We start from the raw sequence: 143,327 nt of genomic DNA on the forward strand, positions 1-143,327 counted from the left end.
TCCCTACAACTGCTCCCCACAGTGATCTTCTGAGAGGGTACCCAGAACCAAAAGCATCCTCAGCTGTGGTTGACTTCCTGTGCAGAGTTCCCAGAAACCTCTGCGGGCTCCCTTTCCATAGGACAAAGCCCAGAGCTGCCAACCAGGCTTTCAAGACCTTTTACAATCTGGCACTGACACCTTCCAAGGTTCCTACTCATCTGTCACTCCCCGAACATGCTGTTACCACCACGTGCTGTGTGTCATTTTTGAACACACCAGGAGATTTGGTGATCTCTGCTGTTGTCCATGTTTATTTCCACCACCTAGACTGTACTTACCTCCCCTCCCAGCTTCCTCTCTTCTCTCCAATTTCTAATTCTCCTTTAAGTGTCATTTCCTCAGTAAAACTTTCTCTAACTCCTCCTCAGGCACTGCCTCCTAGTTTGTAGGTATGCCTTTGATAGTATGCATTAGATTGTATTTGAATTGCTTATTTATATGTTTCTAAAAAAGTACATAAGACACAAAGCAGATAAATGTGGTACGTCTTCCTGGAGCGTCAGTTTTACTCAGTGCTCAGTCATTTAAGACTTTATTAATGAAAAACAGGCACAGCTATATCACGAAGCAGCACACAAAAGCACATACATTTAAATAGTCAATTTCACTGGGAAAAAATGTAGGTGAACTGTTCCAGATTAAGAGACACCAGAGAGATAGAATAGCCAAATGTATGAAACTTGATTGATTCCAGATTGAAAAAATAGCTATAAAAGATGTTTTTGATACTGGGGAAATTTTAATATGATCATTAGATGGTATTAGGGAATTGCTGTTAATTTTCTTAGGTGTGGTAATGGTATTGTGGTTATGAAAGAGAATGGTCTTAGGAGATACTTGCTGGAGTATTTAGGAATATTTAAGAGTAAAGAATTGCCTGCATCTTACTTTCAATAGTCATTAAAAGCTATATATATGTGTGTATGTGTGACAGAGAGATAGAGAATACTGAATTATTGAATCTAGGTTGAGTGTATATAGATATTCACTATATTAATCTTTCAATTTTTATGTCTGAAACTTTTCAAAATGAAAAGTTGGGGGGAAATCACACATTTTACAGATTCAAGGTAAGATTTCAACGTTATTAATTTCAGGAGTCCCTCCTGCTGCCCCAGTTTGTTCCCCTCTGCCATTAAGGACACCTATGGGAAAAGTTTGAGAAGCCCTGATTTTTGTTTTTCTCTCCGCCATTCTGCCCTGTGAGCCTCCAAAGAGGCCGTGACTCAGTCATTTCTGTGTTCTCAGAGCCCACCACAGGGCCTGCCACAGAGCGGTGTTGAACAAATGCTTCCGGAATGAGCAAAACCACTAACTTAATATGCATGTGACCTTGGGAAAACTATTTCTCCTCTCAGTTTCCCCTTTTATAAAATGAGGTTGGACTAGACGACCTAAGTATCCGTAAGGCCCTTTCCAGCGCTAGCACCTTTGGATGCCATACTTGGGGCTTTGAAGGAAGGAAAGTGGTCTTTTTTCTACACAAAGCCCCATAGTCACCAGGCAGAGATGACCACAGTGGGTCACCCTCTGCTCTCTGACCAAGCTCCTAAGTTTTAGCTCAGCCATGGGCTTTGGGAGATGTTCTTAAGTTCACACAGACCACATGTCAGAGCACTGGCTTCCTTGAGAGCTAAGGGGTGGCAGGGGAAGTCAATTTGGCTTTATGCTGCCCTCCTGGCTATAGTTATAGCCGCAGCTAACACTAGTGTCCTCAACCTTGATTGCACACTGCAATCACCTAATGAAGCTGTAAAAAATACTGATGATCACTCCAGAGATTCTGATTTAATTGGTCTGGGGTATAATCTAAGCATCTGGATTTTTAAAGGCTCCCCAGGTAATTCTAACGTGCATTCAAGGTTAAAAGCCACTAAGGCCTCCATTGTGGTGATGGGGTAAGAGCTCCAGCTGGGTTTACATCCTGCCTTTGCCGTTTACCAGAGGTTTGATCTTGGGTGTTACTTCTCTTCGAACCTGTTGCCACATATGTGACAATCAAGTGAGATAATGCACGTATAGCACTAAGCCAAAAAGTACAGCTCAAGAGTTAAGAACAACTATTAATGAGGAAACAGGAGAAGCCTGCGTGGCTTTCCTAGGAAAGATGAAAACTTTCTGAGCCTGGAGAGCAGTGGTTCTTAAACTTGCTTCAGAATCACCTGGAGGATTTGTTAAAACAGATGGCTGAACACCTCCTTCCCCCAAAGTTTCTGATTCAGTAGGTGTCAGGTGGGGCTCTAGATTCTGCATTGCTAACCAGTTCTCAGGTGATGCTGCTGCTGCCGTTCCAGAGACCACACTTTGAGAATCACTGCTCCAGAGCAGGGTTTCTCAACAGCATCACTAATGACATTTTGGAGCACCTAATTCTTTGAGCACCTCTGGCCTCCACCCACTAGATGTGCATAGTATCCCCCCAGCTGTGACAATCAAAAATGTCTCCAGACTTTGCCAAATGTCCCTGGGGTGGCAAAATTGCCCAAAGATGAAAACTACTGCTATAGAGAATGTAAGTTAAAGAAGAATCTAAGAGTCTAGGTGGGTTGCAGAGGCAAGTGAGGAAAAGAAATTGAAGCCTAGAACAAAGGAGAATTTGGTATAGCTTGATACAGACAGGGTGGGTGCCCACCTGGGGCTTTTTCAGAGAAGGATCATTATAGGTCTGGGGTGCAGAGACAGTTGACCAGAGGGCAGGCTGAGAGCTCACTCAGACTGGGCTTCCTTTGGTCCCATAGGAACAGGGGCTGACTTTTAAGCCTGGCCCTTCCCTTTGTCTTGAGACAGCAGCTGTCAAGCCTAACGTCTCTGGGAAGGAGCAATCCCAGTCTAACCCAAATGGCCTGACAGCCTTTCCCTCAGGCTCAACTGCTTGCAGACCCAAATTCCTCAGAGCTCTTTCTCTCTTACCTCAGTTTTCCATCCACGCACCTTGAGATATGAACAAGCAGCAGACTCTAGGTCCATAAGTGAGAACAAATAACTATAGTTTTGCTGTGAAGAAGCAACTCCAACAAGAGCCCTGACCTGTCCAAACCCATCTCCCTGACAATTCAGCCCACAAAACTCAACCACCCAGTCAAAGAGAGACTCGGCTCTTTATGTGCCAACAGTATTAAGTGCTAGAGACTGTGGAAGTCATAAAGGGAAATTAACCGAACACCAGAGTTGCCATTACTCATTCGGGAGCAATCTCTCTCTCCCAAAGTGAGGATACAATTTGTACCCTCTGGGGATATTTTATACTAAAATCTTTATTCCCCGGGCTAGGGCCTCTATTCCCTTCAAATTCTAAGTGGTGCTGCTATTTCCTGCTAATGGCTTCTACCTTTTGAAGAAGGCACTTGGGAGGACTGAAGAGGCTGAGGTTAGAGGAAAGCCCTCGTAGTCTCCAGGACCTTGGTTCTTCCCAATTACTGCCAACTTCTCAAGGGACTGGTAGGCTTTTAAAAGTGCAGTGCCAAGGTTCAAGCCTTGTTTTACCCCAGGCCAAGAAAGATGAGGGTGCGTGGAAGGGACTGGACTAATTCTGAGGTAGGTGGACCTGGTGTTTAAAAGGGATTGGGGATTAACCTGTGATAGTGCTGGAGGTGTGAAGAGCAGCTTGCATGCTGTCTTTGGCCAAATCGCTCCTGGTTAAAGGCATAACCACAAACATAATTATTTCTCAGGCAGGAAATCTGAGTCATCCTTTGAAGATCCCACTATACTTTGTATATTAAAGGCTCTAAGCAGTTCTGCAGTAAGGAAACCAGTTTCACTTTATTTAACCCAGTCTTTTCCAAACTTATTTGAGCATAGGATCTTTATGCCCCAATGTATCTAACACTTCTGGAAACAGTGTTCTATGGAATACACTTTAGGACACCTCAACCTACAGGACCAAGTACATGAAGGACAAGCTCTCCGGGCTTGGCCCCTACTTAGTTCTGCCACTTTACTGTCCCCACCTCTAAGCATGCTGAAGTTCTTTTGGTTCGTGAAACATGACAGGCTTCCAGGCTTGTGCCTCCTGTTTCTTGGAATGCACACTTCCTCGCCCACTTGGCAAAGCCCTATGCACCCTCTAAGTCCCGACCTAAGCATACGCACATAATCTGGGAAACTTCCTTAACTCTCCCAGGCACAATAACCTGCTTTCTGTTTCCAGTGCACTTTATTCAAACTTCATTCACTGTATTAAAAGTAAATGATTTGACAGCTTTAGTATTATGCTGGTTCCTTCATTTAATGAGTTAAATAAACTTGAACATATGCTCACTTAAAACTATCCTCTCTCTTATAACTTAAGATAAATATACGATCCAGCTTTGTGAGCTAAAAGTATAAAATAAAACACGTTGAGAACAGGTAGGAGGTGTGAAGACCTCTGTGTTGAGACAGGAGATTTGGAAAAGACACACTCCACTCCCCAGTGCCAGATGGAATTGACTAGTGCCGGTTTACATGCTAGGTGCAGTCACCCAGTGATCCAGGGAGACAGTAACCTGTGTCTTGGGGGTAGAAGGCCACTAATGGCATTTCTTAATGTCCCTGTTGGTTAGGAAAAGACAGACAAGGAAGCAGAATCATAAAAAAGTCTCAGACAACGTCACGGCCCAGTTCCACCAAAACTTCTTTGGATTCCTTTTGAGTTGAGTTTCATGCAGCATTCCAGCCAATGTCATTTCTACCAGCTAAGACCATCCCCAATCTGCCCACTTCAGAAACCCTGAGTGTAGGGACTGCTGCTCAGAAAAGTGCTTTTGGCAGGAGGCAAAGTAGACAAAGACCCTGTTCATTAAAGACTGTGTAAGAGAACCAGGTTCTTTTTGACCTTATTTATCACCTCTTGACTGCTATGCTTCTAGCAGGAGGCAAGTATTTATTACTGAAAAATTATTATTATCTGTTTGTCATTTTCATAGGAGTGAGTAAACCTAAAAACACAGAAAAGGGAAGAAAAACCCAAACATCCCAGTGAATAGCTTCTTCGAAGTTTAAATGGACTTTATCCCCTGGCCACAACATGCCCTGCTCAGATTTACAGCGATCGAGCCTCAAAGACAAGACAGCAATAAATCCAATCCACATGACTCTTGTAAAAAAGCATCTATTTGGCTTTTAATACAAAATAACTGAGAAATACAGAAAGAAAATATCATACAAGCCAGTTATTGAATTAAAAAAAAGTCCCCAACAAACAAATTTCAGTCATATTCCCTGTCTTCAGCCTGGATTAGAAGACAGGAAACCACAAACCAATCAGTGTCTGTCCCTTTGAAGAAAACTTATTTAAAAAAAAAAAAAAAAAGGAAAAAAACCAAACAGTCCCTGAAATCTGGCAGGTGGTTTTAGAGGCCACTGGAAGCTTGCCTTAATCACCCTGGTGAAATGGAATACATGTGGTTGTTGGAATATGGCCACCGCCTCACTGCTTCTTGCTAGTAATGAGCTTCATCTGAAGGGAGGATGTGGGCCTGGGCACCATCTGATGCCGCTTATGCCGTCTGAGGTCTCAAGGTCAAGCAGCCCTGGAGTCTTCCACTCCATATCGTCACTGAATCTCCCCCATATACAGTCTCTTGTCACTGGACGCTGAGAGAACTGAAGTGAAAAGAAAAGAGAAGATAACTGGAAATAACGAAGGCTCAAGAAGACCTGGTGCTTAAGGGCTCTTGTGTCAAGAGCCAATTTTGTTATAAAGGAGCAACTGGATTCCCTCCTCAACACCATTCACAGGAAATTGTAGCCTGGCTTTTCAATCCAGGTCCTCTCAAAACCACGAGGGTGGACTGTGCTTTGGGAAATACATTATCAGGCTCTAAATCCTCATGTCCCCAGTCAGTCAAACCCTAAGAAAAAGACCTTCTCAGTCATTCTAGAAGAGAAGAACCAATGTCTCTGCCAGTCATTTTATAAATGTGCTTCTGCTTATTATACTTAGCCCTGGAGAAAGTTACATTTTCTCCTTAAATTCAAGGCCCATTATTTAGTTTAGGTGGCCAATAAAATGTAAGTTAAGTTGCAATTTATATCTGAATATTAAGAAATATCATTGTTTTTATCCAAATACATGGTTGAAACATAGACTTGAAGCAAGTAAACTCGAAAGAACTAGAAATAAAAATAAACTAACCAACCTCCCTATGAGACCGAGAAGAAAACGGAACACTGCTCTTACTCTCACCACTTAGAACAACAGTGGGACTGTCAACGATACTCATAAAGACTGTTTGGAAATTCACATAAAACAGACGTCCACCTTTGCCCCTGTATTCTCAGGGCCCCTTTAGGGAGATTCCCATGGTTCCCCGTCCCCCACAGTAAGGACAGACTTACTGATGGGCTCGTCAGGGTGGAAAGCCACTTCATTGATGGAGCCAGCATGGCCAGGCAGCTTATACAAAATCCTCCTGCTTGTGGTATCCCACACATACACAAACCTGCAAGGTATCATGAAGAGCAAGGGTAAGGTCTCTCAGAGCTGAGGGCAGGGCACAGGCATAGCTTTTTAAGGGAAATGGAAGCAATGATTTATTTATTCTCCCCATATCAAATGAACTGTGTTCTGGCTTTTAGAACCTAAGAACACAGATATATATATATATTTTTGTGTGTGTGAGGAACATCAGCCCTGAGCTAACATCCATGCCAATCCTCCTCTTTTTGTTGAGGAAGACTGGCCCTGAGCTAACATCCGTGCCCATCTTTCTCCACTTCATGTGGGACGCCGCCACAGCATGGCCTGACAAGTGGTGTGTCGGTGCGCGCCTGGGACCCAAACCTGGGCCGTCAGCAGCGGAGCGCGCACGCTTAACCGCTACGCCACAGGGCCGGCTCCAGAACACAGATTTTGAATGAGGCATGGACCCTGCCCTTGAGCAACTGAGTGGAGAAATAGAAATAGCTAAAAATATAAGCATTACTAGAATTTTCAAAATAAGCTTCTGAACTAGGAAAGAAAATGGAGAAGAAAGACAAACAGTTTTTCCTACGGACCTCACATAGAAATCTTCTTTGAAGAACATCTGATAAGGCTGTAGTTAACCTCATATGCATCCAGGAATGTCTTAAAGGTAACCTAACTCATGGCAGGTTGGGAGTCTAGGTTGTAGATCTACCTGAATCTCTTAGTATTGTACCCAAATCACAGAGCCCAGAGAAGGGACAGGAAATTTCTGCTATATAAACATAACTCAAACATAGATTTGACCCAAATCTTGCACTGAATTCGTGGGCACAAAGAATGCTGAATTCTAGCATGGGAAGGGGCCAAGAGAAACCAGCTAGTCTAAATTCATTTTACAGACAAGAAAACTAAAGTACAGTGACTCTTCCAAGGTGACACAGTTCATCAGTGGCTGAACTAAAATTAGACCTCTTTTTTTGCTGAGGAAGATTCACCCTGAGCTAACATCTGCTACCAATCTTCCTCTTTTTTTGCTTGAGGAAGATTCGCCCTGAGCTAACATCTGTGCCAGTCTTCCTCTATTTTGTATGGGGGTCGCCACCACAGCATGGCTGACAAGGGGTGTAGGTCTGCACCCGGGATCCAAACCCATGAGCCTGGGCTGCCGAAGCAGAGTGTGCCGAACTTAACCACTATGCTACGGGGCCGACCCCTAGAACTCTTAATATATTCCAGTATTCTCCTTTCTCTCACCACCCTCAAACACCCTGCTCCACTCTCAACCCTGCTTGGGTCATTTTAAGCTGAGGGGGAAAATAAAGAGAGATTATCTTCAAACAAACATGCAAAAATAATCTGTTGGTAAATTTAAAGGGTTAGTGGTTTTCAAGCAGGTTATAAAAATTATTTACATATTTGTTTTATTCAGTCAACACCTACAATGGCATACTCACTAGTACTTGATTATAAAATGCCTAGTTCTGATGCGACATTACACTCTTGGTTTAAAATTCAAATAAACAAGAGCTTCTTAATTACACTGTTTAGCTCTCAAGGGATAGGCTCCACAAGAACTAAATAAAAGTTCCAAGCAAGATGGAAGGAACCCCATTTGTCTACAGACTCTTCTGATGCTCACGCTCTCCCTACTGTCTTCTTTCCTGCCATGCACAAATAACTGTCCTCATTAATCCAGCTAAGAGCAGTGTGGCACAGTGAAAAAGTATATGAGCTCTAAAGTCAGAAAGACCAGGGTTCAAGTCTCAATTCAATTATATAATAGCTAAGTAACCTTAGATAATTATTTATTTCTAAGCTTCTCTGAGCTTCCCTTTCCTTAGTTGTAATGACAGAGATGATACTGATGTCACAGCTTGGTTGAGAGAAATAATGAGATAATCTAGGCAAAGTGCCTGGCACACAGAATTAATGATAGCTATTGTTATGACGAATGTTTATTATCAAAAGAGAATCACATGAAGTCAACAGGCTGACTAAATCACTCACTGCAGAGACTGGCCAGTCTTCCACAGTCCTTGACTGAAGGGTTTCAAGTCTGAACATGAGGAGGCAGGTGATTTGCAAGTAGAGTGGAGAAATTTGCCAAATCCAGGCCAAGCTGAAAAGCAGTTTTCTGAGACGGAACGATACATTTCCCAGGCATATAAAAGCCAGCAGAACCCCACATCTCCAAGGGTTTACTGCAAGGCCTTGCTCTCCACGGCTGCCAATCAGATGCTAAATTTAGCGGGGTTCCCTGTCTGCCCCTGACTCTGGCATGGCAACATTCGGCAGGAACCAGCTCCTTATGTAACAGAGCTGCTTGTTGAGTGGGGCTAATTGGCAAGGTGCCTGTGAAATCTGGCCAACCCCCAGCACGCAGACACACAGGCTTTCCCCCACACCAGAGCCATAATGCCACATGTAAGGTTTAAAGGAACAGTGGGGAGGAAAGAGGGAAGAGAGGACACTGAAAAGTCAGAAAGGGCCAAAGTCAGAAAGAAACTGCTCAGCAGAAAAGCTTATGCAAGTATCACTGAAAAGCTTTATTACATAGGAAAGATATACTATCTCTGCTGAAAATTATATAAAAACACTCAGAATACTCTGTCAGAATACAATATACCTTAGGTTGTGGACTTGTTTCCTAAGGTCTTTTTTAGTAAACTGACCACTGAAAATCTCTTAGATTCCCTCTTCAAGGCAGCTCTCTAAACCAACAGGACTCAAACCACCAATGTGGCACTGTTTCACCTGGACCCTTTTTTCTCCAGAAAATACTTGACTACTTGTCCATTTTCCCAGGCATTAAACTTGACAGGAAAAAAAGTGACCTCTGGAATCTTCAGTTACGTTCATTATTGTTCACAAATAGAAAGGTGTGGGGCAGACCAAAGTGAGGCTTCTCTACGGCCGTGCTGGGGCCCCAAACAGGAGAAAAGCCTGGAACATGCTGCAAGCCCCAGCTAGCCCAGGAAAGGCTTCACGTTTATAGAATGGTGCCAGTTTCAGTAGAGTGGCAGGAAAATCTCTAAAGGGGAAGAGGAAGGGGTTAAGCTAAGTAGGGTCTCCCAATGGGAGCTAAATGTACAGTTTGCCATCAGAGGGCCTCATCATTCTTTACCATTCCACAACAGCCTTGGCACCTGGACATCCCTATTCAACCTGTGACTCCCTCCCAAGTATAGCTCACTACAGACATACCAAATACAACAGCACCTGACAGAAGAATTCTCTCCCTGTTTATAATTCATCACATAATGCCAGAGCCAGTTTAAACTGACAGCTAAGAAAGCCTCACAGTCTCTTAATTCAGCTCACAGTTGGAAAATACCTAGCCCACATGCTGCCACACCCCTCATCTAACAATCATGGCACTTTTCCCCAGTGAACCCAGACCCAGCTATGAATCATCCTCAACAAGGTGGCCATTACCAAAAGCCGAGCTGATATGTTCAGCTCTTGGTAATGGGTAAAATTTGACTGCCATCCTTGAGCTAGGAATTCATTCATGTAATATTCACTAAGTGCTTACAGATCAAGCACTGCCCTTGGTTCAGAGATGACTAAGACTCATTTCCTGACCTCCTGAAGCAAATAATCTAGGGAGGGTGTGCCACTATGTCTGACTGTAAGATGTAATAGATGCTAATAAAGGTTAGATGTATAAAGTGTGACTACCGCACAGAGCAAAGAGCAATTAGTTATGCCCAAGAGGTAAGGGAGAGAGAGGGCCAGGGAAAGTTTACAGACATAACATAGAGGTGATTACTAGAGAGATACAGAGTTTGGATAATGGAGAAGAGGTGATATGAGAGAGAATCCTGGAGGCATAAGGGATGAAAGAACAGGGAAGACTTCCATGTGAACGAAGCATTATGTGATGGTGGGGGAGGTGAGGACACAATATGTGCGTGAATGAACTGAAGCATCGTAGAGGAATCTGATGAGGAAAACTGGAGCCAGCTGAACTTAATATGATGGCAAAAGGAATCCAACAGAATCAAAGAAACTGTCTACCCTCCAGGTCTAAAACATATCCAATGAGGGTGGAAATAATGTGTTTGGCTGACGTGATCTTTAATCCCTTCCTACTGCACAGGGCTTCATCTCTGAGTACAGTTATAAGTCTACGTCTGCTCTAGGTTGGTATCCGCACCTCATGTATTAAACATGAGAAGATATCTGCATAGCTACATCATTCTTTACCTCATGGCCAGTAATCCTTACCTGTCAGCTGAGCCAGCTGCTATCTTGCTTCCATCAGGTGACCAAGAACATCTCAGAAGATTCTATAGTGATAAATAAGCAGGAATGCAATGAATACAGTAATGTACCAAACCGCTCTTTATTAGACTATAGAATCAATGAGAGACTTCAAATTTCTGAAGTTGAGTTTTAATTATTCTCCCCAGAAAGATGGTCAGTAATTTTTTTTTTTTGTGAGGAAGATCAGCCCTGAGCTAACATCCATGCTAATCCCCCTCTTTTTGCTGAGGAAGACTGGCTCTGAGCTAACATCTATTGCCAATCCTCCCCCGCCCCCCGCAAAAAGCCCCAGTAGATAGTTGTATGTCATAGTTGCACATCCTTCTAGTTGCTGTATGTGGGACGTGGCCTCAGCATGGCTGGAGAAGTGGTGTGTCGGTGCGCGCCTGGGATCCGAACCCGGGCTGCCAGTAGCGGAGCGCACACACTTAACCACTAAGCCACGGGGCCAGCCTGATGGTCAGTAATTATATTATATTCTGTGGCCCAAGACAGCATACTTTATTTCATACCATATAAAAACCAAGTGTAGAAAATGCTTAATTTACAGTAAATTAGAGTGGACCTGGCAACAAAATTTTGTTCTGCTTACAAATGGAGGCTCACTTTGCTCCATTTATCCTGATCCTCATTAAAATTTTTTTGTTTATCTTGAAAGAAAATAAAAATAAAACCAAATCTAACAAAAAATAAGGTTTGATTTATAAAGTGACACTGAATCTCAATGGGCTCTCAAAAGAAAGGTATTAGTCTCTATTAACAAATTATCTGGGGGAAAATCTGCTTTCAAGAGCTAACCAGAAATGTGAGAGTTTAGAAAAACACTCGCTCTCTCACAACCTGGGCCATGGTGCTTACTGAAGGGACGGATGTATTCTCAGGGCTCTAACAGCAGGTCACTGGGAGGGTGGGGGTGGGGGGGGATCTGGGTAACAGTCATGGGAGCCTTGGTCCCATATGGAACACTGACCTAAGAGGGTCACAGTTCCCAAGGAATTAAAAGGATAGGACTGTCTTGTTGAAGTCAGAAGTCCTATATTTGAGGATTGGCCCCACTACTCTCTATCTATGTGACTGCATTCCTCCCTATGCCTCTATGAGTTTTATTTCTTTCTTTTTTTTTAATTTTATTTATTTATTTTTTCCCCCAAAGCCCCAGTAGATAGTTGTATGTCATAGCTGCACATCCTTCTAGTTGCTGTACGTGGGACGTGGCCTCAGCATGGCCGGAGAAGCAGTGCGTCGGTGCGCGCCCGGGATCCGAACCTGGGCCACCAGCAGTGGAGTGTGTGCACTTAACCGCTAAGCCACAGGGCTGGCCCTGTGAGTTTTATTTCTGGCAAGAACAGTTTTGATGGAGAACAGTGTTACTGGAATGGAGTCCCTTCTTAGTAGAGACAGTGCTCTGTATCCTTAGCACCATCTTTTTTTTTTTTAAATTGAGATATAATTGACATATAACATTGTATTAGTTTTAGGTGTACAATATAATGACTTGATATATGTAAATATTATACCTTAGCATCATCTTAAATGTTTCTTTGAATCAAATGGATGGTAAAACTCCTTTGCCATGCAGGACTCACCTTTTCAAAGTTGTGCACATTTCCTTGAAATATCTTCACACACCTCTCTTTGGGAGCAAATGGCCGGACATCCCAGACCCGTACTGCAAATTCAAACAAACAAAGCAAAACAGCATTCAGCCAGAGGCCTCTTGAGAATCCAGCTAAAACTGGTATTATATCAATGACAGACGCTGTTTCCTGGGTGGGGGAGGTCCAACATGGTATACTGCTACCTGGAAAGGTTCTTTTCTTTTTCTAACAGGAATGAAATGCATTCAAGTTCTATTAACAGGGACTAAAGGCACAGAGGAAAGCTGAGGGGGTAGGAAGGGGAAATGTCAAACACATTGCTGGGGATTTGCAACAGAAAATAGTTGGGGGGGGGCACGTCCCATGGCCTAGTGGTTAAGGTTGGTGCACTCTGCTCTGGTAGCCTGGGTTCAACCTACACCACTTGTTGGTGGCCATGCTGTGGCAGCGACCAACGTACAAAATAGAAGAAGACTGGTAAATATGTTAACTCAGGGCGAATCTTCCTCAGCCAAAGGAAAAAAAAGTTGGCTTTTTTTTTTGCAAATGATTTGCAAATCATTTTGCAAATGATTCCTCTGCCAATCCAAAGAGTCATACCTCACAAAGCTTTGATGTGACAATCTAAATACCACTGACTACTATGACAATCATTCTTTTATAAAAACCAAACTTAGGACTGACTTTTTCTTTTCTTTTTTTTTTTTTATAATTTTATTTATTTACTTTTTTCCCCCAAAGCCCCAGTAGATAGTTGTATGTCATAGCTGCGCATCCTTTTAGTTGCTGTATGTGGGACGCAGCCTCAGCATGGCCGGAGAAACGGTGCATCGGTGCGCGCCCGGGATCCGAACCCGGGCCACCAGCAGCGGAGCGCGCACACTTAACCGCTAAGCCACGGGGCCGGCCCAGGACTGACTTTTTCTAATTTTGCTCACCGGGGCACCTGACAGTCTAAACCCGTCAAATGTACCAAAAATCAGAAACGGTAACTCTGATTCTAACTCTAGCTCTGCTACCTAAGGTGGTATCAGGTAATCGTGAGGTTCTTTGTGTTCTGGTTTCCTGTATAAAATTTATGAGAATACCACTTGTTCCTCTCATTTTATAAGAGTATTTTAAGGATCAAATAAGATGATATATGTGAAAGAGCTCTAAAAGATCGGAGGCAACAAACAAAAATAAAGAATTTGTAATTTTATTATATAGCCCTAACAAGAAATTCTTCTTATTATTTTAAAACCATTTAGGGAATCTCATCTTTCCTTACTGTGAACAATGCTAGAATTAATTAATGGTAAATCCACTGAAATCAAGACAGTGTATAAACACCCATGGTAAATAGTGGCTATAGCCGTTGTTAACTAAAGCAACACCTATAGTGGAATTCGAGTGTGAAAAAAATAACTAATTCTTGAAGTCAGACAGGCGTAAAAAAGGTGAAGCTATGCATGAAAGTGTGCCGTTGAGCTGAGAATATAGTCAGAAGGTAAGAATGCTCATTCATTCAACAAATATGTATTGAGCACTCACTGAGTGCTAGGCACTGTTTTTGTTACAAAATATCAGTGAAAACATTTTAGTTCCTGACAAGCCTATTAACTCGTATTACCAGAGGGGCATTTCCAAACTCGCCCAATTTAGCATATAATCCAACAAGTTATCCTCCTTTTTTGCTACAGTAAACCCATTCTCCCACCCAACAACTCAAAAACAAGTAAAGAAAGAACAAGAGTGTGTGTTTGTGTAAATCCAGAATGTTGAGGTGTTTTAACGAGGACATTTTATCACACCAATGCTTTCGAGTGGGGAGGGAAGACATACTGGCAGAAGAGCACAACTGAGGTATCAATAGTGATCACTGGTCACCCAGGCTTGGTGCTCTCTGAAAATGCTCGAGAACTGCCTTGGATGGCTCTCACGACTCTCTCCTTTCTCAATACACAAATCACCAAGAATATCTTATACCCCGCCTGAAACCATAGCCTTGGATTCATAGCACGCAGAGCTGAAATGGGCCTTAAAAGTAAAGTCCAGTCCTCTTATCGGTGTAGAACCTGATGCCCAGAGAGGAGAAATGCTATGTGCAAAGTTGCTCAGGGATCAGACGGCAGATCTGGGACTAGAATCCTGGCCTCTTGACCATGTCTTCTGAAGCTTTTCTATGGCGATGTGTTCTCCTAACAGCCCTGGTGAAAACCTGCGAGCCATCCTGGACTCTTTCCTCGGACCCCTCATTTACCCCACACACATTTCCAGGACCGAATGCCCACTTTATTTAAGGTCCACAGTGACTGGGCACTGGGAGAGCTTTCCTTTCCAAAGTTACCTGTATTGTCCATTGCATTGGACAAGAGATAAGAGCCTTCAGAACTTAAACTCAGGCCAGTCACTGAATCTGCATGGCCTCTCATGGTATAGGTCAGCTTGTTTTGGCGCAGGTCCCAAACCTGCAAAACAAAAAGGTGCTCCGAGAAATCAAATTGTGAACAGCAAAGAAACAGAGTTACTAAAGAGCCAACTGCCTGCAGAAATCAGTATCCCTTCTTAATCTGGCTCTGGGCCAAGTAATACTTTACCACAAAATAGATGATTTTTATCAAAGAGGAAAAAACTCTTGTCTTTCTAAAAAGGGAATCGAAATTACTATGTTTGACTAGACAGATACAAACTAATCAATGTCAAATATTAAGGTAAAGTTCAACAAAAAATGACAGAATTTATGGAGGCTCTTTTCTTTTTTTGAGGAAGATTGGCCCTGTGCTAACATCTATTGCCAATCTTTCTCTTTTTCCTTTTTTCTCCCCAAAGCCCCAATACACAGTTGTAGAGTTGTAGCTCTTCTATATGGGACATCGCCTCAGCATGGCTTGATGAGCGGTGAGTAGGTCCACACCTGGGATCCAAACCTGCGAACCCCGGGCCGCTAAAGCGGAACGTGCAAATTTAACCACTGCGTCACTGGGCCAGCCCCTCTAGAGGTTATTTTCAAATCATAACAAAACGTATTAGGAATTAAAAAACTAAGTAGTGGGGCCAGTCCAGTGGCTTAGTGGTTAAGTTAGTGAGCTCCGCTTCGGCGGCCTGGGGTTTGTGGGTTTGGATCCCAGGCGCGGACCTATACCACTTGTCAGCCATGCTGAGGCAGTGTCCCATGTACAAAATAGTGGGAGGCTGGCAGAGATGTTAGCTCAGGGACAATCATCTTCGAGCAAAAAGGGGAAGATTGGCAACAGATGTTAGCTTAGGGCCAATCTTCCTCACCAAAAAAACAAACAAACCCTAAACCAAAAAACAACGAAGTAGCATTTAAAATGCTTAAACTATGATTCTTAGCAATTAAAAATAAACTATTAGGGGGGTGGCCCGGTGGTGTAGTGGTTAGGTTCATGCACTCCACGTTGGCGGCCCAGGGTTCACAAGTTGGGATCCAGGGCTCGCATCTATGTACCACTTATCAATCCATGCTGTGGCAGTGTGCCATATAAAGTAGAGGAAGATGGGGACGGATGTTAGCCCATGGCCAATCTTCCTCAGCAAAAAAAGAAGAGGACTGGCAACAGACGTTAGCTCAGGGCTAATCTTCCTCAAAAAAATAAAAAAATTATTAGAACTATATAAAAACAAGTAAATGTCATTTGAAAAAGGCATTATGATTTCATGTAAAATGTATATAACAAGGTAATATGCAAAAATACAAAGGCTTAAAAATTTTCCTTTAATGTCATAATATGTACATGCACGCATATATATACATACTATGGAAAAGCACATTTATTTAAACAAACATAGACTGCAGATTCACTGTTGCCTGGGTAGGAAAGGTAAGAGAAACAGTTCAGCTGAAAATAACCTAATGTCAGACAGGGAATACAAACAGTTTATCAAGTAATGGCTCATAAATACACTGTAACACTATGAGTTCTCATGCTAGAGATACTGCAGAAGAGTAGAAAGAGTGGAGATTTAGGCTCAGACTGAACCAGTCTTTGCCACTTAAGAGTTAGGTGTTATTGGGCCACTAACCCTCTCTGAGCCTGTTTCTGGTCTGTGAGATGCGGATAAGAACATTTACTTCTTATGGCTGTTGTGAGGATTACAAATAGAATGCTTAGCATACATATGCCTGGTACACAGCAGGCCTTCAACAACTGGTAGCTATTATTAAGTGACTCCTAAAAATAACTCTGAAGACCAAATTTAAAAACATTTATATAATAAGCTATTAAGTAAATAAGGAAAATACAAAACAGTATTTATATTTACAAAGACTGCAACTATGTAAAAAATATATAAAGCCAATAGAAATGCTCTGGAACGTCATATACAAAAAGAACAGCAATTTTGTTAAGGTCATTGGTATTATACAAAATTTCCTCCAAATCTGATGTAATATTGCCACGTAGGTTTTCTAAGTGAAAAAATTGTTTTGCTGTCCCTGTAAGCAAGGCACTTCTTTCATCTAGAAATGAGTTCAGTGTTGTATGTCAAAGCAATACATAAGGCAGGCAACTCCACTTTCCCCATCAATAACTCACTCATGTGTGGAACCCAACTCACTTTATATATAATCATTTTTGTGTCAGGATTTTGCTGCCTCAATAATCAGGAAGGCTTGAAATGGCTGACATTTTTTGTTCAAGCGGTTGTTCCTCCTCTTCAGAGAAGGCATTGTTGAAATCTTTAGCTTTGTAACAAGTAGGAGAGAATGCAATTTGCCAACCCTCACAGCACTTGGGTGCTATTTCCAGACTTTCCTCCTTGAGGCCTGCACACATTGTTTGTGTAGAGCCAAAATGTTCCCAAGATTTGCCACAAAAAGAGCGAGTAGGGCACTAATTTAAGCAAAACATTTTGCAAATGTCCTAATCAGCTGTTCAGTGAACATCTGGGCATCTGATTAGTGACAGGCACTGCTGGAGCTTCCAGTCTAGTAGGGAAAACAGACACGTAAACAAGTGACGAGAGGCCTGTACAAGGTGCAACAGCACAGACGGCAGAGGCATTAACTCTCCTGTGGTACAGGGATGGGAGCAAGAAAGGCAAAGTTTCACAGAGAATGAAGCACTTGGGCAGGGTATGGAAGAAGAAAGGTATTTTTTACTTCGACAAAGTGGAAGGGTATTCTCAGGTAGAAATAATATGTGAAAGCAGAGAGGCATTAAAAAATTGTTGGATTGTAGGGAATTAGGCAGAGAAAGGCAGCAGACAATGCTTGAGAGGTAGGCAGGCAGAAGTCAGCTCATAAATAGTTTTGAATGCCTGGCTTGGACTTTTATCTCCCTCACTGGGGATCCACAGAAGGGTTCAAAATAGTGGAATGAGTTGGCCAGATTTGCATTCTAGAAAGATCCTTCCGGCCCAGATAATTGAAGGGGATGAGAGAAAAGGCTGGGAAATTAATGAGGATCTATTCTATTCCCTTATCCATTATGTTAAAAAAAAAAAAAAAAAAAAACCCAAAAACAAACAACAAAAAAACCCCATCAACTAAACTCCCATTCTGACTAGAGCTCAGGACTATAAGAAATGCCAAAGAATTGCTAGTCAGACCTTCAAGCCATCAGGCAGAGGCACATTTTCTCCCTTTATTCATTTTCCTCTGACTCTCCGATCCTATCCCCAGGAAGAAAATCTCGAGGTTGGCAGGAACAGCATACTTGCTCACAAACACACATAGAATTTGCTCCCCTCAGATTTTAAAAGGGGGCTCCCATTCCCTACTTCCCCCCCTTTCTTAGAATAGGCAGTGCTATGTGACAGACTGAGAAGCAAACAAAAACCAAGCTCTTCCAGGAGCACCTCCTAATGTGGTGAGCAAGTGTAGGGATTTGTCAAACAAGTGCTGGAGACTGGTAAGCCCCTAAGTGCTTAAAAGGTACTTGTTAACTGACTAGAGGCAATATGATAGGGTGGAAAGATTACCGGCCCCCTGCAGATACAGTTCTGGTCCTGGCTCTACCACTGACTGAGTGTTGACTCTGTGATCTTGGCCAAATTACTTAACCTCTTAGGGCTTTGCTTTTCAGTCATCTGTAAAATAAGACAGATGACTAGATGCCTAAGGTCCTTTTCAGGTTTGTATTTTCTGAATCTATTTCTGATTGAAAAGCAGCCTCTTTTTTGCATCTTGAAGGAAATTTAGGAGGGCCTGAGGACAGTCAAGAGTCTTTCCGGGTCCAGGGGCCTTTACTCTTCCCTAAGCATGTAAGAACAGGGTGGTATTAGATAGGGAGAAGAAGGAAATTCTTTTTTTTTTTTTTTGTGAGGAAGATCAGCCCTGAGCTAACATCCATGCTAATCCTCCTCTATTTGCTGAGGAAGACCGGCTCTGAGCTAACATCTCAGGAGGACTGCCAATCCTCCTCCTCCTTTTTTTTCCCCCCAAAGCCCCAGTAGATAGTTGTATGTCACAGCTGCACATTCTTCTGGTTGCTGTATGTGGGACGCGGCCTTAGCATGGCCGGAGAAGCAGTGTGTTGGTGCGCACCCGGGATCCGAACCCAGGCTGCCAGCAGCAGAGCGTGCGCACTTACCCGCTAAGCCACGGGGCCAGCCCAAAGAATGAAATTCTAATGGTCTCACATCACTCTAGTATACCCCTTAGTTATGAAGGAGCAAAACGAAGTCAAACAACTATAGCAACCTTATTTCAAATACTGTCTGTACTAACTGCTAGTGCCAGAAAACAGTCTGGCAACCTGTATCCAAAATATGAAGCATCCTTATACTTGTTAACACATTAATTTTCATCTAGAAATCTATTCTAAGGAAATAATTAAATATGGAAAAAGTTTCATGCACAAATAAGTCCACAGCAGCATAATTTGTGATAATGATACGTATGAAATAGCCTAAATGTCCAGAGACATGGTTATTAGCTTACTATATTATTGAATATTCTAATAAGAAAAGTAAAATGATGATAATGACGGCAGCTGACATATACCGAACACTTACCACGTAACTGCCTTGTTGCTGGGAACAGTGTATTCTTTACTCGTTTAATCCATATAACAAGTGTATGAGGTAGGCTGATTATTCCCATTTAGAGATAAGAAATGGAAACTCAGAGAGGTTAAATAACTTTCTTAAGATCACATAGCTAACAATTGAGTGGCAGAATCAAAAAAATGATCCTAAGTTCTGGGGATGTTATGTACAGCATGGTGACTACAGTTAATACTGTACTGTATATTTGAAAGTTGCTAAGAGAGTAGATCTTAAAAGTTCCCAACACAAGAAAAAAATTTTGATGGATGTTAACCAACTTATTGTAGTAATCATTTTGTAACATATACATATACCAAATTATCATGTTGTACACCTAAAATGAAGACAATGTTATGGTATTATCAATTATATTATTATAATTATAACTATCAGTTATATTATTATTATCAATTATATCTAAATAAAACTAGAGGGGGGGGAAGGAAAAATGATCTAAACTATAATGCTATAGGACTTTAACTAAAATGCTAAGAAAATAAGAGTGATGTGATAGAGACCAACTAGGAGGGTCTAGTTTAGTCTAAGAAGTCCTCTCTGAAGAGAAGATACCTTAGCTGAGATTTGGAGACAAGAGTGAGCCAGCCATGGTAATATCTAGGGTAGGGGTGTTCCAGACAAAGGACTAGCTTTACATTATTAAGTGAAAAGAGCTTCATATAAGATTTTATCTCAAGTGTGACTATTATGATGTTTACATACAAAATAAAAAAACTGGGAAGAAGTATACTGAAACATCAAGAGTGATTGAATTTGGATGATGAGTCTACAAGCGATTTATTTTTCCTATTCTTTTTACACCCTAAATTTTCTTCAATGAAGTCATTTTCATTACTAAAAACATTTAAACTGTAACAAATAATTTTATATTAATTTTTATAATTTTATTCCCAATAAAGTTGATTTACTAAATATATACTGGAATACAATTTTTACATGTCTGTAGAACTTTTAAGGTAAATAAGTAGGCAAATCAGGAAAGTCTATCTTGATTTTTAGTTTGGAAACTAAGACAGACTATCTATAGTGCACAGACAGGGAGCTCCCAATGCTGATAAGAGAAGGCAGTGATCCTGACCAGGTACACAATAAGGATGTCCCAGTTTTTGGAATATGGCGTGTACTTCTAACAAAAAAATCCCTGGAAACGAAGCATTGACAGAAAAATCTGAATGCTTGTGGACAGAATGAAGACTTTTTCAGTTTAGAAGGATAAAGACTACAAAGCTATGATGTAAGGTTATAAAATATATAGGGTAACTGGGAACTAATTCACCAAATTATACAAAACTAGAATCATATACAAAACTAGAATCAGGGGACTTCTCAAAGAAATATGGAAGACAGTATTTTAGAAAAAAGCTAATGCTGTACATAATTGCTGCACTCATGGGACTATATTTATACACTCCCCATATTGGAGATTAGTTTGGATTGCAGAACAAAATTGGTATATAGCAACAATGACCAAGATTAGCTATCTGTAGAAATAAAGTACCCTAAGAGAAGGTATAACATACAGTGTGTGTCTCAGAAGACACGAAAACCTTCAAACCCTAAAAAGGGACCAGGTATTCCTTCAGGACGACAGCACAATTGAATATATCTGTTTACAGAAGGCCCAGGAACAGTCTAGAGAAAGAGCCTGGAGTAAGCCACACTATTTGTGGTAAGAAGACCATACTAGCACAAGAGTATTATTCTTTGGCTAGTCTAGTCCCACAGTGGAGATGAGGGCATCAGATTCTCATAGCTTAAATAAAAGAAGCCAGTCTCAAAAGGTTACATACTGTATGATTCCATTTATATGATATATTAGAAAAGGAATTATAGGACAAAAAACAGGTCAATAACTGGTAGGCATTAGGGACAGGGAGAGGGTTTGACACAGGGGAGCACCATGAAATTTTTGGGGGTGATGCAAATTGTTCTGTACTGTTTGTGGTAGTTACATGAATCTATGCAAGCATTAAAATTCATAGAACTGTACACTAAAAAGCCAATTGCACTGTATGTAAATATAAATACTACTATTACCTTTAAAAGTATGAAAATTATCATAGCTTAATGACACCAACCTACTTTCATGCGTGTAAGAAGCCCTCTAGTGATTCTAATACTAATGGGCTCCCAAACTTCACTCTGAGAAATACTGCATTAGCTATTACGATGGTCTAAGTTCCCATGTTCTGATTCCACATTCTCTGTATATTATACGGTGGAAAAGGGATGGGAAGTTGAATTCAGGAAATGGTGAGTTCTGAATACTCAGGAGATATCCAAGTGAGGGATGCTGAGTAGCTGGTTGTATACAGGGGTCTGGAGCAGAAGATCTGGGCTGGGACTACAGAGTCATCAGCATAGAGAGGACAACTGAAGTCATGGAAGTAGACGAGAATTGTCCAGGGAAAAGTATATAGTGGGAAAAGTACCTATGAAAGAACCTTAGAGAATAATGACATTTAAAGAGTGCATAGAGAGAAAGCTTGCAGAGGTATCTGAGAAGGATAAGCCAGAGGGGTAGGAGAGTATGCTGTCACAGCCAGTTAAAAAAAAAGAGGACTACATGGATCTACTGGATTTAGTAACAGAAGGATCACTGGTGACCTTGAAGAGAACAGTGTCAATGAAACAATGGAGGCAGAAGCCAGACTGTTGAGGAGTGATCAAGAGATAGAGAACTGAGGAATAAAAGGGAGGTAAGGAATTGAAGAGAGTGAGTGTAGAAAAATCTTCCGGGGATTTCTCAGAGGTATTAAGAGCATGACTCTGGAACCAAACTCTGGGTTTTGAACTGAGATTCCATCACTTGTTAGCTGTACAACTAACTTGGGTTAAGTTGTTGAACCTCTCTTAGCTCAGTTTCTTTATGTGTAAAATGGCAATTAATAGTACTTATTTCACAGGGTTATTGTGAAGCTTAAATGAATTAATAACGTAAAGCTCTGACAATAATGCCTGTCACAAAGTAAGCACTATGTAAGTGTTAGATGATAATAACATTATTATCATGGTGATAACACTATTATCATCACCACTATCACCATCTTTCAAGAAGTTTGGCCGTGAGGGGGAGGACTGACAGGGCAATAACAAGAGGATGTGGAGTTGAAGGAAGATCCCCACAACAACCCTATGAGGTAGATGTTATTTTTACCCCTGTGCACACACGAGAAAACAGAGGCTTAAAGAAGTCAAAGAACTTACTTGAAGTCACAAAAAACTAGAAAATGGTAGAATTGGGATTAGAACCCAACTTAACTAACCAAAAGCTTGAGTTACACTCTACTGTCCCATTGCCTCTTTCTCTAACATCATTACCGTCTCTCATTCTTAGCTATGAACACCCCACAGCTTCCTTTCCATAGTCTCAAAAAGAAAGACACACTGAGAGATTAGGGTAGAGAATCCCAAATTGATTCACTGCTATCTCATTAGGCCAATGTAGTTACAAAAAATAATAAAAAAAGGTTTTGAACGTTTTTAGACAAGGAATGCACTCTTTATTTTCACAGAATCCCCACACAGGGACTTGACACTTCACATTAACTGCCTGGTCCCTGATGGCATTTGTATGTGCTGTAATGCAGCCCTCGACTTAGGAAGTCAATGAGGACAAAACAGAAAGAAAACAAGATCTAAGTTACTAACTTCCTTTCAGTTTAGTGTGAAGTGTAAAGCCACCACATTCTCAGAAGTTTGGAAAGATTCACCTCTGTGAGTGGAGATAGATGAAAGGGAAATGTAACATAAATACCAAACACACCTTGATATCGTTGTCTATTCCACCAGAAATAATCTGATCACTTGTGTCATTGAAGGTCACAGCTAACACCTGGTAGGTGTTCTGAAACGTCTGGATGGCTGCTTTCTTTCGGATGTCCCAAAGCTGAAACAGAGGAACAGGAGAGTCTCTAGTAACATCACTCTAAGAAGTAATTGCACAATACATGCCTAAGTTCAAGCACTTTGTGGAAGTGAACACATCTCTAATAGGGGCCCCATTCAGAAACTTGTCTGGATATCCTAGCAACATGGTGAGAAGTGGCTACAATTTTGCCACTGTATCTGAAGGTTTGTGAACAAGTCAATTCGGTTGTATTTTCAGACTCCTTTGCTAAAGTTGGAATAAACACAGTTAATCAACATGCCCTTAGAGTGGAAATCCTCTACTAGCTTAGTTCATATATTTTTAGCACAGCAAGGATATAAGATCAGTATTTTGAAACTGTCGATCTTAACTCATTTGTGGACTACTATTTACATTAAAAAATACATAGAGAGGAGGTTACATCAGTGAAAATGGCAGAGCAGGGAATACCAAAAGATTGTCCCTCCTCTACAAAAGCAGAAAATTACCTGGCAAAAAAACTGGCAGTATCAGGCCTCTAGAAACTAATCAAAAGTTTATAGCAGGCAGGGAAGTGCTTAATGAGGAAAAAATACCTGAGTTTTACTAAGAGATTTTTGTAGTGTTTTAACTTACCCTAGCTCCATCTCCTCCTCAGCAATATCTTTGAAGACAAGAGCCCACATACTCAGTATAGGTTCCGAGTACTGCAGGGAGGAGAAGTGACCTTATTCCTTATTCTTAAAGAATTGTGATTGTTTTTACCCATCTGGTGGCTCCCTGAAGGATGAGCTAAAAGCGTCTGCTATTTTTGTTTATTGAGGAAGATTAGCCCTGGGCTAACATCTGTGCCAATTTTCCTCCACTTTATATGTGGGTTGCCACCACAGCGTGGCTGACGAGTGGTGTAGGTCTGCACCTGGGATCCGAACCCATGAATCTGGGCCGCCAAAATGCAATGCGCTGAACTTAACCACTACGCCATGGGGCTGGCACCCCAAAGGGTCTGCTTTTATTCTGCCTAACTGGGAAATCTCCCAGGGCAGAGGCATCTGTCCAAAATATTTAAAGGCAAATGCATTAACCTCTACTGGCCGAGACAAAGGGGTAACAGTTGGGGTAAACAAAAGAAAAACCAAAAAACTAGTAAGGAAAGGCTGGGGAATGGGATAATTTGGAGAATAAGGGCATTCAAAAGTTCTGACATATTCCTGGGACTCCAGAAGGCCACTCATATGCCCATGGCTGGGCACATGCTCAGAAACAACCTGAGAAGGCCCTATGCTCTCATCTCTTGCTGGCCTGCAGGCTCTGCACAAGCAGGAAGTGAAGGCTAACACAGAGTTGTAAACTGGCTGAGAGGTGAAGGCAGGCCCCAACACACAGATTGCAGAGGCAATCTGCAAAGACTGGGAGAGTATCCCCTTCCCATTAAGAAAATTCCTGCCAAATTATTAGCAAATCACTAAGCTAATGAAACAGAGACTTCAGTGGCTACACACGACAAGGAATACACACAAAATTACTTCAGAAAATTCACGAAACAAATACAACTACAAGAAGCAGCAACAACAAACCCCAGGGAGAATCTAATTTCCAGAGTTGCCACATAACATCCAGTTTTCATTATGAGGCATGTAAAGAAGCAAAAAAGTATGGCTTAAACAGAAGAAAAACAGAAATTAATAATCTTTTCAACAAATGATACTTGGACTAGATAACCACACGCGAAAGAATGAAGCTAGACCCTTACCTCACACCATACGTAAAACTTCAACGTGGATCAAAGAACTAAATGTAAAAGCTAAAACTATGAAAATCTTAGGAAAAACATAGGGGTAAATCTTCATGACCTTGGATTTGGCAATGAATTATTAGATATGACATGAAAAGCACAAGTGACAAAAGAAGAAACAGACAAATTGGACTTCATAAAAGTAAAATAAGCTTTTGTACATCAAAGAATAGTACCAAGAAAATGAGAAGCCAATCGACAGTGGGAGAAAATATTTGCAAATCATATTTCTGATAAAGGTCTAGTATCCAAATAAAGAACTCGTAAACCCAACAACGAAAGTACAAAGAGCCCAATTAATAAGTGGGCAAAAGACTTGAATAAACATTTCTCCATATAAAGATATAAAAATGCCCAACAAGCACATGAAAAGATGCTTCACACCATAAATCATTTCAGAAATGCAAATCAAAGCAAAAATTAGATACTACTTCACACTCACTAGAATGGTTATAAAAAAACCCCAAAAAACACACACAGAAAATAACAAGTGTCGATGAGGATGTGGAGAAATCGGAACCCTCACACATTATTGGTGGGAATATAAAATGATGTGGCTACTGTGGAAGTTTGGACATTTCCCAAAAAGTTAAAAAGAGAATTACCATATGACCCAGCAATCTCATTCTTAGACACATACTCAAGAGAAATGAAAACAGGTGTTCAAACAAAAATTTGTACATGAATGTTTGTAGCAGCGTTATTCATAATAGTTTTAAAAAGTGGAAACAGAACCAGCCCTGATGGCCTAGTGGTTAAAGTTTGGTGCGCTCTGCCTTAGTGACTCGGGGTTCGGCTCCTGGGTGTGGAACCACACCACTCAGCTGTCAGTAGCCATGCTGTGGCGGCGGCTCACATGGAAGAACTAGAAGGACCTACAACTAGAATATACGACTATGTACTGGGGCTTTGGGGAGGAAAAAAGATAAAGTGGAAACAACCTAATATCCATCAACTGATGCATGGATAAACAAAAGGTGTATAGTCATACAATGGAATATTATTTAGCTATAAAAAGGAATGAAGTATCGATACAGGCTACAATATGATTAACTCTGAAAACATGCTAAGTGAAAGAAACCAGACATAAAAGACCACAAGTATGATTCTATTTATATGAAATATCCAGAATAGGCAAGTCTGTAGAGACAGAAGAGTAGATTACTGGTTGCCAGGGGCTGGAAGGTAGAGGAAAAGTGGTGACTGCTTAATGGGTATGGGGTTTCTTTTTGCGCGTGATGAAAATGTTCTGGTATTAGAATGTGGTGATGGTCACACAACATTGTGAATGTACTAAAAGCCACTGAATTGTGTACTTTTTAAAGTGGTTGAAATGGTGAATTTTATGTTATGTAAATTTTACCTCAATAAAAAAAATTACAGAGAAGACAGTGAATGTCACATAAAGAAAGAGTTGGTTCAGAAGCACATACAGGTGTATTGAGGGGAGTATATATTGGGTCACAGTATAAAATGTATTCCTTAATGTACATTGTGATAAAAAATGTTTAAAATTTACCATGCTTAGACTATCTAGTTTAATCCAAACTTTTATAGATGAGAAAACTAAAGCTCAAAGAAGGAACTGACTTGAAGAACACCCAGGAAGTCAACAGCAAAATGAGGACTAGGGTTTAGTACTGTCTGATTCTATTATATTAATGTTGTATTAACTTTAAAGTGTAAAATGTGTGCTAATTTCTTATAATTACTAAACTAATATATATATATTTTAAAAAGTTAAACATTTATTTTATTTTTAAATTTTATTTATTTATTTTTTCCCCCAAAGCCCCAGTAGACAGTTGTATGTCATAGCGGCACATCCTTCTAGTTGCTGCATGTGGGACGTGGCCTCAGCATGGCCGGAGAAGCGGTGCGTCAGTGCGCACTCGGGATCCGAACCCAGGCCGCCAGCAGCGGAGCGCATGCACTTAACCGCTAAGCCACGGGGCCGGCCCTAAACATTTATTTATTTTATTTTTTTTTTTTTTGTGAGGAGATCAGCCCTGAGCTAACATCCGCCAATCTTCCTCTTTTTTTTTTTTTTTTTTCCCCGCTGAGGAAGACGGCCCTGGGCTAACATCGGTGCCCATCTTCCTCCATTTTATATGGGACGCCGCCACAGCATGGCTTACCAAGCAGTGCGTCGGTGTGCGCCCGGGATCCGAACCAGCGAACCCCGGGCCGCCGCAGCGGAGCGCGCGCACTTAACCGCTTGCGCCACCGGGCCGGCCCCTAAACATTTATTTTTAATGGCTGTTTGATTTATTAATAAAAGGAGAGGAAAGAACTTATAATACAACATAGGTCTACATTTTTGAAGTGTGGATAATAGGGCCTAGAAATGTTTCAACAAATGACTAACAGACTTGAGAAGATGAACCATGGGGAAATGTGTTTTTTTTTTTGCTGAGGGAAATTCACCCTGAGCTAACATCCGTTGCCAACCTTCCTCTTTTTTTCCTTTTTTTAAATGTGAGCTGCCACCACAGCATGGCCGCTAACAGATAAGTAATGTAGGTTTGCCCCTGGTAACTGAACCCCAGCCTCTGAAGCAAAGCGTGCCCAAACTTACCCACTAGGCCACCAGGGCTGACCACCATCGGGAAATGTTTTAAGAGCATGGGTCATTTCATTCAGAAGAGAAAGACCTTGGGTGACTGTGTTCCAAGTTTTAAAAGACTGTCACAAAAAAGACAGGGATAAGCCATGGAATCTTAGTAAAGGCCAGGGGATTAAATTCAACCCTGTGGTAAACAAGTAGAGACTGAGATGTCTCTGTGCCAAGTTGCCTCTTTCTCCAAATTCTCATGGTTTAGCATGAAAAGTAGTTTCTACTTCATTCATGGAAACATGAGCTAGAAGGGCTTCAGTTTAGTCACTCAGATAAATGGTCAGATAAATGGTCCAAAAAGAGTGCTTCACTCCTCTTCTAGAGACTCACCCCCTGCCTGTCAACGCCTCTGGCCATAGAATCAAGTCCAAACCTCCTAGCTAAGTATACAAGGCCTTGATAATCTAGCTCCTACATATCTTACCAGACTTACTATAATCTCTGTCTTAACAGATATTCTCTACTTAGGTCAAATCAGTCTTTGTCTTGATCCTAAAAGCTATGGCAGCCACTTAAAGTTTCATTCAAATATTTTAGAATTTTAGTTCCAGACAACCATCATTTTTAAAAGATTATCTTACTTTGAAACATTCACAAACTTACAAAAAACAAGCTGAAAGTAAAAGAGAACATTGTTTTTGCCTAAATAATTTGAGAGTTGCTGACCTAATGCTCCCTCGCTCCTAGATACTTTAGTGTGTTTAACCTACAAAGATATTCTCCTACATAACCTCAACACAACCATCAGAATCAAGAAATTAACACGGATACATTACTACCACCTGATCCTCGGATCTCATTCAGGTTTTACAACTTGTCCCAATAATGGCTTTTATTGCAAAAAGATTTAGTTTGGAATCATGTATTGAATTTAGCTGTCATGTTTCTTTCTTTCTTTTTTTTTTTGTGAGGAAGACTAGCCCTGAGCTAACATCCATGCCAATCTTCCTCTTTTTTTTTGGCTGAGGAAGGTTGGCCCTGGGCTAACATCCGTGCCCATCTTTCTCTACTTTATACGGGACACCGCCACAGCATGGCTCGACAAACGGTGCGTTGGTGCACCCGGGATCTGAACCTGTGAACCCCGGGCCGCCAAAGTGGAGCGTGTACACTTAACGGCTGCGCCACTGGGCCGGCCCCAGCTGTCATGTTTCTTTAGTCTCCTTCAGCCTGCAAGAGTTTCTCAGACTTTCCTTGAGTTTCATTACCTTGACATTTCTCAAAATTACAGGACGGTTATTTTGTAGAATGTCCCTCACTTTGGGTTTGTCTGAGGTCCCCTCATGATCAGATTAAAGTTGCGCATCTTTGGCGAGAATATCACTGAGGTGGTGCTGCACTTGCACTGTATCCTATCGAGTGGCTCACAGTTTTGATTTGTCCCATTACTAGTAATGTTCAATTCGCTCATCTGATTAAGATGTTCTTTGGACAAGCTTTCTTGCACAAGATCTTCCAGGCTCAGCATGTACTTCCCTGCCCAGTCTTGACATAAAGAGCCCTGGTTCCTTTTAGTGGAAAGTGGTATTTAAAGGCCAGACCTGGGCAGTAGAGGTGCTCATTGCTATTGGGGTGGTGGTGTTCCTAAACTCTCTCAGTGGACAGTTAGGCAATATATGCAGGCATACACACATCTATAAACTCACATTTACATCTATTTTTTTCCTATCCTATCTGTTTATATATTGAACCACATGAGTTCACATTGATACTTCCAATTCAATACCAACAACACAAGACGCATTTTAGTTTTCTCTCTTTCTGTATTGGTAACTTGCTGACAGTGAGAAATGTGCCTCCCATTACGCTTATTTACTTATGTGCATCAAGCTTCCTGTATGTAACCAAGCTCCCATACCCTTTTCCACCCTTCTCCCGCATGGATGTCCTCCTTTCTCTGTTTGAACTGTGATTCCTATTCTGGGCTGACCCTATGTGGACCCCCTCCTTATCCTATTTGGGTCATCCCTCTGTGTGAATGCCTCCTTCATTCTGCTTTGGCTCCAATATCCCTCTCCAGGCTGCCCTTCCCCAGGGACGCCATCCTTACCCTGCTCAGCCTCAGACTCCCTACCTGAACTGCGCCCACCTTGTGTGGGCACCCCTCAGCTCAGGCTCTGACAACCACACTGTCTCCAACATTACTCTGCTGGGGCACTGACTCTCCACGCTGGGCTGCTCCCCCTTGCTCACCCTCCAATTCCCCATAGTGGGCTACCTATCCTGTGTTGTGTGGATGCCCTCCTTAGCCTATTCAGTTCCCATCTCCCTCTACTGGACGGCCCCCATCCTGTATGGATACTCTCCTCACCTCACTTGGGCTCTGACACCCAACTCTGGGCAACTTTGGCCCACCCTACCTCTAACCCTAACAACCCTCCTCGTTTTGGTTTACGTAACGGCACTAGTGAATCGTTCGTGAAAGGGAACAATTCATATATATATATGATTTCACTTAATTGCTTTATTAGAAAAAAGAATGAATTGCTAAAAAATCTGAAAAGTATTGCTATGGATAATACCCAGGATATCATTTTTAGACTGAAAATGCAAGAGTTACTGAAATCTTTGCTTTCTGTTGAGAAATCTGACAAGTAAAGAGCAACATGACGTTTTCCCCCCTTGATAAGCAGAGGTTATTCAATTCTTGTACTTACAAACCTAGTAATAGAAAACAAAGCATTCAACTTGACAAGTAACTAAAAGGCATATATAAAAGGCTGTTCAATGAAGCATTAATTACAAATAATATGTTGAAATTAAAAATAAGGAACTGGTCAAAAAGTAGTCACCTTTAGGTGATGTGACATGTTGCACATTTAAAAAATATTACCTTGAGTAATAAAGTTAAAATAATTATTTCATATCCTGTTCAACTAAGGGAGAAGAGAAGCAAGAAACTGAAAGAGGAAAGGATAAAAAAGACAGACATAGGGCCGGTCCCCTGGCTTAGCGGTTAAGTGTGCGCGCTCCGCTGCTGGCGGCCCGGGTTCGGATCCCGGGTGTGCACCGACGCGCCGCTTCTACGGCCATGCTGAGGCCGCGTCCCACGTACAGTGACTAGAAGGATGTGCAGCTATGGCATACAACTATCTACTGGGGCTTTGGGGGAAAAAATAAATAAATAAAATTATAAAAAAAAAGACAGACATATATTCACAATGGAGGGTAGTAGGAAAAGAAAAAGCTAAGGACAGACAGACAAACATGAGGACAAAGATAAAGACGAAAAGACAAAATGAAAGAAAGTGAGAGAAAAGGTAAAGGAAGAAAAGGAGAAAATAAACAAGAATAAGTTTCTAGATGTTTATGACAGCAGGTCCTCAATAAATGTTTGTTAACAAAATTCATTAGGGCACTCTCATCTCTTACTGCCTTTTGAAATGCCAATTATCAAATCAGCTAGTGTTAAGACTCTCCAACTACAGTACACCTAGATTAAGAGCTCTGGGCTTCAGAACCATTCCTAAGCCACAGACTCTCCTCCTAGCCAAGCACCAAGGGGTCCCAAGTGATTAGGTATATTATAAAAACCATTTAGTAGAAAAACATCTCAAAGCAGATAATCTAGTACGTCATTGTCACCATCTTTAATTATGAAAAAAAGCAAATTCATTTAAAAAAGCAACAATCATATGTTTAGTGTGATTTCTCAGATGTACTACTATGAAGTCTCTCCGTGTTTAATCATTAAAATACCAGAGTCCAAAATTAGTGCCAAGGAAAGAATAAAATGGTTGGTACTACAAAGCAGTGTGCCCCTGAAGTAAGTTACCATGTCTAGGCCTCATTTTCCTCACTTCTAAAATGAGGATGCTGAGTGAGATCAGTGGTTCCCAAAATGTCAGACCTGCTCCATCAAATGATTTGAGGAACATGTTTAAAATTATACTTCTTAAAAACATAGTATCATTTATATTAGCATTCACAAAACGAACTACTTAGATATAAATTTAACAAATTATGTACAAGATCTATATGAGGAAAACTTCAAAACTCTGATGAACAAAATCAAAGAACTAAATAAGTGGAGAGATACTCCATGCTTGTGACTAGGAAGACTCAGTATTGTCAAGATGTCAGTTCTTCTCAACTTTTTTTTTTTTTATAATTTTATTTATTTATTTATTTTTTCCCCCAAAGCCCCAGTAGATGGTTGTATGTCATAGCTGCACATCCTTCTAGTTGCTGTATGTGGGACGCAGCCTCAGCATGGTCGGAGAAGCGGTGCGTCTGCACGCCCGGGATCCTAACCTGGGCCGCCAGCAGCGGAGTGCACACACTTAACCGCTAACTAAGCCACGGGGCCGGCCCAGTTCTTCTCACCTTGATCTATAGATTCAGTGCAATCCCCAACAAAATTCCAGCAAGTTATTTTGCGGAAATCAACAAATTGATTGTAAAGTTTATATGGAGAAACAAAAGACCCAAAATTGCCAACATAATATTGAAGGAGAACAACAAAGTTGGAGACTGACATTACCCGACTTCAAGACTTACTATAAAGCTACAGTAACCAAGACAGTGTGGTACTGGCAAAAGAACAGACAGATAGATCAATGGAAGAGAACAGAGAGCCCAGAAATAGACGCCCATAAACACAGTCAACTGATCTCTGACAAAAGAGCAAAGGCAATACGATGGAGTAAACGTAGTTTCTTCAACAAATGGTGCTGGAACAACTGGACGTCCACATGCAAAAAAATGACTAGACACAGACCTTGCACCTTTCAAAAAATTAACTCAAAATGGATCACAAATATAAAATGTAAAATATAAAACTCCTAGAAGGTAACACAGAAGAAAACCTAGATGACCTTGGGTATGGTAATGACTTTTTAGATACAACACCAACGGCACAATCCATGAAAAGAAATAATTGATAGCTGTACTTCATTAAAATTAAAAACTTCTGCTCTGTGAAAGACAATGTCAAGAGAACAAGAAGACAAGCTACAGACCGAGAGAAAATAGTTGCAAAAGACATATCTGATAAAGGACTGTTATCCAAAATATACAAAGAATTCTTAAAACTCAGCAATAAGAAAACAAACAACCCGATTAAAAAATGAGCTAAAGACCTGAAAAGACACCTCACCAAAGATATTCAGATGACAAACATATGAAAGATGCTCCTTTTCACATGTCATCAGGGAAATGCAAATTAAACCAACAATGAAATACCACATCTATTAGAAAGGCCAAAATCCAAAACACTGACAACACCAAATACTAATGAGGATGTTGAGCAATCAGGACTTCTCATTCATTGCTGATGGGAATGCTAAATGGTACAGCCACTTTGGAAGACAGATTGGCAGTTTCTTACAAAACTAAACATACTCTTACCATATGACCCAGCAATAGCGCTGCTCAGTATTTACCCAAAGGAGTTGAAAACTTAGGTTCAACAAACACCTGCACACGAATGTTTACGGCAGCTTTATTCGCAAATGCCAACTCTTGGAAGCAACCAAGATGTCCTTCAGTAGGTGAATGGATAAACAAACTGTGGTACATCCAGACAAAAAAATACTATTCAGAGCTAGAAAGAAATGAGCTACGAAGCCATGAAAAGACATGGAAGAGCCTTAAATGCATATTACTAAGTGAAAGAAGCCAATCTGAAAAGGCTACATACTGTATGATTCCAACTATACAACATTCCGGAAAAGGCAAGACTATGGAGACCGTAGAAAGATCAGTGGTTGCCAGGGGTTGGGAAGGATCAATAGGTGGAGCACAGAGGATTTTTAGTGCAGTGACAATACTCTGTATGATGCCATAGCAATGGATCTATGTCATTATACATTTGTCCAAACCCAAAGAATGTACAACACTAAAAGTGAACCCTGATGTAAAGTATGGACTTTGGGTGATTATGATGTGTCAATGTAGGTTCACCAATTGCTAACAAACGTACCACTCTGTTGAGGGACATTGATAATGGGGGAAGGCTATGCATGTGTGAGGGCAGTGGGTATATGGGAAATCTCTGTCCCTTCCCCTCAATCTTGCTGTGAACCTAAAAGGGCTCTAAAATAATAAAGTCTTTTTTTTTTTTTTAAATAATTTTATTTATTTATTTTTTCCCCCAAAGCCCCAGTAGATAGCTGTATGTCATAGCTACACATCCTTCCAGTTGCTGTATGTGGGACATGGCCTCAGCATGGCCGGAGAAGCGGCGCGTCGGTGCGCACCCGGGATCCGAACCCGGGCCGCCAGCAGCAGAGCGCGTGCACTTAACCGCCAAGCCACGGGGCCGGCCCATTATAATAAAGTCTTAATTAAAAAAAAATTCCCATCCCGACCTACTGAACCAGAATCTGGGTATTTTTTTTGTTTTTCCTGAGGAAGACTGGCCCTGCGCTAACATCCATGCCCATCTTCCTCTACTTTATATGGGACGCTGCCACAGCATGGCTTGACAAGCAGTGCATCGGTGCACGCCCGGGATCCGAACCGCCGAACCGCCGAACCCCGGGCTGCCGCAGCGGAGCACGCGCACTTAACTGCTTGCACCATGGGGCCAGCCCCAAATCTGGGTATTTTTAACAGGTTCTTCAAGTGATTCTGATATGCAGACAGATTGGAAATCATTGGACTAAATGACCTTTAAGATCCCATCCTGTGTTACTCTACCATTGACTTTTTTATATACTGACTAATTTAACAATAGCCTTGTAAGACGTGACTATTACTGTCACTGTTCTAAAGTTTGGGAAACTGAGGATCAGAAAAGTAAACTGGCCAAGATCACACAATTAAGTAAACAGTTGAGCCAAGAATCCAATTCAGGTGGTCTATTTTATTCCAAGTCACAATGGTTATATACGGTTCTAATATGATTCTGTAAGATATATTAAAAAATTGCTTATTATTTTAAACTTATTTAAAAAAGCATCTGTTTTGAGAAATGACTGCTAAGACAAAGTTGTGGAGAGGAAGGTACAGCACAGGCGGGAAGGCAAGGTAAGGTTCACATTATGTCACCTCAGAAGCTGCAACACACAGACAGACAACACTCACCTTAACTGTGCCATCGTCACTGCCAGTGCAGACAAGCTGGGGGCCCCTCCTGGCCGGATAACAGGAATTCACAAAGGAAGTATGTCCCTTCAGCCTTTTAACCCTCTCGCCTGTTTCACTATCCCACACAGCCACAGTTTTATCTGTGGATGCTGAGAAGAGCATACTAGAAGGTAAGAGGAAGAACAAAAAAGAAATAAGTGAAGACAAACAACAGCAGCCTATCTTTCCTTCTTGCCAAAATGTGCCAAACTCTTCAAGATCACTGACATCTTGTGCTCTGAGTTTGGCATGTGATGCTGTAATGCCTCACCCTACCTACTAAAATCTTACTGGTGCTCCGGATGCAGTTACAAGGTCTAACCTGTGAAATGTAAAAAGAAACTTCCTTCTGCAGCCCCCATGACATACTATACATCTAACACAGCAGTTTTCTCAGCCTTTTCCTCCTTGTGATAGACAAAACTTTACACATAAGACGTCCTCCTCCTTGAAAACGTTTAACCCCTCCCTGCTGCAGAGGGAAGACAGTCCGGCAATTCCTGACCCAATGGCTCAGTAATTCCAATCCTTTCTCTAAAAATCAAAGCTTTTATTTTGTCTCTGAGGATGATTTCTAAGATATAATTGATCTTATAATGCTTTCTTTACTCAAATATTAACAGGAAAAATCTATACAAGGCTATGTACCAGTTGATTCAGGGAACCCTAAGATTTTAGAGGTCAGAGGTGTAAAACAATGAGTATTTACTGAAATAACAAGTAGGATTAATTAACTTTGTATAACCACATTTCTATTTTATCTATAGTTATTCTAAAATTACACAATCATTGAAATGTTTATGATAAACAGATATGTTAGTGAATAATGTTAAAGGAAAACAGTAGACAAGATTGTACATGTAGCTCTAACATATATGTAAAAACCAAACAGTTTTGAGTGGAAAAAAGGCTTGAGAAAAACGTATCATAATATTAACAATGATTATCTTTGGAGTGCTAGGAATATAGGCTATTTTTTCATTTTTCTGTTTTTTTTTTTTTTTGAGCTTCTCAAAATAAATATCTTATTACTTTTATAATAAAAAAGACTAATTTCTACAAATAAAAATTATTTTGTTTTACGGTCTTAAAAAAGAAACAAATTTGTCTGGACTGTTGATATTAGAAATGACAGAGATAATGTATTTATAAAGGCACACATGGAACAATAAGCACCTCACTTGGTGTGGCGATGACAGGATAATAAATTAGTTGCCCAAAACGCAGTAGTTTTTGACAGCATGGTCCCTGAGAGAGAAAACTCAAGAATGAAATGTGAAAGGATGCCAAGAAGAATTAGTATGAGAAGCAGCTGTCATTCCACAACACAGAATACTCACCTGCCATCTGTGTTGTAATGCAGTTCCATCACGGCTCCACTGTGTCCCTTCAATGTAGCATAGTTATCGCAGTCACCATACACATTCCACAATACTATTAGGGAGACAGAGGTTTTGTGAGCATTACTAGGCAAAAGAAAACTCATTACTAGCCATGGAAACGGTACTTATGAATGTACCAGAACAACAGTTCTGAAATTATACTCCCTTGGAACACTACTGGTTCCACCAGCTAGACCAATTCTCCAGACACTAAAACAAAAATAAAACAGTATTTTCACTTTTCATAAAGTTAAAAAAATTTCGTTAATGGATATAATTTTTTAAATCTTAAGTTTTTTTTCTGTAATTTTAAAAACGTTGACACTCACTACTACTTGTCTGCTCTGAGTATATAAGCGGATGGCAAAATGATGGCACTTATGGAAAACCTAGGAAGCTGCAACTGACTTGAAAGTCACATAGCAATGATTTTATACTACATTTACTCATTCCACAGGTACTAAGTACCTATTACGCACCAGGTGCTGGGGTAAAATGAGGTAAACAAATAGACATAGCTCCTATCCTCAGGGAGCCTGGTCTAGCAAACAGTGAAGTTTGGTGAGTATTATTAAGGAGCACCTTCACACAGGAGAAGGTACATATGTAGTTATTTTTCTGCTGATAAAACTGTTTCTAGTTTGTTTGATGAAATTAAGCATATCAGTAATTCAAGGATGTTCTGCAAAGATCCCTAAGCCTTCCAGATACTCGGCCGACCAGTAAATTTAAGGATTACAGAACTAGAACATCTAAATCAAAACACTGAAGACAGATATCATCCACCTTGAGGTACAGAGTTATAAGCAGAGCCAAAGGACTCAATTCATCTCACAATGTGGCAAACGATGCCAGAAGGCAAAAAGTCAGATGTTTCTGTTATCTTCTCTCTTGCTTTTCCTAATGACTCCCCAAACTGATTTTTTCTACCTATTCCTCAAAAACGGGTATTCCCGACTAGTAGCTGAGAATTTGGTAGCAGATCCTAATGATGTATAGGTAGATTATCCAAGCGAGTTGTCACTTTAGGATCCCTTCCTTCCTTCCTATATGCTAAGATTCTGAAAGTGGATCAGGAGGAGAGCCTCATACCTTTGGGAAAAAGTTCTCTATTACTCCCATTAACCTGTTAAACATGGATCTCTTATCTTGCAAAATCAGCTCAAGATTTGCCTCCATGAGGAAGATAGTCTCAAACTACAGCAACTCACCTTCTAACTAGTAACGTAATTCCTTCTGTATTTACCACATGGACCCCCAAGTTCTACACCCAAGATTATTCAGCATTTTCTTGATCCTATTTTAGCATGTTAGCTGTAGTTTGTCATGTGACCAACTCAGACTGATACCTTCTGTGGCACTGAAGGTTTTAAAAATAATCACTATCGGGAAGAGAGCGATCACTCCAGATTCAAAAACTATGCCTTACATATTAGTCGGTCAAATCCTGCAGATGCTAAGGTGGATCCATTGGGGTGAAACTTGCAGCAGTACACTTCCCCTTCATGTCCTGAGAGAAGCATGATTGGGGCTTGAAGGGAGGAACATCTTGGAGGGCCCTACACAAAAGAGAGAGGTACAGGGTAGTCACTGCATACAGACCAAGGAGGCTGCACAATTGTGGAGGCGGGGGTGGGTGGAGGAAAAAGACAAGGGAAACAATGAGTGAACGAATTTCTTCTGATTTAGAGAATGACAGCTCTTCTCACATAACTTACACCTCCAATTTGATACTCTCCTGCTGAGGTTTCCAGGGTCTACCTGTTATACTAACACTCCTCCTTCCTCACTCTGCTCCTGTCCCATAGCCAACTTTTAATTGCTCAAACATGTTAAGCTCATTTCTGCCTCAGGATCTTTACACTTTTGTTGCCCCTGACAGGAATCCTCTTCCCCTAGATCTTCCTGTGTTTGGCTCCTTTCAAATGTTTCCTCTTCAGAAAGTCTTTCCTGGATCATTCAAACTCAAGCAGTGCCCCACTGCCCCTCTAGTCCATGAACCCTACTGTATTCCCTCACAGCACTTATTACTACCTGAAATTACCCTCCTTATGTATTTGTTTACATATTTTGTCTTTATTCCCTACTAGAAAAGAAGCTCTGTGAGTGCAGGGCCCCTGCCTGGGTCATTCAACACTGTTTTCCCAGTCTCTAGTTCAATTAAAGAATGAATGATTGAACTGAGCTTCCCAACAACCCTGCAAGGTACAGATTATTGGGGAAAGTAGTTTTGATTATGGTCTCAACATAAGCCTACTCTTGGGCAATTCACCGAAACCTGGGCTGATATTCTTACTTGTCAGTGGAAGAATAAGTACACTATCAATAATCCCCAAATCTCTTCAGTAATTTCCAGCTTACTCATTTATTAAGAAAAATACTACGTGCCAAGCACTGTTCTAGGCACTGGGAAAACAGCAGTGAACAAAATAAACAATGGAGTTTGTGTTCTAGTGGGAAGGAGGGAGGGACAGAGAGAACAACTAGAACCTACAGATGGTGGTACAACAGAAAAAGCAGCAATGTGGGTTAGTGAGTACTAGGTATTGCAATTTAAAATACGCTGGTAAGGACAGTCCTCACTGAAAGAGGGATATGTGAGCAAAAATTTGGAGATGTGTGTAAACCATGCACACATTTGGAAGAAGAGTATTCAAGTAGAGGGAGCAGCAAATGCAAAGGCTGTGAGGCAGGAGCACGGAAGCCAGTGTCACTGGAGCAGGGTGAGCAATGGAAAATTGGTAGATCAGAGACGTAAAGGCAAAGCCGGCAAAAGACTGTAAGGATTCTAGTTGTACTCGGAGTGAAGTGGAAAGCCACTGAAAGTTTTCAGCAGAGAGTAACATGATCTGCCAGTTTAGAAGAACTCCTCTGGCTGCTGGATTGAGAATAGACTGATTACATAATAGCAGAAACAGGAATACCAGTTAGGACTCTACAGCAATAATCAGATAACAACATAATAGTATATAATAATAATAATGAGATAATAATAGCTTAGACCACAAGTTAGTGATGGAGGCCACAGCAATTCTGTATATATTTTGAGGACAACACCAAACAGGATTTGCCGACCGGCTGGTTGAGGAGTTGAGAGAGGGGGGACACACATGTATTTCTTCATCCGAGCCTAACAGCACGGAAGGAAAGATGTGATCATTATCTCTAACCTACAAGAAATGCAGTTAAGCGCATGGATTCTGGGCTTAAAATCTGTTTCTATCACTTACTAGATAAGAGTTTGTTTTCCCAGCTACAAAATGGGATAATAATGGTTCCTAACTCTTAAGCTGTTACCAAGGTTAAAGGAGTTTTCACATATAAAGCACTTGGTACAAGGGCTCAATGAAGGTTAGCTATTATTCAGTTGTTAATACTAGTGCACAGAAATAAAGGGAAAAGCAACTTGCCCAAAGTCCCAAAGCGATCCAGTATCACTCATTTCCTTCTTTCCTTCCTTCCTCCATCCATTCTACAAACTTTTCTGAATGTTTACGCCGGATCCTGGAAGATTTAGGATGCTAACGCCGGTTTTGAGCTCAAGATCCTTAACTCTAATTCTAACGCCACCTCACAGGGCGGTCGAGACGCCGAAAACCGGCGTCAAACGGGGAAACGTGAGGAGCATCTGCAGGGTGTCGGCCGCTTTTACAACGTTTTCGGCTTTAACTCCAGATACCGAGTCTCCTTCCGCCCCCACAGCGCGGAGAAAGGGCCGCCGCGAGATCACCCGGCGCAACGCTCCGAGGAGAGAGAAGGATGAGCCGAGGGCGGAAGGCCGCCTGCCACTTCACTCACCGCTTGCAACAAAGCTCCGGGCGCCGCCTGCTGCTGCCCCGCTCCGGGGCCCGACCCCGCGGCTCCCAACAGCAACTCATGCCGCTGCCGCTTGACCGGGACCAGCGGCAACTCTGGACCCTTGCGCTTCTGCTGTTCTATCATGGCGGCAACCGCTCTCCTTAGCGCAGCCACTGACCGCGCCGACACCCTCAGGCACCGCGCGATTGGCTCCGACTTAGTCCTTCCCCTAGAACTTCCGGCTTGGAGGAACCAATCGACTTCCAATATTCCCCTCTGCACCGCCCCCTGGATAGTCTCCTGTTATTGGTTAGCTGTCTCTGATGTCACGAGAGTACGATTCCAGGATTGGTGGATGGAACTGCAGTCCCGCCTAGGCGCGCTGTGTCTTGTGGGTGGAACCGCGCTGACTGGGTTGCGGCGTTTCGCGCAATGCTGCGGCCGGGGGACCTGCAGCTGACGGAGAGTAAGTAGGAGGAATGTCGGGGTGGGTGGCTGCGGAATCTGGAGGCGGCGCCTCGGTGATATGGTCTGAGCCTGCCCATTCTCAGCTGAAGTTTTGATTGCGAGGGGCGGAGGCGGGCCCCAAGGTCCTGGCTCTGGGGGGTAGTAGCCTGGTTTCCTTTCTGTGCTGGAGCAGAGCCTTGGGGGTCGCTGCGGCTGCCTGGGCACCTCGACGCCGGACTCCTTCAGCAGGCGGCTACTGTGTCCAGTCCGGTGCCGGAGGCCCCCGGGGAGAAACGGCCTGGATCCTCTCTGAGTGAGGAGGCCGACTTGTTTCTGCCACTGATTCTGCAGCCTCTCCTAGGGCCTGCTCTGTGTCCCTGAGAGAGACAGGGACGGAGGAAAAGTCCGACTCTTGCTTCTCCAGAGCAGTCTTGTTGAGAAATTTGGACTTATACCTGTGAAATAGATCTTCTCCTTAATCGTCCAATTGATATTTATTTGGCAAAGCATTGAGGATATGTGATCCCTGACTTCAGCGGTTCGAGTCTGGTGGGGAAAACAGATGTTAAACAATGATCTCCCTGAGAAATGTGAAATAAGTGCCGTCTAGGAGAGGTGCCTGAGGTTATGAGGGCCTGAAATAAGCAGAAAGGCTTGTCTGAGGAGAAGATGCCTGAACTGATGCCTGAAGAAAGAATTCTAATTAGTTGGGTGAAGAGAGGAAGGCAGAATATTCCATATAGAACAGCATGTGCAGAGGCCCTGTGGCAAATGGGAGGAAAATGCCTCAAAGGCACAAAGAGGCCAGTGTGGCCAGTGCAAAGAGAATGAAGGGAAGTATGGTCCAAGATGAAGCTGGAGGCCGGTAGAGGGCAGACCTTGCAGGACTTTGTAGCTTTTATTTGAAGACTGATGGGAAACCACTGAGGGTAGTTTTTTGAGGGGGAGGGAGTGTGTGGAGGAGGTAACTTAATCCCTCAGGCTCAGTAGTGTGAACAGATCTGAAGAGAGATAGATGCAGATAGACCCTTTAAGTGAGCGTTGTTGGCGGTGTAGACTGAAGTATTGGTGAAACTGCAGAGAATTGGACAGATTCTAGAGATATATGGGAGGTAGGGTCAGTAGGACTTGGCGATGGCTTGGATTCAGGGAGTGAAAAGAGAGGAATCACAGATAACTCTTAGGTTTTTGGCTTATGCAACAGAGTATTTATTTCATTGGTAGAGAAGGGAGAGGTCATTCATGACTTCAGGAGGCAATTTGAAATATGGCTTTGCAACTCAGAAGAGAGATTTTTGTTGGAGATATATATTTGGGAGTAATTTGCATATAGGTGATAATTGAGCGATAGGTGTGGGTAAGATCCCCTAAGTCAGAAGCTTGAGTAGTTCCAGCATTTAATGTCCAAGAACAGGAGGATGAACCTACAGGAGAAGAAGAGAAAAAAGAGCTAGAGAGGAGCACCAGAGGAATGTTGTCTCAGAAACAAGGAAATGGCCAGTGTCAGAAACTGGAATTTAAAAAACACGAGAATTGAAGAATGTGTGTTGGCTGTATCATCGTGGAGCTCATGGTATCCTTAGCGAGAGTTATTTTGTTGGTGTGATGGGGCCAGAAGCCAAAGATTCAGGCAAGGGATCGGAGGCAGTGAATCTAAAGAGTGTTTTTCATACATATGATTGTAAATGAGAGGAGAGGATGTGGAAGCCGAAGGAGATGAGGGGTCACCAGGAATCCACTTGAGAGGGCGATGGAGAAATTGAATACACAAGAGACAAATTCGGTCATTGATAGTGTTCTGAGAACATGGGAATGGATGGGATGCAAAGTACAGTTAGAGGGAGCAGCCTTGGGAAGATGGACAGTCCTCCATTTAACAGAAAGGAAGAAGGAAGTGAAGGCAGTAGATATAGGTTGTTCTTATGTTTGGTTTTGGTAAAATGAGTTCCTTTCTCATGGTTTTTATTTTCTCTGTAAAGTAGGAGATAGGATCATATACTTAGAGTGAGAGGAAGTCAGAGATTTGAGAAGGTTGCAGAAGATTTGAAAATCATTGTAGAGTGTGTGGGAGAATGGGTTTACCAGAGAGATGTAGAATTGTCGTGCAGAGTTATGGGCCCATATGAAGTTGGGGATCATATTTTATTTCCAGCAACATCAGGCTCAATGCAGACATGGAGAAAACATATGCAGATATGGCAAGGACCGTGGGTTTGGCTTGCTCAACACACATTCCCACCTTTAATGTGCCTTCTCTTACAGAAAAGTCTGGGGTGCTAAAAACTATTTCCTGGCTCCTTTGCACCTAAGATGAGAATTGAATTTGGAACTGAGTTAAATGTGGAGAGAAGGAGTGTGAGAGGCATCCAGTTTTGCTGGCAAATATTATGGTAGAGGCAGTGAGTTTCTTTAGTCAGCAGCTTTCTGGTTTAGTGACTTTCTGCAATGATAGCCATAACTTTCTTGATTGTGACAAAGACTGTGTTATTTTTTGGGTTAGGAGTTGTTCCTGGAAGTTCTACCAGAACTTCCTATAGCCCTTCCAGTAGTTTTGTAAGCCGATACCTGGCAATAAATCCTTTTCTGCTTAACCTAGCTAGAATGGGTCCTGGTGTCTGCAGCTGGTGGGGGTACTGCCAGATAGGTGAGCCGTAATGACAGAGAGTTAGGGGGAACTCAGGGTGTTGTTTGAATGATAGACTGTGGAATCTAAGCTGGAAAGAGAGAAAAGTTGAGGTAAAAGGAGAGGGCTGATGGATTAGAAGAAAATAGAAGTCAATAGATCAGGGTTCTAATGAGGTCAAAGAACAGTATTCTCTGCCAGAGGACTTCCATTTATCCTTAAAGGCCCACTCAGTTGTTACCTTTTAAACTTCCCTGCTTCCCCTAGGCCCTTCTTTTCCTCTTGTTTTCTTAGTACTTTGAACCTAGCTGCTGTTTTAGCACTGATCATACTGCATTGTAATTGGTCACCATTATCTCTACCAAACTAGGAAGTGTTTGAGGACAGGAACTGTGTTGAAAAGGGTGGTTTAGTGGCAAGTGTGTGTGGCCCTTGGAATGGCCTAAGATTTGTCTCTTTCTAGCTATGAGTTTTGTACTAGTTACTTCATTCCTGTAAAACAGGGATACTTACTTTGTAGAGTTGCTTTAAGGATTGAAGGAGGTTTATGAAGTGCCTGACATATAAACATCAATAAATGTGCTGAATTGGTAGTTTAAAGTAGGGTAAAATTAAGTACTTCAGTATTTCAGTAGACAGAAATGTCTATGTGCTTTGCACTGTGCTAGGCTCTAGAGATTTGAAGGATATGATGTGCAAGACAACGGCATGCTTGGAAGAATTTCATAATCTAGAAAAGGAAGAAAAAATGTTTGTAAATAGGATTTGAATCCTGTCTCCATCATTGATAGTTTTGTAATCTTGAGCAAGTTACTTAGCCTCTCTCGTGTCTTAGTTTCTTCATCTGTAAAATGACAACGATAATTGCCTATCTCTTAGGGTGGTCAAAAAGGGAATTAAATTAGTTAATACAAGTAAAGCTTTTAGGTTAATACATGGCAAATAGGAAGCATTCATATATTAGCTATTATTGTTAGAGAGCTTGGAAAGGACCTTAGGGATTATTGACTGAAAGAACAGTGTGGGGTAGTAGCGTAAGAACAGGTGTTGGGGTCTAGTACAAACGTGGCTAACTGTGGGCAGCCTTTGTCAAGCTGACCTCTATTAGCTCATTTTCAGTTAAATAGGAGTAATAGGCTGAATGATCTCCATAATTCCTTTCAACTTTCACATTTTATGAGTCCATGTTTTGTGTTTTTCCTTTCTTTTTACTATTCTTTCTCTTTCCTGCTTTTGACCATTTTCTCAACAGATCCATGACTGGAGTTTAAAAAAGGAAGAAGCATCTGTCTAAGATAGTCACTCCAGAAATTTGGTGGGAAGAAGGAAGATTGGGCCACTAATTTGGCATTTGATAGTCTCCCATCTTCTGACCCATCCAGCATATTGTGAGGAACTCAGTTTCTTCTCCTACATTCTTTTTTTTTTTTTTTTAAGGAAGATTGGCCCTGAGCTAACATTTGTTGCCAATGTTCTTCTTTTTGCTTGGGAAGATTGTCCCTAAGGTAACATCTGTGCCAGTCTTCCTCTGTTTTGTGTATGGGATGGAGCCACAGCAGGGCTTGATGAGCAGTGTGTAGGTCTGTGCCTGGGATCTGAACCCACGAACCCTGGGTTGCTGAAGTGGAGTGTGTGAACTTAACCACTATGCCACCGGGCTGGACCCCCTTCTCCTACATTCTTTAGACTGGAATGCTTTCTTCCTTTTTCTCTACCTGTGTTTGGCACATTATAAGGCTCTGTTCACTCATTCAAGAAAACTTTGGGTACCTGCTGTACACTAGGCACTGGGAACACAAAATCAAATAAGAAATGATCCTTGGTTACGTGTTTTTTTTTTTCTTTTGTGAGGAAGATCAGCCTTGTGCTAACATCCATGCCAATCCTCCTCTTTTTGCTGAGGAAGACCAACCCTGGGCTAACGTCTATTGCCAATCCTCCTCGTTTTTCTCCCCAAAGCCCCAGTAGATAGTTGTATGTCACAGTTGCACATCCTTTTAGTTGCTGTTTGTGGGACGCCGCCTCAGCATGGCTGGAGAAGCGGCGTGTCGGTGCGCGCCCGGGATCCAAACCCGGGCCACCAGTAGCAGAGCGCACACACTTAACCGCTAAGCCACGGGGCTGGCCCCGTTGGTTACGTGTTTGAATGAATGAACCCAGACCCTGCTCATCGTGTCCTCCTCTATGAATGATGCCCCTCTGATCACTCCTTATTGGAATCTCTAATGTTGGGACCTAGTTAGTGTTAGGGCTTAGAGCTATACTTTACAAAATTTAGATGTGGACTGTGAATTCTTTATGAGACAGTGTAAAATAGTGGTTGAGAATGCAACTCTAGAGTCATTATTCTGCCTTTGCTCCTACGCCACTGTTTTCACTTAGCAACTGATTCTCCCCTCGATTCTTATATGTTTTGTTTTTTTTTTTTTTTTTTTAATTTATTTACTTGTGAGGACAAGGGATTTCTTTCTTTTTTTTTTGTGAGGAGATCAGCCCTGTGCCAACATCTGCCAATCCTCCTTTTCTTTGCTGAGGAAGACTGGCCCTGGGCTAACATCCATGCCCATCCTCCTGCACCCTACATGGGACGCCGCCACAGCATGGCTTGAGAGGCGGTGCGTTGGTGCATGCCCGGGATCCGAACCGGCGAACTCCGGGCCGCCGCAGCAGAACACGCGCACTTAACCGCTTACACCACCGGGCCGGCCCCTTATATGTTTAAAGATAAATTAAAATCCCTTTAACTCTCAGGGTTCTATCCACTTAGTACTGGAAATAACAAGAACAGATATAAATCCAAACAAACTTAAAAACAACAACAACAGTGAACATATTGGCCAGATCAGTAAGGTGACATGTGAAGTGAAGCTCCTAAGAGGCTATAAAGTATCTTACCAATTTAATATTGTTTTATGAACTTCTCATTGCTTGAGAGGAGGGAGGACAGGATGTGGTTATTTTTTTTTCTAATTGCATGCACATTTTTTTAAAAAACTTTGAAACAATCACAAAATTATGGAGGTATAATACAAATAACATTTTTTAATGAATCATTTGAGAGTTAAGTTGCTGACCTAATGCCCCCATCACCCCGAATACTTTAGTTTTCCTACAAACAAGGACATTCTATATAACTACCATATTACTGCTAAAGTCAGGAAATTAGCCTTGCCTGACTACCTCTAATCCTCAGGCTCTGCTTCTCCATGCTTGGGCACTGACTCCCCATTCTGGACTGCCGCAGTGTGTGGACGCCCTCATGAACCTGCTCCTCCGCACACTGGGTTCTCTTCCTTGCAGATTTCCTTCTCATTCAACCTAGGCTCTGGCCTCACTCTGGGTCACCATCCCCCTGCCACACCTCCCGTTCCCACACTGTACTTTCCTTCCTCTGCCCCTTGCTTTGGGAAGTGGGTAGCTGGTAACTGGGTCCCTATTGCTTCCCTACATTGTCCAGTTATTTAAACATTCAAGTAAAACGAAGCACTTAAGGAAGATTTTCTGTTTTCAGAATTATTACAAGGCAACTCCGAATGGTGTACCTCAATCCTTGACAACGTACTTGCTCTTTTAAGTCTACAGATATGGTCTTGTCTGACTGGACTTTATCTATCTCAGTGTTTTATAAAGTTTTTTAAAGCAGCAGACCTTTTTTTCCAAATGAATCTTACATAGAAGCTTAAGAGGTAAGCTGGATCAAAGCAGAATACGCTATTAAAAGTAGGCCCTTCTCCTGTAACCTCTACTCCCCCTTGCTAGCATGGCCCACGCCAAGGCCGGGAGGGCAAGTGGGAATCCGCAATGATCGACTTCTGCCTGATTGCTGAGCAGAGGCTCCTAGCTTCCCAACTGCTCTGGGTGGGACCTCCCCCAACTTTGGATTCTCTGGGGCTGTGCTCCCCCCACCTTTGGTATGGAGGCTCTCCTCTGGTTGGTTGGCCTAGAGCCCTACTTCTTAAACTCTGTGGTCCCTAGATATTTCAGAATTGACTTTTTAAAAATAAACTTGAAGTAACTGAGGAGCTTCTGAATAATCATCATAGAACCCTAGGTTTCCATAGAACATAATTGGAAAAAAAAATTTAAATCCCATTTTAAAAAGTGGCAACCCTCTACTTTCCTGAAATTGTAAACCTGTGGCTGTTGTTTTTCAGCCTTTCCCTCAAAGATGCATTCCAGTTTCCTTCTGGAAGAATTGCTTAGGGTTTCTCAGGCTACTATTCTACGGAAGGAGCACAGGAGAGCCCTAAACTTAGCTGTTCATACTCTTTATCACAACAGAAATCTGTAAGAAACAACTTAAGGTTGTTTCCACTTTTATTACTCTTTCCATGACCTTGTGCAGAGAGGAGCAGGTGGTAGACTAAGATGTTTGTGCTCAGTTTAGATGTCCTAGCTGCTGATGCCTCTGTGGATTCTCTACCTCAGTAGTGCTCCAAGAGTTGGAGGGATAATTCAAGTCTCTTGATAGAGCCGTTGGCCTCAGGTTAATAACCTCTATTCTGGGATGCTTTTTTGAGGTGAGGGATGTTGGGCAGAGGGAAGGGAAGGACTAGAGATGAGACTGCTTAGCTGAGAAGTGGAAGAGGCAGGATCCAACCAGGCTGTGATACTTGCCTTTAACCTGTCTATCAGCCATTTTTCTATTTGTTTTTTGTGAGGAGATCAGCCCTGTGCTAACATCTGCCAATCCTCTTCTTTTTTTTTTGCTGAGGAAGACTGGCCCTGGGCTAACATCCGTGCCCATCTTCCTCCACTTTATGTGGGACGCTGCCACAACATGGCTTGCCAAGCAGTGCGTTGGTGCGTGCCCGTGATCTGAACCGGCGAACCCCGGGCCGCTGCAGCGGAGTGCGCGCACTTAACCACTTGTGCCACCGGGCCGGCCCTTCAGCCATTTTTCAAGAACTGACAGTATGCATCCATTCTCTCTATGTGCTATTAGTAAAGTAATAAAACCACCTCTGGCTGACGTAAGCAGAAAAGGGCAAGTTTATTATACGGTACAAGGTTGTCCTGTGGAACTCAAGGATGGGGATGTTCCTGGGCTTTAGGATGATACTACAACTAAGATTTGGAAGGCTAACAGGATTTTCTTTCATTTCTGTTTCAAGTGAGGCAGTTCAGGACATGGATGGTCATTGCAAATAGGAAGACTTTCCAAAAGTAGGACCTGAAATCATCATCTGAAAGTGAGGGAGAGCGCTGGGTGCTGAGGAGAGAAGAAAGTATTTGCTTATTTGCTTATAAAAAGAAGGAAAATAGAACTTCAAGTCTTATACATGTTGAGTATAATTGGGAGCACTGAGCACAGCACCGTTTGATTTATCTTTATGTAGCAGTGATTTACCCAGCAGAGTAAAGGGGCATGGTTAAGAGCCACTAGATTGCTAGTTTCCTCTCTGTTTAAAACCAGAAGGCCGAGCAAGAGTATCTCCAAGGTCCCTTCCAACTCCAGAACTCTTAAGACTTGCTGATCAGGCAGCCTCACCACCTGGGAGCTTGTTAGAAATGTACAATCTCGGGGGCTGGCCCCGTGTCTTAGCGGTTAAGTGCGCGCGCTCCTCTGCTGGCGGCCCGGGTTCGGATCCTGGGCACACACCGACGCACTGCTTGTCTGGCCATGCTGAGGCGGCATCCCACATAGAGCAACTAGAAGGATGTGCAACTATGACATACAACTATCTACTGGGGCTTTGGGGAGAAAAAGGGAAAAAAAGGAGGAGGATTGGCAATAGATGTTAGCTTGGAGCTGGTCTTCCTCAGCAAAAAGAGGAGGATTGGCATGGACGTTAGCTCAGGGCTGATCTTCCTCACAAAAAAAAAAAAAAAAGAAATGTACAATCTTAGGGCCAGCCCGGTGGCATGGCGGTTAAGTTCGCACACTCTGCTTCAGCAGCCTGGGGTTTGCGGCCCAGATCCCAGGTGCGGACCGATGCACCGCTTATCAAAACATGCTGTAGCAGCATCCCATGTAAAGTAGAGGAAGATGGGCATGGATGTTAGCTCAGGGCCAATCTTCCTCAGCAAAAAAAGAGCTGGCTTGGCAACATATGTTAGCTCAGGGCTAAAAAAAAAAAGAAATGTACAATCTCAGACACCAACTGAGACCTACTGAATTGCAATCTGCATTATAACATGGTTTATAAACAGTTAAATAAACTTGGTGCATCCAACAATGGATTATTATGTGGGCATTAAAGGTGTGTGTGTGAATTGCTAAAATATATTAAGTAGGAAAATGGCTATTAATTAATGATTTCGTGATTCCACTAAAAAACCACTTCAACGTATAAAAAAGTCTGAAAGCATATAAATAAAATTGAATTGTGGTGATTTTCCTTTCATTATTAATATATTGTCTGAACTTGTTTTTGTGTATGTGTGTGAGGAAGATCAGCCCTGAGCTAATGTCCATGCAAATCCTCCTCTTTTTGCTGAGGAAGACCTGCCCTGAGCTAACATCTATTGCCAGTCCTCCTCCTTTTTTTCCCCTTTTTCTCCTCAAAGCCCCAGTAGATAGTTGTATGTCCTAGTTGCACGTTCTTCTAGTTGCTGTATGTGGGACGCGGCCTCAGCATGGCCGGAGAAGCGGTGCATCGGTGCGTGCCCGGGATCCGAACCTGGGCCACCAGTAGCGGAGCGCACGCCCTTAACCGCTAAGCCACCGGGCCGGCCCCTGTCTGAACTTTTAAAATGAGCATGTGCGTTCTCAATTTTATCAGGAAACAAGTAAGCTATTCTCTTTCTTTTTGAAATCACTTCAGATTTAATGCCTACCGTAGTGGTTAACAGTGTGGAGTCTGGTGTCAGCCAGAGCTTGACTCCACCATTTCCTAGCTTTTTGACATAGGCCTAGGAATTTGACCTCTGGAAGCCCTAGTTTTCTCATCTATAAAAAATGGTAATAATAGAACCTACATCTTGAGAGTTTTGAGGATTAAATGAGAAGTTGGATGTCCAGTGCTTAGCCCAGTGCCTGGACATAGTAAGTGCTTGATAAAAGTTAGCTCTTGTTACTATTATTATTCCCCTTTTTAAGATTCATTCACACACACACACACACACACACACACACACACACACACACACCCACCCACACACCCAAAAGGCTTCCCTTGGCAAAAGAATAGCAACTAAGAAACAAAAAACAAAAAAGTAGACTAATGGCCTTGGGTAAGTATCAAATTGAAAAGAAATAAGATCAAGGCTTCCAAACCTCCCCACAATTAGAGTGGACAAAAGAGATTTGGATAAAAGTACATGGTGTTAAATCTAATGGTATTATTCTGTAGAGATTAGCTGTGGATTGTCTGCACAGTTCTTCTTTAATGAAGATGTCTCTCACATTGTTGTCTGTCTTTTCTTCGTGACAGGACACTTGAATTAGCTTTAGCAGAGGAGAAATGGAGGAGCCATAGAACATTAAGGATGAATTCAGGAAGACCCGAGACCATGGAGAACTTGCCTGCTCTCTACACTATTTTCCAAGGAGAGGTATATTCTTTTGGCTTTGATAATCTGCCATTTATGTTAAGCATAGATTGAGGGTGAAAAGCAGTGGGTTTGGAGCTCCTGGCTGCTTCAGAATATCTTGAGCACTACTGTTTAAACGGAAAGGGCTTGTGGAGTGTCTGCTACCATGTGAACCTCCTCTAAGGTCTAGACTTCTAATTGCATCTTTGACATCTTCATTTCGATACCTTACAGCATCTCTAATTTATGTTTTAAGCTGAATTTTTGATTTTCTCACCAAATCTATGCTTCTTCTAGACTTTTCCATCACATCCAGCAAGTAGAACCACTATCCATTCAGGTACCCATGCTAGAAATCTGGGCATCATCCTTGATTTCTCCTCTTGATTTGATCTTGATTTTCCCTCCCCCTTTAGTCCATCAGCAAGTCCTGTCACTTCTACCTTTTAAATGTATCTCTGGTCTGTGTACTTCTTTATCCCATTAGTTCAAGCTCTTCATCTCTTGCCTGGCCTTTACTGGGGTCCCTACTTCTGTTGTAGTCCCTCTCCAATCTCTTCTTCACATTGCAGCCAGAATACCATTTTATTTTATTTTATTTTATTTTTTATAAATAGGTCTCTTGGTTGCCTTTATTTATTTATTTTTTTTATAATTTTATTTATTTATTTATTTTTTCCCCCAAAGCCCCAGTAGATAGTTGTATGTCATAGTTGCACATCCTTCTAGTTGCTGTGTGTGCGACGCGGCCTCAGCATGGCCGGAGAAGTGGTACGTCGGTGCGCGCCGGGGATCCGAACCCCGGGCCACCAGCAGCAGAGCACGCGCACTTAACCGCTAAGCCACCGGGCCGGCCCAGAATACCATTTTAAAAACAGATTGGACTGTGCTGCTTTCTCACAGCTCTTTTAGGCTTTTCATTATCCTTGAATGCATCCAGACTCGTTTTCCTGACCCTTACATGACTTGGCCCTGCCTACTCTGACAATGTTGTTTTGTTCTTCTCTACTCGTACTCCAGCCACGCTGGCCTCCTCACAACTCTGAACATTCTAAGCTTGCTTCCTTCTCAGGACCTTTGCACATGCTGTTGCTTCTAACTACCCCTCTCCCACCAACTTCTCTTTGTCTTTTAGGTCTCAGCCCTAATGTCATCTCCTCAGTGATCTTTTTCCCACCATAAATAAATAGACTCACCCTGTATTTATTTGTGTGCTTGTTTAATATCTGTCTTCCTCACGAAACACTGAACTCCATGAGGACAGAGCCCTGTGTGTTTTATTCACTGTTGTAAATCTCAATCCCAGGTAGGTGGTTAAAAAATAATAGGTAGTCTTTGCATCTTTGATGACTGAATAACGTTCAACTTTTGAGGGAGAACGCATTGTATTTGTTTAGAGAGCAGAGGCTTTGGGACCAGACAAAACCTGGCTTCTAGTCCTAGCTCTTTCACTTACCAACTGTGTGAGTCTTGAAACTGTCACTTAATCTCTTTGAGCCTCAGTTTCCTCATTTGTTAGGTGGAGATAATAACTACTTCTACAGTATTGCCATGATGGTTAAATAAGCTATCATCTAAAAAACACAGTGCCTGAGACATAGTAGAAATTCATTAATATTATCTCCCTTCTCTTGGAGCAAAAGTAGAGCCAAAAAATTGTTTTCAGCATCTTTATGAGTGCCTGTGGTATTTTAGCCCTGTCTTTCTTATGGCATTCATGCTTGCTTTATGGTTGATGAAAGTTTCATCTTCTAATTGTGTGAGGCCTTTGAGGACAGACTTTGTGACTGTCAGTTGGTTATAGATAATTGTGGCTCTTGACTTCTGTTAAGTTGATCTCAACTTGTAATATAACAGTCAAGATACAAAGGGTAACATTGTGACAAATAGCAAACAATTCTGCTCTTGAGAGCCTTGGTCCTCTTTTTCTAAGGCCCGTGGTATCCCCAAAGGTCGGTGAGGTACCAGCGCTCAGAAAAGGGAAGTGGTAGCACTGAAGGTGAAGTTGACTTTTCTGATCATGAAGCTCTCACTTGTCAGGTGTTGCACAAAAGAAAGACAAGCACGGTCTACCCTCCACAAACTGACTCAGAGTTCTCAAATGGCTCCTTTCCTACAGCTCCTTCTTAAGTGAGATGGAGCTTGAATTAGTGTAGGTTTTATGTTTTACTATCAAAGATGGCTGGGCTACAGGAATGTTCAGAGAGAACTTTATAGTTCCAGCTTAGTATTTCAGGAGCACATGTTGAAAAATGATGATTTAGAAGTGACTGGAATTAGGGAAAGATAAATTTCTTTTTTTTTTTTAAAGATTTTATTTATTTATTTTCCCCCCAAAGCCCCAGTAGATAGTTGTATGTCATAGCTGCACATCCTTCTAGTTGCTGTATGTGGGACACGGCCTCAGCATGGCCGGAGAAGCGGTGCGTCGGTGCGCGCCCGGGATCCGAACCCGGGCCGCCAGCAGCAGAGCGCGCACACTTAACCGCTAAGCCACGGGGCCGGCCCTAAACTTCTTGATAAATTGGAAAGAAGAAACTTTTTCAAACTATTCATCCAACAAACATTTAATGAGTGCCTAATATTTACAAAGAAGACTCAGTTACATTAAAATTCAAAAAAAATTTTGTAAGCCTAATTGTATGTCAGCACTGTCACACATTCTGTGTCATTGATTCTCTTCAAAGAAATTGTTAACCCCATTTTATGGATAAGGAAACTCTTCTCAAAAGTTAACTAATTGCCCAGTGGTTAATAAATGGCAAAGCTGGGATTCTAAATCAAGTCCTCTCTTCAAGTGTACTTTCTGCTAACCTGTACCTGGGATTATCCAGCTGTACATAAATGCATGGAGGAACCAAAAGACCCATAAAAGAACTCTTTTGACTGAATTGGGGTATAGGAGGAAGGTAGATGGTAAATCTGGTTGTTCCATGGTCATTGTTTGTTCTTTGGTTATGGCATTTATCACAGTCTGTCGTGCATTATTGTTACTTATGTATGTGTCTGTCTCCTGCACTAGATAGTGAGTTACTAAGGAGAGCAGAGGCCATGCTTTGTCTCATGTATCTTGGTAATTACTTCAAATTCATTTAAAAATAGGCGGGGCATCCCTTTTTTTAAGTTGTTTTTATTTCGCAGTACCTGACTTGGTGTCTTGCAAATAGGTGCTCAGTACATGTTTGAATAAAGTTGAACCCAAGCCTCTTAGGACCAGTTGTCCTTCAAGAAGCTGGTGGTGCAGCCCTTAACCAGCAGTTCTTCTCTTAGCAGGCTCAGCAGGGCTGAGGGGCCCAGTGACCGAATAGTTGAGAAGCCAATATTCATCCTTCTCCCATCCTCTGAGAGGCATCTTGGTGCTGGAGTCCATTCAGCATGGTAGCGGGTAGAAGCATAGCAGTGGGAGTTGGTATTTGGCTCAGCCCAGCCATAGCCAAAGAAATGCTGAGGGGAGATTGGCGTCGGTAAGGTGGAAATAGCATTGGATTACAAGTCAAAAAACTTCTGTTCTAGCCATGCTACTTTCTAACTTTGTGACTTGGGACAAGTAACTTATGTCTCTGAGCCTCAACTTTCTCACTTACATTATGGGGATAACCAGTTCTCAAGGCCAATGCAACCTCTAATCTGAAGATGGTGAATTCATTTTACCCAAGCCCTAAGTTCAGTTGAGATAATTACTGAATTTTTTCCCCTGAGCTATTTGACTAATTATTCTTGGGACACCAGGCAGACTGTGTGATCATCTACAGCAGGTGCCATTCTGTTAATTTCAACTGACTGCACCCTAGGAGACACAGTGATGGAAACACCTGGTGCTGGAAATAGGCAAGAATGCCTTTTCCTAACTGAACAGTTGAGTGCCTCCATTCTGGAGCACATTAACCTTTCCTTTTGGGAGAGGCCAAATTAAGGTCTGTTATAATGTTTCCTCAGAAGATTATGATGTGACAGTGGAGCAACAGGATTGAAAAGTGAGACTGTCTTAAAATATAGCAGCAAGGTGATTTGGGCTCCAACTTCCAGATGCTACTTTTAAGTTTGTTAGATAATTATGCCCTTTAATAATGTTATTATACAGTATGAGACATCTCAGTCCTCTTTCTAGAACCCTGGAGCAAAAGCCAAAGTGCCTTTAGTCCAGAAAGGAAGCATTTGCTTTTATGGTAATTAAAAATTTAAAGTCTTATCTTCTTTATCCATGTGGCCCTGTTTTACAGAGAACAGCTTGCTTTATGGACTTGAGTAAGCGTTTCATGTCTCTGGTCTTCACTGTCCTCATCCGAAAAATGGCGAGACTGGACCAGTTAATCTCTGACGTCCTTCGTCCAGTTCCCCCTTGCCTTGATTTTAAGTACTAGTATCTGCCTGATTGTACTGTTTCTTTAGGACTGCCTGGTCACTGCCCCAGCCTAGCATATGAGTCAGTGTAAAACAGGAGTTGTGAACTTTGTTTCTTAACCCATTCTTAATGCTGTATCTTGGAGAGTTAGTTCAAGTGCCCATTCAAAAAATGAGAAGAATGGGAGTTTTTATCTATTCCCATCCTAACATGGAAGTGAGTAATAATGATATTTGGTGAGGTCGGAGGCACTGGACTAAGCCAAGGGACCAAGGTTCTGTGCCTCTCTTGTATCTAAGTTAGTTGTGTGCCTTTCCACCAGTTACTAACCTTTTTCTGCTTCAGTGTCTTGGACTGTAAATTATTAAAAAGCTATAATTTTTTGAATGTACATTAGGTGCCAGATACAAGTGTGAGGTACTGTATGTACATCATTACAGCAAAGTGAATCTGTAGCAGCAAAGTGAATACAAATGGGAATTTAGGTCCTGAAAGGCAAGTTGTGTTCAGGATCCCACAGGTAAGAAGTGGCAGAGCTGGGAGTAGAAGCCGCATCTTTCACTCCAAAGCTCTTTCTACACCTGTACTATTCCACCTCATCTGCAACATGGGGACCTACCATATATACTTCCATATATACTTATATATATATCCATATATATACACTCAGGTGTATATCCATATATACTTCCGAAGCTTGTTGCCAGGAGCAGATAAGATGTCAAATGTCACATTGCTTTCGGCCTTTAGAATTTTATAGTTAAAGGGAACCCATGAGCAGCTCTAGTGTAGTTAAGACTCACTGGGTTCGAATCCCAGCTCTGCTATTTACTAGCTCTGGACATTGGATAAGTTACTTAGTCTCTCCATGCATCAGTTTTGTCATCTATCAAATGAGTATAATAATAGTACCAACATCATATGGTCTCAGGAGGATTATGTAAAGCACTTGAATAGTGTTTTGCGTTTAGTGAGTGTTGCGTATATATTAATGAATAGCAGTGTGGCAGGGATTGTCTTATTCACTCCCCTTGTTTTTGTTATGATGAAGCTGAAACAGTGATTGCCCAAGATGAAACAACTAACTCAAGTTACTGAAAAAAATAGCGTTTATATGTGTAAGATTGTATTGAATATTTTACAAGTAATAATGAATTTAGTGATAAATTTAGAATGTAGTGGCAACTTTAATCCCAATCCACAGGTTTGGGGGTGGGCTAGAGGATAGATGAGAGGGAGAGGGAGAGGTAGTCTGGGATAGTGGTTTACCTAGAGGATTCTGGGCCTTTCATTGCTATTACATATTACATAGAAACATCAAGCCTCTAACTTCTCCATCTTAGGTCACTCTGCAAAAGACTTTAGGACAACTCTTTTCCTCTCTGTATCTTTTCAGGTTCTATCAGATGTCTGTGTGTGGGCTTTTTCTTTAATTGTCTTGATAAAACCCAAGACTCTGATTTGGAGTGAAATGGAGCAGGCTGTATGGTCTGGTTTGATTTGAAATTTAGGAAAAAAGGATGTCCTATGTGATCCATTGCAAATTATTAAAGTTCTCTGTGTTGGGATTGGAGGCCCCAGTCCCAGCTAGTATAAAGTGTAATTTTATTACCTGATTTTCTGCTGTTTACTTTTTGTTCATATACCTCCTTTGGGGATTTTAATAAGTGTGGGATTTGGGCATTCCTGGATACTCTCATACCATCTAACAACAGTGCAGTCTTGCCAATGGTTTTAATGTGTTCGCACATACCTGTCAGTCTAAATTTCAAAAAGAACAGAAAGAACATTTGACGGAACATCACTTTTAGGCAGTTTTGCAGTAGACTGAGACAGTCAGTACCAAGTAGAAATTCAGGGAGACTAGGTTAAATGCTACGAAAGAGAGATTCTCATTTGTGTGACATTGATTCTTTTTTTGTTTTGTTTTTATAGGTTGCTATGGTGACAGACTATGGCGCTTTTATCAAAATCCCAGGCTGTCGGAAGCAAGGTGGGAGCCTATAACTTGAAATTCAGCCCTCCCATTCCACTCGCTGCTATTACCTCCGCCACATCCTAATTATAAGCTCTACATTTTTCAGACACTAGTTTGTTCTTGTTTTTGTTTTTAGTGTGGAGATATAAGTACAGACAAATGATGACAGTTCATTTTTAGCAGATCTTAACTCAGAAGAATGGTGCTCTCTGACTTGGGGGGAGGGCTGGCGTATAGTCACTTAGCTTCGCTTCTGGGACCAGCTCTTACCTGAATTTCACCTGTGACCCTAGGCAAGTCACTTGACTCTTTTGCTCTTAGGATTTTAGGGAGGGCAAGCTACTCACTCTCTGCGGCTGACATTGTGAGTTTTCTAGTATATGGCACATGGAGCAGAAATAGTATTGTAACCAATACAAATATATATTATATATATGATGCTTTAAATTTTCTTTGTAAATTGATAAGCATTTGTTGAACAGTTTTGGAGAATCCTTTTCACATCCATAGTCTTGTTTCTTTTTTTTTTTTTTTTTAAAGATTTTATTTATTTATTTTCCCCCCAAAGCCCCAGTAGATAGTTGTATGCCATAGTTGCACAGCCTTCTAGTTGCTGTATGTGGGACGTGGCCCCAGCATGGCCGGAGAAGCGGTGCGTCTGTGCGCGCCCGGGATCCGAACCCGGGCCGCCAGCAGCGGAGCGCGCACTTAACCGCTAAGCCACGGGGCCGGCCCTCATAGTCTTGTTTCTTAAAACAGTTGTGCTAGGTGGAAAAGGCAAGTTCCGCAGACTGATGGCCTGCTCAGAGTGATTTAGCTAGGTAATGGCACAGCCCGGACTAGCACCCAAGCCTCCTGATGTCTAGCCGAGTGGGCTTTCTTCTGTATCACACTGCTCGCAGATCCAAAGACTCAACATGCGAAGTCCTTGTGCTAAAATAAATTAAATATTTATTAATGATTTTAATGGAAAAAATGTAATCATAAGGATATTAGAAGAAAATGTAAAATAATATTTGATGGCATAAAAGTCAAAAACTTTATTGCAAAATCATCATTAAGCTAAGTTAAGTTGGGAAAAAGAATGTACGGTAGATATGAGAAAGGACTAATAAAAAAGGGGAAGGAGAAAAGAGGCCAAGGGTATGAAAAGAATTCACAGGAGAAAAAATAGCAATTGAGCAATAAATATCTTAAAAGATGCTCATTCTCAGTATTGCTTTAAAAATAACTTAAATTGTGGTACAGCTATACAATGGAATACTACTCAGCAAAAAAAAGGAATGAGAATGAAGTATTGATACATGCAACGACCTGGATCGGTCTCCAGAGAATTATGCTGAGTGAAAAAAGCTAACCCCAAAAAGTTACACACTTTATGATTCCATTTATATAACATTCTTTTTTTAAGATTTTATTTATTTATTTCTTTTTCCCCAAAGCCCCAGTAGATAGTTGTATGTCGTAGTTGCACATCCTTCTAGTTGCTGTATGTGGGATGCGGCCTCAGCATGGGTGGAGAAGCGGTGCGTCGGTGTGCGCCTGGTATCTGAACCCGGGCCGCCAGCAGCAGAACTCGAGCACCTAACGCTAAGCCACGGGGCCGGCCCATAACATCCTTTTTTTAAACATCTTTATTGAGATATAATTCACATACCATACATTTCATCTGAAGTGTACAATGCAATGGTTTTTAGTATATTCACAGTTTTGCAACCATCACTACAATCTAATTAGAGTACATTTTTTTTATCACCCCCCCAAAAAACCTCTGACTGATTAGCAGTCACCTCAAATTCCCTATTACCTCCCCCATACCCTAGCCTTAGGCAACTACCAGTCTACTTTCTGTCTTTAAATATTTGCCTATTCTGTACTTTTCTTATAAATGGAATCATACAACATGTGGTCTTTTGTGATTGGCATCTTTGACTTAGCATAATGTTTTCAAGGTTCATCGTTTTTGTAGCGTGCATCAGTACTTCATTCCTCTTTATTGCCATTCCACAATGTGGTATGGAATCAACAACCATTTCTCCAATTCTCTGATACCAACTGGGTGTCCTCCAATTCAATTCAATTCTGACACTAGCTACCTGGAGGTAGCGTCAGACTCCACAGGTTTACGGGCTCAGTCCCACAAGACTGCCCTCACTTCAGACGCCAGTCGCAAGTATTGAAGGTTACCTACACTTATGTCCGAGTTGGCTACAAATTTGAAGGTTGCCACACCCTCCCAAGATGTTATGATTTGCTAGAACTCAAAGAACTCAAGAAATTGCTGTTCTTACTATTATAGTTTATAATAAAGGATACAAATGAACAGTCAGATGAGGAAGTACACAGGGCGAGGTCCAAAAGAGTCCTGAGTACAAGAGCCTCTGTCTCCGTGGAGTTGAGGTACGTCACCCTCTTGACACGTGGATGTGTTCGCCAGCTCAGAAGCTCTCCAGAACTCATTGTTTAGGGGTTTTGTGGAGGCCCCATTAGGTAGGCGTGATTGATTAAATCATTGGCCATTGGGGATTTGACTCCATCTCCAGTCCCTCTCCTCTCTCTGGAAGTCAGGGAGGGGGCTGAAATTTCCAACCTTCTATCACATGACTGGTTCCTCTGGCTATTTCCAGCCCCCATCTTGAAGCGCTCTAGGGGTCCACCAATAGTCATCTCATTAGGATAAACTCAGGTAAGGTTGAAAGTGGCTTGTTAGGAATAATAAGACATTCCTGTCACTCAGGAAATTCCGAGTTTAGGAGCTCTGTGCCAGGAACTAGGGACAAAGACCAAATATGTGTTTCTTATTATACCACAGTATCAATGCTGATATCTTGGTTGTGAGAGTGTACTACAGTTTTGCAAAATTTACCATTGGAGGAAACTGGGTAAAGGGTACACAGGATCTCTCTGTATTATTTCTTTTGACCACATGTGAATCTAAAATTATCTCAAAGTACTTTTAATTTTTTTTTCCCCTCCAAAGCCCCAGTAGATAGTTGTATGTCATAGCTGCACATCCTTCTAGTTGCTGCACGTGGGACGCGGCCTCAGCGTGGCCGGAGAAGCGGTGCGTCTGTGCATGCCCGGGATCCGAACCCGGGCCGCCAGCAGCGGAGCGTGCGCACTTAACCGCTAAGCCACGGGGCCGGCCCAAAACAAAATTTTCTTTAAAAGAATTTAAATTTCTTTAAAAAAAAGTCCAGGCACCGGCCCTGTGGCATAGTGGTTAAGTTCGTGCTCTCCACTTCGGTGGCCTAGGGTTCGCGAGTTCAGATCCCAGATACGGACCTACACACTGCTCATCAAGCCATGCTGTGGCGGCATCCCACATACAAAATGGAGGAAGATGGGCACAGATGTTAGTTCAGGGACAATCTTCCTCAAGCAAAAAGAGGAAGACTGGCAACAGATGTTAGCTCAGGGCCAATCTTCCTCACCAAAAAAAAAAAAAAAGTCCAACAGCTGATCTTTGGCTAATAAAGCCATGTTTCTAGCCTTGGAGACTACTGTGCTGCAAATTGCATCTTGGCGTTAGAAGATGCAGTAGTTTGCAGTAATTTCCAAGCTAGCAGTCAGCAATCTGTAATCAAGTTTCTCTCTCTCTCTCTTTTTTTTTTTTTTGTGAGGAAGATCAGCCCTGAGCTAACATCCATGCTAATCCTCCTCCTTTTTGCTGAGGAAGACCGGCTCTGAGCTAACATCTATTGCCAATCCTCCTCCTTTTTTACCCCAAAAGCCCCAGTAGATAGTTGTATGTCATAGTTGCACATCCTTCTAGTTGCTGTATGTGGGATGCAGCCTCAGCATGGCCGGAGGAGCGGTGCGTCATTGCGTGCCCAGCATCCGAACCAGGGCCACCAGTAGCGGAGCGCGCACTTAACCGCTAAGCCACGGGGCCGGCCCTAAAGTTTCTCATTTTTTGTTGGCTGAGATTTTATGAGGTGGAACTCATCCCCATCCCTACAAGGTGTGCACCTCAGACAGATATTGTTAATGTACTTGTCATAGCTGCCAGTACCTGAAAGTCCCATCCTTACTTGAGCATTTATGTGACACTTTGGGGACTGCATGGGGATTAAAGGCCTACCACCTTCCAGCAGTCAGTCTTCAGCTCACTCGTCTCCATACCCTGTTAGATGATGCCTCTGATTATGGCTGGCAGTTTAAATATGAATCTGTCAGTCTTGACAGCTGTGCTGAGACAAGCCTCAGAGCGGAAGCCAAATAATTCAGTGGAAACTGAGTTCTAATCCTGAGCTCTTCTGTAGGTTTATTGGATAACTTAAGCAGTTGACTTTCCTACCGTGTATTTTAGCTTCTCTACCCTTAAAAGGGGAAGATTATTAAGTGCCACCCTGAAAGGACTGACTTAGGAAATAACTCTTGGTCTCCAGGTTTTACCATCTTTGATTCAGGAAGATAGACTCTAATCTGAGTTATTTTTCTCAGATTTCTGTTCTCAGAATTCTTTAACCGCTACTGAGTTGAAGACCTCTTCTGAGTATTCAGATCTAAACTAGATTTTCTTTTCCCTCTCATAGTGTTGTCTGATAGAGCTTTCTGTGATGATGGAAATGTTCTATATCTGTTGTGATGTGTTTTCTGACACCAACCAATTCTCCGTTTCTCTAGACACCAACTGGGTGTCTTAACAATTCAATTCAATTCTGACACTATCTACATGGAGTTACTGTCAGATCCCACAAGTTAAAGGAGCTCAGACCCACAAGACTGCCCCCGCTTCAGATGCCAGTCTCAAGTCTGAGCCAACTGTACTTCTAACTGATGGGCTGTGAAGCAAGGTTTCCCATGATCCCCTCCTCGAGTTTGATCGTTTGCTAGAACGGCTCTCAGAACTCAGGAAAACACTTTCCTTGTGTTCGCTGGTTTATTATAAAGGATACAATCAGGAACAGCCAAATGGAAGAGATGCATAGGGCAAGGTATGGGAGGCGGGCACTCTGAGCTTCCATGCCCTCTCTGGCACACCCGCCTCCCAATAAGCTGATGTATTCACTAACCTGGAAGTTCTCTGAATTTCATTGTTCCAGAGTTTTTATAGAGCTCAATCTCAAGCCCCTCACCCTCTCTCCTGGAGGTTGGTGGAGCTGAAAGTTTCAATCCTTAATTAATCATTTGCTCTCTCTGGTAACCAGCCCCATCCAGAGACTATCTAGGAGTCCCAGCCTAAATCACTTCATTAGCATAAACTCTGGTGCCATCAGAAGGGGCTTATTATGAATAACAAAAAACACTCCTATCACTAGGGAAATTCTAAGAGTTTTAGGAGTTCTGTGCAGGAATCAGGGACAAAGACCAAATATATTTTTGTATGATACTACATCTGTGCTGTCCAATACTATAACCACTGACTTTTAAATTTTGTTTTAATTAATTTAAATTTAAACTTAAAACAGCTCGTGAATTTCTTTTTGTCTCCTCTATCCTCTGCCCACCAGCACTAAACTATGAAATTTTGAGAGCAGAGATTATTTGTTCAGTGTTAGACTTTTTAAAGTGCCTTGCTTATGGTAGAAGCTCAAATATTTTTAGTAATGAATTCAGTTTAGCAAATAATTATTGAGTTCTGTTTTCTCGTTACTATGTTAAGTGGGAACACAGAGATAAGAAAACACGGTCCCTGCTGCTCTCAGATTGTTCACAGTCTGGAGATGTAAACTAATGGTAATGTAGTGTAATAAAATGGCTGCACTTACCTGCTGAGCTGTGGAATAGTTAGGGGTTGGGATGTCAGGGCCTAGACAGTGCCTGAGATATAGTGGATGATCAGTAAATTTTATTAAATAAGTAAATGAATTCTAGTCCCAGCTCCATCATTTACTAGCTTCTTGACTTCAACAAGTTGCTTAGTCCTTGAGCCTTAGTTTTCTTATCTGTGAAATGTGAATGGTGTGCATATTTTAGAATTTCTTGACTGGCAAGATCATGTCTTATTCATCCTTGGATCCATTTTTGCTTACAATATAGTGGATGATAGTAAATATTTGAATGAATCCATAATCCTAACAAGATAAAGAATGTGAGATCACTTTAACTTATGTGCTTACCTTATTGTCATTTATCATTGCTTGGAGATAACTTATTTGAAAAGTCTAGAGAGGGAATTCAGATCCCCAAAGGTAAAGGAAACGTTGTATTTTGACACTTTTTGGCTACAGCCGTCCTCTAATGATTTGTAATTTTCACCTCTTTCCTTTATTGTCAGTGGAAGTTGTGAAAGAAATTAATGCCGAACAACACAGTTGGGAGAATATTTATTTATTTGTTTGTTTATTTAATGCTGACTTTTTTTTGGGGGGGGGAGATTGGCTCTGAGCTAACATCTGTTGCCCATCTTCCTCCTTGTTTCCTATTTTCTCCCCAAAGCCCCAGTAGATAGTGCTATATCCTAGTTGTACATCCTTCTAGTTGCTCTATATGGGATGTCGCCTCAGCATGGCTTGATAAGTGGTGCGTAGGTCCACACCCAGGATCTGAACCAGTGAACCCTGGGCTGCAAAAGCGGAGCACGTGAACTTGACCGCTTCGCCACCAGGCCAGCTTCGGGAGAGTATTTTTAAGGGAACTATAATAGGCTAACTGTTTTTCTCATGTGATGATTGAGATGCTAGCTCTTTCCAAGTTGTCAGAATTTTTTTTTCTTCTTTTACCAGCAGACACTCAGATGAGACTCATTCTGTTTCAGTGTCATATTGGGTTTATTGAACATGATGACAGACTTAATATCCCCTTTGGACGTTTATGCCTTAATGTCAGAAATCCAGGCACAGACTGCTCTGAAGAACTCTCTTCCGTGGGGCACAACGAGCAAAGCATTTTTTTTTGTTTGTTTCTGTTTCGTTTTGGAGCATATGCTAGAACAGAATGAGATGTGTTTCTACTATTTGTAGATGAGCTCATCTTTCTCTCTCTTTTTTTTTTTTTTGTGAGGAAGACTGGCCCTGAGTTAACATCTGTGCCCATCTTCCTCTACTTTATATGGGACGCCGCCACAGCATGGCTTGCCAAGCAGTGTGTCGGTGCGTGCCTGGGATCTGAACCGGCAAACCCTGGGCTGCTGCAGCGGAGCGCGCACACTTAACTGCTTGCGCCACTGGGCTGGCCCCTCATCTTTCTCTTTTTTTAATGAAAAGATAATGCAGATCAATAATAAAGAAGAAAATGGAGAAATATCAGTATGTTGCAGAAGACCTGACAGATTCATGTTTGAATTGCAGTTCTTTCTTTATCAGCTTTGTCACCTTGGACAGTTTACTTAACTTCTAGACTATTTTCTCGTGTGAACCTATGTCACAGGGCTGATGTGAGGATTGAATGAGTGGATGGATGTACTGTATTTAGTGAGGTACCCAGCATAGTGAGGGGGCCTCAAATATTTTATTTGGTGCTCTGTACAATTTACACTCAATCCAGCTGTGGTGGTGTATGTGGGTAACAATGAAATACCTCCCAAGAATTCAGACTGTCTTCTGAGAGGGAAACTGGTGATGAATCCCCCATACAGAGTATAGGATTAGCCATAGATAGAAATATACTGGGTAATTATCGATAAATCTGTGAAGAGATGGGAGCACTCAAGACTTCGACAAGATAACTTGGCTGTGATTCCAGGGGAAAGGGATTGGAGTGAAATTGTAATTTAGGAGACTGAAATCTAATTGATTGTATCATTCTATCTAGGGAGAGATTATATGAACAGGTGGGGAGTTGTCAGCCTGGAATATAGTAAAAGAAAGCCTGAGAGTCTGAAGTTGGCAGTGTTTGTCTTGCCTTATTGAGGGCAGAAATGAATCTGATGATAAGAACTAGAGAGATGGATTCTTTTATGAGGAAGTGATAATCCATTAAACCTTCGTGAACTGGAAATGTATCTTAAAACATTTGTCTCCCTTTTGTTGTGATTCCATGTTGAAACAATTTCTGATCACTAATTTTTCAGGTATTTGATACTAGGGGTAGTGGGTAGTTTAACTAGATAAGGACTGGGAACTTTCCAGGTATAAGAAAAGTATATTCTCTATTGTAAATTAATGAGTGAGTGAGGCCGGCCCCATGCCTTAGCAGTTAAGTGCGCATGCTCCGCTACTAGCGGCCCAGGTTTGGATCCTGGGTGCGCACCGACGCACCGCTTGTCCAGCCATGCTGAGGCGGTATCCCATATACAGCAACTAGAAGTATGTGCAACTCTGGCATACAACTATCTACTGGGGCTTTGGGGAAAAAAAGGAGGAGGACTGGCAATAGATGTTAGCTCAGGGCTGATCTTCCTCACACACACACACACAAAAAAGTGTGTGAATTGTGTCTATCCCTGAAACAATCAGTAAACCGACAATCTGATTAATATATTACTATGTAAGCATCTGCATGCCGAAGACGCCTATATTTATATCTTCAGTCATACCTCCCCTCTGAGCTACAGTCTTACATATCCAACTGCCTATCTGACATCTGCGTTTAAGACTGAGGCTAGGGCCGGCCCCGTGGCTTGGCGGTTAAGTGCGCGCGCTCCGATGCTGGTGGCCCGGGTTCGGATCCCCGGGCGCGCACCGAGGCACCACTTCTCCGTCCATCCTGAGGCCGAGTCCCACATACAGCAACTAGAAGGATGTGCAGCTATGACATACAACTATCTACTGGGGCTTTGGGGGGAAAAAATAAATAAATAAAATCTTTAAAAAAAAAAAAAAAAGACTGAGGGCTAGACCATTCCCCTTGTTTCATTCATCCTATAAGCTAAGGCCTTTTGGTAATAAGCCATTACTGTCTCAATTATAAAACTCCTGCACCCTAGCATAACTTTATATTCCCTTTTGGTCTGTGTCCATATGAGGCTTAGTTTTACATAATTTCAATCACAGTATACATATTTTACATTTTGCTTTTAAAATATTTTTATGATTGAAAATATTGCATACTTATTATAAAAAAATAAAGGAAAAAAACTACAAAAGAAAATGATCATTATATGATATTACTACCACATAGAGATGGGCACTGTTAACATTTTGGTGTATTTCTTTATAGTCACATATATGCCTAAAATTTAACATACTGAGATTAAGATTATACTCTATTATACATTTTGTAGCTGTTCACACTTAATAAACCTTAAACATTTCTCCTCTTTTAAAATACTTTTTGTGGACATTTAAATGGCATTATTCTATCATTCAAATATACCACATAATCATTTTAAGTTGTTTTTGCTGTTACTACTTTGAGAAATACCATATTCAACCAGGAGAGATGCCGGGACCAAAAAATCCTACTTTGGGATCAGGTGGGAGAAAGACAAATGGTTAATACCATTATTTCTTTGTTTATGGTATTCCAATAAATATACCTTCTGTTTCAGGAAAGGAAAAAATGTTCTCTCATGTATATTAGGTTCAACATGAATTTCCTTCACAACTTCCATTAGCAATAGAGGAAAGAAATGAATTTTAGAATCAGAAGACAGTTGCAGCCAAAAAACGTCAAAGTGAGAGGTTTCCCTTTCCTTTAGGGCATCTGAATTTCCTCTCCAGACTTTCCACTTAGGCTGGTCTGCTCATTACACCATCATGAGAAACAAAAAAAACCCCAGCTTCGTGAATTTTACCCAATTTGGAGATTATGTGATGGTCTAAAATTAAAAACATAGGTTATATAATGTATATAAAGCATTTTAGAGGCCCTAGAGTTGTTAGAGAGATAGGCTATCTGCCTCCAGAATCAGCTGAAGTAGGCGTGTGAGACCCAGTGACCATGGTCAGAGAAAGCAGTGGCTTCTGGTAAACAGAGAGGGCAGATACTTTGAGTTACAGGTGTGTGCTGATATCCTCGTGGATGCATGAGTGTGAGAGAAATTGAGAGAACGAGAGTACAGGTTAATAATTCTACCAAGGAACTTCAAGGAGGGCAATTATTTTAGACATAAATCTTTGTCATATCAGTTTTTTCTTTAGTTTATATTCCTGGTTTATGTTCATTCAAAAAAATTGGTTTATTATATTAATTTCCCCCAGAATAGACTAATTTTGTGTATTATTAAAACATTTGAAAATAAACAAAAGAAAAACGTTAACCTGTAATCTTACACCCTAGTATAACCATTGTTATAGCATTTTGGATCGTTATTTCTAATTTTTAAGATCCATTTTAAGCATTCATGATCATACTATATAATTTTGCATTGTATTTTTTTTTAATTTATGTGGGAAAATGCTACTTGCCTACAGTGCTTGGCACATGTGTAGGCCCTCAATAAATATTTACTAAAGAATGAATTATTGGTATTTTTACATAATCTTTTTTTTTTTTCTAATTTTATTTATTTTTCCACCAAAGCCCCAGTAGATAGTTGTATGTTGTAGTTGCGTAGTTGCACATCCTTCTACTTGCTGTATGTGAGACACGGCCTCAGCATGGCCGGAGAAGCGGTGCATTGGTGCGCGCCCGGGATCCGAACCCGGGCCGCCAGTAGCGGAGCGTGCGCACTTAACCGCTAAGCCACGGGGCCGGCCCTACATAATCTTTTGAACATTGTTTTTAATGGGCTAAGAGGCTATACCACAGTTGACTTAACCATTACCCTGTTGTTGGATATTAGGTTGTTTCTAATTTTTCCTGTTTTAAAAATACATCAAATATTTTGATGTAGGTTGCTTTTCCAGGTGCATATAGCTTTTTCTATGTATCAGATTATTTTCTTAGGACAGAGTCCCAGAAGTGATTATGGGTCAAATTAGTTACTAGTCAAAACTCTTGGTTGCAAGGGTCGGAAACACAGTTGAGATATGTTTTGGCTAATTTCGCTGGGAAGAGCGGGATAAACCTAGCTTCCACCAGGGCTGCTTCAGGTGCTCAGCTTACACCCTCGGGGCTTTGTCCTTTGTTTATTGATGCTATTCCTTGCTTCCCTCTGGCTGACTCTTGCCATCTGGTGGTAAAGATGGGCATTAGTAACTTTTTGTAGTTTATAATCCTGACAGAAGTCTTGAGAAAGATATGATTAGCTAGTATCTTGTGTCTATCCCTGAATCAATTACTGTGGCCAGAAGATGAAGTACCTTGATTGACTAAGCCTGTGTCATGTGCCCACAGTTGGGGTTAGGTCAGCTCCAGCCATATCACACGGACTGACCAGATTATTTTAGAATGTAAGGAAGGTAGTTCTCTCAGGAAAGGACCTTGGACAGGCAGAAAAAGGATATCTATTACAAATATTTTATTCAATCTTAATATTAAGTTATTTAATAATTATTTCATATTTTAATTAATTTTATTAAGTATTTTTATCACTCGATAGCCATTGCTAAATGATTTCTAAAAATTTATACTAGCCCTAGCAATATTTCTTATTTTACTGTACTCTCATCAACATTGTATATTATTATTTTCTAAATATCTTGCTAATTTAATAGATTAAAAATGGCATCTTGTTTATATTTCCTTTTTTCACTTAGCATCTACCGTAATTATTTTCTGTAACTGTAACTTTATTGGCTGTTTATTCTTCCTTTTGATTGCTATATCATAGTTTACCAAGCTATTTTCCAATTATTGGTCATTTAGTTTGTTTTATAATTTTTATTTTTAACCTTTGTAGGTAATAATACTGCAAGTATTTTTGTATGCCCATAGGTTTTTGCCTCTATTGAGTTTTTTCTTTTGGAACAATTCCAATGGTGATATTCTTGCATGAAAGATATAAACATCATTATGCCCTTTGATTTCAAAGAATTTTACCAACTTGTATTTTTACCAGTATCATGTAAGTGTAGTTATTGTATCATGTTTTTACCAACATTGAGCATTATTTTAAAGACTGTTAGTTGATTAAGTATGAAAAGCGATCTCAAATTGTTCTAATTTGCAGTTTTAAAATAACGACTGGGTTTAAATTAACAATTCAGTGACTCCCCAACTCCCATGTTCTTCTTACATTGTTATTTAGAGTATAAATACCAGGCATTCCCTGTGCTTTATTTTATTTCTTCTTCTTGTGCCCAGGTCTGGTCCATCGAACTCACATGTCATCCTGTCGTGTGGATAAGCCCTCTGAGATTGTAGATGTTGGAGACAAAGTGTGGGTGAAGCTTATTGGCCGAGAGGTAAAGTTCTGTGCAACTTTCATGTGGTTAGAAAGGATTAGGAAAAGCTGAGATTTTCTTGGTATTTTATGATGGTAAGTGTGTATATGTTGTTAGCTGTGGCTGATAGTCTTATTTGAATCCTACCACTATAATCTGACCTGAATTTAAACCTTCTGGCTCTCTGTTCTGCAAACTCAGAAAGAATGCTGTGAACTACAGTAAATGTGGTGCAGTAAGTACATGTTCATAAAACTTCCCTCCCTGAGGTTTACCCAAATGGTGGATGGGAAGAAAAATCAAAAAAAGTAAAGAAACAAAAAGAGAGAAGGGAAACTGAATCTATGGGACTAGTCTTTATTACACACTTCAAAGAATACCTACCAGGTACACTTCAATTTGGACCAAAACAAAAAAGAACATAGAGTTTACAGTCATTTTTCCTAATACCTGGCACCATGCATCGTGAGGGAAGTGAGAAAGCTCTGAAGGACCCTGTTAAGCACAACTCACTTGAGGGCATGTAGGCTGTGTGTGTGGGCAGACCACAGGAGAAATGTGCACATACGCTGAGGCCTGCTCTTCTCCCAGAGAATGGCCGGGGAGACAGATCTGAAAGAGATATAACTCAACAATATGTGAGTGCTTACTGTGTACTAGGTCTGAGGGATACAAGAATGAACCAGACATAAATGATCCCAGCTGTTACGGAGCTTATGTAGTCTATAACGGGAGGAGACAAATAAAAAGTAAACTAAAATAATTAAAAATAATTGCAGATTATAATAAGTGCTATAATGTGTTCAAACAATATCAGAGGTAGATTTAGATGAAGTGGTCAGGAATGGGCTTTCTGAGGAGATGGTGTAGGAGCTGAGACCTGAAGGAAAAGGAGCGAGTCATGTGAAAATTTGGGGTAATGGTATTCCAGGCAAAGAGAACAGCTGACGCAAAGACTCTGAAGTGAAGACGGGCTTCAAGCGCTGCAGGAAGCGAAAGAAGACCAAGCTGCCTAAAAATTGTCTTCATGTTTAAAGAAGCTCTAGACCAAAATCCTAAGGGAGATCTAGTCTACTGGAATGTTCTGAAACCCATTCTGGGTTCCCGAATCTCCGAACCGATCATGATGCTGAACTTACCTGGAAGAAACAGCTTTTATTTTCTGCCTGGTTACCTCCACAGGCCTTGGATTTCTTTTTTTTTTTTCTTTTTAAAGATTTTATTTATTGACTTATTTATTTTCCCCCCAAAGCCTCAGTAGATAGTTGTATGTCATAGTTGCACATCCTTCTAGTTGCTGTATGTGGGACGCGGCCTCAGCATGGCCGGAGAAGCGGTGCGTCGGTGCGCGCCCGGGATCCGAACCCAGGCCGCCAGCAGCGGAGCGCGCGCACTTAACCGCTAAGCCACGGGGCGGCCCAGGCCTTGCATTTCTGAGCAACTTTTTGTGTCTTTCCCCTCCAGAGGGACAAGAATGAGATGAAAACCATTTCCTAAAATGCTTCTGCCACAGGATTTGCCTGTTGTGCCTATTAACACTCCCAATGTTCTTAGCCCAGGATGGCGGCTGTTAGAGGAGCTCAGTGTTTGTTAGGATGATAAAAGCTTTGATTCTTAGATAATTTTAGACCAACAGTCTAAATGATGTACTTCGAGCTTTTGGTGACCTTGATTTTGTCTTTTTCAGATGAAAAATGACAGGATAAAAGTATCCCTTTCCATGAAAGTTGTCAACCAAGGGACTGGGAAAGACCTCGACCCCAACAACGTTATCATTGAGTAGGTAAAAGGTTTAGAAAGGCTAAAATCCTTCTACCTCTCAAACCACAGAATGCTCCAGAGAATCAGGCTGACCTGGGAACTCTACCATTTATAGACTTTATGATATTGATGAGTTATGTGACCTTTGTGATCTTTGGTTTTTAGGGGTATAAAGTGTTATAGATAACACTTTACTGCGTAGAGTTCTAAGGTGAAATGCTAGCATGCAAAGCTCCTGGCATAGACGTGCTCCATCAGTGGTTTTATTTCTTTCCTCTTACTCTGTTTCTGCTTCTGACCTTTAACCAGTTAGCCAGCAAGCATTCATGAAGTACCTCTTATTTGCCACTCTCCTACCAATGGGACTGAGAGGTAGAGACCACATGGGAGGGTAGGGTAATCTAGGAGCAACTCCAGGGGGGTTTAGACTCCTGCATCTTGGTATACACTGTGTTCTGAACACAAGACTACTTTCATTGGCTCTTCTGACCTTTCATTTAGGAATGGAAGATTTTCTGTCTATGTAGGATAATGTCTGGTGATACAGGGAAATTGCTGTCTGTCTCAAAATCTTTCTTGAGTATATGCCAGTGATTTCTAACTAGAGGTTCCTAGATCCCTAGATCTGTTGAAGGAGTCTTGGGGGCTTATGAACTATTTCCAGTGTTTCAGAAAGCCAACCCCAATCATACATACATTATCCTCAGGTTAAACATGACATTATTTTGTGGCTTTTGATGATAAATATCACATTGTTTATCTCATGCTGTTATGGCTGTTATGTTATGTGGCTGTTATGTTATTGATTAATTTTAAAAAACAAGAAAAAAATAATAAATGTTGTTTGAGTGGGATCTTGGTGGTGAAAAGTTTGGAAACACTTATGTTTATAATTCTGAGCAAAATCACTTTGGATACGAAGAAATTTTGCCTAAAAGGAAAGGAAGTGATATTTATTGAATACATACCGAGTGCCAGGCATCATGGAAGGCAGTTTATATACATTAGTGCATCTAAAGCTTGTAACAACCTGCAAAATGGGTCTTTTCTCCATTTTGCTTTATATTCCTAGTTTCTAGCTTGATGCTTGGTGATAAATAACTTGCCTGTGGTTATATGGTAAGTTATAGTGGGTCAAGGACTTGAAGCTAGGTCTCCTTGACATTAAAGCTAGTGCCCTTTTCACCACATGATGCTTCTAGATGTTGCATGTGACTTACAGAGTTTTTCATACTTCTGTAGTTTAGCCTTTAAATATTGACATGTTTATAGGGCTGATTATTGACAAAACACTTTCTATTTACAGTAGAAATCTTTTATGACTCAGAGCTCAGAAATGTTATTTAAGTCTGGCACTTACTAATTGAATTGTAATAAATTGCTTCTGCTTTGAAGAATCCTATGCTATACAGACTCATTAAAAAGCAGTAAAATTTCCCAAAGCCACCTTTATAAGAGTAAAATATAAAACAAGTAAGATAAAAGAGCTACCTGTCTTTCTCAAAACAAGGGTAGGGAAGGGAAAGGGCTCGTTGGTTTTGTGCTGCACATGTCTCTCTATATAGGCTATTTCTAGTAATAACCAAGTGGCTAAAACAGTAACTTTTGTTGTAAACTGTTTCTAGCGCTGCATTCAGGAAAGAAGCATAGCATAGCGGAATACTGGCAAATTTTAGAGTTAGACTTGAATTGGAAAGAGTCCTAGTTCTGCCCCAAACTAGTATATGACCTTGCAGCAGATTACCTAGCCTCTCTGAAGCTCAGCTTCTCACTATGAAATGGAGGTAATGACACCTGCATCTCAGACATGCTAGAATGATTTAAGTAAAATCTTGTTTGTAAAGAGCCCAGCTTAGTTTCTAGTCTATAGTAGAAACAATATTCAGTAACTACTTTGTAGTTATTGTTTTAAAATGTCTGAGGCTGGCCCCGTGGCTTAGCGGTTAAGTGCACGCGCTCTGCTGCTGGTGGCCCAGGTTTGGATCCCGGGCGTGCACTGACGCACCGCTTCTCAGGCCATGCTGAGGCCGCGTCCCACATACAGCAACTAGAAGGATGTGCAGCTATGACATACAACTATCTACTGGGGCTTTGGGGGAAAAATAAATAAATAAAATAAAATTATACAAAAAAAATAAAATGTCTGAGATTATCACACCTTTTCTTCTTTCTTTTTTTCATTTTTGTGAGGAAGATTAGCCCTGAGCTAATATCCGATGCCAGTCCTCCTCTTTTTGCTGAGGAAGATTGGCCCTGGGCTAACATCTGTGCCCATCTTCTTCTATTTTATGTGGGATGGTGCCGCAGCATGGCTTGACAAGTGGTGTGTCAGTGCGCATCCAGGATCCAAACCTGCAGACCCCGGGCCGCCAAAGTGGAGCCAGCGCACTTAACTCCTATGCCACCGAGCTCGCCCCTCACGCCTTTTCTTTTGAAAGAATATGTAAGACCCAGGAGAACAGGGGCCACATCTTATCTTTATCTCCCATAGTGCCTGATGTGTAGCAGTCATCTGGTTAGTGCTTTTTTTGCTTTTTTTTTTGGTGAGGAAGATTGTCCCTGAGCTAATGTCTGTTGCCAGTCTTCCTCTTTTTGCTTGAGGAAGATGATCCCTGAGCTAACATCTGTGCCAGTCTTCCTTTATTTTGTATGTGGGTCACCGCCACAGCATGGCTTGATGAGCATGTGTAGGTCCATACCCAGGATCTGAACCCACGAACCCTGGGCCACTGAAGCGGAGTGTGTGAACTTAACTGCTGCGCCACTGGGCCAGTCCCCTTTTTATGCTTTTTAATGAGTCTGTGTAGCACAGGATTCTTTGGAGCATCCATTTACTCGTTTACTCAACAGATATTTATTGGGTTCATAGTCTACATGAGGTCCAATGGCAATACCAAGGTTTCTGCCTAAGACCTTACTGCCTAGTATCATGAAATAATTATGCAAATAACTTTAATATAAGGCAACATATAATAAATGCTAAAAGAGTGGTTTAAAGAAAGGATTCTAGAAATTACCTTGAAGTGGAAGAGTTGATTTCAGGTCCTGATGGTCAGAGAAGAGGTGGCATTTGAACGAGGTCTTGAAGAATGGATGAGATTTTGTCAGACAGCAGGGGAAGGAATGGTATTCCAGGCAGAAGAAATGGTTTGAGGAAAGGCTTGAGTCAGGAAAGGACATGGTACATTCAGGAGTCTTGTTTAAGGAGAGAAGTTCAAGTGCTAGAATATAAGGCTTGAAAGATAGGTTGGGGTTGGATTGTGGAGAACTTTGAATATAGGTCAAAGAATCTGAATTTTTTTTACCGCCTTTGAATGGGAGAGGCTCCTGATCAGATTAATCTCTCCAAGTACCCCATTCTCTGGCCTTGCCCTGTTATGCTCAATATCCTCATGCTGTCTCCAGCCACAGTTTGTCAGCTACCTTTCATTTTCCATCAAAATCTAGCTGTCTTATATTTCATTCCTTCAGGCCCTCGAGGGTTAACAAGGTCATCTAATAAGTGAGTCTACAAATGGAAAGGGGCTAAAAGCAGTTTCCAGTTAGCTTTAGCCAGCATTATACAGTCTTTAGAAAGAAGATGATTTATGATTCACCACACTTATCATTTTCCATTTATATGTCTCTCTCTGCTGCTAGACTATAAGCTCCTTGAGGAAAAGGACCATGTACTATCATTTTAATATATCACTGGTACTAGTACTGGCACTTGCCACCTATTAGTTGAACTGAAAAAAAGAAAGATTAATCCAACTATGTGTGCTGGATGGATTGGAGGAGGAAAATTGGAGGCAGGGAGACCAGTAAGGGGATTATTACTGTTCAGGTAAAATGTAATGAGGCCTAAACTAGCATGATGGCAATGAGGACAGAAAGAGAGACATGTGGTGGGTGATGCATTTGTGGAATTGAGTGTTGGGTGGGAGGTATGATTTGGCTAGTGTGCTAGAATCCACAGAGTATCGGAATTGATTATAATGAGGGTTTGCTTAAGCTGCAACTCAGCTTCTGGAAACTCAGCTCTACAAATAAGGATACCTGAAAGCCATGGAGTTTGTGACTTGCTCAAATTATGTCCCCAAGATCCTGCCTGGTTTTTTAAAAAAATTTATCTTGTTGTGGTAAGAACACTTAACGTGAGATCTACCCTTTTAACAAATTTTTAAGGGTACAATACAGTATTGTTGACTGTAGGTACAATGCTGTGTAGCAGATCTCTAGAATGTATTCGTCTTGCTTAACTGAAACTTGATGCCGGTTGATAAGTAATTCCCCATTTCTCTCTCCACCCCCCTCTCCGTGCCTAGGTTTTTGTTACTCAAGCTTCACTCTTTGGAGGGACCCTCTCCTGTGATCCATACCAGACAGATGACACTCTATTCTTTGAGGAAGATTCTTCTAGGGCAAAAGCTAGGAATTTGAGTGGACATTTTCAGAACTTAAATCATATGCTTGTCAGCACTGTCCAACTGGGTAGCCATTAGTCACACATGGCTATTTAAATGTAAATTAATTAAAATTAAATAAATTTAATATCCAATTAATATCTAGACATTAAACATTTAAATTTAATATCCAATTCCTCAATCACACTAACCACATTTTAAGTGCTCCACAGCCACAGATGTAAATAATCAGACATAAATAGGCAATAGTACAGACATATTTATAGAATATATCCATCATCGCATTCTGTTGTACAGTGGTGTCCTAGATGGTGTGCTCCCCGCTCAGATATAAAGAATAAGACATAGACTTTACCTTTGAAGTCCTGCTCATGGTACAGAGGGTGATGCAAAATGTAAACAAATCTAACAAAATAAAATGAGTAGTTAACTCTGCCTGTGATAGCAAGGAGTGTTTTATAGAAGACGCGATATTTGAGCTGAACTTTGAAGAATGAATGGGACAGAATGTGGAGTATCTTTGTCCTCTCTGTTTCCTCTGTGGAGCCTATAAATCCCATGAAACTGTTGGCTAAAATATGTGAAGTGAGTAGCTTTGTTCTGCTTTGATATTTTTATCCTGCATTTTTCTGGGTAATGTGGCTCTTTTGGCAGAATATTTCTCTGTTTTTGCTGGACTCTGTAGAGACCTGGTGAATGGTTAAAAAGTCTTAGGCAAAGTCAGAGTTCAAGGTTAAAGAGATTCAGGTAAAGAAAAAATATTTTGGGTGAAGAGCGAAGAAATTTCGACAAACAGTTGTTGATGCTATTGCTTGCCAAGCCTTGGGCTAAGATGCCAGGGAAACAAACACAGGTAAGATATTGTAAAAAATGGCTCCCGATGTAGAGAAGAAACATAAATATATGGTGCAATAAAGTGTGATATGTGCTAGGACTGAGGCGTGTATAGGATAAAGTTAGAGTTTGAAAGAGAGTGATGGAGGTGATACTCCTCAATTAAACATTTTCTCAGTACCTTCTGTGTGCAGGGACTGTGTGTTATAGTAAAGGTAGAAAAGGTAAAAGCTATGACAGCTGGGGCACTTGGGCCCTGCTGGTAGGAGTGTAACTGGTAAACACTCTATGGAAACTATCTGGCAATGTCTACTAAAGCTGATGCCCTACAGCTCAGTGGTCCACTCCTACTGAGAAAGAGGCATCTCCCAAAAGAAATGCATCCATATATGTTCACGAAAAGACATGTGGTAGACAGTTCTTAAGAGCACTGTTCATAATAGAAATTACTCAAATACCCATCAACAGCAAAATACTTCACAGCATCAAAAATGAATGATCCACAACTGCATACAACAATATGGATGGATCTCACAAACAAGCAAAAGAGGCCAGACACAGAAGGGTTCATACTCTATGATTCCATTTATATAATTTACAAAAATAGGTAAAACAAATTTATGCTATTAGAAATTAGAATAGTGGTTACCCTTGGGGGAGGCATGGTTAGGTTACTAGAGGGGCTTGTGAGGTGCTGATAATGTTTTGTTTCTTGATCTGAGTAAGGATTACATGGATATGTTCAGATGGTGAATATCAATCGAGCTGTGTACTTATGAACACTTTTATGTATGTATATTATACTTTGCTCTAAAGTTTAGAATTTTAAAAAAGTGCTACAGGAATGTGAAAAAAAAGAGATTAATTGTGGCTGAGGGGCTCAGGGAAGAAGACTTGATAGGACCAGAGGTGGTAACTGAGCTGAGCCTTGAAATGTTTGGGTGTGGTGAAGTGATGAGGTGGGAGTAAAGAGGAGAAGCAGAGCATTTCAGAGAGAACTGCCTGAGCAAAAGCAGTGAACCATCTGGTTTGGCTGGAGCATATTGTACAAGTAAAGATGAGGCTGGAAAATAGAGAGAGACTGAAAGGCCTCGAATACCAAGGTCAGGAATTTGGACTTGATTTTCAAGGAAGTCTTTGAAAGTTTTTTAAACCAATGAGTGACCTCGTAAGGGTTGTAGGGGGCTTAGCGAGATGAGTATATCTTCATCCTTTGTGCATCGGTGAGATGAGGGCTGGTCTCAATTATTAATTCAGAGCCTTGTCCTAAATGAAAAAATTGTCTATTTCACGTCATCGCTTTTACTACCAGTCTCCTTATGCCCAATGCTTTTCCTTCTTTCTGTCTCTTCCCTGCCAAAACAAAACAAAAAACCAACATACAGCATTACTTTGTAGTATCTCTGGCCACATCTCTTAAGAGGGCCAAGAGTCAGTATCTTTTTCATTACAGGCAAGAAGAGAGGCGGAGGCGGTCCTTCCAGGATTACACTGGGCAGAAGATCACCCTCGAGGCTGTCCTGAACACCACCTGCAAGAAGTGTGGCTGTAAAGGTAAGGTGATGCCTCTGTCATTTCCGTTTCTCTCTCCTTGTGGACGGACCCTTACTGGATGAGGAAGGCAGCTAGTGTGAGTTTAGTTCACCGTGTTTTTCAGTCAAGTGATAGCCTCACCTGCTTATGCTGTTATTCCTACTAGACTCACATCAGAGTTCATGGCTTGATGCTTTTTCTGTTTCATTTTCTGAGTGCCGGCCCTGCCGGCTACTATAGCACCCCTACCACCACTCCCACCTCTGCAGCTGATGCCCTGCCTGGGCAAGGTCCCCATGTACTGTGCCAGGAGGGGGAAGAGGGTTGATTATGATTAACACTCTCAATTGTTATCTCTAAGGACCATTATTGTTCTGCTGCAAACATTAAATGACTTGGAAATGTATTCCTTAGGGATCCATGTCCAACCCTTTCTTGCTCATCTTTTTCTCTTTAATTTCAGAGTTCTGAATACAATATCCTTTTAGTAATCAGGAATACATGCTAGTCACTTCCTTTCAGCTCTGTTTCCTCAGGTTTCCTCTAGTCTTACTCAAATATTAAAGAGCTCTTTCAGCCTGACTTCCCTTGTTGGAGCTACAATGAGAGAGATTGCCAGCTTCTCATTTTCAGAGTGATCTCAATTTGTCACCCCTGCTCCCTAGCCTTCCCTTTACGCTCCTGTCTTGATTGTTCTACAACAGCTGGTAGCAGATTTGTGCCTTGGTTGAGGTTGTGGGGTTTAAGCCCCTATTTATCATTAATGTAGAGGGAGGAAGGGAAAAATGAAATTGAGAGAAGAATACTTCCTCAGGGGAATTATGGGAACATTACAGATTTTTGGAAAACTCTATGCTGCATTTCACTTCCAGGCACCATCCAGCTTCTGGACTCAGAATTTCAAAGTAATTTACACACAGCTTGTTGATGATCTCATCAAATCCCCTTTGCCCCTGAGACCGGATCTACAAGAAGCTCAGGCAAAACCAGCCCTGTAGCATCTGTTAAAGGGTCCCATCTGTGAAAGGTCTGGATAGTACTATAGGCTCAGGAAGGGTGGGGTCCTCTTACCTTCACCTTGTATCCACCAGGTGTTACATGAGGCAGAGAAGAATAAAGAGAGGTGAAATTCGGCCCAGACTGCAAAGGTCAGGCCAAAGGTGGTTGGTTTTGGTGCAGCAGAAGGGCAGGGAGGCACAAGCCCCCGGGTGAGTTTTAGCTCTGCTGCTATCTGTGTGACCTTGAGCTACTTCTCTACTCTGGGCCTTCATATCCTCTGTGAATGCGGTGTTGGATTTGATGATCTCTAAGGCCCTTGCCAGACCTGACAGTCTGTGAATGTTGAGTGCCCCCAGGTGACTGTGCCTGTCTCTTTGTGTGAGCTTGGATGTGAATGCTGCCTGCCTGCCAGCTGCCTAAGAGCTATCTTCCTTTAGGGCTTGGCCTGCCACTTGGCTCCTTCTGCTAAGCCTTCTGCTCTCTGGAGCAGCCTTGCGTTGTCAGGAATAAGTTCCAAATAGATCTTTAAAAATTACTAAGCCCCGTTGCTAATGGAGGGCAGTGCAAGCCTGCATCCTCATATCCTCTGCTGTTTCCAAAGCAGTGCCAGTGGTTCCCACTGCTCTAGGACCAGCTGCTGGTCTGGCTCTGGTTGAGTGAGCAATGCCATCTTGAGGTGACAGAAAAGCTGCCCTGAATCCCACAGCTGCTCTGAATGAACTTAGTGATATCTCTTGCAACAGCTGGCCCCTTACAGGAGCCTCTGGGGAAGACCCACTGCTGAGAGCAGAGACTGCTTCTTCCCTCCCTACCTTTTCTACTTCTCTTGCAGGCCACTTTGCAAAGGATTGTTTCATGCAACCAGGTGGGACCAAATACTCTCTGATACCTGATGAGGAAGAGGAGAAGGAAGAGGCAGAGTCAGCAGAGTTTGAGAAGCCTGACCCCACGAGGAATTCTTCTAGAAAAAGAAAGAAAGTGAGTGCTGTCTTGCCTTTATTTTATCACATTTTTTTGTTTTAAAATGAAAATGTATTTTTTGCAGAAATTTTAGAAATGCTGAAAAACAAAGAATATTGGGATCTCCTGTAATCTTTCCAACCCAGAGAGACTCTTATGGTATTTTTGGTATATTCCAATCTTTTTTCTAGGTAATAATAATTTTTTATGTATATATTTAGCTACATATACATATAAACACAAAATTACGGTCTTACTAGGTATAGTTTATATCCTGCTTTTTTCATTATACTTATCAAGAACATTTTTTGGTGTCTTTAAATGTTCTTCAAAAACTTGATTTAAGAGCAACATACGGGGCCGGCCCCGTGGCTTAGCGGTTAAGTGCGTGCGCTCCGCTGCTGGTGGCCCGGGTTCAGTCCCGGGCGCGCACCGACGCACCACTTCTCCGGCCATGCTGAGGCCGCGTCCCACATACAGCAACTAGAGGGATGTGCAGCTGTGACATACAACTATCTACTGGGGCTTTGGGGGAAAACAATAGATAAATAAAAATTATAAAAAAAACAACAAAAAAAAGAGCAACGTACGATATTCTATCCAATGGCTGTAGGATGTTTTATTTAATAATTTTTCTATTGTTGGATATTTTTGATTACTTTCAACCTAAATCTTTGGCCACATCTCTTATTGTTTTCTTTGGATGAATTCCTAAATAAGATTACTGAGTTAGGGCTTTAAGGCTCTTGATACATTTATGTGACAAATTGTCTTTCCAGAAAGTACTCATCTGTGCCCAGCAGTGGGTAAGAGTGCCTGTCTCACTGAGTTCAGTCTCCTATCTGCTACTTATAGCAGAGCACTATATCAAAAACAGACGTTATTGTGGTGTAGAAAAAAACAGTGCATTTGTAGCATGCTACAGAGAAGAAATGAAGAAAACTGTGCTACAGTTTGATTAGGAAATAGTTGTTTTCATGTCATGTAGTATTTTTCTAATTGTGGCCAGTTATTAAGTTTTGAGGTTTTGTTTTGTTTTGTTTTTTTAAGGCTTCAGCAAACTATTGTTAGTAATCATTTTCTTCCAGGCATTGCAAACCTAGGAATACAAAACTGTGATAAGGTCCTTGCCCTCAGTGGGCATTATCTACAAATTAAGTATTCTTCATTTTATAGGTGAGGTAAAAAGCCCGTTGTACCATTATAAGAATTAGCCAAGTATATGAATAATAGTTTATTGATCTGTATATTCTCTCCCTGAGTGATCACATCCCTCCTAAGACTTCAGCTGCTTTGATGACTTTCCCATCCCTAACTGGTATCCCACAGGTACCTCAAACTTTGGCTCGGAGTCCATCAGGCTTAGGTTTGAGGCCCTTCTGTGCTACTGACCAGCTATGTAACTTTGGGCTCCCTAACTTCAGTTCCTTAATTTTCAAAGTCGGGGTTGCTGTGATCTTTGATGACAGTGTTCCTTGCAGAGGGATGCCCAGCTCCCAAAAATAGATGTAAAGCACTGACAAGTATGTGCTTAATTAATGTGGGCTGTCATGACTATGGTTATCTCTTCTTCAGCCTTCCTCCCTCCTCACCCCCACCCCCCAACACCATGAAAACAACAATCAAAACCCTGGTTTCTAGCCTTCTATCTTGTATTACTTGTTTTAATGGCGGCAATACCTGCCAGTCTCCCAATAAAGAAATCAGTATGTCATTTATTTTCCCCTCCTTTCCATCCCACATCTAGTCAGTCACCAAGTCCTGTCAGTGGTATCTTTTAAGTATCTCAATTCTGTTTCTTCCTCCCCCTCCTACTGCTACTGTGCATTTCATCCCCTCATATCTCTCACTCACATTCAGACTATTGAACAGGCCTAGGGAGATTTTAAAAATACCTATTTGCCCTATGCCTCTTAGTACCAAATTCACAGGGCCTGAGTCTGGCATCTAATTTTTGTTTTTTTAAAGGCAACTTCTTTATCTCACTGCTTGATTCTCTTCGTTATTAATGATTTTTCATCCTCTGCTTTAACTGAGTGTTGGAGTGCTCGGAGGCTGTCTTATTACTTACTCCCTTGTCTTCTCTAACTGCCTTCTCCTTAGGTAATCTCATCCTGTCCCGTGGTTTTGAATACCATTTATATGCTAATAATCCCCAAATTAAATACTTGTATCTTATTTTTATCCAAATCTGTAAAAGTCCCTGACTTTTTCTGTAGAGCTTCAAACTTAGATATCTGACTGCCTTCTTGACATCTATGTCTGATTGTTGGGTTGGCATCAAGCTTACCACACCTCAAAACTCTTTAATGTTCCCACTCAAAGCTGCTCTTTCCACAATCTGCCCTGTCTCAGTGAATAGATCACCATTCACCAAATTGCTCAATCTGAAATCTACAGCCTTTGGGTGTAGTGGTTTTTGCATTTTTTTTCAATGGTAAAATATACACAACATAAATTCTACCATCTTAACCATTTTTAAGTATGCACTTCTTTGGCATTAAGTAAATTCATATTGTTTTGCAGTTATCATCATCATCCCTCTCCAGAACTCTCTTTATCTTGCAAAACTGAAACTCTATACCCATTAAACAATAACTCCTCGTTCTTCCCTCCCTCCAGCACATGGTAACCACCACTCTATTTTCTGTCTCTATGATTTAGACTACTCTAGGAACCTCATATAAGTGGAATCATACAGTATTTGTCTTTTTGTGACTGGCTTATTTGACTTAATATAATGTCCTCAAGGTTCGTCCATGTGCTGGCATATGTCAGAATTTCCTTCCTTTTTAAGACTGAGTAATATTCCATTGTATGGATATAGCATGTTTTGCTTATCCATTCATCTGTCCTTGACACCTGGGTTGCTTCCACCTCTTGGCTCTTGTGAATAATGCTGCTGTGAACATAGTGGACAAATGTTTCTTCGAGACTCTGCTTTCAATTCGTTTGGGTATATACCAAAAAGTAGAGTTGCTGGATCATATGGTAATTCTATTTTGATTTCTTTTGAGGAACCACCATACTGTTTTTCACTCTTTTCACATTCCTACCAACAGTGCACATGGGTTTCTGTAGAGGTAGTGTTTTATAATTGTCAATTGGGTAAAAGTAGATGATGGTGGTGTTCAGTTCAGTTCTTCTGTGTCTTTTCTCATTTTTTTTAATTCCCAAGAGAGGGTTGTTAAAATATTCAATCAGACCATATCTCTTCCTGTTTAAAATCCTTCAATGATTTCCCATTGTACGTAAAGTCCAAACCGCCTTCTGTGAAAACAAACCGTCTAACCCTACCTCTTCAGCTGCTGTCTTTAGCAGGCAGTAAATTATATCTAGCTAAAACATTGTTTTGTCTTTTTTATGTGCAGTATTTATTTTACAGTTACCTTCTACTTAAGGCAAGGGATGCAAGTTTTCTATTTACAGTTGTGTTATAAAGTCTCCTTTTTTTTTAATCCCGAGGAAGATCAACCCTGAGCCAACATCCATGCCAATCCTCCTCTTTTTGCTGAGGATGACCGTCTCTGAGCCAACATCCATTGCCAATCCTTCTCCTTTTTTTCCCCAAAGCCCCAGCAGATAGTTGTATGTCATAGTTGCACATCCTTCTAGTTGCTGTGTGTGGGGCGCAGCCTCAGCATGGCCGGAGAAGCGGTGCGTGGGTGCGCGCCCGAGATCCGAACCCGGGCCGCCAGCAGCAGAGCGCACGCACCCAACCGCTAAGCCACGGGGCCGGCCCCTAAAGTTTCCTTTTTAAGTAAAACTTTTTAAAATAAAAAGAAAAGCAATCAAATTTTAAGAAAAATTTTAAGTAAAAAAATAGGTTGTAAACACATGGAGTAAAAATCATGGCAATATTATGGGAATGACTGGCACTTGGAAAACACTGCTTTAGAGCAGTAGGGATATTATTTTAGTTTGGTACTGTTCTCCTGTCAACCAAAGAAATAGAAATTAACGAAAGCCCCTACTTCAAGTGCTGCCCTCTAGAAGCCTTCTGCAAACCTTCAGCATTGCCAGATTTAGCCTGGCTCCCTCTCAGAGGCAACCCCAGACCCACCCTGCCTGCAGTGTTGCTTATTTCTGAACACAAGACTTGGCCTTACATACCTTCGTTCTTGATGCTAGTGATTCTAGAGCCTTCCTCGTAGAGGTCTGAGGACTTGATTTAAAGAGGAAAAAGAGAAGTTTCTGCTATATAACGTCATTATTTAAATATAAAACAAAAGAAAGGCATCCCATAATCTCACTACTTTACCAGAATCTGTATTATGGTGGCACCTATTTTCTACCAGCTGTTTTCAAATGCATGTTTTACCGAGTTGTAATCAAAATGTATGTACAATCTTGTTTCCTGCTTTTTTACTTTGTCATAAGCATCTTTCCATTTTTGCCATTCAGTCTTATAATACTTATTTGCGATGTCTGGACAAAATTACATCAGATGGATGCTGAGGAATTGCATTTTTGGAGGCAGTAGAGGGTGGTACTTAAGAACCTGGACTGTGGAGACAAACTGCAGGGGTTCTAATCTCAGCTTGGTCACCTCCTCGCTGTGAAACTTAAGTTAATTACTAAACTTCTCTGACTCTGTTTCCCTATTTGTAAAATAGCAATAATAAGCATCTACTTCTTTTTTTTGTGTGTGTGTGTGAGGAAGATTAGCCCTGAGCTAACATCTGCCAATCCTCCTCTTTTTGCTGAGGAAGACTGGCCCTGAGCTAACATCCGTGCTCATCTTCCTCCACTTTATATGGGATGCCGCCACAGCATGGCTTAACAAGCAGTGTGTTGGTGCGTGCCTGGGATCCGAACCCCGGGCCGCTGCAGCGGAGCACGCGCACTTAACCACTACGCCACCGGGCTAGCCCCAGCATCTGTTTCTTAAAGTTGTTAAGATGAGACAATGCATGTAAAATCTGAGCACAGTGCCTGGCATACAACAAAGCCCAATGTATGTCAGCTACTAGTAGCTGTTGCTTAAAAACAGAGGCTTTGTAGTCAGAGACTGGGTTCAGGTACAGACACTGGGTTCAAGGAGTTCTTTGTATATTCTGCTGTGTGTATCAGTCCCTTTTCAGATATCTGACTTCTTGTAAATATTTTCTCCCATTCTATGGATTGCCTTTTCACTCTGTTGATAAGTGTCCTACTTTTTTTTTTTTTTCAGGCTCCTTCCCCAGGTTTGGGAAGTTCTCAGATATTATTTCTTTGAACAAGTTCTCTGCTCCTTTTTCCCTCTCTTCTCCCTCTGGAATACCTATAATCCTTATGTTGGATTTCCTAATTGAATTGGATATTTCTCGGAGAGTTTCTTCATTTCTTTCTAGTCTTAGTTCTCTTTCCTCCTACATCTGGTGCATTTCTGCATTGCTGTCCTCAATATTGCTAATTCTTTCCTCCATATTGTCAGCTCTGGTGCTTAAAGCTTCCAGATTTGTCTTTATCTCCTCTATTGTGTTTTTCATCTCTAAAATTTCTCATTGGTTTTTTTTTACAGTTTCAATCTCTTTTGTGAAGAAACTCGTGATTTCATTGAATTGTCTGTCTGTGTTTTCTTGTATTTCATTAAGGTTTTTTATGATGGCTATTTTGAATTCTCTGTTGTTAAGCTTATACATTTCTGTGCTTTCTGGGTTGACTTCTGGGCGCTTGTCATTTTCCTTTTGGTCTGGAGATTTAATATATTTTTGCATGGTGCCTGTCGGTATTGGCTTACTTTTCCTCATAGTGAAAATATATGGTTGCAGTTTCCTCTTGCTGCCGCTGGGTGGGGGTCAAGGGCTGTGTATTCTGGCCTGCCTCAATCCGCGGGCACTCTCGTCAGCCCCTGGCTGATCTGAGGCGTGGCTGAGTGGAGGCTGCTGAGGGGGAAGCATGGGAACAGCTGGAGCTCGAGCGTGGGAACAGCTGAGACTGGAGCGCAGGTAGGCCGAAGCAGCTGGGGCTCGGGTGCGGGTGGGTTGAAGCAGCTGCAGCTGAAGTGCCACTGGGCCACAGAAGCAGGGGCTGGAGCGCCGCTGGGCTGAAGAAGCTGGAACTGGAGTGCGCTGGGCTGAAGAAGGAGGAGCTGGAGCGCCACTGGGCCAAAGAAGGAGGAGCTGGAGCGCCGCTGGGCCAAAGAAGGAGGAGCTGGATTGCCGCTGGGACAAAGAAGCTGGAACTGGAGTGTGCTGGGCTGAAGAAGGAGGAGCTGGGGCACCGCTGCACCAAAGAAGCTGGAACTGGAGTGCGGTGGGCCGAAGTTGCTGGCACCAAGTCAGCTGGAGACTGAGCACTCCTTCCACTTCCTCTGGGGATTCCAGCACCTTTGTCCTCGGGTGTACAGCTCTCTGGGTGCCTCAGACGTCCCCTGTGTTGTATGAATAGCTTCTGTTGGAATATGAATGTCCTTTTTGTTGTGTCTTAGAGAGGGAGAGTTCAATGGGGGAAGCTCACTCCGCCATGATGCTGACGTCTCCTATTTTTTTTTTTTTCAGATTTACATTTTTTAAAAAATTGTGGTAAAACTACACATAAAACCTACCATCTTAACCATTTTTAAGTATACGGTTCAGTAGTAGTGTTAAGTATATTCACATGATAGTCTTTTTTTTTTTTTTTTTGATGAGGAAGATTTGCCCTCAGCTAACATCTGTGCCAGTCTTCCTCCATTTTGTATATGGGTCACCACCACAGCATGGCTGCCAACGAGTGGTGTAGGTCTGTGCCCAGGAACCAAACCCAGGCCGCTGAAGCGGAGTGTGCCAAACTCAACCACCAGGCCACGGGGCCGGCCTCCCTGATAGTGTCTTTTGATGCACAAAAATTTTTAATCTTGATGAAGTCCAACTTATTTATTTTTTTCTTTTGTTTCCTGTACTTTTGGTGTTATATTCAAGAAATCATTGCCAAATCCAATGTCATGAAGCTTTTCCTTCTGTTTTCTTCTAAGAGTTTTATAGTTTTAACTCTTAGATTTAGATTTTGGTCCATTTTGAGGTTTTTTTTGCATATGGTGTAAAATAAGGTTCCAACTTCATTTTTTTACATGTGGATATCCAGTTTTCCCAGCACCATTTATTGAAAAGACTGTCCTTTCCCCATTGGTTTTGGCATCCTTGTTAAAAATTGACCATATATGTCAGGGTTTATTTCTGGCTCTCTTTTCTATTCTGTTGGTCTATGTCTCTCTTTATGCCAATGCTACACTGTTTCGATTACTCTAACTTTGTATCAAGTTTTGAAATCAGGAAATGTGAGTCCTCCAACTTTGTTCTTTTTCAAGATTATTTTGCCTATTTGGGGTCCCTTGAAACTCTGTATGAATTTTAGGATGGATTTTTCTTTTTTTTCCTTTTTTTTTTTTTTCGGTGAGGAAGATCAGCCCTGAGCTAACATCCATGCTAATCCTCCTCTTTTTGCTGAGGAAGACTGGCTCTGAGCTAACATCCATTGCCAATCCTCCTTTTTTTCCCCAAAGCCCCAGTAGTTGTATGTCATAGTTGCACATCCTTCTAGTTGCTGTATGTGGGATGCGGCCTCAGCATGGCCGGAGAAGCGGTGCGTCGGTGCGCACCCGGGATCCGAACCCGGGCTGCCAGTAGCAGAGCGTGCGCACTTAACGGCTAAGCCACGGGGCTGGCCCAGGATGGATTTTTCTATTTCTGCAAAAAGTGTCATTGGGATTTATTTGTGTTGTCTTTAATTTCTTTCAGCAGTGTTTTGTAGTTTTCAGTGTACAAGTCTTTTTGCTTTATTGGTTAAATTTATTCCTAAGCGTTTTATTCTTTTTGATGCTATTGTCAATGGAATTGTTTTCTTACTTTTCTTTTTGGATTGCTCATTCTTAGTGTATAGAAATGCAGCTGATTTTTGTGTGTTGATTTTGTATCCTGCAACTTCGCTGAATTTATTTGCTAGTTTTAACTAGCTTTTTGTGTGGAATCTTTAGGATTTTCTACATGAAAGATCATGTCTGCAAACAGGTAATTTTACTTCTTTAGTAGAGCTAGATTCTTAACTGTGATTCTATTTATATGTTCCATGAATTTCTCTTTCTCTTTTAACCCTTTAGGGGGTAAACTGGATGTGTCAGATTTCTAAAGCGGTCTATGGATATCTCACTTCTTCGGGTCTTTGGCTAAGTTGTTTTTGTATTGCTTAATACATCTGGTGCAATTAGTTATTGCTTTATTTCTAAAGCTGCTTTGAGATGTGTATTTCAGTTCACCAAAACAATTACTAAGGATCTGCAAGGTATGAGGCTCTTTAGACCTGCTTAGTCAACCCATTATCCTACCCTCCATCTCTCTTCACTTAGTAGAGGAATGGTCTGATAAACAATGGCAGTAATAATCATCATGCCCTATTATTTTTTAAAGTACCTTTGTGTATACAAACTTCTAACTCATGAGTCTTCTTTGATTAAAAAGTGCTCTAGGGAGTTGAAACCGTTAAAACTTCCCCCTTGATGCCCATTGTTTCTACCAAGATAGCATCTAGCATCATTGTCTTTTCACCTCATTGTTAATCTCTTCATTATCTTTTTTTTTTTTAATAGTTTTATTTATTTATTTTTTCCCCCCAAAGCCCCAGTAGATACTTGTGTGCCATAGTTGCACATCCTTCTAGTTGCTGTATGTGGGACACGGCCTCAGCATGGCGGGAGAAGCAGTGCGTCGGTGCGCACCCGGGATCCAAACATGGGCCGCCAGCAGCGGAGCGCATGCACTTAACCGCTAAGCCACGGGGCCGGCCCGCTCTTCATTATCTTTTATGCCTTATATTTGCTTAGTACTTACAGTTTATAAAATATCTTCATATTTTTTATTTTGTTTTGTCCTTATACAATCCTATGAAGTAGCCAGAGTAGGTATTATTATTCCACCATTTTACACATTAAGAAAATAGAGGTTAAGAGAAATTATCTCACTTGAAGTCATGCAACTATAAGAGACAGTACTGAAATAACCCAGGTCTTCAATATTTTTTTTTGTATACCACACTTCAACCATTAATTCATTTAGCTCTTCAATTATTTATTTACTCAACAAATACATATTGAGTGCCTCATACATGTCTATTATGCATTGTATTAGGTGCTTGACTTAATAGGCCTCATAAGGTCACTTTTTTGCCAGTTTTTGGTCTGTCACCAGCTACCCTTAACAACCATCTGATGTTATCTACTGATCTATTTCTGTTCACAACCGTAAGTCAAGATTTAAGGCCTCCTGTCTGTTTCCTTTCACCCTCTACATCTTTGATTCCAACAGTAAAAACTTCTACCTGAGATGGATGTTTTGGAGTGCATGAAAGTGGCAGATTCTAACACGTGTTCCAGCACTAGTTGGCCCTGGAAGCCAAATGTGGAACCGAGTAGGTTCATCTGGAGGGAGATGCTATCAGCAGTCCATGTTGCCGAATAGGTCAGTTGGTAACAGGAGTGCCTAGTGTGTGGAAGACATATGTGGTAGGCAAGTCACATGAAATAAAGGTTATACATAGCACCTACACTCAAGCAGCTAATAGCATGAGGAGAAAGATAAAACACTCAAAGTATATCTGGTGGCAAAGGACAGACACTCACTCCAAGGGGGATATTGGCTCTCATAGAAATCCAATGACAGGAAATGAAGTATAAGTATATAAGATCATGTCTGCAAACAGGTTCTTGGTTGGGCCACCCAGAACTGGAACCGGAAAGTCAGAAACAGGCTATTGGGTCCTCATCTCTGCTTCTTCACAAGACTGCTTCATTGTCCCGCTTCTTTCTGCAGTCTGCTGGAAGAGGATGTCTCATGTAAAGCCTCTAAGGCGAGAGAGGGTGCTGGTCATGTTGGGGAGCTGGGAAATGGCCCAGGGTAGAGAAAGAATGTCACCTGTTGCATATAATTCCTGGCACATAATAGGCATGCGCTAGCTACCTTGCATAGATCGACTCCATAATCTCTGCTCTCTGTAGCTCCTCAGGTTCTTTCACTTGGTGAGATTTCCCCTCAGTTTGGAGAGTAGTAGGGACTGACTCCTGCTGCTGCTGGTAGGTAATAATGAAGGGAGGAGGGGCAGCGGTAAGAGATCTTCCTAGCCTTGAGCCCGTCACCTCTTTTTCAAACATACATGTATTGAATGCATGCCCTTGTCCAAAAATCTAATATGCATTGGTTTAGTTCTATATACCTATTCGGTACCATGACAATTTTTGTCCCTGTGTCTGAAAATTGAAAGTTATATTTGTTGGGCATGATTATGGAAATGGGATATGAAATGGTTGGTAAACTAGGAATATAGATTTTTTATAGTGAAGCTGGGTAATCGTCCCGTGAACCTGTGGTCTGTGCTTTGCTGACTTCTTTCACCTATCGTATGCCATTATGGGTCTTTCTGAATCAGTGCTGTATTATGAGGAAGCATTTGCCTTGGGAATCAGGCTGACCGCTGGTTATAGTGAAGTTTAGCTATATTTGATCCAGAATATAACTTTTTTCTTTTGATATGGCTACTGTAATTATTCTCTGCTATACTGTATATAGAACAGAAATAGGAGTGTCATTCCTTGGCTACACTGCTGGCTCTGTCCTATTGTCCTGAGAACTTCTTCTGGTACCTATCTGAGAGAGAGGTTGCTAGTCCTGGGCCCATTCTGATAAAGCACAGAGAGTTGTCCAGTGTAGTCTGCTCAGAAGCCTTCATGGATTCCCCTTTTTCTGTGGAATAAAGTCTGAGTTTCTTTAAAACTTCACAATCTGTCCAACTTCCCAGCATCACCTCTCACCAGTCCCTTCCCACACACACTGTACTCCAATCTCATTCATTGATAGAGCTTCTACTATGTGCCAAGCTCTGTTGTAGTCACTGCAGGTACAATGGTGAACAAAACAGGTAAAATCCCTATCTTCATGGTACTTACATTCAAATGGGGGTCACAGACAATGAACAGGTAAACAAATACAAAATAATACTAATATGTCAAGTAGTGATAAGTGCTATGGAGAAAAATTAATTTGGTTATAAGAGCTAGGGAAGAGTGGAATGGCAGTAGGGGGGATAGTTGACTTGCCATTTTAGATAGGGTGGTAATCGCAGGCCTTTCTCATAAAGCATTGTCCGAGTGGATATTTGAAGAAAGTGAGGAAGCTAGCTACTCAGATAAGTGGAGAGAGAGCATTTCAGCAAGTGCAATAGCCAGATGGTGGGAATGAGCTTGGCATGTTTAAGGAACAGTAAGGAGGCTGTTGTGACTGGAGTGAAGTGAATAAGAGAGAAAGAGGAAACCAGATCATGGAAGGCCGCACGGGAGACTATGAAGACTTCAGCTTTCATTTAGAGTGAAATGGATGTCATTAGAGGTTTTGTACTAGAGGGAAGACATGATCCGACTTACCTTTTTAAGAGAATTTTTCTGAGTTCTGTGTGGAAACTAGGTGGTCAGAAGGCAAGGGTGGAAGCAGCAAGCTAGTTAATAGACAATATTAATAATCCAAGTGAGAGGTGATGGTGGCTTGGACTAGAATGATAGCAGTGGAGGTGGTGAGAAGGAAGTTGAAGTGTGGATTTATTTTGAAGGTAGAGCTGACAGAATTTGTTGAGGTAGGAAAGATAACAGTGAAGATGACGGCAAGGTGTTTGGACTAACTGGAAGATTTGAGTTAGGAGAAGGAATGCGGAAGTAAGTGTGAGTGGGGAGCAACCAGGGGTTTAGTTTGAGTTGCTGTCTATGAAGATGCGAAAGTAAGCTGCAGGGGAAAAGGTTTGGGAGGGGGCGGGGCATAGGAGTTGAGATGCCTATCAGATATCCACCTGGCCATGTAGAGTAGGCACTTGGATGTATGTATAGTTTGGAGTTCAAAGGACAGGCCTGGATAAGAGATATAAATTTGGGTGTCATCTACTGTAGATAGTATTTAAGTTCATACATGAGATCACCTGGAGAGTAAATATAGGGAAGAGAAGGGATTTGAGGACTTGGAAGTTAAGTGAGGAATGTGTTCTAAGGAAGGTGGAATATGTCAAATTTGACTAATTGATCAAGGAAATGAGGCCCAAGAATTGACCAGGGACTTGGCCATGTGGAGGTCATTGGTAACTTTGACAAGAGCTGTTTCAGTAGAGTGGTGGGGTGACAACCTGGTTAAAATTGTTCAGGAGGGTTTTTTTAAAAATGAGAACTATTATAGCATATTTGTTTATTGTTGGGAATGAACCAGTAAAGAGGGAAAAATTGATGAAGGAGAGAGGGGACAACTCCTGGACCGATGTCTTTGAGTAGAAGAGGGGGTGGGATCCAGTGCACAGTAAATAAGCCACACAGGTTAGTTTGTCACTCCAGAAGGTCTTTCAAGCCGTTGCCTCATCCTGTCTTCCAGCTGGCTGGAAGGCCCTCACTTCTTTTTTTGTGTGTGTGAGGAAGACGATTTGCCCTGAGCTAACATCTGTGCCTGTCTTCTTCTATTTTGTATGTGGGTCGCTGCCACAGCATGGCTTGATGAGTGGTGTAGATCTGTATCCAGGATCTGAACCCGTGAAACTGGGCCACTGAAGCTGAGCACACCGAACTTAACCATTACACCACTGGGCCGGCCTCTCACTTCCCTTCTTCATCAGCACTGCCACCACCACTCCACCTGCCAAAACCATGTTCATTCTTCAGAAGTACAACACATGACATATCCTTCGTGGAGCCGTCCTCAGATTCCTCAGACATAATCGATTTCTTTCCCTTGTGTGTCCATGGCATGTTTTTTGTGCTTTTCTTACATCACTTCCATGGACTGCCTAGTATCTTAATTAGTCTTTCTCCTTGATTAGATAATTTGTTCTTTGAAGGCTCGTGATCCCTGATTTCTTACCTCACTCAGCCATTACAAGAAACAAATTAATAGATATTCCTGGCTCATAAAAGGTACTCAGTACATATTTGTTGAATGAATGTACTGTATGGTTATAAGGAGGTACTCTTTCCCTTGTTTGATGAGGTTGGCTGAGGTTTGGAGGATTGGTGCCAGGCTCTACTACTGAATGTGTTTACTTTGCATCTCCTACTCCTGCTTTGCACTAGTAGGTACTCTCTGTTTGTCTGAATTCTATTAAAAATCTGTGTGTTCTCCTTATTTCCTAAGCAACACTGTGTGAAACTAGGGCTCTCTGAAGTGCTTTGTAGGTAGTAAGGTTCAGTAAATATTTGTGAGTTGATTAATATACCTTTTTCTTCTGGTCTTACCCTTTCCAAGCTATGATGAACTAGTGCCTTATAGGTAAATTCTAGCCAGGAATCACCTGCTGTCCTACTTCCCAAAAGTTCACCTCAGAGATCAGTTTGAGAATCACATCATCTTTTGAGAATCAATCATTTCTCAGGAATAAAAGAATGATCATTTCTCAAGAATAATTCTTAAGAATAAATACAAAAAATAAATGCTTGCTTGATTGGTTTCTGGCCAAATCAATGTGTTTTAGTAGGGAGGTGCTAAGTTAGGTGCTGCCTTTAATATAGACGGGGCCAAAAAGAACGTCCATTCTGGGACCCAGCCTGAGTCAAATCCTGGTTCTACCACTTGGGCAAGTCACTTTATTTCAGTCAGCTGCTCTGAAGTTATAATTTTCTTTCCTGAAAATATAGGGATAATTATGCCCATTTAATAGAGTTGTGAAGGTTAGATGATGTATGTAAAGTGCGCAGCCCAGCATTTAGAAAATTAAGGACTCAGTAACTATTAGCTGCTGTTATTCCTCCTCCTCAGGTTTTGTTTTTGTTTTTCTCTCATGCTGGCTGGGCTGCTGCTATCCTGTTTCAGAACTATAGGGAAGATTGGTGGGCTAGCTGCTGCAGCACAGGATATGTGCTTTTCCTAGAGAGCAGTTTTGAGTAACGACTTTTTTTCCTTGCCCCTCCTGGCCTGTGTGTCGTGGCTCACACTCCTGGGTCATTTTTCCACCTTTTATTTTCTGCTCCACTTCTCCCTTGAATGCAGTTGAGGGACCAGAAGCTGGTTTCACTTCTGGCTTTCCATCTTCTTCCCTCACCCCAACTCCCAACTTCACCCCAACTCCCAACTTTCCCCTTGAACTACAAGTTCTTCTTTTTTTTTTTTTTTTGTGAGGGAGATCAGCCCTGAGCTAACATCCATGCTAATCCTCTTCTTTTTGCTGAGGAAGACCGCCTCTGAGCTAACATCCATTGCCAATCCTCCTCCTTTTTTTTCTTCCCCAAAGCCCCAGTAGATAGTTGTATGTTATAGTTGCACATCCTTCTAGTTTCTGTATGTAGGACGTGGCCTCAGCGTGGCCGGAGAAGCGGTGCGTCGGTGCGCGCCCAGGATCCGAACCCGGGCCGCCAGTAGCGGAGCGCACGCACTCCACCAGGCCGGCCCAGAACTACAACTTCTGAAATGATTGTTCTTTGTTCTCTAGCTCAAGGTTAGCTACACAGTGAAAATGACGCCATCTGCTGGAGGACTAGATTTTCTTTGTTCGGGTTACAAAAGCTTTTGCATCAGGATTGAGGTCTAGAAGGCCTTCTGCCAAAATCCTCCTTGCTAGCTAGAGTGTCCGTTCCAGCATGCCAGGGTTCTCTAGTGATTTGTTTTTCTCTTTTCTCCTCCTAAGCCTGTATCTTTGAGAGAGAGCAAAGTGGAAATAATGCCAAAGTCTGAGTTAGACAAGTTCTTGTCACTTTAGTATGGGTCAGCTCGCTTTACTTCTCTGAGTTGCAGTTTTCTCATCTGTAAAATGGGAATAATAATTCCTGAATTTTGACCGTACCAGATGATTATTATAAGATAAGGGACACAGAAATCTTGATAAACTAAAGTGCTGTTTGGATGTAAGGAGGTATTATTACTCTCCTTCCTCATTTACTTATCCAGGCTGGTCCAGGCTTCAGGGGAATTGGTGCCAGGCTCTGCATTTGCTTATTTGCTTTCCTAGGACCCTGCCCTACCTAAGGGGCAGAACCTGGTAAGGCTCCCAATCCCTTATAGCCTGTGATGGGCTCCCATGATCTTGCCACCCAGGAAGGTGCAGCACCATAAGGCAAACCGTTGTTTTGCCAACTCTCAACTCCTCCCAGCCATGGTTCCTACAGCATGGTAATGTGGGCCTGGGATGCTTCCCCTCGCTACTCCATTGGAGACTCCAGGGAAGAATTTTAGTTTAATCTCCTCTCAAAACTTTGAGTCATTTGCGCTAGATACTCGGCCAGAACATTCTGGGAGTTCTCTGAAATGAGAGAATAATAACAATACTTCTAGCTACCACTGAGTGCTTACCATGTGTTAAGCATTGTAGTTAGTACTTATCTTGTTTAATCCTCATAGCATCCTTTGAAGTAGGTATTTATTATTTGCAATTTACTGAAAAGAAAACTGAGGTTCAAAAAAGTGAAAGTCTTGGGGCCCGGTGGTGTAGTGGTTAAGTTCAGTGTCCTCCACTTCAGCAGCCCAGGTTTGAGGGTTCAGATCCCCGGCATGGACCTACACCACTCATCAAGCCATGCTGTGGTGGTGACTCACATACAAAATAGAGGAAGGTGGGCACAGATGTTAGCTCAGGGCCACTCTTCCTCAAGCAAAAAGAAGAAGATTGACAACAGGTGTTAGCTCAGGGCCAATCTTCCTCACCAAAGAAAAAAAAATTAAGTCTCTGGTTCCAAGTTACATAGTTAGTAAGTGGCAGAGTTGGAATTTTAACTTAATTGTATCTTATTCCAAAATTGTTTTGACCACCATACATGAGGCCTCCCATCACTATACCGGAAGAGGGTCTGTGCTACAGAAGAAAACAGATTTCCAGTCGTATAACCTACATGCAGATCCCAACCCTGCCTTTGTGATCTGGGGCAAGGGGCTTTCAACTTCCCCAACCACAGATACTATCTCATTAAATCTTCACCACAGCCATATGACATAGGTGCTATTCTCGGTTTTACATCTGAGGAGACTAAGGCCTCAGTGAGGTGAAATGACATGCTCATGGTTAGAACTCACGTCTGGGCACCTGGTTCAGTGTTCCGTCCACCATTTCTCAACAGCCAGCTCCTAAGACCTGGTGTATCACTCAGGCAAACGTACAGCTCTCAGGATGCTGGTTGGAAGCCTATAAGGGGAGCAGGAGCCTCCCCCTCTTCTGCGCTGTCTCTTTCTCCTCCCGTTCTCTCTCTTTCTTCTTAGAAACCTTACTGAGGCAAGATAAACATTTGCAGTTCAAGGAACAGATTTGTCAAAGCTTAAAAAACAGCACCCCACAGAAGCCTCGGAATCTGCCTCCCATCCTTTGTATGAGTTTGTGCTGTTACTTGGACAGCATGGTATGGAGGGTATAGTGTTGAGAAAGTTCTTTCTGACCTTTTTTCTTTATGAGTATAATCTTGTAAGGTGGTTGTGAAGGTTAGAGATGATAAATATTCAAGGAGAGCAGGTAGAGCCTTATTAATTGATGGCAGTTATTTTCCCTGGCAGCGTGGTCTAATAGGAACCAGAATGGGAGTCAGGAGTCCTAAATCTATTCCTCTCTTATCCTGTGACCTTGGGCATGAGAGGCACTGTCTCTAGATAGACTAGATGATCTCTGAGGACTCCTTTCAGTGTTAATATCCTGTGCTTTTTAAAAATGAAAGTAATAAATGCTTGTTTTTGATTTTTTTCAAAAAAATCAAACTGGACAGAATTTTATGAAGTAAAAAGTGAAAGACCTCTATCCTTGCCCCTATTCAGTTAATTCCCAAGGTAACACTTGTTGCCAGTTTCTGTCCTTTCCATTGTTTTCTGTATAGTTTAAATATATACAGGTATGTGTAAGTATAGCCAGCCCTGGTGGTCTAGTGGTTAAGATTCAGAGCTCTCACTGCCATGGCCCGGGTTCATTTCCCTTTCAGAGGACCAGACCACCTGTTTGTCGGTTGCTGTACGTGGCACCTTGTGTTGCTGTGATGCTGAAAGCTATGCCACCCGTATTTCAAATACCAGCAGGGTCACCCATGGTGGACAGGTTTCAGCGGAGCTTCCAGACTGAGACAGTCTAGGAAGAAGGACCTGGGCACCCACTTTCGAAAAAATTGGCCATGAAAACCCTATGAATAGCAGCGGAGCATTGTCTGCTATAGCGCCGGAACGTGAGAGGATGGCACAAAAAGACCAGGCAGGGTTCTGCTCTGCTGTACAGTGTTGCTAGGAGTCAGAATCGACTCCACGGCACTAAGAACAACGTGGGAATATATATATGTGTATACACAAGCACACATATATGTGTTAAACACAATGGAATCTAGAATACACACTGTATTATGACTTATCTTTCCACCTAACTTGTTTTGGGCATTACTTGAAAATTTAATTTATTGTTTTGAATTAATGTTTTATAATTTATTAAGTGGTCTCCTATTGATTACATGCCATGGTTTTTTTTTTTTTTTTTGAGGAAGATTGGCCCTGAGCTAACACCTGTTGCCAATCTTCCTTTTTGCTTGAGGAAGATCACCGCTGAGCTAACATCCGTGCCAGTCTTCCTCTATTTTGTATGTGGGATGCCACCACAGCATGGCTTGATGAGTGTTATGTAGGTCCATGCCCAGGATGTGAACCGGCTAACCCCAGGCCGCTGAAGCAGAGTGCGCTAACTTAACCTCTATGCCACCAGGCTGGCCCCTAGATGCCATGATTTTTTAAAGCAAATATACACATAACATTGGTTTTTAAATTTTCTTTTCAGGAGAAGAAGAAAAAGAAACATAGAGACAAGAAGTCATCTGACTCTGACAGCTCAGACTCTGAGAGTGATACAGGCAAGAGGGCAAGGCACACATCAAAAGACAGCAAGGCAGCAAAGAAGAAGAAGAAGAAGAAGAAGCACAAGAATAAGCACAAGGAGTGAGAGTGGAGAGAGTCGAGGGGGTGGCTGAGAGAAGAAGGAACCAGGAGCCTTGTGCCCGAGGCCCCGGCTCCTGGAAAGACTCGTTAGTGAGAGTATGGCCTCCCACCCGACTGACTTCTCTCCCGTGGGAGATGGCTTCCCCTCATGCAGCAGGCAGGTTTGGGAGTTAGATGTCAAAAGCATCTGCCTGAATGAGTTGTCATTTCCTTGTCATTCCTGGTCCCTTTGCAAGTGACCCCTGCAGCTCACCGATTCATTTACCCCACTTCCTTCATTCAGCAGCAGGTCCTATTACCCTCTCCAGCTGCCACTGCCAGCGCCAGATTCCTGTACAGGAGTCCAGGCTAGAGCCACAGGTACTGCTTTGGAGGTGAGTCTGGCTGTAATTGGAGAACAGAGTTATTGGCCCTTCCCTGTTGGTCTGCCCTGGGCTGACTGGTGGGTGATCTTGCTGCATCCAACATGGGGGCAGAGGGAGACTGACAGTATGAGGGAGAACATGGTAGGAGTGGTGCTCACTTTTTCCATACCCCCTAACATGATTCTACTATGCCAGAGGTGACAGCCAGAAAACTATTGTTTGCAGTGACTGAGCTTGTGTGTGTGACATTCTGCCAGACCACTGAACCAGACAGCTCAAGCCAAGATCATTGCTTTACTTTGTATTTACTGCTGTGTGAGTCAATTGGTTCCACTTCAGGTCTCTGCTTAAATTCCTGGCACTAAATGGAAGTGTGTTTGGATTTAAACTTACTGAAAGCTCTTATTGATATTATCCTTCTTCCCAGGTCACTTACAGACTTAAAAGTCAGAGTCTGCATTAGATGACAGAAAAACATTTAATATGTTACCTTAGACCTTGGATAGAGGCCCAGCTAAGGTACAGAGCCAGAGGCACTAGCAGGTCACAGTCTTCTTAGGAGATCACTTATAAGCCCTCCCTTCTGTAATGATCAGATGATCTCTCCCCCACAGCTGATTAGAGAGCCAGTAAGAATTTGTAACCATGAGCAATGGCCTGGGGCATAGGTGGGAGCTCAGCCGTCATCTTGGCCAGTGGGCATTTTTTCCCACCACCATGGTACAAGCCTGGATCCTGTGTCCTGAGCCTGCATTCTGGAGAGAGACCACAGCATTCCAGCAGCAGACCAGACCATTCCAGCACAGACCATTCCAGCATTCCAGAGAAGAACAACTGTCTAGACCCACAGGCATTCAGCGCAGGATGGGCCTGAGGTGACAGTTCAGTAGCCAAGCCTGGGGAAGCCCCACCACTGGTTGATTACTCCAGGTTTGACTAGCTCATTTGGCCATGGGGAGGGGGCAGTGTAAAGGCAAGGGGTAGGTCCAGCTGTTTTATTATTGTGCGTGTAAGTTGACGAGCTACCACTGTCCCTGAGACTGCATTTCAGTCTCTCCAGTGCTTCTTCCTGAGTGGCCTTCAGGCAGTCATTTCTGCCCACTCTCTGACACATAAGGAAACTGAGACTCCCAGAGTCATGTCACCAAAGGCAAAAAGGCAACTGGGTGGTCTTAGCTCTGCTTTATTGACTTCAGAGCACACTTTGCATGCAGTTAAAAAACAAACATACACAATGGGAACCGGAACTGGATCCAGGCTGGTGCCACCTGAGTCCAGAAGAATTCCCCCAACCAAGGTGGGTTTATACAAAATGCCAGAGGAAAAAATGAGGCAATCTGGTGCTGAGTCCACAGGTAGCCAGTTGGCAGAGGTGCAGTCAGTGAAGGAGTGGGCAGGTCACGCCCCTTTCTCGTAAGTGCGAGTGCTAACTACACTGCCATGGGTGAGTGTCTGGAAAGAAAGACACAGTCAGATTAGGGCAGGTGAGGGCACAGGAGGTATTGGGAGCACTCTCCATTCTCATGGGGAGAGTCCTCTACCTTCATCCTAATAGTCTTCATTTATTGACTACCTATTATGTGCCAGGCACTCTGCATGTATTTTTTTCTAATACTTAACATCAAGTCTTTAGGTTAGGCATTGTATAATTCCTCTTTTCGAGACTTGGGAAAATGAGCCTTGAGAGAGGAAGTAACTTGGTCAAGACTGCAGTGTTACTTTTCTCTTGCACCACTCCTCTCCCTTCATCCTCAGTGCCCAAGGTGGTGCCTGGCACATAGCAGACAAATGGGTAAATAAAAATGTCCAGAGACTCTTGGGGAAGGACTGCGCTAGGTCACCAACTCTCCATTCCTTCCCTTACTTAGGGTAGTGCCAGGGCCAGAGGCCTGAACCCCCACCATCCAGCCTGGCATTGCAGAGCCAGGCCCATGGCCTCACATAGTCCGATTGCCCAGTGAGTATTTGGTCCTGCATATCTTATTCCCACCAAAGTTAGACACCTCATTCTTCACTCTGCTGGGACCCCTGCCCCGCATGAATGCAAGAATGCAGTGAGCAGGTTACACTGACCCAAGGAGGTCTGCAGTGAAGATTCTGAGGCGAAAACCTGAGACCCTAAAGAGTTAGAAGGCAGAGATCACAGGTGGCTGCTGTCTCTGCCCCTGGGTCTGGGGGTGTTCAGTCAAGGCTACATTCCCCGAGTGAAGTCCCCAGATTTGTCCCTAAAGAGACAGATCTGCCAGCTGGTTGTTACTTCCTGTCCAGGCTGTAGTCAGGTGCCTGCAGTAGGCCAGGCATAGCAAGCACTGGGAGGAGGTGGGGCTGGAATGAAGCAGGAAGGACTGCTGTCAGGCAGTGCCCCACCAGTCACCAGCCTGTCCCTGCCCAAAGGCTTTACATGTGGAGTGCAGTCCTAGGGAGGAGGGAAGGGCATGCTGGGATAGGAGGTGGGAGCCTCTCCCTGGGGCCTGGGATCTGAATCAGACCTGCTTTCTACTTCTCCCTGGGGCAAGGCAAGGTGGCCACACGGACGAGGAAACTAAGGCTCTGGAGCACCTGCTGCGTCCTCCCACGCAGTGATGCTTTGTGCTGTGCATCCACTGTCTCCTCGGACTTCCCAGCAGCCCGACAAGGCTGCTGTTATCAATACCCATTTTACAGTTGGACTTGGAGAGGGTGACTTGTCCAGGGTCACACAGCCTATAAGCTGAGATTTGAACCAAGGCCTGTGTGAGTCCAAAGCCACTACATAGAAAATTCCCACCTAATACCACCTGACCCTGCCTCCACCCTCCATCCAGCTTTCACTGCTCTCAGGGATAGGCGTTGGCTTTTCACAGCAGACTTGGCTGAAAGGGCAGTAGTAGTAACCAATTGGGTGAGGCTCCAAAGTTGTCCATCTTACCAGGATGAGTTTTCCATCAGTTAGCTCCCGCATAAGTGTTGTCTCTTGCCCGTTCCACTTCTGCACGTGGACAAGTTTGCCTCCATCCAGCGTCACAATGGACTGTGGAAAGAGGGTAGAGGCCTGAGCTGTGATCTGAGCCAGAATTGAGGGACAGCATGGGGTCCAGTCACTGGGGCCACAGAGGACTCAGCCTCTGACCCAAACTAATGATGGTGCTAGGACCAGAGCTCAGGCAGCTCACCTCCAGCCTAGCCCTGCAGGATGTTCAGTTCACCTCCAGCCTCTGCTCCACTCCTGCCTGGTTGGGGGAGGGGCCTTCAGGTGTTGGACAAGTAGGGAGAGGCAGGCAGTATGGTGGAGTCAGACAGCCTGGCTCTGAAAAGCACCAACATTCAAGATGGGCACTTTTTCCATACTCTAGGTGATGCCCACAGCCCCAGGCCCCCTAAGATATAGGGGGCATGTACCAGCCTAGATCCCTGGGAAAGACTGGTGAGGAGGAAGAGTCCTGAGACTCTCCAGCCTAGTGGTGATCACACATAATGTCTGAAGGATCCTTGGGGATGGGAGGTATTGGAAAATTAGACTTCCTGCCCTGTATTCCTACCCCTCAGTCCACATCACATGACCCTTCAGCTGACAAGTGGACAGCAACTGCCAACTCCTGGGACTGGGTGCCCTTGGAGTGTTCCACAGGCCTGGTCAAATGCCCACTCAGTCTTCTGGGTGCTGCCAGCCTGCATCAGCTCGTTCTCATTTGGCAGCTCTCCCAGGTCTCTTCTCTAGGAATTTGAGGCCTCTAGGCCAAGCTAGGGGACCCTGACTGAGCAGGGTTCAGTAGGAGAATCTGAAAAGGCTGTGTCTATGTGTTTGGGGCTGGGTGGGGGGTGGGTGTGTATCCTTACCACCACCTTACTCCTCATTCCCATTCCTCTAGTTTTTTGCCCACTCAGAGCAGATTATTTTAGCTTAGGCATCCCAGAGAACTACTGTTGTGTTTAATTGGGGTTCTTGCCCCTCAAGAAGGTGGGCTAGTCCAAGGAGGTAGAGGCATGTGGTAGGGCAGCCACCTCTCTCCAAGGCAGGCTGCCATCTTTGGGCATCATCCCAGCTCTGCTGCCAGCCTCCTATGTGATCCTGGGCTGGGCTTCCTCCAGCTTCCTCCACAAGACCAGATGCTCCCCTCTCCTTCCTGGGGGCAGCTGTGAGGAAGAGGAAACAGCTGAGGGGCTGAATGATAGGGTCTGGTGGGAGGATACTGCTGTAGGGACACCCTGTAGAGGTAAAAGCCCCTTAGTTCTCTCTCTCCCATGCCTGGTCCAGGGGCTGGGAGGCCTGAGGCAAGCTGTCAAAACAGCCACCGCAGGGTGACAAGCCCTGAGACTGGGGGTAGATGTCTCCTCCCTCCCTGGGGGGAGGGGCACTAAGGCTTGGTGGGAAGACACTACAAACACACTAGAGACAATGTTCTGTCCAGACATAGTTTTTCCTGCCTGTGGGCTAGCAGCAACAGAAATAGTTCCTCAGGGTCACTGGCAAAGCCTGGGAGGTGGAGGTTGGAGAAGAGGAAGCATCTGAGTAGGTCTCAACCTCTTGTCCCCAGCTGTCTCCTTTGCTGCTGGAAGTCAGGATGACCTACTCAGTGGAGAGCTCTGAATTCTCCTGGGTGTCATTCCCAAAGCACTTGAGGTCCCAGCCATGGCAACATAACCCCCATCTATGGAAGGGGAAAAAACCCCAGAGCTATTGCGTGCCAGGCACAAGGTCACCCAGCTGGAGCTGGAGTAGACACAGGTCAGAAGAACATCCTGGCTCTGCTGCCCACTCCCAGAGGCAGCTAGCAGATGCTTCCCAAAAGGGAGGGAGGGAAACAAGAGGACAGGACTCAAGCATTTAGCACCTAGGACATTCTAGCACTGCACAGGCTTTATGGACCTTGTTCATTTCAATCCTCCATAATAGCCTACGCCTCAGGGTGCAATAGGGCGCCAAGACTACCATCCTATTCCCCTTTAGGGTCTCAATGCCCTCCATTCCCCAGGCCTGCTTCCCTGACTCACCTTGACCTTCCTGTCATCTGCCGTTGTCTCGTCGAACTCTACCCCCAGCTTGAAGCTGATCTCTGTGTTCTTGAAGGTGCTGTGTGTTTTTATGGTGATAGTGTCCCCATTTATTTCGATGATTGTGGTAGGCTTGGTCATGTTGGCTACCTGCCTGGTAGCAAAACCCACACCTGAGGGCAGAGGGAAGGTTATGAATGTATGAGCTGGAGCAGAGAGGCAGGATATCAGGAGCTCAATGAACAACTCTTAGGCCTGGATATGGGGCAGAGGGAAAAGAAGGACGAGAACTTTCAAAGACTTTGCGTGGCCTTTTTTTTTTCTTTTTTACTGAGTAAGATTCGCCTAGAGCTAACATCCGCTGCCAATCTTCCTCTTTTTTTGCTTGAGGAAGATTAGCCCTGAGCTAACATCTGTGCCAGTCTTCCATTTTTTGTATGTGGGTTGCTGGCACAACATGGCTGACAAGTGGTGTAGGTCCGTGCCTGGGATCCAAACTCATGAACCCGGGCTGCTGAAGCGGAGCATGCAGACCTTTAACCACTAGGCCGTGGGGTTGGCCCTGTGTGCCCGTTTTTAAATTCAGTCTTCCTGTTAGCTCTGTGCAGTGAAGAGACACTATGGATCCCATTAGACAGATAAGAAACTTAAGGGACAGGTGTGCCACAGCAGGTCGCGGCAGAGCTGAGATTAGAGTAAGCTACTATTCGGTGCTTTCTGTGTGGTAAGAACTGTACATGTGTTTTCTCATTCAGTCCTTCCAGTATCCCTGAAGGGTTGGTGCTATTATCTCCACTTTACAGATGCAAAAACTGAGACAGAGTTGAAGCCCAGGATCACATATCTGGAATTCAAACCCAGAACTGTTTGACCACTTAACTGCTCAGCTGCACAGCCTCCCAAGGCTGGAGCACAGGGCTCCCTTCCAGGGCACCTGAGCAGCTTCCAAGCCACAGGCTGAGGAAATAAGAGAAATGTGCACTTTGGCTTCCAAAGCCTTAGGGATAAGAATTTTCCATCTTTGGAAGTTTTTACCCTGAGACACACGGGTGCTCATCCCCCATATGTGGCAACAAGGCATTTTCAAAGCCTCTTATCCAGGCTCTAGGAGGTAGGCAGGCAGAAAGGAGTGTTTGTCTCAGTGTACAGACTTAGGAGAGGCCTAAAGGGGTAGCACGGCCAGGACTCGAATCCAGGTCTCCTGGCTCCTAGTCTAAGGCCCTATAGGGACTCCCTTCCTGACCCAAGCATGGCTTCCCTGGGTGCTGAGCGAAGCCCTCAGTGTCCTGTCAGAGTATGGAACAGAGCTTAGGAAAGCCTTCACCCCTTCAGGTTGTGGGATCTGTCCTTTTGCCTCCAACCTCCCATCATGACTGCCCTGCCCCCCAGCAGCCTATGCTGAGCTGTTCCCCAGGGCAGAGGCGAGGCAGGAGCAGCCCAGTGTGGTAAGGTGATGTGTACAAAGTCCCCACATGTGCCTGGCTACATAGTGCTTGCTGGAAGCTAGGTACTTAGTCTATACCCTACTTGGGTTGTTTTACTTAATGCTCCTAACAGCCCTGAACGGTAGGTTTTATTATCCCCAATTTACAAATGAGACTTGGAGAGTGAAGTGATTTGCCCAAAATCAAAGTGATCTAAATTTAAATCTAGGCTCCAAAACTTCACTGTTCCTCCTGGGCTATTCTGCCTGCCAGCACCTACTTCATCCGGGCACCGAGGCCACCAGGTGTGCCTGTGATCACTAGTACTAAGTAGGCTGGGCCTCTGCCCCCTGAGAACCCTTGGTCTAAAATGAGAGGAGCAAGGGCAGCTCTGCAGCTGTGCCGCTGCTGGCCCACCCTGTCTGGCCAGCAAGGGAGTTGGCCTTGCCCCCTGCTATCAGAGTGAGTCAGGCCAATCCCACTCCCCAGCACAGTGCAGGGCCTTGTCACCGCACAAGAAGCTCTGTTTGTTTAGGACCTACCCAGAGGTGCGGAGTGTTTGAGGAAGGAAGCTACTGTGGGGCAAGTGAGGGACTGAGCCAAGCGAAACTAAGCCCGAAAACTGGGCTGACAGAATTTAGGAGACTCAGTAAGAGCTGGGTTCTACTTAGAAATGAAGCTGAAGCTATTTACTGAGAGAGCTGAGGGGGGTCTTTTCTCCCTCGTGGGCCTCCTTTCTATCTGTACACGTGAAGAGCAGGCTGGATGGACTCTCAGCCCCCTAGCCCAAGTTGGGGCAAAATAAGGAAACAAGGGTGGTAAGGATATTACTTAGCACTTCAGGCACTCAGATGTTCAGTTGGAATGTGTTTTGGGAAGAGGAACTAACCCTGGGCATCCCTACTTCCCCAACAGCTGCCCAGGGCCCCCTGCTTCTGAAGAGTGGCTACCTTCCTGGAGTCACTGGGCATAGTCCCCAGCACTGGGTAGGGGCAGTTGAGAGCTTTGGTCCCTATTTCAGAAAAGGGTTAGGAACGGAGGTGAGAGGTGCCTGGAGTGGACCCCCACTCCTTCTTTGGGTGTCTGCCACAATCCAGGCCCCCTTTCCTGGGAGGAAGGCATGGAACCTAGATGGACCATGGACAACATTCCGGTTTTCCCTGTCCTAGCCTGGGGGACTAGGATAATCTCATAGCTCAGGATTTCAGAGAAAGGGTATCACCTGCTCCATCTAAGCCCATACCAGGAGGGGAAGGGCTGAGGTCAATCATTAGCTAAGCAGTTCCTACCACTCCCACCCCCAGGGCCCATACTGGGAACTGCTCTGGGTTGTAGATCTAGAAATCTAGGTTTTCATATCAGCTTTGCTGTAGAATTGATATGACAAGTTATACTCTCTCTGGGTCTGCTTCCCCATCTGTTGAACTAGGCAAGGTATGGGGATCTCACCAGTAAGGACCTCACCAGTAAGACTCTTTGAATCTTTATTCTTCCCCATCCCAACACCACACTCTCCTAGACCAAAGACCCTCCTTGCCTTTAACAGGTCTTGGCCTTGCTCCAGGATTCTTTGCTGCATCGCAGAAGTCCCTCCCCAACCAGCAGGCTGAGCCTTGGGTTGTAGCTGGTAATGGGCCTTTAGCCGCACCCTACCAACTAGGCTCACAGACAGTGATCAAAGCCTGGTTACACACCACTGCAGGACAAGGTCAGACTGGCTGGTGAGAAAGAGGGCATCCTCCAGCGACAGTCCTTTTCCCTAACCCAACATGGAGGGTCAGGGGTTGTTGATAACTGTGCAGGCCACTATCTGACCTCCTCCTCACATCCCATTCCTGTAGTTCCCCACTCTTCCGTCTTCCCTACTCTTCCGTCTCCCTCCTCCTGGGGATTCCCTACTTCTTTAGGCCTCAGTACACTCCCTATCACCCCCATTCCAGGTCTGTGTTCTGTCTCCCATTCCTAAACCACCTATGCTTCTGTTCTTTTCGTCCCCTAGCTAGCTTCCCACCTTCTGCAATCAATGCTCTTTTCATCCAAACCCAGTCCCTACCTCCAGATCATGTACACCTCTTCCTCGAAAGCGCCTCCCTGCCCCCCACTCCCCCACCCCACCCCCCCACCCCCATGGACCAGCACATCTGCCGCCTCCTTGCTCCTCCCTACCTGGGAATCCCTCACGCCAGATTCAGACTATGAAAGCCCCCTCTCAATAGGCCTCGCATGCCCTAGCCCAGGATGCCCCCTTCTCCGCGTCTCCCTACTCCCCAACCTTGACCGGGAGGGATGCGGCAGGCGGGCAGGGTACTAGCCCCGGCGCGAGCGCTGCGCCGGGCTGGGCACGCAGCCAGCCCCTCCCCAGCCCAGCATCCCGGGCCGCGCTCACCGATTGACTTCATGTAGTCATCGAAATTCTTGCTGTCCACTAGCTTCCAGGTGCCCACGAAAACGTCCACCATGGTGAGGCTGGGCTAGGCTGAGAAATAAGAGACAACAGAGCAGACGTGCGAGCACTCGGAGACCCGCAGCTCCCAGCCCGCGCCGCTTTAAATAGCCCTTGTATCACGTGATGAGGCGTGGCCCACACCCGGGCTCCCGAAATAGGAAGCCGCCGGCTGTCGCTCACTCGCCGGGGGCTGGCCGCCCATCCCCCAACCCGCCGAGCCGGGGAGGGGGCAGTGAGTGGCGCCCGGCTCGCTTGCGTCAGCGCGGGTACCCGGCCGCCAAGTCCCTGCTCTGGGCTGGCAGAACCTGCCCTCTTCCCTGGCCTCAAGGCTCTCTTCGGAATCTGAGAAAGAAGCAGCTGGGGGCACGGTGCCCGCAGGCTGGGGCACACGCCACGGACATCTTCCGTCGCCGAGGTTGGGATTAGAGCAGAGATGAGAAGGAGAAAGGAAACTCGCCCGTGAGCTGATGCCCACGCCGGGAAAGCTCTGGCTGACTCTCGCGGCGCAGGCATCTTGGTGCTTATTTTATAGGTGAGGAGTCCAAGACTCAGAGGAGTACTAACAAGGTCGCAGGAAAAAAGGAGAGGGTGGATTGGAGCCCAGATTGCAAAGCTGGGCCAGCCGGCTCCAGAACTCGCGCTCTGCAGCCACTCCCCACTGCCCGGTGGCGGGGAGAGCCACCACGGGCACCGTCGGCGGCTGAGCAGCCCCTGTGCCCTCTGTCTCCCGCCGCGCCGCGCCTGCCCGACACGTGCTCGCCCCTCCCTTCGGAATGTCTCCCGCGCGCGCCTTTCCGCCCTGCTGTCCAACTCCCCATCCACCCTGCCACTGCTCCAGGCTTTTCTGACGTCTACGCACAGCTCTGAGCATTTGGTCAGGTCACCCTCCTTCAGAAATTCTGTCCCTCCAGCCAGCTCTTCAAGGCCCAAGGGCAGCGCCCCCACCTCCCTGACTGCCGCAGCCCCGCCTGCCGCCCTTTCTCTGGCCTCTGCACACCAGCAGGCAGCTTGCGCTTTCAGAGACCGTCAGTCACCTCCTTTAAAGAGCCTACTTATGGTTGTTTGGCACTTTAGAGTTTACAAAGCACTTTTAATATAAGATCCACTTTGTATTAATGTTTATTGCATGCTGAGGGCTTTAAGTACATTGTCTCATTGAACTTTTTAAAACAAAGTCCATGAGTAGGTGTTATTGTTATCCCTGTTTTATGGATGAGCAAACTGAAGCTTAGAGGAGTCCAGTCATTTCTGAATCCAGCAGTTCTTAAAGCACCTGCTTTGTGCCACGCCCTGGCTCAGCTCTGGAGAGACAACCATGGATAAGACACACACTCGCACAGCTCACCTTTGGGTGGGCAGACCCAAAACTAGTGTGGTGACCAGGGGGAGACCTGTCCTGATCTGAGGGTTCAGGGGAGACTTCCCAGAGGAATGTGGTGCAAGCAAATTCCTGACAGATAGGAGGCCCAGGGTACGAAAGTGGTGCCTAACTGAACTTCAGCCAGCAGAGGTCGGTCCAGGGGGACCCTGGGGCCCTGGCAGCTCTGCCACACATGTACCATGTGGCAGGCCCTCCCCCCTGGGCCTCTGTTTCTCATGTGGAAGTGGAGAACATCTGCCCCTAACTCCCTTCCCTTGACATTCTGGAAAGGAGGCCAGGGAGGAAGAGCCCTCTCTTCCCCAATGTCTTGGTTCTTTTGGACAGGTCCACTTGCCAGAATACTGAGGGGCCTATTTCTGCAAAAGCTGCTGGGACAGGCCTCAGGGCTGGGCATGGAGCCCTGGTGACCTCACTACCGGAGCAAGTGCAGGTGGAGGAGGGGAGTGGGATGGTTTTTAACTGAAGGTCACAGCCTTTAGACGCAGGGCCACCTCTCTCAAGGACCGAGTGCTGGGGACCAGAGGTGTCTCCCTGTGCGCTCCTTATAATGCAGTGGTAGAGACCTGGGGCTAGGCTAATAGCTGCTGGCAGATAGATCTGTGTTCCCATTCGGATTCCATTGAGTACTAGCTGTGTGGCTGTGGGCAATTCACTTAAGCTACTCTAAGTCTCAGTTTCCTCTTGAAAATGGAGATAATGACAGTATTTACCCTGACAGAGGTGTTTGGGGATCAAATGAGATAATGCATTTAAAATGCTGAGCGTGACAGATGTGATACGTGTTCACTGATGCTGCTGCTGCTGTCTTCATGATTATCTCTGTGGGGAGTGCAGGACTCCTAGATCTGCTCTCAGCTCTGCCCCTCCCCTGCTGGGCCACCCAAGGCAGATAGCTCTGCTTCTCTAATCCTCAGTTTTCTTATTTCTGAGATGGGATTAGAAACTGCTGCAGCTGTGAGGAAGGGGCTAGGGAGATCTTCAGGATGGGTTGGTGGGGACACTGCCAGAAAGTCCTTTTGCTCCCTCTCTTGGCTCTGCCTAAGTTGAACAGCATGGTGCTTTGAGGAACTCGAGACAAACCCTAGGCCCACTATTCTCGCTGCCCTAAACTCATCTCCCCCACCACGCTCAGACCTGGTCACCAAAATTGACTCCTATGCCGCATCCTATCTCCTTTACACCTGGTTTTCATTCTGCTCCCTTCTAAGTATGTACAGCTTTCTCCTCATCCCTCTGATTACCTGCATCCTCCTTGCCCTGTTATGCTCCCTATATCTGGGGGGAAGAAGGTTAAGGGGAGGGAACCCTGTCCCTTTTCCTGCCCCTTTTCTTGCCCTTAGCAGGTCCAGATATTGATATAACATCTGGCACGCAGCAGGACCAGTCCCTGCCAAGAGCAGCATCTCCCCAGCCCTCGCCCTATGGTGATGTCACTGTTCTATGTTTCCACGGCAACCGCAGGCTGGGAAGATGGAGAACAGGAGAGATGAGTAACCAGGAGAGAGCCAATGAGATGGGCCAGCAGCACCGGATGATCCATGGGGCCAGGAGGAGAAGGGGAGAGGGAGCCCTGCTCAGCATCTTCAGCTGTTCCCTGGCCTCTCCCTGCCATCTGGACGCCTCCACTAGGGGATGTGCTGCTGGTATAGGGAAATATGCAAGAGCTAGAGGCCAAAGAAGCTCAGCTGGAGGCTCCACTGACCCAAGAACATGGAGACCTCCTTTACCCCTTCAGGGCCTACGTCTGTGGATGCTGACCATCCCCACCCCCAGTACCTGCAACTGGGAATTTTTCTCTTTGGCTGGTAACGCTGGTGGGGCTCTCTGTCTCTGCCATGGAATCATCAAGTCTTAGACAGCCCTTCTCTCCACACCCTCTATACCCTCCCTTGATTCGTGATGTATTCAGAAGGAGTATCTTTGGAAAGAGGCCTGGTTCTAAATCCCAAGCCTGCCACTTACTAGCTAGAGACCCGGAGCAAGTCCCTTCCCCTTTCTGAGTCTCCTTTCGCCCAAATGGAGGAAGGCCCTGTACTTCTCAAGGCTGTCATGAGAGTTAAAAGAGATATCTTATGGAAAGCCAAACACACACTAATATTCGATGAATGGTGACTTCCTTATCCCTTCTGGGTCTCCTCCCCAGGGCAGTTGTCCCAGAGGTGCACAAGAATGAGCCAAGGCCCTCTGAGACCTTGAATCAATAGAAAAGGACCCCAGTATATCTCCCTCTCATCCTCACTGAGGTCATTGCGTGCCTTCAGACACTGCAGAGGAGTTTCCTCAGCTCTCCCTTTCTCTCCCTTTAGATAATCCATCCGTTCTATCAGTCTTAATTGAGCACCTCCTACACCCAGGCACTGCGAGGGGCTCGGTGGGGAGTCATGGTGAACAGGAGTGCCGCAGCCCCTGCCTTCCCTGAACTCACCTGGAGGGGACTGCAGCCACCGTGGGTAGAATGGGGTGTTCTTTCTGCCACCAGGAAATCGCTTCCTTATTCCCCAAGAGTTCTAGATACTGAGGGTCTGAGAAAACAAATGATGGCAAAAGATAGAGGTTTACTCAACAGCAATTGCTTCTGAGAAACTGCTGCCGTGGCGGAGTGCTCCCTGGAAGGAGAACAATGGGTCTCCCTCCCCAGGGAAGAGAGGTGCGGGCAGTGCAGAGCGGATGGGCAGTCACCTCTGCCTTCCCAGAAACTAGCTGTCATCCCTCCTGTTGCTGACAGAATAAAGTCCAAACTCTAGCCTTGTCCCATCTGTTTCACTAGTCTAGTTTATTACTGAAATCCTACTCCAGGAAGTGTGCCTGGCAGATAGCAGGCACGAATGAATATTGAGTATTGAATGAATGAATGAGTATATTGCATATTGAATGAATGAATAAGTGAGTGTCCACCTTTCTGTCTTTCTGTCTACCTTTCTAGCTTTAGGGGCTCAGAGTTAGACTCCCTTGGGTTCCAGTCCTGCCCCTGTTACTTACATACCAGCTGTGTGACCTCGAGCAAGTCACTATCTCTCTGGGTCTTATTTTGTTCATCTGCAAAAAGCACAGTATGATTCCCACCCAGCCAGCCTCCCAAGGACCAGGGGGAGATAAGGTAGGATAAGCTTGGGAATGCAGTACAGAGGTTAATTGTTTCTCTTCTCAGCCTCCTTTCCTGGCTGCCCACGGCTCTCCGCACCAGCCCCACAGCCCCCAGGCTCTGCCCCGCTGCCTGCCAAGCTCTCCACACTGCAGCCACTCTGCCCTTTTTGTACCTCAAAGGGATGCTATGTTTCTCTCTTGCTCTTTGCCTAGAATACTCTTCCTTCCTCGCCCCCCCTCTTTTAGTTAACTCCTATTCACTTTTTAGCTTTTTGTCCCTTCCTCCGGGAAGCCCCATCCTCCTATCATAGCACCTGCCCTGCTGTCATGGGTCCATTTGTTTCAGAATCTGTCTTTCCTGTTACACCCGAAAGCCTGCGAGAGCTCTCTGCTGTGTCCACAGTGCCTAGTGCAGGGCTTGGCACAGATTTGTGGAGTGGGCACACAGTCCCTCTGGAGCAAAGAAAGCCACTTGACCTCTTCAGTGTTCTCTCTGAAAATTCTGCCCCCCCACCCCCTGCAACTTTCCTCCTGCCAAAGTGTCCTGTCTCGTGTCCTCTTTTTCACTCCATCCCGAGGGCCATGAGACTGGCCATTTCTGGTGTGCAGTGGGGCCCTGAGTACTTCCAGGTGAGCACTGCCCTTCTGGGCTCGTCGCTGTGGCCTGAGTGTCAACAGTAGCTCTCTTGGGGACAGGGCTGTTCCCAGGAAGTAATCAAACCAGATCCCAGACTCCGGCTGCCCCTGGCTCCTTCCCCAGACTACTCCTCTATCAAATGAAAAATTTGCCTCTGCAAAAATACAAATAATACTGGATTAGGTAAAGTCGAATTAGAAAAGTAAACCTAATGCTTATAAAATAGCCCACCACACCCCCTGAAGTCTGGGGCGTGTACCATGTGACCTGGCCCCAAACGAATGGGTCAATGGTCACCCCCCCAGGGTGCAGTTCATTCAGGGACAGCCTGCTCAAGATTCTGGAAAGATTCCAGGAGCTCTGGGAGGCCTGATGAGCCTGGTTGGTGTGGACAGGTGACCACTGTGTGTCCTCAGGTGAGGAGAGTTGGCAAGCCACAGCAAGAGGGGTGGCAGGGGGTGGATCTTGGCTTCAGGAGCCTGGGGCCAGGCAGGTACAGAGCCAAGGCTATCAGCCTGGCGTGGGCTTTTTTAGGGGCCTGGATCTTGGGGCTGGCTGGGTCGGTGGGGGGGTGGCATCTCTGGGCTCTGTAGTAAATAAAGATACTACATAGGAAAAGGAAGGAGCCATTTGCAGGAAGGACTGGGTGGGCTGAGAGGTGAGAGATTTCCGCTTCTGGAGGTAGGAGGTGGGAAGACCAAGCGATTAGAAGGATGGGATCAGGGTCAGGAGGGGATGATGTCAGATGAGTAGTGGGGTTGTCCAGTGCAGGGGCAAGAAGAGCCCAGGGTGGCATCAGGAGCCAAGGGCTGGCTTCTGCCCAGTCCCCCGCTCCGCTTGGGGAAACAGTGTGTGAGCTGTCACGGCAGGGGGGAGGCAGGGGAAGGACCACTGGCAGGGCAGTTGGGAGACATGAGACCAGCCGTGTGAACTTGGCCAGCCAATCTCTCTGTGCCTGTTTCCTCCACTGTGTGATGGAGATAGTAATGTCTACCTTTCAGGGTTGTTGGAAGGAACAATAAGATTGTGGGTGTAGAGAAGCTTTGTGTCCTGTAAAGTGTGGTGCAGAAGATGATTGCTAACATCAATGAGCGCTTACTGAGTGCCAGGCACTGGAAGTAGCAGCTTTCTTTTTTTTTTTATAATTTTATTTATTTATTTATTTTTTCCCCCAAAACCCCAGTAGATAGTTGTATGTCACAGCTGCACATCCTTCTACTTGCTATATGTGGGATGCGGCCTCAGCATGGCTGGAGAAGCGGTGCGTTGGTGCGCACCCGGGATCCGAACCCAGGCCGCCAGTAGTGGAGCGCACTCGCTTAACCGCTAAGCCATGGCACCAGCCCATGCAGCTTTCTTTTAACTCTTGTAATCCTGACAATAACCCGGTGATGCTCCTGCCCCCAATTTACAGAGGACAGCCAGAATTTGGACCCAGGAAGACTGGTTCTAGATCTTGTACGGCTTACCCCTACTCCACATTGCCTTTCCCAGTGATAGTCTTTGCTCTGCCTTGCTCTGTGACCTTGGGACAGTCTCTTCCCTTCAGTGTCCCCAATTCCACGGTAGGGTGTTGGGCCAGATAGTCTCTTTAATCTTTCAAGCTTTGGCAGTTGGTGGTTCAGGAAAGGAACTTCCAAGTGGGGAAGAGGGTAAGGTGGGCCAGAACGGGGAGAGGACAAATGTTTCCAGTGTCCCTGCCCCAGCCCTACCCCCTCCTCAGCGGGAGGCTGGCAGGCTCCCCTTTGCCCTATAAGCTGTGGGGCCAAGGAAACAGGTGATGCTCAGCCCCAGCCTGAAATACTCACTGGTTATTGAGGGTCACTGAGGTCTGAGTGCCAGGCTGCCCGCCAACAGTCAGGCAGGGCCCATCTGCCTTGGCTAGCAGACCCCAGAGGGCAGCAGGGCCACAGGCTGCCTGAGCCACACCTCTCAGTCTCCACCCGCCCACTCTGGGCCACCACCCCCTGACTCAGAATTGGTTTATCTGGGCACCAGGCCTGATCTGGGGCCTGGGGATGTGGCTATTTCTAGATATCCTCCCTGTCTCCTTGGCCTGGGCCTCCAGCCAGGTCAGGGGACACACACACACACACACATTCTCTCTCTCTCTTTCTCTGTTACTCATTGAACTTGACTGCCACTAGCTTGGTGCCTGGCCCCATGCTGGGTACTGACTACTAACAGATGACCAGACTTGGTTCCTGCTCTTATAGAGAGATGAATGTGTCTACAGACTATGACAATACAGGAGGGCTGTCACTATCTCAGAGAGTTGTACACGGACCACAGCAGACCAGGGAGGGAGCCACTCACTCTGCCAGGAGGGTCAGGAAAGGCTTCACACAGGAGGTACCCTTTGGGCTGGGTCTTGAAGGATACATAGGAGTCTGCTAGATGTGGGGAGAGGAATCAGGAAGGCAGAGGAAGAAGGGATAGTTAAGGAAGGATGAGATTTTCCTGATGATTGATCAGGATGATTTTATCAGAGGATAGAAGTGGCAAGTGACGAGACTGGGAAGATAGTTTAGGGCCAGACAGGGAAAGGCCTTGCCCAACATCAAGGAGGCTGGCCTTTCCTCTGAAGGCAATGGAGAATCACTGAGGGCTTGGGGCAGGGGAGCACCATAATCTGATTCGCGTTATGGGAAGAGTTCTCTGGCTGTTGTGTGGCAGCTGGACTGGAGACTGGTTAGGAAGCTGTGGCAGCCGTCCCGGTCTTCTCACCCACGCCTGCAGCCAGCAGGAAGGGGAACGGGGCCGGGAGCAGGGGCACGACACGCTTCTCCCAATTAAAGGTGTGATCTGGCAGCTGCGCACGTCTCTTTCTTGGCCAGAAATTAGGCACACGGCCACGTCTAGCTGTAAGCGAGACTGGGAAACATGGTCATTATTCTGGACTGCCTGTTAGTCTAGCAAAGGAGAGAATGGCTATGAGTCGGCTAGAGGTCCCTGACACAATGGTTAGAAGTCTGTCTCTGAAATCAGATTTCCTGAGTTTCAGTGCCACCTTACCACTCACCAGCTGTGTGGGCGGGCGACTTACCCTCTCTGTGACTCAGTCGCCTCATCTGAGGGTACAGTGAGCTAACATGCCAGGTCTTAGAGTTGAGCTGGGCACATAGTGAGGCTCAGAGCTGTCTTTAGTTTCTGAGAGAAGGGGGTGTTCTGGGGACAGATGCTGCCTGAGTCCCCTGGCAGAGCTGAGGCACCCCTAGGGGGCTGATATATGGCTCAGGCAGCCAGGACTATGTAGCCCCTGTCCCTGAAACCAATGGTTTAGCTGAGGCAGAGGATGCTGGGAGCAGGGCCTGGGGGGCCTGGGAAAAGAAAGGCTGATTTTGGAGGGGATTCAAGAACAGGCAGCCCCAGCTGGTGGAAATGCAAACTGGTGCAGCCACTACGGAAAACAGTATGGAGATTCCTCCAAAAATTAAGAATTTTTGGTTACCATACTATCCAGCTATTCCACTGCTGGGTGTTTATCCAAAGAACATGAAAACATGCATGCGTAAAGATACACGCACCCCTGTGTTCATTGCAGCGTTATTCACAATAGCCAAGACTCGGAAACAATCTAAGTGCCCATCAAGGGACGAATGGGTAAAGAAGATGTGGCATATATACACAATGGAATACTACTCAGCCATAAAAAAGATGAAATCTTGCCATTTGTGACAACATGGATAGACCTTAAGGGTATTATGCTAAGTGAAGTAAACCAGAGGGAGAAAGTCAAATACCACATGATCTCACTCATAAACAGAAGATAAAAACAACAACAAACAAACAGATAGATACAGAGATTAGATTGGTGCTCACCAGAGGAAGAGGGGAGGGAGGAGGGCAAAAGGGGTGATTGGGCACACGTGTACAGTGATGGATGGTAATTAGTCTTTTTTAAATATATATAACCTTTTATTACCTGACTTTTTTTTAAATTTATCTTTTTGAGGAAGATTGGCCCTGAGCTAACATCTGTTGCCAATCTTTCTCCTTTTTTCCTTTTTTCTCCCCAAAGCCCCAGTAGGTAGTTGTATGTCATAGTTGTACATCCTTCTAGTTGCTCTATATGGGACACCGCCTCAGCATTGCTTGATGAGTGGTGAGTAGTATGAGCGGTGAGTAGGTCTGCGCCCAGGATCTGAACCTGCGAACCCTGGGCCACCGAAGCGGAGTGCCTGAACTTAAGTGCTACACCACCAGGCTGGCCCCCTGTAATTAGTTCTTGAGTGGTAAACATGACATAGTCTACACAGAAATCCAAATATAATGATGTACACCTGAAATTTATATAATGTTATAAACCAGTGTTACCTCAATACAAAAATAAAAATAAAAAAGAAATATTTATGAAGCAAAACAAAAAAAGAGAGACTGAATTATCTTTCTAGTCTTATTATAGAAAATATCATACAGTTGTCACAGAAGTGATAAAAGAGGGTGCAGCCAAAAAAAGTAAGAAAAAATGTATTACAGAACAGCGTTGGGCAGTTAACAAAAATTTGTTATTATTTTGGATTTATATTGTTTGTGGTATTTGCCAGTTTTTTAAACTTTAAAAGTTGTCATTTTTTTCTCATTCTAAATAAATATTCACTTTCAAAAAAAAAAAAAAAAAAGAAAGAAAGAACAAGGCAGCCCAAGAAAAGATATCCCTGGTTAGTTTTGAGTCAAGGGCACTTGAAGCAGGGCTCAGACTCACAGCTGCTGTGTGACCCCAGGCCTCCAGCCACCACTGCCCCTCTCTGGACCTGGGTCTTCCCCTCTGGAGGCTGGGGATCACCTATCCCGGCCCTCCTGCCCTGTGACTGTGAAGATTGGAAGTGGGTCCTGGCTCTGGAATTGGGTTGCACCTGCAGGGCTGAGCCAGGGGAGGGATGGGTCGCCGCAGATGACAGCGCGCCCCCTCCTGGGAAGGGGGAGCATTGCAGCTCTGTCCTGCTGAGCCATTTGCCTGTCCTACCTTCTGCCTTGTTTGGCCTGTGCTCTCTTTCCCACGCTATTGGCTGTAAAACCAGGTGAGATAAGGGACCTAATGTGGGAGGGAGAGGAGGAGATCCCAGAAGGATTGGGGTGGGAGGGAGGAGTAGGGGGAAGATATAGCAACTTCAGGAAAAAGGCAGAGGGGTAAGATTGAGGGCTCGTGGGCAGGGAAAATGAGAAGCTTAAAGCGAGGGGGGAGGTGTTTAGAGTCAGCTTTGGAGGGACCCGTTCTCCCCATATTCAGGCCCAGATGGAGAGCTTGCTGAGGGCAGGCACTGTGACCTATTCCTCCCTCTGTCCCCTCCCAGGGCACCGCCTAGGCCCCCACAGAAAACAGGTCAGCTGTCAGCATTCGTTGGTTGAACTCCAGACTCAGCCGCCTGCCCCGGGCCTTCATGAAGCAACCCACCAGGCCCTGCTCAGGGGAAGATCTGAAAGGCAGCCTTGGGGGGAATGAGAGGCAGCTGGGCTGCAGGAGACCAGGTCCCAGGCAAGGCTCCCTCATTGCCTTGCTCTGTGACCTGGGACAACCCACTTGCACCCTGGGGTGGTCTCCCCATCTGAGTAACGTGAGGTGGGGACTGTGGTTTGAGAGCTATTTTTACACCAGAGATCCTGTCTTCAAACACATTCTTAGGTGGAAGTCCAGGAGATGAGACAAATAAAAGGGAGTTGTACTGGTGGAAGCCAGGAAGGGAGCTGGAACCTACTTGTATGGGGTGAGTCAGTGTAAAAAGTGCTGGAATGGGGGCCGGCCCCCTGGCGTAGCGGCTGAGTGCGCGCGCTCCACTCTGGCAGCCCGGGGTTCGGATCCTAGGCGCACACAGTTGCACCACTTGTCAGGCCATGCTGTGGTGGCGTCCCACATAAACTGGAGGAAGATGGGCAAAGATGTTAGCTCAGGGCCAGTCTTCCTCAGCAAAAAGAGGAGGATTGGCATGGATGTTAGCTCAGCGCTGATCTTCCTCACACACACACACAAATATATGAAAAGAAAAAGAAAAAAAAGAAAAAAGAGTGCTGGAATGGACCTCCGGGCCTCAGCAGGCCTGGCTGCCACACCCCTGCCTGTTCTTTCTGCAACCTGGAGGTGGGGGTGGTGGGGGTTGTAGGTGTCCAAGAAACTTTGGCAAAAAACAGGCAGAGCCCTCCCCAGGTTACCCTTCCATCCCTGGGAGCCAGCCCTACCCACAAAGACACAGTGGTCCCACCCCAGGCCCCTGGGCTGGAGGGAGGGACCCCAGAAATAGTCTTCAGATCCCAGGGCCTCTGGGTGTTAGCAGGGTTTGGAGTCCTGAGTAGGAGGATGAGGAGAGGAGACATGAGGGGGATCCACGAGATTTGGAATCAAGAGGCACTCGATGCCACCTGGCTAAGTGATCTGGAGCAGCCACTGCGCCTCTCTGGGTCTCAGTTTCCCCATGTGTACAATGAGGGATGAATGCGATGATATCCTCAAACCCTTTCTCATTTGTGGCTGGAGCAAGGATGGGAGTGGGGAGGGGGTGGAGATTGTGTGGGTGCTGAGTTTCCCAAGAGAGATGGAATCCTGCTTGTAGTTCAGAGGCAGTGATGGCGGGTGCAGCATCAGGGGCATGGAGTGGATGGGGGCAGGTGGGGTAGGATTGACAGGAAGACTTATTAGGCCCGGGTTCTGAGGCTAAGTTGGTGTGTGTTGTCCCTTCTCAGGGCCACATTTTCCTCATCTGTCTAAGAGGACCAGATTCTCCCAGTCTAGGGGTCAGTGACTGTGTCTGGGGCAGGGGTCTGGAGCTGGCCCAGGGCCTGGTTCCCCTTGTGCAGAGCAGAGTGGCTGTCACAGGCAGGGGGAACCTGAGAGTCAGGTAGGATGAAAGTGCTGAAGGGAACTTAGGGGTCATAACGTTCACCAGTTTTGGTTTACAGATGGGGAAACTGAGGCAAGAGGAGCGACCAGTTGCGCAGGGTCCCAGAATGGGTTGGGGGCAGAGGCAGGACCAGAGCCAGGACTCCTGACCTTCTCCTCACAGGAAGCCCTGAGTGGGAAGTGCAGGGAGTGGGTTGTCTGGGAAGTAGGGAGACTGACCCCTCCCTGATCCCTGGGGGAGCGGGGGGGAGGATGGAGATGACACCTGTGGAGATTGTGGTGCTAGTGTGCACCCGGCCAGTGTGGGTTCCCCTCTCCCTCCTCCCTCTGCCCGTCCTGCGCTCTCCCCAGGACGGGTGATCTCGGCGCTCTCCAGTTGCCTGTCCCATCTTCCCACGGGGGCGGGGCTCGGGGTGCAGGGGGCATTGGGAATTTACAGAGACAGAGGGGTCTTGGGCTGGGGGGGTGCAGTGAGGAACTGAGCACAGAGGCTTCTCCTTGGGTCTGGGGTGGGGATGGGGTAGGTTTGCCTTGTAATTTATAGAATTCCTGCAGAGACCAGCATTCTGGTCCTCAAGTCCAGAGGAAGAGACATCCCAGACATGCACATGCATGCACACACGCATATAACCACACGTGACCTCACACACACACCCAGACACACACACACATCCTCTACTCTTGACCGGTTATGTAAGTGGTGGGGCCCAATACAAAGTGAAAATGTGGGCCCCTTGTTCAAAAATCATTCAGAAGTTCAAGATGGTGACAGCAGAGCATTAAACCAAGGGTGAGGCCCTTCTGAGAGCAGGGCCCTGTTTGGCTGCATGGGTCTCACACCCACGAAGCTGGCCACATCCCCAAAACATTTGAACCATTCCCTGGGGACCCACAGTCCCACAAATACCATCCTGCGAGAGCCACGTGCTCACCCAGAGACAGACATTCACACCCTTAGACCCACCATCACTGAGGGCACTCACTGCCCTCCCCCGAGAAACACACAACTACACCAGTCCTCGCGCTGCTGGAGCCTCACACAGAGCCACAGCCCCTCCCAGCTGGGCAGGTCCAGCCACCCCCACCAGGGTGGCCACAGTACGCTTACACTCACCTCTTCTCTGGGCTGCTACGTTCTCTTCTACCCTCCCGCTCCACACAACTCCTTTCCCTACACACAGCAGCCTGCCTGCTGGCTTAGCGGGGGATGATAGAGGAGAGGGCAATACCAGCCCCTCTGCCCACTCTTTGTGCCAGCCTGCAGGGGCCCCGCTGAGAATGAGATGCCAATAATGGGGTTCAGGGCAGGCCACCCCAAAGATGTGCCACTCTAGTATGGGGATTATTTCGAGCTGAAGACAGTAAAGGCTCAGAAGACTCTGAAAGAAACTTGGACCTCTCCTCGACCAACTGCCTAAAAGGATTTAAGATAGAAGGCCTGTCCTGGGGACAGGCCATCACCATAGTTAACTCTGGGTATGGATAGACCCGGGGAGGGTCCTTGCTAAACCCATTCTTATCAAAGTTCTGTTTACCCAACATTTGCATTTCTAAGGGAAATCTCCATTTGTAAAGGTATCTTCCTCTCTGTACCAGGAAGAAGGGGGGATGACCTCATCTCTAGAAACTTGTCAGTGAGGAAGGTGAGGCTTTAAATCTGTATAATAACCTTACTCTTGTTTACTGTGCTTTTCTGGTAATCTCCCAAAGCCGACTCCCCTAACCCCCAACATCCTCCTTTGTCTTTACCTGCATATGCTATTTAAGATGAGAACCTCCGCCATTTTGTTGAGTTACTCAGTTTCCCTGGTCTCACCCATGTATACATGTTATAAAGCTTTGATTTTCTCCTGCTATTCGGTCTCATGTCAATTTAATTTGTAGCCCAGCCAGAAAGGACCCAGAGTGGGTAGAGGATAATCTTCCTCCCCATCACCAATCATAATCATAATCATGATCAGAATAATACCTAACACTTGTTGAACACTTACCATCTGCCAGGCACTGTTCTAACACTATAAATACTAACTCATTTAATCCTCACAACCTTATGAGGTAGGTATGTTAACACCCAAAGGAGGGGTTGTCTGCCCGCTGCAAGATGTTCCAATAGTCAAGAGGCAAGGTGGTAGGAGAGAAAGGACTTTTTATCACAGCTTGCTAGTAAGAGGGAAGATGGCTGACGAATGTCTGAAAGAACCATCTTACAGAACAAAGATTACAGGCCAGTTATATAGGGGCAGGTCTCCAGGTGGGGGAGGCCTCTGGTCTCAGGGTGGGGCATCCATCTGATCTCCGGGTGGAGGCAGATATCTTGTCTTAGTTCCTGATAGTCTTGGGTATTACTGGACATGCATCAGAGACTGGAGTAATGCCCTGTACCCTGATCTTTCCGTTGTCCTTGATGATGGCTCTCAGCATAGACTCTCTGCCCAGGGGTCACCACATTCCTAAGGAGCTCAAGAGAACAAAGTTATCAACTTACAGCAGCTGGGAAGGGCCATACAATCCACAGAGCTTGTCTGGGTTAGTTAATCAGAGGTCACTCAAAGCTACAATAGGGTTTCTTTTCTACAATATGGCTTCCCTTATGTCAACCTTGTGTTGAGCTGGTATCAGGTACTCTTACTTATTCCCATTTTACAGATAAGGAAACTGAGGCACAGGAAAGTTAAGTCACTTGCCTGAAATCACACAGCTAGAAAGAGAGCTGGATTTGCACTCAGGCCATCTGCTCCGCAGAGCCTGCTCTGTCAGTGGTTGTGGTTCGGTACCAGGAGTGTGTCACACTGTGGTTCCCAGGCCCGTGCCTGACAGCTCAGGACCTCTTGTGAAATGAAGAAGAAGATGATTATGATGCAGCCTCACCTGAACTGGGATCCTTGGACAACCCTGGGAGCCCCACAGTGGTCACCAGACTGCAGAAACAGATGACTTATTCTTATATTACAATCTCAATATTTGGAAGATGTCTGAGCGAGAGACGTAGTCCTTGTAAACATTTTACAAACAAAAATGTCAACTATATAATTGAGGCATTTTCAGTGATAACAATGTACATGGTTGCATCATGGACAGCCCACATGGTGGCCAGTTATCTAGAGGACTTTCTCCCCGACAGGAATGAAAGAAAACCCATCCTGCCAGTGAGTCCTGGGAGTCCAACCGGCCTCATCCATGACCTACTTTAATACCACAGACCTTGGGGAGCACCTGCCCCACTCGCCTGGCCCCTGAGGCCCTGTCCGTATCTTGTGGCCCCGCCCCTCCAGCCCCCTAGCCCTGACTGGTTGGTCCAAGAATGCTCACCTGATCCAAGCTGGCCAATCAGATCCTTTGTCTGGAGATTGTTGATCCGCGTGTTCACTGGCTTGGGCTGGTCCTGGACCTAAGAACAGGTAAACTTGTTGACTGTAAAGCAGCTGCCGACACCTCCTTGCTGTTTGCACGAAAGAAAAGAAGGAAGCTGTGTACAGGGGAAGAGAAGAATGAAGCAGAGACGAAGATGTAGGGAGGGGAAGGGGAGCTGCCGTGCTCCCGCTGATGGCCACCAGTGCTCTTCCTCTCCTACATCCATCCTTAGAACTCCTACTTTCGTTTCAGTTAGCCTGAGAAATCGCTGTGATTTGCAGTCCAATGGCCTTATTTAAGGCACTTAAACTGGAAAACGTCAAAGAAAAGACAGTACCACAAAGCTCCTGAATGTGTGGGTTTCATTGTCATTGTTGAAAATGAGAGACCCCAAAGCTGCAGAGCTACCTGTGTTCTGGGAGTGTCCCCACTGGAAGCATGAGGTCGTCTGTCTCTCAGTCCTGAAAATATTTCCCATAGTGGACATGGCTTCCCCAAGGAAAAAACAGCTTTGAAAAGGACATTATTAAACCTGGATCTGTTCAGTGGTGTGCTGGTGAAGGTTTGACAACTGGTGCTTCAGAAATCCAAATGAATACATGACATATGTACATATGTTTATTATAAATTTTACTGATAGGATGAGTAGCACACAATTTACAAATAACAACACAATGTGTGAACTCTTGATTGTAAATTCCATATAGTCAACTGATTCTCACAGAATGTTTTTGTTAATTTTTGCCTAACTCATTTCTTTTAAGTTTTCTTCTTTTTTATTACTTGATTTTTTTACATTAAGTTCTTTGATTCATACTGAGTTTGTTTAAGTGTAGGATCTAAGTTAATTTCCTTTCAAGTAGTCAACCAATTGTTCCAATATCAATTTTTATTTATTTATTTTTATTTTATTGAGATCACATTGGTTTATAACATTATGTAAATTTCAGGTGTACATCATTATATTTCAGCTTCTGTATAAACCACATTGTGTTCACCACCAAACGTCTGGTTTCCATCCATCACCATACATAGGTGCCCCTTTACCCATTTCACCCTCCCCCTACCAAACTCTTATATCGGTAGTTAACCTGTGGTTGCAATTCAACCAGAATTTTTTTTTTTTTTGTGAGGAAGATCAGCCCTGTGCTAACATCTGCCAATCCTCCTCTTTTTTTTTGCTAAGGAAGACTGGCCCAGGGCTAACATCCGTGCCCATCTTCCTCCACTTTATGTGGGACGCTGCCACAGCATGGCTTGCCAAGCGGCGCATCAGTGTGCGCCGGGATCCGAACCCATGAACCCCGGGCCGCTGCAGCGGAGCACGCGCACTTAACTGCTTGCGCCACCGGGCCAGCCCCCTCAACCAGAATTTGAAATGGAGTTGCATTCCAGTCTACTAACTCTTTTCCCAATAAATTTATCGTTATTAAATCTGATACATGATCTACCGTTACACTATTTCTCACTCTGCTATAAATATATTCATTAAACTGAAACCTCTTTCAGCTTCAGCACTTCGGTTTAGTCTGCACTATTAACCTTTTGTCCGTCACTTTTTTTAGTCTACAAAGTCAGCAAAACAACAAATGAAGCCCTGGTTTGTGGTGTTTGCCAATTCCCGTGTTGTAAATACTCCACCCTGGCCGATTTCAAGTTGCCAATGTAAGATCACAGAACAGAGCTGGGAAGAGACATGCCGAAGCCCACTATTACGCCAGAGTTCCACTGTCCAGATACAATGGATGTAGATAACCTCAAGAGGATAGATAATAGTAAAATGTAGTAAAATCATTAGGAAGTGATGAGTTTTGAGTATTATCTTTATTTTAATATGATTTATTTAATTGTAAATTTATACAATTTAATTTTTAGTAATGACTGTTCCACAACTGGCTTGCAAAATTCCTGAAACTTTAGCAACTGGCTCTTGCCAGCTGGTGTGAGCCAGCTCTGGTGCACTGCTGGACTTGTCTCCACCCAAAGGCATCCCAGGGGACGTTGTCAACAAAAGGCCCCGTGACTGCAGAGACTGTGGTGAATCCATTTGCCCTGGAAAAGTTTGAGCTGGTTTGTGCCTTGGAGCAGAGGAAGAAACTTGAAGCAATGACTCTGTCAAATTCAAGGGCAGGACACGTCAACACAGCCAGTTTGGCATGGCCATTTTGACTCCTCCACTTTAAAGTGAGAGACTGTTGTTTTTTATTATTTATTATTATTAAGACTGTTTATTATTATGATTATTAATTAATATTATTAATTATTTTATTATTAGTAGTAAATTACTGTTGTAATTTATTATTATCAACAGACATCCCTGACCCCCGGCCCCAGCCCATCTCTGCACCTCACTCTGTGTCTGAGACTCACCCCACTCATCACGGTCCGTAGTTTCCTGTTTTCACCCCAGGCACCCAGAGGAGCAGCCTTTCTTGTTCGTTAGATGTTTCCATCCCGTCACAACTTGCTTGTACTCTCTCCCAGCGAAAGGCAGAACTTTCACTAGGATCATCCATATCTTTGCACAAGCCAATGTGGCAGGAAAAATTGTTTCATTTTGGAAGAGTGCAGTGCCTGTCATGCTCCTCTTCATCATTCAAAACCCTCTCGCATGTCACCTCCCTTCTGATATCTCTTCTTCCAACAGTGCCATCATATGACTTGTCCATATTCCTCTTGTTACTTGTTCAGACTCGAATGTGAATGTTTGTTTACTAACCAGTGCCCTTGACTAGGCTGTAAATTTTCCTTCAAGGGCAAGGACTGTGTCTGTCTTGTATGCTATTGTGTGGTCAGTAGGCAGTGCAGGGTCTGGCACCCAGTATTTCCTCAATAAACATGTCAAATTTAAAAACCTGAATATATATTCAATGCCATGTGGCCTCCTATTAGTCCTGAGAGATGATTTTGACCCAGTCCCTCCCTCAAGGAAGCTCTCCTTGGGGTCCCTTGCACTTCCTCTTAATTTCCCTAAACACTTAGTTCCCACTTGGACCCCCGAATGTCAGAGCCAGAGGGGCCTGAGGCCATTTGGTACCATCAACTTGTTGTGCAGATGGGGAAACTGAGGCCCAGGGAAGGGCAGGGACTTATCTAAGCTCACACAACTCATTAATAGGATGGAAACCAAGCCTTATGCCTCCTAGGTGAGGATTCATCCTATTAACTCCCTTCTTAGAGACAAGGAAACAGGTCTAGAGAGAGGAAGATGAGCACACATAGCAAGTGAGGGGCAGAACCAGAGTCCGGGAATTCTCCTGGCCCACTCAGATCTCCTCGGGACCTTTTCCTTCCTTTGGGGCCTGGAAATGAGTCTTTTTTTTTTTTTTTTTGTGAGGAAGATCAGCCCTGAGTTAACATCCGTGCTAATCCTCCTCTTTTTGCTGAAGAAGACCTGCTCTGAGCTAACATCTATTGCCAATCCTCCTCCGTTTTCCCCCCAAAGCCCCAGTAGATAGTTGTATGTCATAGTTGCACATCCTTCTAGTTGCTGTACGTGGGACGTAGCCTCAGCATGGCCGGACAAGAGGTGCGTCGGTGCGTGCCCCGGGATCCGAACCCGAGCCGCCAGCAGAGGAGCGCGCCCACTTAACCGCTAAGCCACCAGGCCGGCCCTGGAAATGTCTTGTGGGTGCCTCCTCCATGCGCTGAGGGCCAGGGGCTGAGACTGAGGTAGGATGATTCTACTGGTCCTCCACTGGGAGCTGATGGAGGCATGCACCAGTTTGTCCACCAGGGGGCACTACAGAGCCCAGCTGGGAGAGTGGTCAGCTCACTGAACCTCGAGTCTTGGTACTGTTCATCTGTACTTGGGCCAGATGGGAAAACCGAGGCCTCAGGAGGAGAGGGACTTGCTGAGGTCACCCTGAGAGCCAGAGCCAGAGCTGGCGCTTGATCTGGGTCTCTTGACTCCAGTCATGTGCATTCCCTGGGCGGCGGAATGTGGCCTGGGGCGGGGCTTCTCCATCCCTTCAGGTCTGGAGCCTCAGGGAAGCCCCTCCTGGGCCAGGCTGTGCTGAGCCACACCTCTGGCTGGCACAGCATTGCGCCTCTCCCTGGGACGCTGACCAGTGTTGAGCCACACCTTACCTCATGCCTGCTCCGCCCAGGGGCCCCCACCCTCCCTGCTGCCCTCCTGTCATCAGTGTGGGTCTTTGTGGCTTAGGAACACTGTCATGCTCGCTGTTACCTGCTTCGTCTGTGTGGAGAAGAGAGTGGCCTGGGGTTAGACAAGATGGGCTCCAGTCAGACCAGCTCTTCAACCTCAGACCAGGTTACACGTCTGTGTGTGCCTCAGTTTCCTTGTCTGTAAAGCAGAGATTATGGTAGTTCTTACCACACAGGCTTGTTGAGAGGATTAAGTGAGAGGGCGCGTGGAGTCCTGGGAGTTCTCTGTCATGACTGAAACCTGCACTAGCATCCTGGGAGAGGTGAAGTGGCCTCCACCTTACAGATGACAGAACTGAGGCTTGAGGGGCCACACAGTGAGCAATAATAATGTGACTTTCTGGTCAAGTGCCAGGTATGATTGCCAGGCCATGACTCAGGGTGTAAGAAGCAGAACTTTCTTTTTCTTCAGTGGGGGTTGTGTCTAAGCGGGGGTGGGAGATGCATTTATGTACAGCTAAGGCTTGGGGAGGCCCTTGTATTTCCCACGTGGGTGGTGGGCTAGAGGGCACAAGAATCATTCTGCTGAGTTGGGGGTCACACTGAGGTTTGGGGTCATTCTGGTAGGTCCCCCTCTGGGCTCTGGCTGCCATCCTCAGGGCCCTCTCAGGGCCCGTGTTGTCTCTGCCCTCACCACCCTCTTCATCCTTCCGCCCCTTCCAGCCTGGAGAGGCTTCTAGTTTGCCGAACAGACCACCTGCTTGTATTGGGGGCGGGGAGAGTAGGAAAAGGATGAAATACTAGAGAGAAACCAACACATCAATGACATCAGTACGTATTTCTGGAGCACCTTTTATGGACCAAGCACTGTCCTATGCCCAGGGGTGGCAGCTGTGAGCAAGCAGACAGAGTCCTTCTCTCTGGGGAACTGGAGGGGGCAGGCAGTGATGGTCATAATGGCTACCATGTATGGAGTCCTACTATGTGCCAGGCCCTGTGTCAGCTCATTTGCTCCTTCCAACAACATAAGTGCTGCTATTATCCCCATTTTATAGGTGAGGAAATAGAGGCCCAGAGAGGTTCAGTAACTTACCCAAGCTAGTAGATAATAGGGGCAGGGTTCTGACCCGGGCAGTTGGAAAACTAAACAAAGTCATGTGGTATAGAAGGGCTGGCTATGTGTCCAGTCGGGGAGGACACTTACAGTGTTTCCTCAGTGAGCAGGTGGCCTCTGAGTGGAGATCTGCCTAAGGATAAGAGGCAGCCATGCCGAGATCTGGGGGCTGAGCGCTGCGGGCAGAGAGAACAGCAAGTGCAAAGGCCCTGAGATGGGAATGAACTTGATTTGTCAGGGGCTGGAAGGAAAGCCGCTGTGGCTAGGAGGGTGGGAATGAAGGAGAAAGAGGCGTAGGGGGTGAAGGGCGGGGTAGAGGGACCCAGATTGGCAATATAAAACCCTGTGAGGAGTTTGCAGCCATCCGGGCCTCTTCCCTCCAGCCAGGCAGGGCCACGCCCTACGCCCATAAACCCCAAGCGGTCATTATCTCTTCACCCCCATGGGCAGCTGGGGCACCCACGGCTGGGGCCTCTTCTAACCTCTCATTGGTCCTAGGACCCTGATTACCATCCAGCTTCTGGGGTGAAGGGGGCCAAGTGTGGGCTGCGGTGGAGGGCCTGGGCCCAGAGAAGCCTTTTTGCTGATGGGGTTCCAGGCAGGAGGTGCAAACCCCTGAGTCAGAGGCCCTGAGGTCTGGCCTCATGGTGGTGAAGGCATTTTGATTGGAGTCATTAAGATCACCCAACCTTGATGGCCTGGACCTGAGCCAAGCTGTCCCACTGGCTCCCTTCAACTTCCTGGCCTGACTTCTCCCACTCCCTAATGACAGGAGAGGCCTCTCTGAGGGCGCTAATTAGCCCCTCCTCTTCTGGATTCCAGGGCTTTCTCCTGCCCCCAGTCAGGGAAACAGCTCCTTCGAGAGACCAGGCGTTTCTCCCACCCCTCCCACTTCCCCCAGATCCTGGGGGTTCAGCTGAGGCCAGGGCAACCACATTTCCCCATTTACCAGGGCCTCCTGGCAATATATAACAGACTAATTCCTTTCTTTTTTGTTCCTCCCTCCCTCCTTCTCATCCATTCATTCACTTCATTCATACATTTTGGGCATTCATTCATTTGGTATCTGCCCAGCACTGGGGGCACAGAGTGGGTAGGACAGACCCTGAGGTCAAGGAGTGTATTATCCTATGTGAGAGCTAGAAGGTAAACAAGCAGGACTGGCTACGTAATTGACAGGTCCCAGTGCAAAAGAAAAATGCGGGACCCTGTGTTAAAAAATTATTAAGAATTTCAAAACAGTGACAGCAGGGCATTAAACCAATCAGAGGGGGCTCTTCCTAACTATGGGGCCCTTCTGCAGAGGTTGCAAGCCCATGAAGCTGATTCTGTAAAAAAGTGGTTCCATCAGACGTGTGTGGTGGCAGGTAAGCCTGGGAGTCATCCAGAAGGAGGTGACGTCCACAAATTGCCACAGGCAGAAGGAGAGAGATGGAAGGACTCTTTTGGGAAACTGCAAGTTGTCCAGACGATGGTGAGAGAAGGGCCCAGAGGAGCAGGTGGGGTCAGAGGGTGCAGGGTCCCATAGACCGTGTCAGGGAGTTGGGTCTTTATTCTGTGGGCTGTGCGGAACCACCACAAGTTCTAAACAAGGGTGTGACGGATTTTTTGTTTTAAAAAGATCATCCTGGCACCAAATAAGAAATACAGGGCCAGCCCCGTGGCTTAGCGGTTAAGTGCGCGCGCTCCGCTGCTGGTGGCCCGGGGTTCAGATCCCGGGCGCGCGCTGACACACCGCTTCTCCGGCCATGCTGAGGCCACGTCCCAAATACAGCAACTGGAAGGATGTGCAGCTGTGACATACAACTATCTACTGGGGCTTTGGGGGGAAAATAAATAATAAATAAAATTAAGACATACAAATAATAAACATATGTAAAATATAAATAATACAAAAAATAAAAATACATATGAAAACATAAGTTCAACTTCCCTAGTAATCAAACAAATTAAAACAAAAGTAATTTTCTTGTTATTATCAAAAGTGTGGCTTGCAATATCAAAACTTTGGAGCTGACTTTATTTTTTTTTGTTTTATTTTCTTTTTGTGAGGAAGATCAGCCCTGAGCTGACATCCATGCTAAGCCTCCTCTTTTTTTGCTGAGGAAGACCGGCTCTGAGCTAACATCTATTGCCAATCCTCCTCCTTTTTTTTCCCCCCCAAAGCCCCAGTAAATAGTTGTATGTCATAGTTGCACATCCTTCTAGTTGCTGTATGTGGGACGTGGACTCAGCATGGCCAGAGAAGTGGTGCGTTGGTGCGCGCCCGGGATCCGAACCGGGGCCGCCAGCAGCGGAGAGCACGCACTTAACCGCACTTAATCCACACGCATCAGGCTGGTGTCCTTGTCCTCACAGGTACTGAGAGGTGTGTTGGGGTGCTCTGAGCCTCGTGATTGCCAGGGGGCACATTTGAAGGGGGTTGATTTTATTTGATGGTAAATGATTTCGAACCAAATTTTTTTTTTTTTATAATTTTATTTATTTATTTTTTCCCCCAAAGCCCCAGTAGATAGTTGTATGTCATAGCTGCACATCCTTCTAGTTGCTGTATGTGGGACGCGGCCTCAGCATGGCCGGAGAAGCGGTGCGTCAGTGTGCGCCCGGGATCGAACCCGGGCCGCCAGCAGCGGAGCGCGCGCACCCAACCGCTAAGCCACGGGGCCAGCCCCTCGAACCAAATTTTTATTTTGAAACAAACATGGGACTTCACAGCACTAAGATGGCCAAAATAAAAAATCCAGACAGTGACAAGTGTTGACAAGGATATGGAGAAATTGGAACCCTCACCCGTCGCTGGTGGGAATGTGAAAGGGTGTAGCCACTTTGGAAATATTCAAAATATTGTTCAAAATATTCAAAATATTAAAGAGTTACTGTATGACCCTGCAATTCAGCTCCTAGGTCTATACTCAAGAGAACTGAACACATATGTCCACACAATAACTTGTATATGAATGTTCATAGCAGTGTTATTCCTAATAGCCAAAAAGCAGAAGTGACCTAATTGTCTATCAACTGATGAACAAATGAACAAAATGTGCTGTATCCATATAATGGAATATTATTTGGCAATAAAAAAGGATGAAGTCCTGAGCCAGCCCTGATGGCCTGGTGGTTAAACTTCGGTGCCCTGCGCTTGGGTGGCCCGAGTTCGGTTCCTGGGCACAGAACCACACCACTCGTCTGTCAGTAGCCATGCTGTGGCAGCTCTCATAGAAGAACTAGAAGGACTTACAACTAGAATATACAACTATGTACTGGGGCTTTGGGGAGGGAAAAAAAAAAAGAGAAAGATTGGCAACAGATGTTAGCTCAGGGTGAATCTTTCCCTGCAAAAAAAAAAAAGGGTGAAGTCCTGATACGTGCTACGACATGAGTGAACCTTAAAAACATTATGTTAAGTGAAAGAAGGCAACTACAAAATACCACATATTGTATGATTCCATTACATGAAATGTCCAGAATCAGCAAATTCGTAGACAGAAAGTAGATGAGTGGTTGCCAGGGGTTGTGGGGAGAGGGGAATGGGTAGTGACTGCTTAACAAGTACAAAGTTTCTTTTTGGGGTGTTGAAAATGTTCTGGGATTAGATAGTGGTGGTGACTGCACAACCTTGTGAATGTACTAAAAACCACTGAACTGTACACTTTAAAATAGTTAGATTTTATGGTATGTGGTATATGTTTCAATAAAGCTGTTTTAAACAAGATCATGGCTACAGTGTGGCATAGAATTAAGCTGACCAACTCTCCCAGTTTGCCCAGGACTGAAGGTTTTCCTGGGACACGAGACTTTCAGTGCTAAAAGCAGACAAGTCCCAGGCAAAACAGGATGAGCTGGTCACGCTGCATAGACTGCAAACTTTATGTTCATTTTAATGATAAAATATGAGAATGAAAGGAATTTCCTGCTTACAGCCCGTGAGAGGTGCCGCAGCGGGAAAGTTTAAGGAGCACTGACCTAAAAGTCCAACAAGAGGAGGTAGTTAAATTCATTCATTCATTCATTCGTTTGTTCATTCATTCATTCCCCACTAGAACATAAGCTCTATAAGGGCAAGCGTTTTGTCTGTTTTATTCACCACTGTGCTCTCGGAACCTAGGACTATGCCTGGCACACACTCCATAAATGTTTGTTGAGGGGAGCCGTGTGCTAGGTGTCGGTGTACATTAGATCCTACTGTCCCAGAGTTTAAAATGCTTTGTGGACAGTTCAATAAGCAGACAGACTACACACTAGTGAACAGGACCAGATAATTTCCGATAGTGATTAATGTTGTGAAGAACGTAAAGTGATGTGGGTGGAGGGCTGATTTGGCCTGAGTGGTCCAGGAGCCTTGCTGAGAAGGTGATTGCTGAGTGGAGGACACCCACTGACAGAGCCACTCTCAGTGCTGTTAAGAAAACATTTTAATTTGCAAGGAAAGGTGCTCATGGTGGATGTTACATGAAAAAGACAGGACACAAAATGATTTATGTAGTGTGAGTCCAGATTGTTTTTTAAAAAGTATTTAAGTGTTACAATAGATTAGAATAAGATACATTAAAACACGTTGAGGGTGGGAATCCACAGGTGATTTCTTTTTACTTTTTTCAAGTATTCCTGTATTTTCCCAATTTCCTGAAATTCGCCTATTCAACCTGTGCAATAATGCCCTGCCAGAGGCAAATCTGGGATTTGGGATCCTGTGGTGAACCAGACAGATGAGGTCTCTGCTCTCCTGGAACAGGTATGATTTTCTAGGTGGGAGAAATGAAACCCAGCTTAAAGGAGTAAAGTTATTTTTTTAAAAGACGAATAAAATTGCGCTGGTAGGTGTGCCAAGGGACCAGCTGGAAGCTTGGGGTCCAGTCAGGCGGCTGTAGCAGCAGCTGGGCGGACTAGGTGTGGGGAGGGAGCAGGAGGCCAGGGAACACCTCTCAATACCCATGTGTGCACTTGGGGAAGTCCCTTCCCCTGTCTTGGCCTCGGTTTCCCCATTTGTTAAACGAGAGGAGACACTAGATGTGGTTTTTTGTTTGTTTGTTTGATTGTTTTTAGTAGCTCCCTATTCCTCTCTCTCCCAGCTCCTGGCAACCACCATTCTACTTTCGGTCTCTTTGTGTTTGGCTACTCTAGGCACCTCATCTAAGTGGAATCATACAGTATTTGTCCTTTAGTGTCTGGCTTGTTTCACTGAGCATAATGCCCTCAAGGTTCATCCATGGTGTAGCATGTATTGGAATTTCCTTCCTTTTTAAGGCTGAATAACACTCCACTGTGTGTATAGACATTAGGTGGTTTCTGAGCCTTCTTTAGCTCCGACATTGCAGGATCCTCAACGCCAACTCTGTCCTCCTGTGGGGCTGATTGCTGTCTGGTGGGGTAGGGCCCTGGCTACAGGCAGACTTTCCCTCCTGCTTGTGTTACCAGGCATCCTTCCCTGAACCCAGCAGCCCAGGGAGGGCCTTGGGGAGGGCCCTGGGTATGAAAGGCTTTCGCTAAATACCCACCACCTTCTCTCTGGGGCTTCAGCAGCCAGGTCAGAGCCTGGGGCAGGGCAGGGGTGGGGGAGCTAATGATGGCCTGCCGGGGGCTTTCTTGTCCAGATGAAACAGACCCTGCTCCGAGGCCTGGCCTGATTACAGGGAGCCCTGCGCTTCCTCTCCCAGGGCCCAGGCTTGGCATTGCGGCAGCCTCTGCAGGCCCAGCTGTTCCAGAGCAGCAGCAGAGACAGGCAGGCTGAGGAATTTGGGGTAGCAGTTGCCAAAATGCAGTGGCTTTGAGGTCCGGAAAAACAGATACAACTCATGGTGAAGCCAGCGGGCTCACATGTGGTTCTCATCTGATAACTAGTAATAACGGCCACTGGGGCTTCAAGTTTTAGTATGTTCATCATGTGCCGAGCACTGGACATGAACTGTCTCATTTCATCTCACACGGTCCTAGGAGATTGGTATTGTTACCCCCATGTTACAGAGGAGCAGGCTGAGGCTTGGAGAGCCTAGCCTGGGACCACACAGCTGGCAAATGGCCCAGCTGGAATTGCGCCCTTCTGTGCCAAAGGCTGATTTCTTATCCACTGGTTCTGTGATTGAGGGGGACTTTCTTTGGTGAGCTTCTTGGTGGAGGGCAGATAAGGAGGCTGAGGGCACAGAGATCTGCCTGTCTTCCCTACATCCACCAGAGCAGCAACTCTTGTAGCTGCTTGGGGGTTCTCCTCAAAACATTATGTGGAAGCCACTGCTGTGGTTTGCCTCATTTATTTTACAGATGGAGAAACTGAGGCCTTGAGAGGGGCAGGGAGCTGTCCAGGGTCACTCTGACAGGGTCCATGGCAGAGTTGGGATCAGAACCCAGGTCCTGCCTCCCAGTCATGCGCTGTTTCTGGTGCCCATAGGGCCTCCTGGATCCTGTATGTGACCCATACAGGCAGGAGGAAACTCTGGGGCCTCATCTGCTCCGTCTGCTGGGCCCGGCCCCCCCTACAGTGACTGAAGGAGGGAGATGCAGAGGTGGCAGGCAGTGGGTGCAGAGAATAGGACCCAGCCTGGCTTTCGGTTCTGACTCTGCTGCTGACTTGCTGTGTGGCCTGGGCAGCTCTATTCTCTCCAGGCCTCAGTTTTCCCATCTGTACAATGAGGGGGTGCTGACAGTTTGGGCCTACAGGCACAGGGCGGGGAGGAGGAGTGGCTAGACGGGACGTAACGCATGAGTGGGGAGGAAGGGAGGAGCTGCAGGGCCCCAAGACACCCTGCCTTTGCCCCACTCTCCTCCGGGAACCACCTGAGTTTCAACCACCCACGCTCCCACTGCTGCCAGGGGACGCCGCTTGGCCTGAGCGTGTCCAAGCATCAGATGACATTGCTCTTGGTCCCCAAGGCTGCCCTGGGGCTGGTGGCTGCCCTTCCTCAGCCCCAAGATATCGCCTCACCCTGGGAACGGTGCTGGCCTCGTGGGGGCTTGGAGGAGGCTGAGCTCCCGGGGTGGCCTCTCACCTGGGCGTCAGCATCACCCCTCGGCTTGTGCTCACATCCTTATGTGCAAACCCACATGCACACCTCACACAGCAGGGAATCTCATAGGCTGAGAAAGGCCCAAGCCAGTTCTGTTTTTTGAGGCTCCTCGTAAGTTAAAAATGAAGAAATAAAGAAGGGCTGGTCACAAGTGTGGTATGTTTTACATGTTTTTATTTAACAAATTAGTATCTTTGACATACACACACTCACAAACCCAATGCAATGCAATTGAGAGATTCGTAAGCTAATTGCAGGAATTATAAAAGACATGAGTTCACAGTGCTGTGTGATCCGGTGGTGAGAGAGAAATTTAAAATTGTGTGATGAGCATCCTGTTCTTTCCATCTTGTACGTGATTCTCCGGGACTAGACATCCAAACCCCTTTTTGTTTGTTTGTTTTCTAACATTTTATTATGAAAAATTTCAAGCACCCAGGAAGGTTGAAAGAATTGTACAGTGAACGCTCATATCTTCACCACCTAGAATCTACAACGAACATTGTGCAATATTTGCTTTATTACATATCCATCACTCTTTCCATCCATCCATCACTCCATTCATATCCATTCGTCCATCTATTCATCTCTCTATCCCTCCATCCATCTCATCCTTCGATGCATTTTTGAGGCTTATGAATGTGAGGCCTGGACCAAATGACACTCCCTTCTTTCCTCCTTCTCCGCCACAGTAACAAGCCCTGCTGCATACGCATTCACACACACACACCTACGTGTAAGACCTCCATGTGCACACACCACACGTGATTTATCCATGTCCCCCAATTCACACACATCCACTTCATGCACATATCCACATGTGCACACACACACACGGCACCCACATGTGCATTCATGGCAGACCCTAGACTTCTGTGAAGGAAGCATCCAGAGACCTTTTAGAATCCACAGACCTGTGACCCTTGTGGAGTCCATGCCAGGTCCTGGCTTACTACCCACCCCCCCATTTCTGGCAAATATCAGGTACTCTCCTGTAGCTCCCCACCCCACGTGTCCCCCCTTTTCCTCCTTCATCATAGTCTTCTCTCTCACCTCCTAGCCACCTCCCACAAAGAAAACCTCCCACAAAGATTCCTTCTGGAGTGTTACCGCACATGAGTACAAAGCCACCAGACTGTCACTCCAGGAGGGCAGGGACTGTGTTGGCCTTGTTCACACCACATCCCCAGCACCTGGCATACAGCAGGCCCTCTATAAGTGTTGGTTGAAAAAAGAACAAAAGCGGCATAGTAGTGCATACACTGGGCAGCCCCAGGGGCAACCCTGTCACACACATTTACATCTATACACACATACACTGTGGATGCATCTACGCTCACACGTGCATCACACATGTGTCTGCACATGTGTGAACATGCATTGTGTGCACACACCTGTCTGCCCGTCTCCATACTCTCCAGATGGAGTCAATTCCAGGACGTGGGTCCTTTCCTGGAGCCTTGGTTGCCTAAGACCACTGTGAGCTCATCTGCTGGACTGTGAGCTCCAGATGTGGCCCCGGGACCATGAGCTCAGGGCTCCTGCCTTGGCCTTGTGCACCTGGGTGGCAGAGGTTAAGAGCACCAGCTGTGGAGTCCGACAACACCTGGGTTCCATCCTCACTCTGCACATAATCACCGTGCACGTTCCACATACGATCTATGTGCATGTCACCTAACTTCTTGGAGCATCAATTTCTTTACCTGTTAAATGGGGAAGATAGTTTTCACCTTAACAGCATCTTACAGGAGATGCTTCTAGCAGGGTGCCTGGAAAGTTATAAGCACTTAAAAATAGTTGCTGTGGATATTATTATTATTATTTCTTCAGCCTTTGCCCCAAACTCACATGCACACTTTGGGAGGGAGGGCGGCCTTGGTGGGGGGATGTATATGGGGAGAGCGGGTGGGTGGTGCCTACGTGAACGCCTCTCTCCAGATGCTCCCCTAACCCCCAAGCCCTTATTATCCCACATGCATATTCATAAAGGATAGCCTCAGCCCTCTCTGTAAATGGGTCAGAAGCAGGAAGTGGAGGCCAGTGCAGAGAGCAAGGCCTGGGGGACAGGAGGCTCAAAGCCAGAGTGCATCTGAGTCCCCATGGATGGGAGGATGGTAAGGGATGGGGCACGAATGGATTGGGGGGTGTTGGTGGGAACTGGGGGCTTGAGCGGGGAATTGTTCCTATATTGCAGATTTGAAAACTGAGGCCCAGTGAGATCAGATTAGAGAGTGAGAGGCCCAGGAAGCCAGAGCCTGCTTCCTTTGGGACCTGGAGAATTGAGCATCTGTCTAGGCTGGGTGATGGGCACAGGGGGATGGATCAAAGGACCCCTGCATGTTTCCCTCAATGGACGTAGTTTACATGGCATCACACAGTTGGAAGAGCTGCGGTGGTCTTGAATCCCAACCCTCCAGCGAGGCTCAGAGAGGATGGGGGACTTGCCAAGATCTGGGGGTGCGGGGGCCTGACTGTGATCTTGCCTTTGGAGGCGTGAGAGACAGAGTGATTCTGGCTCATGCCGGAGGTTCAAGACTGGGAGGAAGGCGGGTGGTCTGGCCAGGACACCGAGAAATGAAGCCTCTTCATCTACCTTCTCATTTCATCTCCTCAATATCCCCTGAGACAGCTGTAGCAAAAATGATTATCTCCATTTCATAGATGAGAAGTGTGAGGCTAAAAGAGGCAGAGTCACCAGGACAAGGCCACACTGTGAGTTATCTGCAGAGTGGGTCTGGAAAATTCCAATCTAAAACCAGGGGGCTGTCTTTTTACACTTGGAGTTCTATTAATCCCTCACTCCTTTCGGATCACTGACTATTTCTTAGAATGCTTTCTCGAGGCGCACAACTGCTCTGTGAGGTTATGCAGGATGACCACCTCCATTTCAGGGGAGGAGATGGAGGCGCAGAGGGGTGAAGCGGCCCCCCAGGATGGCAGAGGGTGTGAGAGGCTGCGACAGAACAAGAGTCTCAGGTGCTGCTCGTCTTGTCTTGGGCACTTTCTACTGGACCAGGTCATGGAAAAGGGGGATTGAGGGATGGAAAATTCGGCCCTTGGGGCAGAAGTGTCAAAAGGAGCTGACCCCTGCGGTGGGCAGCTGTGAGACGGGCTCACCTCAGACTGCTGGGTGGCCTTCCAGGCACGGAGAAGGTGACATGTAGGGGCTGTTTTGGGATCAGACTGTCAGTCACAGCAGAATAAGGAAAGTGGGCTTGTGGTAAAGTTCAGACACTTGTTCATTCATCAAACATTTACTGCCTTCGTGTGCCAGGCCCTGTGCCGTGCCCAGGGCAGGGGAGGGAGCGGCCAGAGGTGAACCAGACAGTCCTTGGGTGGCTCAAAGTCTTCCAAGGGTCTCAGACGTAGGAAGGACTGAACATATTATTGGACAGAAAAAGAGGATGACTGGGTATTGTCACCTCTGCTTTCCAAGAGGGGCAGTGGGATGTCAGGGATGGGCTTTGGGTTCTGAGATCAAGGCCAGATCAGTGGTCCTCTAGCTCTGCCCTTCTGAGTGTGTGGCCTTGAGCAACAATAACATCAGCCACAATAATCACAGCTCAGTTTATGTCTAGCCTGTCACTTTACATCTTTGAGCCTCAGTGTCCTCATCTGTAAATTGGGGCAAGGTAGGGAATTAATCTACTTCTCAGGGTTATCATGGGGGCTTTAATAGGGCTATGCAGGTGACAGAGTTTGGTACGTGCTCAAGCTTGGTGGTAACTTTAGTTATTTGTGGGGCTGTAACAGAGGCCCATGTTGAAACACAGAGAAGCTGGAGGATACTCACTCCTAATGGGGCCACATAGTGATTTGGCGGTGGGGGGTGGGTGGTGTGGTTCTCTTCACTGAGAAGATACGGCATGTGAGCAAGTCTTCAATGGGTAGAATAGGGGATAAGGAGAAGAAGGAATTTCCAGGGAGAGGTATCCTGTGGGCAAAAGTGTGGAAGAAGGAAACTGTAGGGTACGTTTGTAGAACAGTCCTGGCACAATTAATGGCTAAGCCTGGCCCCATGAATCACTCAAAGATGCAGTCAGGCCGGATCTTTGGCCCTGGGGTCAGCTACGAGGCACCCAGACTTCCTTCCCTAACATTATCCTATCTAGGCTTGAGTGAGGAGAGAGCTAGAGGGTGAACTGAGAGTAATTACAAGCCCACTTCTGGGTCTCTCCCACTCACCCCTGCCAGGAATGTGACCCAGCCACCCCTTTTGACCTCCTTAGCTGGGGGCCAGGGTTTGGGCATCCCTAGGGAGCAAAGGGCCACCAAGCAGGGGAGACTCTGGGGAGCATGTGGCCCAGAGTCAAGTCAGCAGAGCTTGAAGAACAGATGGATGGAAGGGAGGACAGCTAAAAGAGGGCGTGGCTAGGGTCTTAGGAGAAACCTGGACGACAGGGAGCTCACCTTTGTCAAGTATCTATCATGTGTTGTAACGGCCCTATAAGGTAGGTATCCGCACTTTAGAGATGGGGAAACAGCCTCAGAGAGGTGAAGTGACTTGCCCGTTTCTTTATCCAATCATTCATCATTCAACGCCTATGTCTTGGGCAGAGAATCTACGCCAAGCCCCGAGGAGTCAGGGGTGGCTATCTCTTGGCTTCTGTCCCCTGAGGTGGGTAACAGTGTTGTGAGGTCGAGCTGTGGCCTCGCCGGACTCGAACCCAGGTCTCACTATTTCCAAACCCTCACTTTAGACCAGGACACGAGCCCGGGCCAGAGTTGGGTCCGGTTGCACCGCTCGCGTGGCCGCGGGAATCCCAGGTCCCCTCCCTTCCCCTAGGGTCCCGCCTGGCGCACCTGCCCCAGGTGAGTCCCGGGAGGCCCGGAGCGCCGCCGGAAAGTGACGAGCGGCTTCGGCAGGTGGGGCGGGGCCCGGCCGGGGCGGGGCGGGGGCGGGGCCAGGCCGGGCGCCCGGAGCCGGAGCAGATCCCGCGCCCCGCGCCCCTCGGCCCGCGCCCCGCGCCGCCGCCGCCGCCATGGGGGCCTGCCTGGGCGCCTGCTCCCTGCTCAGCTGCGTGAGTCCCGACCCCGCGCGCGCCCCGCGCCGCCGGCTCCTTCTTCCGCCCCGCACTGTGTCCCGTCTTCTTCCTCCGAATAGTTTCTTCTTTTTCCTTTCTCCAAACTTGTCTTTCTGGGCGCGCAGCCCACCTCCTTCGCCCCTCGGGTCCCCGCCTCCCCCTGCGGGCGCCGGGGACAGCTGGTGTCCCGCCTCGGGTTACCGCGGGGGAGGGGTTGGGGCGCGCCTGGGCGGGGGAAGGGAGTGCCCTCGGCGGGCGCCCCTGCGGGGAACTGGGGAGACTGAGGCCCAGAGCGCGGGGTGGGAGTGGGCGCTGCGGCCCCACCTGGTCCAACTTGGGGACGCCCTCGCAGTGCGCCTCTCGTCTCTCTCCCGGACGCTCCGACTCTTTGTGTGGCCTGCCCGGTCCCCGTCTCTCTCTGCCGTGTGTCCTTCTCTGGCCCTCTAGCAGTCTGTCCGTTAGCCTGTCTGTCCCTGTTCGTCTGCCTCAGTTTGTCTATTTGTATTTGTCTGATAGCTGTCTCTGTCCGTTCGTTTGTCCGACTGTCTTTGTCCGTCCATCGCTTCTCCATCTGTCATTGTCTACGGTTCGGTGTCTGTCGGTCTGTCCGCCCGTTCAATCTTTCTGTCTCTCCGTCCTTGTTTCTGCCTCATTCAGTCTGCCTCGGGCTAACTCCTGGCCACTTCTCCAACGAGCCCCAGACCCTTCCCCTCAGGGCCCCAGAGCCACAATAGGGGTGGAGAGGAAGCCCCCTCCGCCTTTCTAAGCAGCCCTTGAGTGAGGTCGGTGTGGGTGCCACCGGAGCCCAAGTCTGGGTTGAAAGACCCAGGAATTGGGGGAGGCTGGGGTCTGTGCGGGGAGGGAGTACCTGGTCGCTTGGGCTCAGGGACCTGGGGGGCAGCCAGCCTCTGTTTTGGGGCTGCAGCCAGCACAGGGGAGGAGCTTCAGCCAGAGCCGGGCTGGGAGGCCCCTTCTCCTTTCCCTCTTCCCCTCATTAAATCCGAGGTTCATTCAGGCAGCCCCCTCCCCCTCTGCCCCAAACAAAGAGGAGCAGAGAGGAAGAGGGGGGTCTGGAGGCTGCTGAATCCCAGGACTTACTTTCCTTTGTCTCTTAGTTGTGTGTGTGTGTGTGTGTGTGTGTGTGTTGGGATGGGGGTGTAGGGGCGGGAGCTGGGGGATCTAGAGATTTACTTTACAGCCGTTTTCTGAGAATGATATCTGCGCAGAGAGGCTGTAGAGAGGGTCCCTGGACAGATCTCTTGTCCTCTCTGGGCCTCCATTTCCCCCTCTGTGAAGTGTGTGTGTGTGTGTGTGTGTGTCTCTCCATGTGTAGGAATCAAGAGCTAGTCCCTGAGATCCCTCCCTGAAACCAAGGCTTGGGCTGGGTCTGGCCAGGAAGAATTTGCTTCCTGGTGGAGGAGAGAGAGCTTTCTCCATGTTGACCAGATTTCCATCTGACTGGGCTGGCCTGGGGTGGAGATGTTGAGGGAGACTTGCCAGTCCCCTGTGTCTCTGTCTCCCTATCTACCTCCCTCGTAATGCTGTTGGGAAGATTAGAAAGTGCCCAGCCCGGTTCCTGGCATATAGTGAGTGCTCCAAATGGGAGCTATTGTTATCATCTTGGAAAGGTGGGTGGAGAATTCCCTCTGGAGCCGAGTGCTGGTCTCTGAGTCATAGAATCCTACAATGCTGAGACCAGAAGGCACCTGACAGGTCTGCTCAAACCCTAAGTTTACAAATGAGGATACTGCAGCCCAGAGAGGTTAGCAGACTTGCCTAAGGTTGCACAGTGAAAGCATGGGGAGCTGTACAGTCAGGATTAAAATCTGACTCCTGGTCCAGGCTTCTGCCCACACCTTCCCTCCCTCTGAATTCTGCGTGCCTAGCCAGGGTAGAAGTGGAAGGTTCACTTAGTATCTATTATCTGCAAGGGATCTGCCCCTCCTTTCAGTGGCCTCCTCTTGGGGTCCTGCCCTCTGACATTTACTGAGCACGTACTGCATGCCGGGCACTGTGGCGAGCTCCTCACCCCTGCCATCTCCCTAGTTCTCCCCCACAACCCTGTAACATGCTTATCCTATTTTGCAGATAATGATACCAACAATAGCCACCTTTACTGCATCCTTACTCTGGGCCCAGCACTCCTGCCCAGAGCTGTCCAGTGGTGGCACAGGCCCAGCACTGTAGTGAGCACTTTATATATGTCCTTTCATTTAATCCTCACAACGACTCAATGAGGCAGTTAATATTCCCATTTCACAGATGAGGAAACCAGATCAGAGAGGGAAAGTGATTTTCCCACAGCCACACAGTATTAAGAGGTGCAGTTGGGCACTACTGGATGCTGATAACAACCTGTTTCAATAGAGATTTGCCCCATAGGAGTGATGTTCTAATGAGGGTTCCCAGGCATTCTTAGGGGGAACATATCAGGGTACATAGGTCGGTGGGGAAGCCTTTTATGCCCTTCCAGCTGTGATGTACTTGCATCTGCCCGTCATGGCCTTCCTGGTCAGTATTTGTACTGGGCTGAAGGTGAGTCCTGGCTTAGAGGGGATAAGATGGACCCACAATGGATGAGAGTCACTGGGCAGGCCAGCGTGTGAGTTGGACGATCAATAAATATTTAGTGGGGGCCTTCTACACGCGAGGGAGTGTGAAAGGCCTTTGGGTCAGACTGGTTGGACTCGGATCCTGGCTTGGCCTGCTCTCGGCGGCATGACCATGGGCAGTCCCTTGGCCTCTCTCATTGTCTGTGAAGTGGAGAGAACCATGGTCCCTGCCCCTCAGCACGTTGTGAGGATTGGATGGGCCTGAGATGAACGTGCCAACACCTTTAGCATGAAGCCGCCGTGCAGCAGCCAAGAGTGGTCAGCTGCTCTTGACTCCTTTCAAGGAAGCGTTGAAGCCGGTGAAACCCAGGGCTGTCTGATTGTAGAGCCTGGGCTTCAGCCAGTCTACTCTTCTGCCCAGGAGCCCATTTTATGGATGAGGAAACTGAGTCCCATGTAGGGGAAAGGAGACCTGTCTGAGGTCATACTGCAAGTTGGTGGCAGAGCCAAGACCAGGCCCTTTGTTCTTAGCAATGCGAGGGGGAGGCAGTGTGCTGTGAGTAGTCGTGGGCTGGCCTCTTCTCCGTGTTTTCTCTAGTCCTGGGGTGGCCCAGCCGGTTTACAGGTTGTTCAAGAAGTCTGCCAGGTGCATCCCATCCTTGCCGGGACCAGTGTTTTGTTTAATGGAGGCAAAATATGCATTAACATAAAATTTACTATTTTAACTTTTTTGTTTGTTTTCAAGGAGCTTGTAATTTATTTTAGGAGACATGGTATATATATATTAAAAATGGATATCTAACAGATGCAATCCTAATGATATCAATCCCAATGAGTGGCATTGTTAGAAGTAAATATTATTGGGTGAAGCGCACCATGAGAGCTCTAGAATCTGTTTCTTGCTTGGTACCGGTTCTCTGGATTACTGAAAACGGCCCTGTTCCAAAGGTCCTGCACACCACTCCCTGGATCTGTCTTCCATTCTGTGGCCAAGTGAGATTTCTAAAATGCAAATCTATGTCTGCCTCCTCCTTAGCAATCGTTCGCCATTGCCTTCAGGATAAAGTCCAGACTCCTTGGCGTGGCCCCCAGGGACCTTGGCCATCACCCCATCACCACTCCGGCTTCCTTTTTTGCCCAGCTACCCTGAAAATACAGAGTTCCTCGCAGCTTTGCAGGTGCTATTTCCTTTGTAGGATTACCCTTCCCCTCCTCACTTAGCTAACTTCCTACTTTTCCTTGAAAACTCCTTGCCCCTCCTTTTTTATAATTGTAAAACATGCATGACATAAAATGTACCATTTTAACCATTTTAAAGTGTACAGTTCAGTGGCATTAAGTACATTCACATTGTTGTGCAGCCATCACCACCATCCATCTCCAGACCGTTTTCATCTTCCCAAACTGAAACTCCATACCTATTAAATAATAACTCCCCATTGCCCCTCCCCCAACCCCTGGTAACTACCATTCTACTTTCTGTCTCTATGAATTTGACTATTCTAGGTACCTGATACAGGTGGAATCATACGGTATTTATCTTTTTGTGACTGGCTTATTTCACTTGGCATAATGTCCTCAAGGTTCATCCATGTTGTAGCATGTGTGAGATGTGTGAGAATTTCATTCCTTTTTATGGCTGAATAATATTCCATTGTATCAGTATACCACATTTTGTTTATCCGTTCATTGGTTGATGGACCCTTGGGTTGCTTCCACCTTTTGGCTATTGTGAATAATGCTGCATTGACCATGGGTGCACAGATATCTGTTTGAGTCCCAACTTTCAGATCTTTTGAGTAATACCCAGAAGTGGAGGGCCAGTTTGTTGTACAGAAAACAACTTTAAGTTGTGGCCCCAACCCTCAGCTGCCTCCCCTACCCACCCAGTGCCCCAGAAGTGGTTCTCAGAACCTG

At 44.8% G+C, this 143,327-nt stretch overlaps 4 protein-coding genes across 5 annotated transcripts in view; 2 read left to right on the forward strand and 2 right to left on the reverse strand.

The window, feature by feature from the left end:
* Positions 1-5,118: 5,118 nt before the first annotated feature.
* On the reverse strand, positions 5,119-39,983 carry SNRNP40 (small nuclear ribonucleoprotein U5 subunit 40). The gene is made up of 10 exons (XM_058553492.1): positions 39,825-39,983; positions 37,456-37,585; positions 35,985-36,078; positions 34,603-34,768; positions 23,078-23,200; positions 14,630-14,750; positions 12,289-12,371; positions 10,664-10,725; positions 6,364-6,467; positions 5,119-5,628 (listed from the first exon to the last, which is right to left on the reverse strand). Exons 1-10 carry the CDS (start codon positions 39,966-39,968, stop codon positions 5,579-5,581), a joined length of 1,077 nt encoding a protein of 358 aa, XP_058409475.1. The 5' UTR covers positions 39,969-39,983; the 3' UTR covers positions 5,119-5,578.
* Positions 39,984-40,221: 238 nt separating this feature from the next.
* Positions 40,222-97,881, forward strand: ZCCHC17 (zinc finger CCHC-type containing 17). Of its 2 annotated transcripts, none has more exons than XM_058553494.1 (8): positions 40,222-40,290; positions 50,271-50,391; positions 56,648-56,705; positions 68,706-68,806; positions 70,473-70,564; positions 77,240-77,340; positions 79,151-79,296; positions 96,967-97,881. In XM_058553494.1, exons 2-8 carry the CDS (start codon positions 50,326-50,328, stop codon positions 97,126-97,128), a joined length of 726 nt encoding a protein of 241 aa, XP_058409477.1. In that variant the 5' UTR covers positions 40,222-40,290; positions 50,271-50,325; the 3' UTR covers positions 97,129-97,881. The 2 variants fall into 2 exon arrangements, with proteins under 2 accessions (XP_058409477.1, XP_058409478.1); XM_058553495.1 differs by lacking the exon at positions 40,222-40,290 and adding an exon at positions 47,790-47,808.
* A 775-nt stretch (positions 97,882-98,656) lies between these two features.
* FABP3 (fatty acid binding protein 3) lies at positions 98,657-106,393 on the reverse strand. Its single transcript, XM_058553496.1, has 4 exons — positions 106,271-106,393; positions 102,461-102,633; positions 100,398-100,499; positions 98,657-98,941 (listed from the first exon to the last, which is right to left on the reverse strand). Exons 1-4 carry the CDS (start codon positions 106,341-106,343, stop codon positions 98,888-98,890), a joined length of 402 nt encoding a protein of 133 aa, XP_058409479.1. The 5' UTR covers positions 106,344-106,393; the 3' UTR covers positions 98,657-98,887.
* Positions 106,394-138,783: 32,390 nt separating this feature from the next.
* SERINC2 (serine incorporator 2) overlaps positions 138,784-143,327 on the forward strand; it is a 17,978-nt gene continuing 13,434 nt past the window's right edge. Inside the window, exon 1 of the mRNA XM_058553497.1 lies at positions 138,784-138,855. Within this exon, the coding sequence (XP_058409480.1) occupies positions 138,817-138,855 (39 nt within the window). The 5' untranslated portion in view covers positions 138,784-138,816. The remainder of the gene's footprint in view (positions 138,856-143,327) is intronic.

This window comes from Diceros bicornis, chromosome 13 (genome assembly GCF_020826845.1).
Source record: "Diceros bicornis minor isolate mBicDic1 chromosome 13, mDicBic1.mat.cur, whole genome shotgun sequence".
NCBI lineage: Eukaryota > Metazoa > Chordata > Mammalia > Perissodactyla > Rhinocerotidae > Diceros > Diceros bicornis.

What these genes read in the sequence shown, in the direction of transcription:
- SNRNP40 (XM_058553492.1), bottom strand. Translation starts at nt 39,968, where the DNA reads ATGATAGAACAGCAGAAGCGCAAGGGTCCAGAGTTGCCGCTGGTCCCG. An exon ending in CCGGAGCTTTGTTGCAAGCG is followed by an intron (nt 37,586 to 39,824) that starts GTGAGTGAAGTG and finishes TCTTTTGTGTAG; the next exon opens with GGCCCTCCAAGATGTTCCTC. An exon ending in ATGTGCACAACTTTGAAAAG is followed by an intron (nt 10,726 to 12,288) that starts GTGAGTCCTGCA and finishes TTATCACTATAG; the next exon opens with AATCTTCTGAGATGTTCTTG.
- ZCCHC17 (XM_058553494.1), top strand. Translation starts at nt 50,326, where the DNA reads ATGAATTCAGGAAGACCCGAGACCATGGAGAACTTGCCTGCTCTCTAC. An exon ending in TGAAGCTTATTGGCCGAGAG is followed by an intron (nt 68,807 to 70,472) that starts GTAAAGTTCTGT and finishes TGTCTTTTTCAG; the next exon opens with ATGAAAAATGACAGGATAAA. An exon ending in CAAGAAGTGTGGCTGTAAAG is followed by an intron (nt 77,341 to 79,150) that starts GTAAGGTGATGC and finishes CTTCTCTTGCAG; the next exon opens with GCCACTTTGCAAAGGATTGT.
- FABP3 (XM_058553496.1), bottom strand. Translation starts at nt 106,343, where the DNA reads ATGGTGGACGTTTTCGTGGGCACCTGGAAGCTAGTGGACAGCAAGAAT. An exon ending in TGACTACATGAAGTCAATCG is followed by an intron (nt 102,634 to 106,270) that starts GTGAGCGCGGCC and finishes CTCTGCCCTCAG; the next exon opens with GTGTGGGTTTTGCTACCAGG. An exon ending in CAGATGACAGGAAGGTCAAG is followed by an intron (nt 100,500 to 102,460) that starts GTGAGTCAGGGA and finishes CTCTTTCCACAG; the next exon opens with TCCATTGTGACGCTGGATGG.